Source organism: Equus asinus, chromosome 2 (assembly GCF_041296235.1).
Source record: "Equus asinus isolate D_3611 breed Donkey chromosome 2, EquAss-T2T_v2, whole genome shotgun sequence".
Lineage (NCBI taxonomy): Eukaryota > Metazoa > Chordata > Mammalia > Perissodactyla > Equidae > Equus > Equus asinus.
Window position 1 is genome coordinate 81701583 of NC_091791.1, and position 144179 is coordinate 81845761.

At 42.5% G+C, this 144179-nt stretch overlaps 2 protein-coding genes across 6 annotated transcripts; one reads left to right on the forward strand and one right to left on the reverse strand.

The window, feature by feature from the left end:
• The first annotated feature begins 7813 nt into the window (after positions 1 to 7813).
• On the forward strand, positions 7814 to 66987 carry ERO1B (endoplasmic reticulum oxidoreductase 1 beta). 2 transcript variants are annotated; one of them, XM_014846533.3, is made up of 17 exons: positions 7814 to 8150; positions 14551 to 14670; positions 21383 to 21466; positions 23903 to 23944; positions 25533 to 25615; positions 29366 to 29439; positions 35758 to 35878; positions 36011 to 36057; positions 38766 to 38777; positions 40670 to 40696; positions 44327 to 44419; positions 44550 to 44796; positions 45797 to 45866; positions 48439 to 48525; positions 49675 to 49808; positions 58540 to 58596; positions 61210 to 66987. In XM_014846533.3, the coding sequence occupies exons 1-17, from the start codon at positions 8049 to 8051 to the stop codon at positions 61223 to 61225; spliced, it is 1416 nt and encodes a 471-aa protein (XP_014702019.1). In that variant the 5' UTR covers positions 7814 to 8048; the 3' UTR covers positions 61226 to 66987. The 2 variants fall into 2 exon arrangements, with proteins under 2 accessions (XP_014702019.1, XP_044614542.1); XM_044758607.2 differs by lacking the exon at positions 58540 to 58596.
• Positions 61971 to 117713, reverse strand: GPR137B (G protein-coupled receptor 137B). Of its 4 annotated transcripts, none has more exons than XM_044758612.2 (8): positions 117112 to 117710; positions 96845 to 96894; positions 88964 to 89063; positions 86518 to 86667; positions 83687 to 83815; positions 70412 to 70536; positions 68832 to 68939; positions 61971 to 68398 (listed from the first exon to the last, which is right to left on the reverse strand). In XM_044758612.2, the coding sequence occupies exons 1-8, from the start codon at positions 117523 to 117525 to the stop codon at positions 68383 to 68385; spliced, it is 1092 nt and encodes a 363-aa protein (XP_044614547.1). In that variant the 5' UTR covers positions 117526 to 117710; the 3' UTR covers positions 61971 to 68382. The 4 variants fall into 4 exon arrangements, 3 of the variants coding, with proteins under 3 accessions (XP_044614547.1, XP_014702023.1, XP_044614551.1); XM_014846537.3 differs by having other exon boundaries at positions 88841 to 89063; positions 117112 to 117705; XR_011496235.1 differs by having other exon boundaries at positions 61971 to 68939; positions 70412 to 70754; positions 88841 to 89063; positions 117112 to 117711.
• Positions 117714 to 144179: the final 26466 nt, after the last annotated feature.

A 144179-nucleotide genomic window follows, 5' to 3' on the forward strand; every position in this document is an offset into this window, starting at 1 on the left:
TTCAAAAATTGGTAAAATATTTTTTACCTATTGCTGCTGATTGCTCCATTCACTCAATTTGCAATTTATAGCTACTTTCCAGTTCAAACTATTAAATGTGGGAACACGGGATAATGGACCATTTATTGATTTGCTGGCATTGATGCTCAGACTGAAAATGAGAAGGGATAATTCTAAAATGTTTAAAATATATTAGAAAAACGGCTTTTTGTTTGTTGGTTGGTTGAAAAAAGGCTTGGTACAGCTCTCTGTTTTTGGGGTGTAATCACTGAAAGTCAGGATTGAAAAACTCTTAAAAACCGTCTGACCCAATCATTCATTTGATGCTTAAACGCCCCTATAACATCCCTGGTAAGTGTTTGTCCACTTTTACTCAGCTGTAGTGTAAGAAAAGTACTTTACTCCTCCACATCATAGAAATTAACAAACAAGAACACATTAGAAGGTTTCTACTTAAAATTATTATGAATTGTGTGTAACTTTTCAGGACAGTCAAGAGATTTTTCAGTTGTTACTCAAAATATACAAATCAGAATTATGCTTTTTACATAGATACAAAATGGGAAACGCAGGTTACATAAAAACCTTGTGCAGCAGGCTGAGGTGCAAAGAATTCCAAGCTAATTCTGGTCCGAAGCACTAGTCACTTTATAGGTGAAGACACAGAATGATCTGGAAAGTCTGAGCTGTATGGTGCTGTCCCAAAGCCACCCAAGGAAGGTCCTGTATATTAATTTTCTTCCATAACCTTGACAGTGCTACAGACACTTTTCTTGTCTCTGATTTAGCTCAAGGTAACTGGATTGCTGCAAGATTTAAAATCCCACCTTCCTGGTTCATAATTTTGGTCAGAAGATTGAGTTGATAATCATTAATGTTTAATAAGATAACTGGACACAACCATTCATCAATTTTTTTCTCTTGAAAGCATATTATGCAGAGTGGAGAGAAGCCATTTCAGGTTAATGAATTTGTTGTTTCATTTTGTTTTCATCTACATGGTTAGAATTAATTCCAGCTGATATGGACTTTTTCCATTTGTGACATAAGCCTCAGGGTAGGAAGTATACTAAAAAATAATTTCACTGGGGAGAGAGGAATGATTAGGTGGATCACAGGGGATTTTCAGGGCAGTGAAATTATTCTGTATGATACTATAATGGTGGATACGTATCATTATGCCTTTGTCAAAACTCACAGAATGTATAACATGAAGAATGACCCTTAAAATAAACTGTGGATTCCGGGTGATAATGATGTGTTGACATTGGTTCATTGATTGTAACAAATGTACCACACTGGTGGAGGACATTGGCATATGGGAGGCTGTGTGTGTTGGGGGTAGGTGTATATGGGAACTGTATTTTCTGCTTAATTTTACATGAACCTAAAAATGCTCTAAAAAATAAAGTCTATTAAAACATGATTTCACAAAGGTTTCATATATAAACACAAATTTTTGAATAAGCATAACTCCTAATTTCCAAAATCTTCTTTTGTCGTTAAAAAATTTAGAGCCATTTTTGATAAATTTTTACACATGGTGATTAAAAAACTACATAGAAGGCGTTTGATAAGGGATCTTTGCTAACTTATGTTGTACAGTGAAGAATCACTCTAATTTAGTTGTATGATAAATCCATGGATGCCTGATAAAAGCACCACAGACTAGAAGCATCAGATTTTAAGACATTTTTAGAACAGAACCTGATAATGAGGGGGAAGATTCTCTCAAGTAATCATAAAGTAATTTCTAAAATAACTGGATATTTTCTCTGGGTTTTCTGATTGCTTTATAACCTAGTGGCAATTGCAGACTGATGAAAATAGGTAGTATTTTCTAAGAAATAGCTACTTGGTTTTATTGTGTAGCAGAATAGAAAGTGAATTCCTGGAATCATGGAAGAAAGGAGAGGTTTAAACAACCTGTTCATCCTTGGGGTACTAGAAGAGTTCCAAGAACGTAGTTTAGTATGGTGCCTCATCCTGCTTCTGTGGGTGATTGTGGACAGTCACAAACAAGGAGAATTCCACTGGGATTCCAACCCTAAGAAGTATTAGGTAGACGTGTGTGCCTTGCAGAGTATGTCTTATGCTTGTCTTTTTTCCAGAAAAGAGCACAGGGTTTTTATGTAACAGTCTAACTGCAAGATGGTCATCCTTCTCAAGTAGAAAGAGAAGATTCTTGAAGAATGTGTATCTAGGAGGGATAATCAAAAGTCCCTAAATAGAGCAAAGGAAATAATACAAAATGGAAACTAGCAAGTATGTGATTCTGTTGAGGCCAAATGGAATCCAAATCTGAGTCAAGATGTTGGCAAGTGAGAGAGAATGATGCACAGGAGGTTGATGCCCAACTGAGACCGCACAATAAAAACCAGACTCTACTGGGGGTAGGGGGTGAGTGAAAGGGACAGTAGGGCAGTAGAGGGAGGAAGTGTGAAAGTGAGCCTTGGACATGAAGCAGTAGCACAAAGCAAGGATGCAGCAAATGACTGGACTAAATACACGTACTTGATTGAACTCAGGAAAACGCAACTGAATTTGGAGAAACTAAACTTCTTGAGGTTTCCATGACTTGGGGTACAGATTGAGAGGAGGGAAGAACTCAGTCAGTGACAACACAAAAACCCCTCCAGCAGCTGCTTTTGACCATATATGACCTTCTCTGCCTTTCCCCATCGGCAGTCACCGTCTCCATGACCTTGTCACTCTCTACTTGCCGTGATGTTTGTTTTTATGTTGTGGAAACATTCTCAGTGTTAACCCTCACTGTGATGTGTCCTGGGCCCTACGTGGAATGGAGTAGGACAGTAGATAGAAGTCAGATAATCCCAAAGTGTAGGTAGTTACATATAACTGTGTGATTATGTGAAGTCTCTTGCATTATAGAAATTAGGTAGGAGAATGAAATTGGCAGAATTATGATTCTGTTCTCCCAATTATTTGTATTTATAGATTTTCTCCTGATCACATTATATATTAACTTCTGGTATAATACCATAATATGCTTGTTATATAAAAGAAGGTGTTATCCAAACTGCACGTATCACCATGTAAACTCCTTTAGAAATGGAAATAATTCTAACTTACTTGTTTATCAGCTTTAATGCTGTTAAGTGAAAATACTTGAGAGTGTCACAGCTGAGTAAATATTAAAGAAAAACCAGGAATGCTTTAGGTAGGGAACTAATAACAAGTCACGGGTCAGCCAAGTTCTTTCATTTTGATTACTTTTAATCCCTATTACTTGTCAAAAGAAAAGGGGAAGAAAGTCCCTTAGTAAAATCAGAAATCCTATTATCAAGCAAAAATTCCCTTTATAACTAAGGTACAGGTGGAAATCCAGTTTTAAAAAAATTGCTGTGGCCAGTTGTTAACACACCAGTACTATCTACAAATACAGTTGTTTAAACACAACAGATTGCCATTACTCAGCAGCTTCATTAATCACAATTCAGCTTGCTATCAGGAGTGAAAATTACCGGTGTTATTAAATTTCCACCCCATTACCTTGACTTTTATTTAGAACCATTCATCAATGATTTCCTCCTTCATTAGAAGTCACAAGTTAACCAAGCCAAAAAATCATCAAAGAAACACAATACATTTGATGATATCTTGAAAATGTAAATACTTAGTGCAATTTTGTCGATTCACAAAGTCTCTTAACCATTCCCGTAATCTACTCAAGACAATTCTCAAGCCTTTGCTTCAACAACCATTAGCTATAGATATATCAATAGTGCTTGAGAAAAAAAGTAATGGATTTCCAGTAATTGGTCTCAACCAGTCCTCTGACAAGTCTTTTGGATAGTCCCCAAATGCACCTCTGTTTAAGGAACTGTAATCCCTTGCCTTAATAAAAGGCCACCAGTTTCATCTTATTGTCTTTTCCAGCCACGTTCCTGGCCGACGAAGTCAGTTCCCAGCTGTCCACAGGAAACATTCAGGGGCACCACATCCAGAACTGGTTCTGAGACAGATGTCTTCTAAGATGAATTGAGATCCCAAATAGTATTAATCAGTCAATCAACAAATACTTATAGACTACTGTTCCCAGGAACTGAGATAGCCACTAAGAGAATGCAGTATAAGGAGATAGGGTCCTCTAAACTTTACACTCCAGATGTCTATAATACACGTATACACAGGAAAAGCTAACTCCTATACAGAGCAGCAGAGTGGTAGTGCTAAATGAAGGTCTTGGGTGAGAAGTGCCCTTGGACTCTGGATGACTCACTCCAGACTATGAGGATGAGGTAATTAGGCCATACTCTCAGAGAAGAGGGACATATAGAGTGGAAAGGAGGGGAAGGGAAACAAAGAGATGAGAGGAATGGGGGAATCACTTGTATCTGAGAACAAAATGGAGTGAAACTGCAGTAAACATATATCTGTTTTTGTGCATGATGACAGTGTAACTACATTTCAAACATGAATAAGATTAATCTTGACTTAAGCATATTTTGACACTCTTCATTTGAAAAAGTGAAGTACACTGAGGTCATCCATTGCTGATTCTGTTTGGCTCCATTAAGAAACACGGGAAATATAGTCATGGCTGGCCCTAGTGGAATTACCCCTATGCTAAGATTGTTCCTCCACGTTAATCCCCTCCCATAATCTGTCCCGACCAAATCAGTTACAAATTGTCATTGCTTGCAAGGAGGGAGTGGTACTGATTGACTTCACAGCTGGCCCTGACCTTTTTCAGGTTAACAGATCTGGGAGGCCCAAAAATTCTTCCATTCGAAAAATGTGGTCCCTTATTCTATACCTTAGTTCCAGAGAATTAGGTTCCTCTATTCCAGGTGGTGTTAGTAAATTACAAATTATATTAGCTACAATAGGCATATTGTTGCTATTTCTGGGCTGCTAGTGTCCTGATGGGTCCTTTTTGGTGTTCCACACTCAGGACATCCATGACGATTTAATGAATGTATAAATACAAGCCGAAGAAAACAAAAGTAAGTGCAAGTGGAGAACCTGAATAAAAACACGATCCCCCAAAGAGGACATCTGTTGCTTTTGTCTGATCAGCAGCCCTTCCGCTTCAATAAATAATTGAAAGGAGTAGCACTCACTGTTCACACACTCACTGGGTAATTACCTCGTGCTCATTCCCTGTAGTCTTGCAGGGTCATCGATCAAGATGTTTGCTCCCTCCCTGCAAGCTAAATTCTAGAAGGAATTTGAATTTTAATAGGAGGGACGAAGGACTAAAAGTGGTTAGAATTGATCAGTCCAATGGTAATGCCCTGGAATTAGAGCCCCTGAATGCTGTCCTGATGGACTTACCTTTCCAGAGGCATGAGAGGTGAAGCCTTCCTGGTATGTAAACTAATCCACATTTTTCTCATTTGCTATTTAAAAAAAAATTGCCTAGAGCCGATTTTTGTGGGTGGCAAACAAAGGGGATTAGTGTGTGCACTTTCCTTCCACTGTTACCACTTCCAACTATAGTGTTAGGGATGGCAAGATTCCAACTGCACATCCCCGTGGAACTCTGCAGGAAGCAGGGGTGACATCATAGATCCATCTCACAGCGCTGGTTTCAGTGTGGTTGATTTTAGGGAAAGCAAAGGTAAACCAGGAGCCAGGGTGAGAGAACAAAGAGGAGAGCAGTCTGCTCAGGAAGGAACAGTCCTCCCATAACACATTAACAGTGAAACAGATCCCGAGAGCCATCACTCTAAATGAACTCGGGTACATCGTATCTCATGGCAAACATCTGCGATTTCCAATTTCGTTCACCAAGCGAAAAAACACAGTCATCCCCAGAAATTGTATGTCGGGCTTCTGAGCTAGAAACAAATAGGGGGTGTTGTTGCTGTTACTTTCTGGGGTAGGTAACAAAGAGAACAAAAGCTATCTGACCCCTGCATTGGAGTCCTGTGCCTGCTTTCCTCTTTCCATTAACTGATCACTCAAATTGTTTTTTCAGCAACAAACCTAGAAGGGCTCTAACTAGAGGCCGTGGATTCTGCACTTGATATTACAAGCACTGGAGGGACTGAGATTAAAAGTGCATCCAAGGACCTGAAATTTTATAATAAGAAAATTTAAAATCCACTCTATTTTTAACAACAATAAAAAATTCCCAGGAGTTTTTATAACATAATCCCAGGAAGTATGTGTTACCAATAACATCAAATGCAGTACGGAAACAAGGAATCTTGAGAAAAGTCCACTGGATTTGATAAGTGAAAAAGCTTTAGTAGAATGATGGGGACAGAGCACATTTACATGAGGGGAAGAAGGGAATGAGAGGACAGAAAATAGAGGTTTGGCAAAGAAGAGGAGAGATGGAAAAGTAGTTGGAAGAATCAAGCAAAAATTTTCTTTGTTTTTAAGCTGGGGAAAAGCTGGACCCTTTTGGAGGCAGAAGAGGAAGAGTTGCTGAAGCGGAAAAGGACTGACAGGGCTGGCTTCTGGGCAGTCACACAGCGCTCTGTGCTTAGAAGGGCCCTGCACTTGGTTTAATGCTGTGTTATCACTGTCTTGAAATTCTTAATATTTTTCGAACCAAGAACTTGCATTTTCATTTTACACTAGACCCCACAAACTATGAATGTGCTCCAAAAGGTGTAAAGCACTATGTGTAGGTTGATTAGTGCCCCCCCAAAGATGTCCATGCCCTAAACCCCAGAACCTGCATGTTACCCTATATGGCAAAAAGGACTTCACAGACATAATTAAGTTAATGGCCTCTAGAATCTGGAAAAGGCAAGGAAGCATATTGTCCCCGAAAGCCTCTAGAAGGAACACAGCCCTGCTGATGCAATTTGGATTTCTGATCTCCAGAACTGTAAGGTAATAAATTTGTTTTGTTTTAAGCCAATAAATTTGTGGTAACTTGTTATAGAAGCAATAGGAACCTGATACACACTACATATGTAAGGTGATGTATTACCAGTTTTCTAGAAATCAAGGATATTAATAAAACCAATAGCAGCTATCATTCATTGAACACTTCCTTTATGCCAGGCCCTTTACATGTAATCTTAGGCAGTCCAGAACAATGTTTGAGGAGGGTATTACTGTATTTACTTTATAGATGGACAAACTGAGCCTTATAGAGGTTAAGTGTCTAAGGCCACATAAACTACAGTGTTTTAGAAGTGGCAGCTGAACCCAGTCTATCACTCCATGCTTTTCTGTTCGTTTATCCCCATTCCCATATTTTATTATAAACTTTTGTGTTCGTTGCCATTCTTCAGGGTGCATTGTTTGTATGTGTCAATACAGGAGTGGGAGGGGCACGAGGCAGAGGAGGACATCCACGTCTGGGGCATACAAACGGAAAGAGTAGCCAAAGCCACCTTCACAAGTCGCAGGTGGCTTATCTATGTGCAGTAGATGTGAGGCTACCGAAAAGTCCAAAGAAAACGCTTCACGCGGAAAGTGGACGATCCCGCGCCCTTCGTTTCTAATTCGCGTAGGTCCTGGGCGAATCCTGGAGCCTAGCGGAGTGCGGGGCCAAGAAACGACGACAGCGGGACGTCCCCCGCCGCCTCGTTTCCAGGAGCAACTGCCTGGGTAGGGGGTGCCGCGATCGCGGCCGGCCGGAGGGGAGGGCTCACTGCCCCACCCGCCCGCACCTCCTCTTGTTTTGGAGGCCCGCGTGGTCCCACCTCATTGGCCACCGAGGAGTCCGAGGCCCCGGGGAGGCGGAGCGGTCTCTGCAGTTGTAGTTCCCGGGTTCGCTCGGCCGCAAACCCCGCCTTCCGACCGGAGGCGCCCTCACACTCGTGCGGGACCACAGCTCCCACAAGGCCCCGCGCTCGGAGGGGGCGTGGCCAGGGCGAAGGGGAAGCCGGGGGCGGGGCCGCCTAGGGGATGAAGTGGGGGTGCTCGGCGCTCCGGCCTCACTTGCCGCTGCCGGGCGCCGGGCAGAGCGAACCCCGCCTCTGTACGGGCGTGCAGACCTCTGACCCTGGAGTCTCTCAGCCGCCGGGAGCAGTCCCCTTGGGTCGTCGCCCGGGCCGCCCGCCGTTCCCCGGCCCCGAGGGGACCGGCCGGCCGCGGTGGGGGGAGAGGTCAGCATGAGCCGGGGGGTCCGGCGGGCCGGCGCAGGGCAGGGGGCGGCGGCCGCAGTGCAGCTGCTGGTTACCCTGAGCTTCCTCCCGAGCGTCGTCGAGGCCCAGGTAAGCCCGAGTGATGGCGGCCGGGGACCCCCGGCGAACGGGTCGCGGCTGTGGCGTGAGGAGGGCCGGGGCCGGACCCTGAGGTGGCTTGTGGCGAGCGGAAAGGACTGGGGGCTAAAAACCTGACAATCAAGTCCAGGAAACGCCTGCGAACCGCTTACGGTGTGCGGGCATGGCGACACTCATGGGGTAATGGCAGTCAAAAGAGGAAGATGGTGACGGTCCCCGAGATGTTTTCGTTTGTATCTTTCTGATTTTTGAAGCGGCTGGGAGTGTGGCGGGAGATGGGACGGCAATGAAAGCATCCTCGGCTGTTTTGCGAAGAGAGCACGCAGAGAGATGGTGAAGCTCGCCCCTTCAGGGCTTGGCGGGGCGGCGGGCGGTTGATGGAGAGTAGGTGACAGACCCTGCAGCCCTCAAAAGCGGACTGATGGGAGGGAGACAAGACTTAACTTCCTTGAACTTCTGGACTCGAGAGCCCCTCGGCTTTTACCCTTGCTCAAGTATCTTCCCTTGCTCAGGACTGCTAGATGTTTATCCAACTTGTACCTTGTCTGCTAAGTGGCATCACCAGGTGAGCCCAAGTAGGAGACTGGGGGTCTGTGTCTGGCCTCGTGGCTCTCTCAGTAGTGAGATGATGGCTGGAGGGTAAATTAGGGTTTGAGGGTTGTCTTCGTGAAGCTTATGTTTCAGAAGTGTTCTCAATATGCTGGAAGTCGGAGGGTTAGGTGACCAGAGCCTTTAGCCTTCGGAGAGGTGTTTACTTCTTTTTTCTACAGTAGAATTTGAATAGACTGCTGCCAGGTGCTGCTGTGTCTTGTCTGCACCTGCTGCAAAGTGGCAAAACTACTAAGAGGGAAGAGAAAAAAAAAACCTGTCTCAGGTGGCCCGATAATGAGGGGAGATGTCATTTGAAGCAATTAAATGCTAATTGCTAAGAAAAATTAAAGGTAACTGAATGTCACTGTGTAAACATGTTTTTCTGACTTTGTTCAAACACTTTTTCACTGTGTTATGGTGTTCTAAATCCAAGAATGTCTGAATATTCAATTTTTGTCTATGTTTGAGTATTTTAACAATGAATGGTTTGATGAAAATGGGCAAACTTTCGGTTTTGGTATTGGGGAAAGTGTTAAAAATGGAGATTCTCTGGCCCCACTTGCCAGATGTTCTGATTTAGTGGATCTGGATGTAACCCAGAAATCAGCATTTTAAACAGTTCTTGCAAGTAACTGTCATGTGTTTATGTTTTGAACTATCTTTTAACCCCACTTGGAAAACACTGAAATAGTGGAAATCTGGGCGTATCTACCAGACTTATGAATAGTACATTTTTCATATTGTCTTTGGCAAAATTATTTTTGAGTTACTTGTTTGGTGTTTTTGAGTGGAAATTGCATATAGGTATTTTTCTAAAATGAGATTTTTCTCATTGTCTCTTTTTCCTTTTATATAGCGTACATTAATTGTGTACTTTGTCACCAATCTAGAAGCCTCATTTTAAGTTTCTTCACCTACCACTAATTATGTGTATTAAAGTTTTATAATTGCATGTGTACTTTAAATTTTATTATGTGCAAATAATATACGTAACTTTAACTTCATTATGTCCAAATGAATATATGGAGTTCAACAGTTAAAGGTTTGTGCATAGCATTGAGCCAAACAGTCCTCAAAAGTGAATACTCTGGTTTTTGTTACCAGTGGTACTTTCTAATATAGTATTTGATCATATTTTAGATAGTGTTTGAATCTGTAACATGTTTCAATATACATTATCCCATTCTATTTGATATATCTCTCAGAAGTGGGGCTATTGAGGTAACAAGTTCAGAGAGCTTACATGACTAATATCGCACTTTTAAGTAAGTGAACGAGATTAAAGCGGAGCCTAGTATGCTCCTTTCTGGTCTCTGCAGTTGATCTCAGTCAGCTTGCTTCTTGGTGGTATAGAAATAAAGCAGGAGACCCAGGAAAATAAAAAAGTGGAATTTGGCCAGTTCTTTCACTTCTCTTCCATATACTAAATTGCAAGATGAACAGTAAAGCATAAAGGGAAGGCTTAGATTTTTTTTTTTAAACATTGGCACTTGAGCTAACATCTGTTGCTGATCTTTTTTTTTCTTTTCTTCTTCTCCTCCCCAAAGCCCCTCAGTACACAGTTGTATATACTAGTTGCAGGTCCCTCTAGTTGTAGCATGTGGGACATCACCTCAGCCTGGCCTGATGCGTGGTGCCATGTCCGCGCCCAGGACTCGAACCATCGAAACACTCATCAGGCCAGGCTGAGGTGTTGTCCCACATGCCACAACTAGAGGGACCTGAAACTTGCTAGGGGAAGGAAAAAAACTCCCTTGGGAATTTGTAACCATGAACCAGCTCTTATGGAGATTTGCAGCCCATATTCATGCCACCTGTGCTGGGAAAAGCTTCACGTGGAAAATTTATAGCAGTCCCAGGTTGGTATGCCCCAAGTTACTAGTAAAAGCGAATATCCACCCCCTCTGGAGGAACTGATTTTCAATGCAGGCCCTAAAGAATTCTTGAAGATAAAGTGCCAAGCGGAATAACCTTCTAACAGTCAAAAAATCACAAAACACACAAGGCATCCTGAATGAGGTATGAGAATATAGACTATAGAAATAAACCTGTAATGACTTCAGATTCTAAAAATATCAGACAATTTAAATCACTATATTTAATGTGTTTAAATAAAAAAAAGAGACACAGAGAGACTTGGAAGCATGAAAAGGGAACAAGAAATTTTAAAGAATGACCAAAAAGATTAAAACATATTGAAATAGAATTTCTGGAAGTAAAATTAAAAACTCACTGGGTGGATTAAATAGCTAATTATACTCAGAAGAAGAAATGATTATTAGACAAACATTTTGTCTTTTTCTTTCTACTTAATCTTCCAACACCTTCTTTTCCATCCTCACTTGACTAGCAAAATTGAAGTAATCAGAGAAATCCACATTATCCACTTACTACTGTGTGTACCCACATGTTTTGACTTCCTGTCAGTTACCATAGATGAACTGTACTCTTACAAAGGCCAGTCCCTCCACTCGTACATTAGTCCCCATGCCTGCTTTCCCATTTGAGGCCGTGATTGAGCAAATCTTCCCTTTCTCTCCTGGATCGTTAATCTTTCCTTCTCTAATAGACTGTTACCTCTCATCATAAAACATGCTGTTTAATTCTGATATTTTAAAGTTCTCTCTTGACCCACACATCTCCTCCAGCTCTGCTCCATTTTCCTGTTCCCCTCTAGAAAAACTCCTCAAAAGAATTATCTTTAGCCCTCCTACTCTGGTCCTTTCTTCAGCCCATTCCACTCAGACTTTTGCCCCTACCATTCCTCCAAAACTGGTCATGTCCTGGTCATTGATGTCTTTCTTTTTGCTAAAGCCAGTAGTTAGTTTTTAAACTTTAGCTTTACCTATGGGCAGGCAGCATTTTTCACAATCAGCACCCACTCTCGTTGAAATAGTTTTCTTTGGGCTTCCAGGATACTACTTTTCTGATTTTCCTCCTATCTTGCAGGCCAGTCTTTCTTATTATCCTCTGCCGCTCTCTCTTGCTTATCTTATTTAGTCTCTTGGCTTTAAATATCACCTGTTTGACCGACTCAAAATCTTCACACTAGGCTTCTTAGCTCTAGATCTGTGTAGCCAACTACCTTTTCAATGTCTCCACTTGGATGACTAATAGGTATCTCAAACTTGATGTATCAGGAACCTGATTCCTCATCTTTTCCCTCAAATCTGTTCTTCCCACAGTCTTCTGCCCCTTAAACATATGCTGTAGCCAAACCTACCTCCCTGTTGTTCCTTAAATGTGGCAAATATGCTCTTGCCTTGAGGACATTGGACTAGCAGTTTCCTTTGCCAGCACACTCTTCTCATGTATTCATATGGTTTACTTGCTCACTTAGGTTTCTGCTAAAGTGTCACCTTATCTGACATGTCCACTTGTCTAAATTGTCACCTTCCCTGATCATACACTATAAAAGAGGAACCTTCCATTCTCACCTTGTGTTCCATATTCCTTCTGCTTAAAGCTCTCCAGTGGCTTCCTATCTTACTCAGTGTGCTATAATACAAAAATATATTTGATCTTTGTCCCCTGTTCCTGTCACAGAGCTCCTAAAACCCTTGGAATTTCCTGAGAAAAGAGTGCCTTTTGTTATTCATAATGAGCCGCTTTCAATCACACCTCAGTTTATACTAATGCAGTGACTTAGGTGGGAACCCCTACATAGCCTCAGGAGGGGCTGGTCGCTGGAAAGAGCAAGTGATCAGAGGACTGGAACTTTCAGCCCCACCCTCTGATCTCCAGGATGGGTAGAGGGGTGCTGGAGACTGAGCTCTGTAAAAGCTCTTAAGACAATGAGAACTGATGGGCTTCCAGGTTGGTGAACACCTGGACTTGCTGGGAGCATGGCTCAGAGTCACGGAAGCTCTGCACTTGCACCTTCCAATACCTTGTCCTATGCATCTCTTCTATTTGGCTACTCCTGAGTTGTATCCTTTACAATAAACCAGTCAACATAAGTAAAGTGTTTTCCTGAGTTCTATAAGCCGTGCTAGCTAATTATCAAACCTGAGAAGGGAGTCAATGGGAACCCCTGATTTATAGCCAGTGACAAGTACAGGTGGCCTGAGGCTTGGGACTGGTGTCTAAAGTGGAGGCAGAGCCATGTGACTGAGCCCTTAATCTATGGGGTCTGCCCTAACTCCAGATGGTGTCAGAATTGCATTGAGTACCCAATTGCTGTTGGAGAATTAGAGAGTTGGTTGGTGTGAGAAAACACCAGATTAAGTAAAAGCCAAAATCTTACAATGGTCTCTTAATTCTCCTTTTTATCTACCACATAGTCCTCCTTATTGTTCCCCAAACACCTTGGGCAAGCTTACTGCCTCAGGGCCTTTACATTTAGTATTCCCAATTCCTGGAACGCTCCCCCACATCCCTCCCCCCAAAATGTTAGCTTGCTCCTTTCCCTCCTTCAAGTTTTGCTAAAATTTCAGCAAGACCTTCCATAACTCTCCCTTTTTAAATAGTAGCAGACCCAATTCTGCAATACCTGTCTCCATTTTCTAGTTTTCCTCCATGTCACTTTATTACCATCTGACAGAGTATGCCTCGCTCATTCATTTTTTTTTTTCCTTTGCTCTTATGAGAATGTAGGCTCCTGGAGGGCAGAGATTTTTGTCTGGGTTTTTTTTCCTTCCTTGCTTTCTTCTAATTCTGTCTTCCTAGCATTTCGAACAGTGCAAGGCTTATGTTAGGCCTTCAATAAATATGTTGAATGAGTGAATAAATGAATGGAAAATAAATGCAAATTAATTATTCAGAATGAAGCCCAGAGAGATAATGGGATAGTAGACATTAAAGAGAGCTTAGGAGACATGGAGAATAGAGTAAGAAGGTCTAAAATGTCTGATTGGAGTCCCAGAAGAATATAATAGATTCCATTGATATTAAAGTTCAAAATTAGAAAAAACCCAGCCCTCTAAGTATATTGTTTAGGGATACATCATATGTTATGAAATTACAAAGAAAAGTAAAGAAATTAACAAATAAAATTTTTTTACCTACGGGGGAGGGAGATGGGTGTAATTAAGGAGAGACTTAAAAGATACTGGCAGTAGTCCATGTCTGTTTTTTTAAAGTTTGGTGACACACTTTTTGTCTTAGTAGTAGTCTTTAAGACTTAGAAGTATGTACATGCTAATTTTGTATACTTTACCCTAGCCCCTACCACAATTAAACATTTTAAAAATATAAAACAAAATATGGTGGTGACTAAAAGTCAACAATTTAAGAAAAATTCGTAAGAAAGAGCAATCACTGGATAAAATATTTTTAAAACCTAGAAAGTTTTTTGGTTTCTGTTGGTTTTTGGGTTTTTCCCCCTATTATTGAGGGGGCTAGAATTTGTAGTTTTTTAAGTAGTAAGCTAGAGCCATGGAATGAAATTCAGCAGAGTTAGTGACAGGATCTTAGTAAGTGGGATAGCAAAGCATATAGAATTCCAGAGCCAAAATTCTCCATAATGATCCCTTGTTCTTTATCTCAAGGTAATATAGCTCTAACTCTTTATGTGCTAGGGAGTTTGGCGACGCATTTGCACTCCTAGGGAGACAGCATGAGAAAGAACCCACTGGGAAGGACTGATTTCCATTTTCTGATCATTCTTTGCATACGTTCCTTTTATGGATCACATGAATAACCTTTAACAGGTTGAGTCCCATTTTTGTTTTTAAATTTTAATTAGCAAATACTAGTCAATTTGAGTGAATAAATTATCTTTTTATATAATACAGATTTGTTAAGGCTGAAACATCAGTAATTTACATATTTTAAGTTATGTATGTGTATTTTTTCCTAGGTCACCGGAGTCCTGGATGATTGCTTGTGTGATATTGATAGCATCGATAACTTCAACACCTTCAAAATCTTCCCCAAAATAAAAAAATTGCAAGAGCGAGACTATTTCCGTTATTACAAGGTATATAATATAATTTTTTATTCCATTGGTACCAAAGATTTTTATATAGCTGTCTACAAATGTGACTTTTAGCACCCATTTGAAAACCCATTTTGACTCTTCTAGGCGTCCTCTGCATATCTTTTATCATTGGAATGTATGAAGTATTGTAGTGAAGACTTGTTAGTCTTTTTGAACACTGAGAAGCTGGACCCTCTTCCTATGTTTGGGGAGTTCTTCATCTTTCAGTTTTGGTTTTGAGGCAGACACTCCTGCCTCTCCAGAAACTGACAATGCCAGGGACTTATTTTGTCAGCCTCCCTTGTAACTTAGGTTCTGCCATCGAGACACACCTGTCCAGGTTTTGAGTTGTGCTGATGGCAGGGTCGCGTGCTAGCATGGTTAGCAGTGCAAAGTCCCACAGCTGCAGACATTCACTGGGTAACTCACATGGAGGGCTTGCAAACCAGCCTGAGGATACAAGGAGAATACCATCCGTGGTCATACTGCAGAACTAGTTCTTAAATCTAACAGTAGTCTACTCTAGACCTCTACAAACTAACCGATGGTAGTTGAAAGGCAGCAGCAATAAGGCAATATTCAAAAGAACAGTATTTTAAATTTAAGAAAAGTATTTTAACAGCTGCTGTTGTACCTTGCCCGTGCTCTTGCTTTCAGTATTCAATTGGGTTTATAATTTCTTTGATTTTCATTTTTAGTTTATTATAAAAATTGAGCGTGACTTTTTTTTTTAATCCTGATTCTGTATAGGTTATCATAGTCCTTTAAATATTTTTCAGGGTAAACAAATCCAGTATTTTGGTAGATTTAAGTTGTGCAGAAAGATAAAGTATAAAATTAAAGATTTCAGAATCCATCCCCTTTTCCTGTCAGCACCAAGAAGATCCCCAAAAAGTGAATGTTTCCCCTGTACACAAAATCCTTTAGGAATGCAGATTCCATAAACTTATTTCAAGAACTAGTCTATGCCTAAATAAACTATTGAGTGTCTGTTATTCTAGGCATTTTACATACCAATAAGACAAATTAGAGTAGCTTCTTCTAATTCCCACCCCTAAATCTACAAATCTATCTGCATTTGTAGCTGCTTTCTCCTGCTTCCTTTCTTCTACTAGGTTTAACCATATGAAATTGTTGCTTTTATAGGTCAAAATGCTTGAATATTGCCGATTTCATATGGTTCAGGCTAATATAGTTGAGTAAGTGTTCCTTCTATCAAAGATCATCCCTTCACGGAACACCCAGATCACATTTCCATCAATGTGTCATGGCCCTCACTTTTCACTCCTCCCTTTTCAAACTGTATCTTCTATTTCTGTATCCCCACATGCCTGGTTAATATAATATTAGGCACTCAAATATTTGAATAAATGAGTGAATATCTTGTTTAGTCTTTACACTGAAATGCTGTCAGGTCAGTATTATCCACATTTTACAAATGAAGAAACCATGGTTTAGGTATACTAGGTAGGGTACTTTTGTTGGCTGACAAACAAAACAGAAGTTTTATTAAGAAAAGATGTGGAGTAGCTCCGAAACTTGAAAGATAAGCTGAAGAAACATATTTCAGAAAAGAGAAATTAGAGCAGGAACTAATGGCCATTCTCTTTATGGTACCACCAAAATTTTGGATCCAATGCACCATTTTCCCATATTTTTATAACGCTTTATACAAGAGTCAGATTTCTGGGAGAAGGGGGTCTCATTGGCCTAGGTAGAGTCATATGACCCCCTTGACAGAAAGAGGGATAGACACTTCGGTTAACAGTCCTGTTTGCATAAATATAAGGGAAGTCATTGTTTCTCAAAAGGAGATTAGGGGATGTGACAGAAGAAGGAAAAATTAAAATTGGATAGACAAACATACAATTCATCCTTCTTGTACATGCAGTTTAAAAAATGTTCTAACCAACATAATGAAATTACTCTGTCTGTGTGTAACCAGAACATACTCATATTCCCTCCCAGAGGAGGGTAATGCAATGATCTAGTTAACGCATTTAGCTCCAAGTCTAGGATATTTGGGTGATATATACTCACCTCTAGTTCTGTCAACCTATGAATTAAACCAAGTGGAAATTTAACCACCACCAGTATACTCTACATACAGTAGTGGCAGAAAAGGAAAGCTAAGAGAAGAGGTTAATTTTAAACACACACATACATAGTTATGTTTCAGCAAGCAAGTAAATTTAGGTAGAAGCAACAGTCTACCTCCTCAACTGGTCACTTGGCTGCTAAAGCTGGTATTTATAATTTCTCTCTTGTGCCATCCATTCCATGTCTTTGTTCACCAAATATTTATTGAATGATTACTTTGCAGCAGGCTGTAGTCTAAGTGCTGTGGATACAGTAGTGAATAAGACAAAGATTTTGACCTCATAAAGCTTTTATTCTCATTAGAGAGACAAATAGTAAACAAGTAAATGATAAAATATAATTTCATATGGTTATAAGATAAAAGATATGGAGAAAAATAAAGCAGAGTAGGAGATGGTAATCTGGGTGGGGAAGGTAGGTAACCCTATTTTAAGGAAGTTGGTCAGGAAAGGAGGGTACTCATGCTGTGCCATTGGAGCAAAGACCCATCTAATGTGAAAGCGTAAGCCGTGAGGAGAGCTGGGGAAAGAACATTCCAGGGAAGCAGGGTAGAACTGCAGGTACAGAGGTCTTGACTGCAGGTATAAAGGTTTAGTGTGTTTGAGGAATAATAAGATCGGTATAGCTGGAGGGAAGTGAATGAGAGGGAGAGTTGGAGAGATAGATAAAAAAAATCCTAACCACATAAGAATGTTGGATTTTATTCTAGATTTGATGAGAAGCTGTTGGAGAGATGTGTACAAAATAGACTGTAAAGGGGTGAGACAGGAAGTAGGGAAAGCATTTAGGAGGCTATTGCAGTGGTCCAGGTGAAAGAGGATATTGATTTGGAATAGGGTAGTAGAGTTGGAAGAGGAGAAGAATGATCAAATGGGTAACAACAGCAAGCTTTTCTGTTCAAGTGAATGTAAGGTGTGAGGGTAGAAGTGAAATCAAAGATGATGCCTAAGTTTTCAGCATATTACAAAAAATATATCATGACCAGGTAGATTTTATTCCGAGAATGCAAAGATGAGGCTTTTAGGTCCTCAACAAAATTCAACATACTTTCCTGATTCTGAAAAAATTCAGTAAAGTAAGAATGATGGATACTTCCTTAACGTAATCTCAATCCTAATGTTAGCATTGCCAGCAACCTTCTTATGGGGAAACACTAGAGGAATTCTCATTTAGGTCAGGAACTCAGATGAAGGTACCCACTATCTCCTTCAGTGTTGGAGGTATTAGTACAGTCAAACAAGAAAAAACAACTAAAGGCATAAAAATTTTCAAAGAATAAGTAAAACTATATTTATAAATGACAAAAGTATACGTGGAAAACTCAAATAATAAAATGAACATAATAAAAATTTCATTAGGATAGCAGGCTATAAACTTAAAAATCAATATTTTCATAATTATAAACAACACGTTAGGAGATGTAAAAGAAATCCCCATTTACATTAGCAATGGAAAAAGATAAAATATATAAGAATAAATGTATCAACAAATGTACATAACCTAAAGGAAGACACCTTTAAAACACTCCAAAAGGACATGAAAGTAGGCTTGAACAAACAGACGAACGTCTATTGTAGCATAAAGATGTTAATCCTCCCTGAGTTAGTATATATATTTAATATGATCCTAATAAAAATAATGATACTTTTTAAGATTTTATCTTTTCCTTTTTATCCCCAAAGCCCCCTGGTACATAGTTGTATATTCTTAGTTGTGGGTCCTTCTAGTTGTGGCATGTGGGATGCTGCCTCCGCATGGCTTGATGAGCGGTGCCATGTCTGCACCCAGGATGCGAACCAGTGAAACACTGGGCCACCGCAGTGGAGCGAGCAACTTAACCATTTGGCCATGGAGCCAGCCCCACCCATAGTTTTTTTTTTTCCTGGAGCTGGACAAGTTGTCACAACTCAAGTTCCCTGGGAAGCCGACTCTGAGACAGTCATTAGTGTGTAAGAGGTTAATTGGGGACTGTTCTTGGAACCAACAACTTAGGAAAGGAAAAGGAAGGGAGGAAATCAGGACTGGGCAAAGGGAGAAGTAAAGCTGTGATGCAGCCTCAGGGGCAACCTCAGGTGACCCTTTGGGGAGTTAAGATGGGATGACCCTCCAGAACTGTTCCCACTGAAGGGAGAGGTCTAGGCCTTTATATCCCTATACCAGTCATTGGATGGCGGCCATCATAGGAGGGCATGGTATGACCTTGGGCAAAGTGGCTCTCTGCAGCTGAGGTTGGCTGCCTGCAACATTTCAAGAAGCTTGGGTAATAAACCCTTTATTCCTGAAGGGTGATCTGAGCAGCCTGTTACAGTGTCTACCACAGTCGACTCCTTGCACTGTGTATTCGTTATATATTGCAGCATAACAGATTAGCCTAGAATTTAGCAACTTAAAACAACAAACTGAGAATGTGGCATTTGATGAAGACCTAAAGGGATTGAGAAAGCAAGCCATGTGGCTATCTGGAGAAAGAGCATTCTAGGCAGCGGGAACAGCAAGAGCAAAGGCCCTGAGACCACAGGGTACCTCATGTATTTGAGGAACAAGGAGGCCAGGGAACAAGGGGCAGAGAGCAGGGGAACCAGACCATATAAGGCATTCTTGGCCATTTTAGGGACTTGGATTTTGAACTGGTCTGATTTTCAGAGGTATTGTACATGGGGTGAGGAAGAGAAGAGTCAAGGATGATATCCAGATTTTGGCCTGAAGAACTAGAATAATGGAGTTGCTGTTTATGGAGATGGCAAGAATTACTAGAGGGAAGAGCAGAGTTTTGGATGTGTTAACAAGTTTGAGGTGCCCATGAATGTCCCGTGGAGATGTTGGGGAGGCCATTGGATATACAAGCCAGGAGCTCAAGGGAACCTGCAGTTCCCAAACGTGCCATGCTTTTTGATGCTTGTCTTTAGACATCCTAATCCCACTACCTAGAAATCTCTGTCTCTAGGAAACTTCTTGTCATACCTATTTTGCATGTTACTAAAGGGGGCCTTCCCTGACCACTCCACAGTCAGAGTTGACCACTCTCTCCTCGTGTTCCCAGTCGCTACCTATTTTTGCCTCTTCCTCTCTAATGTAGATATTGTTTACTTCTAACATGTCATTATTGAGGTGTCTATTATGTGTTCTAGGCACTGTTCATAGATAAAATGATGAACAAGGCAAATCCTGGTCTTTACCGCAGGAGGTGCAGACAGTAAATAAATAATCAAGTTATGATAAGTGCTGTGAAAGAATACGAAACAGGGTGTGGGGGCTGCATATCGAAGAGCACTGCTTTAGAGATTCTGCTCAGGGAAGCGCTCTCTGCTGAGGTGATACTGGAGAGTCCTGAAGGAGGTGAAGGGGAGTGAGCCATAAAAAGAGCTGAGGAGCAACAGTACAGGCAAAGAGAACAGCCGCTGTAAAGGCCCTGAGATGGAAAGGAGCTTGTGTCCCAGCGAGAAGGCCGGTGTGGCTGGAGGAGTGTGGTAGGAGATGAGGTCAGAGAGGTGGGCGAGAGCTAGATGACAGAGGGCCTTGCCGAGCTTGCTGCAGAGTTTGGGTTTACTCTAAAGGTGGTGGGAAGTCACAGGAAGGTTTTGGGCAGGGATTGACATGATCCTAACTATGTTTCAAAGAGAGAATTATGGCTGCCATGTGGAGAGTAGATGGCGGTGGAAGCAGGGACGCTTGGAATAGTCTAGGCAAGAAATAAGTGGTGACAGTGGAGGCGATGAGAAGTCAATAATGAGTTATTTGAAAGGGATAGAAAGGGGAAGAAACAAGAACACTTTGATTTTTGGCTTGGGCAATCCATGTGGAAGTCCTATTGAATTACTGTGTTCCCATTATGTTTATAATATGAAAATCCAGAGTTTTTACAACGGTTAAAACGTCCTGCATGATCCGTCCCTTGCCTATCTCTACCCTCAGTCCCTGCCACCCTCGCCCTTCCCCCCAAAAAGTCAGCTAAACCAGTGTGAAAACAGTTCCCAGAACCGTCCAAGCTCTGTCACCTTATCCAAATCATGCTTCCTCCAGCTTTCACCCCTCCTAAAATGTTACCTCCTCATAGGCCTCCATCCTCCAGCCCCATTATTTTCCATCACAGAACTCTGGGTTTTACTTTGTAGTATGTACCACAATTTGTAGTTAAATAAACATGTAAATATGTAATGTCCGTTCTCTCCGGTATGTTCCAGGGGAAAGAGCCTTTTCTGCTATTTCTCCCTAGAGCTTGTGTGCGCCTGATAGATAGTGCTTGGTACACGTTTGTTAAGTGAATGTGCATGACAGAACCCTGGTCAGGGAGGTGGCAGTAAGGGGCTGAAAGACACTGAAGTAGTCCTAAAATGCTTTCCAGGCTCTTTTGATGAGCCGTGTACTTGGACTTTATTCCTTTTTTGAAGTGTCAGAGAACTAATAGCAGTCATTTATTTTTAAAAATTCATGTTACATCAGGGTTCTGAGAAACTGCAGTCATTTTAGATTCTGAGCTATGGAGGTCCCACAGGGTGGGAAGCTTTTCTTTCTAATGCACCATCATGTCACTGGGCCCAGCACAGTGACATTTCGAGAGCACTGCAGAACTGTGATACACACTTACTAATGTTAATTCATTTTTTCTCTCAAGGTTAATCTGAAGCGACCATGTCCTTTCTGGGCAGAAGATGGCCATTGTTCAATAAAAGACTGTCATGTTGAGCCCTGTCCAGAGGTAAAATAAATTTTAAAAAAATAGGGAAAAAATTGCTTTGTCTTAGACGTTTAGATAAGCATGTACTCTATATTTTAGCCTAATGTCGATGGATTTGGACTTTCCATCAAATTTATGTGCTCTCAAGCTCTCTCCTTTTTAACTGGATTATTGAAGATTTCTTCTATACTTGCCACCAAAACGGATTTGAAGACACTCTTGTATCCAGTGGTGTTGGTGATTGGATGTGGAAGTATAGTTAGATTGTGAAATGGATGGAAAATCAGAGGCCTGTTCTAGTATTGGACCTATAATTGACTACATGTTATTTCATGCTTTATTGAATCTGCATCTTGCTTCCTAGGCAAAGAAGATGCTACTGGACCTTAAATTTCAAATTTAGAGTGGGAATTAGTGCATTAAGTGGGGAAATTTCAGGTTTGGAATTAGGTCTTTACTTGGTCTTGTTACAATAAAAAAAAAAAGGCTATACTTATTGGTAAGGGAGTGCTACATTTTAGACTTTGCTTTTTGACATCTAGCATGATTAATTATATTCTTCTTCAATAGTAATTGTAAGTTATATTTCAATTTTACTTTTTTATATTTTTAATATATTTATATATATTATATATAATTTATATAAAATATAAATATATATTTATAAATAAATATATATTTATTAATAAATATATATTTATTAGTAGTATTATTTCCTGAACCATTTAGGTATAAGTTACCAACATGATGATCCTTTATCCCTAAATACTTTAGTATGTATTTTTTAAAAACAAGATTATTCTCTTATCTAACCACAGCAGAATTAATACAATCAGGAAATTAACATTAATTATAATACTAATGTCTGATGTCTAGACCTTAATCACATATTGCCAGCTGACTTAATAGTGTGCTTTCTATAGCAACAAAAAAAAGTTCCTGATCCAGAGTCATGCATTGCATTTGGATGTCATGTCTCTTTAGACCTTTTTTAATCTGGAGTAGTCCCTCTGTATTTCTTTGTCTTTCGTTGTCTTGACATTTTTTCTTTTTTCTTCCTCCCTTCCTTCCTTCCCACCAGTTATTTTGTAGAATATCCCTCATTTGGCATTTTTCTGATGTTTCCTAATTATTAGCTTCAGATTATGCACTTTTGGCAGGTGTACCATAGAAATTGTGTCCTCAACGTGTCATAATAGGAGGCACATGATGTCATCTTGATCTCTTGGTTGAGGTAGTGTTTGTCAGATTTCTTTTTTAAAAAGAAAATTACAGATTTCACTGTGAAGTAGGAAAAATTTTTGAGACTATGAAAATATCCCATTTTTCATCATACTTTTACCATTTAGCTTTAGCGTGCATTGATGATTTTTGCCTGAATTAATTATTTACATGATATTTGCTAAATAGTTATTTTCTGATTCCATTTCTTCTACATTTATTGGTTGACGTTCTATTGTAAGAAAGAGATTTTTCTTTCCTTTTTTAATTGTATGTTTAAGTATGAACTTGAATTATTTTATTTAATATTTTATTGTTTCTATCATTATGTTTTTTGTTTTGTTTTTTTTGCTGAGGAAGATTGGCCCTGAGCTAACATCTGTGCCCATCTTCCTCTGTTTTGTATGTGGGATGCTGCCACAGCATGGCTTGATGAGCAGTGTGTGTGTAGGTCCACGCTGGGATCCAAACCTGCGAACCCTGGGCCGCTGAAGTGCAGCGTGCAAACTTAACCACTACACCACTGGGCCATCCCCATTATGTTTTTTTATAACAGCTTTATTGAGACATAATTCACATACCATAAAATTCGCTCTTTCTAAAGTGTACAATTCAGTGTTTTTTAGTATATTCACAGAATTGTGCACCCATCACTACTATCTAGTTGTAAAACATTTTCATCACCCTAAAAAGAAACCCCTGCCCATTTTCAATCACTCCCTGTTTCCAGCCCCTCCTCCTGCCAGAAACTACTAATCCACTTTCTGTCTCTATGGATTTGACTATGATGGACATTTCATGTAAATAAAATCATACAAGATGTCGTCTTTTGTGACTGGCTTATTTTGCTTAGCATAATGTCAAGGTTCATCCATATTGTAGCATATGTAGTTTATGGAAAAAGTACTCTAGTCAGGTTTTTTCTTTTAACCTAAAAATTATATAAACTATTAAATACTGCATTGAGAGTTTAAATTAGAGCTGATTTTGATGCTCTGATTTTGTATATGGCATTAAGTTATCTGTACTATGATTTACAAGTCTGTAAATTAGTAAAACTCTTGACCTTTTACCTCAAAGGGTAGTATGAAAACAGAATTTGAATGAATGTATATTTTCTCCTCATAGAATAAAATAGTCTTTGTACCACAGCAATAGCATTACTGATTTGTGAAGAAATCTCAAAACAAAACAAAATATGAAGATCACTTTTAACATTTTTGTTGTTCTTTTAAGAGTAAAATTCCAGTTGGAATTAAAGCTGGGAGTTCTAATAAGGTGAGTCACTCTTCTTTGAATATTTCTGCTTTACCTAGTGAATCTTACCATTTACCGCTTGACAGTGGTTGCGGAAGAGACCCATAATGTGGTTTGTTAGAAATAGATGTGTTTTGCCTCAGAATACCAAATCCTTAATTCTTGCAGCGAGTGGAGAGGGTGTATATTCTTACAGTTAGGTTATATATTCTCTTATGAAACATTTCAGTTCTGTTTTTGGAACCTGTAGAAGAACTATAAAGTGTAACTACAGTGTCAGATGGCCTACGCAATAGGTGTTTTATCATGCGTGTATTTTTAGTCTTCTATTTTAACTAGTCAACTTGTCATATCCAGGATTATATTGTATAGAGTAAACAATTATCAAGGTATTTTCAGCGTAGTACTTGTAAATGGCATTAAAATATGCCTTTATTAAAGATTACTCCTTTCCTTTTATGAGCATGCCATCGTTTACTTTGCCATTCATATGTTTTTAGATAACAGTTTACTTCTAGTTTTTTACTGTTGTACATACATAATAAAGATCATTATACCCTCTCTCTCTGCTTCCATATGCATCCTCGCTCCATTTTCTTTTTGTGCTCTCTCCCCTGTGTGGTCTTTTGTTTGTACTCACTCTCTTTTATTTATTTTTCTTTCAGATATAAAGTAAATAAATAAACACTGTAAAGACTGTCAAAGTCTTTCTGGACTCCTTCCCAATCCCCGTCTATTTCCTCTCTTCCCAGAGCTGGCCACTTCTCTTAAGTTGATGTGTGTCCTTCTGTGACACATTTATTTTATACTTTTATTCTGCAAGTAATATACAAATCTTTTAATATGAAATTTTAAAACATTTAAAATAGTATTATATTTTTGTATTTCTTCGAGTTAAAGACTTTTTTCAGTTTTAGTTTTTACTCAGTATTATACTTTTGAAATTTTGTCTCTGTTGATATATGGTAGATTTTATTAATTTTAACTGCTGCATAGTATTCAGTTGTATGACTATATCATGGGTTAGCCATTCCTCTATTGACGAACGTCTCAGTTGTTTTCAGTTTTTTGCTATTACAAACAGTGATGCAATAGCATCTTTGTCCTTTGTCTCGTGCACACATGTAAGAGTTTTCCCAGGTCTGTATTTAGAAGTAACATTGCTGGGCCGTAGGGAATGTCCATCTCAACATTACAAGATAGTGCCAAATAAGTTTCGAAAGTGGTTGTACCTCTTTTGTTGTCTTTGTTTTTCAGTGTGGTTCTGGATGTGGTTTCACTTGTGGGAGTGCTGGTTCAAGAGTTGGTGCATTTTTATGGCTCCAGATCAATATTGTCAAATTATTTCCTAAGAAGATTTTCTCAGTTTACATCATCACCAACATTCCAATACTTATTGTTATATTTTTAAGGTCTTTACTTTTTCAGTTGGTGGAAATTTGTGACTCATTTTCATTTGTATTTCCTACCTCTGTTAGAGATTTGATAATAGGATGCATCTGTGTTTAGTGTGTATCATCATTGACAGATTGGCTATTTTGCCAGTGGAACCTGGAATAAAGAGAAAGATAATAATTACTAAACTTACTTATTATAAACTTCCTTTCAGTACTTGAAAGTGGCAAACAATACCAAAGAATTAGAAGATTGCGAGCAAGCTAATAAACTGGGAGCAATTAACAGCACCTTAAGGCAAGTTTTATTTTAGTAGTATTAAGAAAATATGCTCTTACTTAGCTTATTTATATCAGAAATCTTCTGTTTTTTGTGATTTTGATAAAAAATAAAGTTTCAACTAATTTTAAAAGGAAGAAGTAGTTATTCTTTATTCTAAGTTCCATAATAGCTTTGCTTCCTCTTCTTGGCTGATTTGTTCTATTTCTAGAATGTATCATCAACAGTGACTCTATTAAAAAGTCAAAATTGAGAAGATTGCTCAGCTAGCAGGGCTTATGGATCCATTCTTCCTGATTATTATGGGAAAAGGAATTTGAACTTCTAAGTCTTTTATAAATAGTAATTCAATCTATATGTTACATTTTGAATGATGAAAGGTACTATTAACGTAACTGTTAAGTATCATAGTTTTTTTTTCTGTTGACTTTCCCTTATTTGCTCTAAGTATAAACCTACTTTTGAAGGCCAACATAATTTGTAAGTGGTCTCAGATTGTGCAGTATAAAATGACTGAACATATCTATAGTTGGGAGTGGGGAATGGAATATTACTGAAATTTTAAAAATTTCCCTGTTTGTTTAGATTTGTATTTATGTACTATACTTGTTAAAGACTTAGTAAAGATAGAGTCTTATTTATTATCTATTGAAGAAAAATTTTAATATAGAAAAGTAGAAAAGATAATAAACACTCATTAATGAATAAATGTTAACATTTTCTACCATGTTTTTAAGAAAAGAGAAATATCAAAGATAAATTTAAAATCCCCTATATTCTATTCCCCAATCCTGTTTTCCTCTCTTCTTTCTTAGAGGTATCTTCTATCATGAATTTGGTGTAGGTTCCGTCCATGTTTTTTGTTTTTATTTTATATATGTAGTCTTGTGTATATGATTTTATTTGTCCTTTGTGTAAAGGTAATCCAGATAAGATCTGATGGTGGTTTAGTTCTGACCATGGTGATAGCAGTAGACATGATGAGAAGTGATCAGAAACCAAGTAGATTTTGAAGGTAGAGCTGACAGGATTTGCTGAAGAATTGGATGTAGGGAATGAAAAAAGACAGGAGCTATGAATGACTACAAGATTCGGAACTAGAAAAATGTAGTTGCTGTTTACTGAACTGGGGACACCTGCAGGAGGAGCAAGTTTGATGGAAAATTATAGTTCAACCTTGGATGGGTTAAGTTTGAGCTGCCTATGAGATATCCAATTGGAGAGGTGAGCAGGCAATTGGATATACAACTCTCAATTTCATGGGAGAAATGTGGGAGGCATTCAACAAATATATGGTATTTAGAAACGATAAACCCGAATGAGATTACCAAGGAGAAAATATAAATAGAGAAGTGATTCAGGAACTGGGCCTTAAGTCATTACAAAATTTTGATGTAAATTGCCTGTTCATATTCTTTGCTATTGTTTCTCCATTGAGGGGTTGCATTTTAAAATTACTGTTAATTTGTAGCATTCTTCGTAGAATCTGATAATTCTTTTTTGGCTATATGAGTTGTTAAGGCTTGTCTTAATTTTGCTTATAGTTTTTTTGTTGAACAGAAGTTATTTTTTTAACCTTTTAAATTTAACTATAACACACATATAATAAAGTATACAAACCTTAAGTGGAAAGGTCCATTTAATTTTAAAAAGTGAGCCCAACTCTATAACCTCCATCCAGAACAATATATTTACTACCAGGAAGATTACTATGTGTTCTTTGCATGTCATTACCACCCTCCAAAGTTAATCATGATTTTGGGTTATATTAGCAGAGATTTAGTTTTGCCTGTTTATATAAATAGAATATACAGAATGTATTCAATTGTATCTGACTTCTTTTATTCAATATTATGTCTGTAAGATTCATTCATGTTCTTGAGCATAGTAGAATTTAATTCTTTTTCATTGGTATATAGTATTCCCTAGTAAGAATGCACCATAATGTTTCTATCCTACTGTTGATAGCTGGGTGTTTTACACATTGAGGCCATTTCAAAAACTATTTTGGTGGTGCATTTGGTATGCATTTCTATGAAGAATATACCTACAAATAGAATTAAATACTGCCAAATGGTTTTCTAAAATGACTGTATTGCACTGCCATTAGTCGTGTACTAGAGTTCTTCATTCCACAACTTCTCCAAAAATTAGTAATTTTTAAACAGCTTTATTGAGATATAATTGACATACAATACACCCCATATATTCAAAATGTATAATTTGGAATGCATACTCATGAAAGTCAGCACATTCAAGATAGTTACCATATCTGTCATCCTCCAAAGTGTTCTCATGCCCCTTTGTAACCCCTACATCCCGTCCCTTCCTGCGCCTGTGTTTCCCGCTTTGAACGCTGCTACTTAACTCACAGCACCAACTTGACATCCTGAGTTAAGCCCAAGAAATTCTTACGTTAAGTAGCTTGGCATTCATCTTCACACTGACTTTTGGAAAGTCTGGACTAGACAGCCTCGAAGGTTCCTTCCAACTTATTTATCAGCTAAATGGGGCTGGCCCTATTAGCATTAGATTAGCATTCCCTGTCTTTTCTGGTGCCATGGCCTTAGATGAAATAATCAGTAAAGCCTCATCAAGTAAGGATGCTCGATGCCAAAAGTTCCTCTAAGTTAGTCATATTGCTAACAAGAAAATAGGAATTTATGTCACAATTGCTTTGTTCTTTCCTATTTTCAACAGAAGACATACGTGATTAAACATAACTGTAGTTATCATTTTAGCTGCAACTAGAACTTAGGCATTCTTGTTTTATGGTATCGTATATTTCAACTGAGTCACCTATGATACAGATTTTCCTGTTAACTCTTATTAGTAAGCTAATTATATGTTCCTATAGGAGAAAAAAATCCCACAGTAAATTGCATTGGAAAAATTTATTGATAAAGTTGATGTAGTGCAACCAGCCTTATACGCTTCTTGTAGTGGTTGTGTTATGCAGCAATTTCTCAAATACAAAATAAATTTTTGGTTGTGACAGTATTGCATTTGGAAATTACCCGATTTATACTTAGTACTCAATTTTTTTTTACCTTTTTTTCCCTTTTGTGTAGTGAATAAAGAAGAGTAATAATACTTCTCTTATAGATGCTGCTATCATGTGTTCAAGACAGATCAAGAAGGTCTGAATATAGGTTAAAGAGAATGCAGGTCAAAGTTTGAGTGAACGTTGTTGTTTCTTTATCAGTCCTCCAAACCAGAAATCTTGATCAGAGATTTTGTTAAATAGGAGGTAGTATGTAAAATGAATGAGATATCATGATAAAAGTGACATTGCTATTACATAACAGTGACATGCAGTTTTTAGTATTTTGGATCCTATAAGTACAGAAGCAATTTAAATTAAAAGAATTATGAAAGTAAATTTAATAACTGCTGTAGGAAAAAATAATAAATATTTACTACAGTTTCTAAGTCAGTTGAAAAGGCCAGCTTGAATTTTGTATATAACTACATCTTATATGTATTTGTAAGTTAATTTTCTAGTCAAAGTAATTATTATTGAACTGGGGCTAATAATAATTTTAATATAGTTAAGAAATGTGAATCACTCGACGTTAATATCTATGTTTTTCATATAACTTGTTTTCTGCACTTCTTCATAGATTCACTAATAACTGAATTTGTGACACCATCTCATTAATAATGAAGTGACCTCGGATTATCTATTTTTAATTACACTAGAATACATTGTTAACATTTTCAATTTAGAGGTTAATCATCTTTCTTTTTTATTCCTCCTTCCCATAGTAACCAAAGCAAAGAAGCTTTCATTGACTGGGCAAGATATGATGATTCACAGGATCACTTTTGTGAACTTGATGGTAATAAAACAAGCTATTGTAATTAAATTGTCTTAACTGTAACCCTTTTATAAGATGTGTAAATCAATGAAAACATAATCAGAGTTAAACTTTAGTACACTGGATTTTGCTATGTGGATCTTATTATTCATAACAGCATTTATTGAGAACCTGTGTTCCAGGCCCTGTGCTAAGTGCCTTAGTACATTATTTCTAATCTTTACAGCTACTTTAATAGGTGTGTATTATTTCATATCTCAGGAAACTGAGTCTCAAAAAGACTAAAGAATTTGCCCAAGATCACACAGTAGCAAGAAGCTGGACAGGATTCAGTCCCAGGTCTGACTGAATCTAAAACCTGTGTTCTTTCCTTTATGACACATCATCTCCTACGGACCTTCAGTTCAAGCCACTTAGTTATAGGTCTGTAAACATGTTATAAAAATGTTTACATTAGAATTTGCAGGAGACCTCAACAAACTAACATAAAGACACCTTCCAATATTGGGGAAGACTGTAATTTGACTTCTCCTCAGCCCTCTTTTCAAGAGTCTCCTGGAATGGTACAAAGATAGAGCACTGTTCAACAGTAATTACCTCTTCTCGTCACAGAAGATAATTGAAGCGAATCAAAATTTTTTATCTATAGGAGGATATTCCCAAGAGTTGTGCATTTGGTCCCTCTTCGCTTTTTACCTTGTTATTGTTACATTTTTTGGTGGTGGAAAAGAATTTGAGGTTCAAGCATGCATAGTTGGAGACAGGCATCTAGAGTGGGCATACTGGTTTCTAAAGGTTTTAAAAGGATTCATATATAGAATTGTGCTGTTAATCCAGTCTATAATGGAATAAGTTACAGTGAGCTTCTACGCTAGTATGGTAAATTGAGAAGAATGCTGAGAGATGGAATGTTATTACCATGGTTCATATGGTTTCAACAAGGAAAGTTTTAAGAAATCTGAGCAAAGATTTTTTTGGTATCTGATTATAATAATGGGCAATTAATAAAATAGCCCTATTACGATACTTAGAATGGGCAAAGGTCTTATCAAAGCAAGCCGTGGTACCCAGGTTAAGTGGTCACATCACTGCTTATGCTTACATTTGGGCTCTGGTTGTCATTCGAATTATATTTGAGTGTTTAACACTCATAGACTTTCCAGCTTCTCATTTTACCTATTCTTTGATTAAAATCAACAATTTTTAGTAGGGCTTGTTTAACAGGTTTTCAGATTTAAAAATCATTTCTGTGAATATATATTTCTCTTACAGTAAATAGGTATTTAATTAAAAAAATACTATTCAATTGTAGTGCTATGATTAAATTGATAGGCTCAATTACCTGTCATCAATATAAATAGTGTTAACTACTTTTTTTAACATTAGCTTCTTAAATTGTAAAAGTGGAAGAGGTCTCACCATTCACCAAAAGAAACTCAAAAGGGATCAAAGACCTAAAGGTGAGACCTGAAACCATAAGGCTTCTAGAAGAAAACGTAGGCAGTACACTCTGACATCAGTATTAAAAGGATCTTTTCGGACACCATGTCTTCTCAGAGAAGGGAAACAATAGAAAAATAAACAAATGGGACTTCATCAGACTAAAGGGCTTCTTCAAAGCAAATGAAAACAGGATTGAAACAAAAAAAAAACCCACTAACTGGGAAAAAATATTTGCAAGTCATATATCTGACAAAGGCTTAATATCCATTATATATAAAGAACTCACACAACTCAACAACAAAAAAATCAAGCAACCTGATCAAAAAATGGGCTGGAGATATGAACAGACATTTCTCCAAAGAAGGTATACGGATGGCCAACAGACACATGAAAAGATGTTCATCATTGCTGATCATCAGGGAAATGCAAATCAAAACTACACTAAGATATCACCTTACACCCATTAGAATGACAAAAATATCTAAAACTAATAGTAACAAATGTTGGAGAGGTTGTGGAGAGAAAGGAACCCTCATACACTGCTGGTGGGAATGCAAACTGGTGCAGCCACTATGGAAAATAGTATGGAGATTCCTCAAAAAATTAAAAATAGAACTACCATACGACCCAGCTATTCCACTACTGGGTATCTATCCAAAGAGCTTAAAGTCAGCAATTCCAAAAGTCCTATGCATCCCAATGTTTATTGCAGCAGCATTTACAATAGCCAAGACATGGAAGCAACCTAAGTGCCCATCAACAGATGAATGGATAAAGAAGATGTGGTATATATATACAATGGAGTACAACTCAGCTGTAAAACAGAACAAAATCATTCTATTTGCAATAACATGGATGGACCTTGAGGGAATTATGTTAAGTGAAATAAGCCAGTTAGAGAAGGACAATCTCTGTATGACTCCACTCATATGAGGAATTTAAAAATGTAGACAAAGAGAACAGATTAGTGGCTACCAGGGGAAAGGTGGGATGGGGGGTGGGCACAAAGGGTGAAGTGGTGCACCTACAACACGACTGACAAACATTAATGTACAACTGAAATTTCACGAGATTGTAACCTATCATTAACTCAATAAAAAAAAAGATAAAACATACTTGGCAAAAATTAAAAAAAAAAAGTGGAAGAGGTGTCCTATAAGAATTTACATAAAATCATCCTTTAAGATTTTTAGGATTACATAATTGAAATAATTAGTAATTTTTATATTTTATGTAATTTATAAACCATGCATAAAACCATGCTACTAGTTGGGTTACAGCTACTCTTCTGGGTAGTAATGTTCATGTGTATCCCTGTGATTTATATCTACAGTTTTTTTAATACTGTCAGAGTAGCTTTAGAGTGATTTACTTAGTTATCTAAAATTATTGGATTAAAACAAAAATCTAAAGAGTATTCACCCCAGCTTATTGGAATATATCCATGCATCCCTGCTCTCTGCTGTTTTGTTCTTGGTACTGTCTTGTTTGGAAGGAAGATGATCCCTATAGATCAAATAGTAGGTTTTTAAATAATTTAGCAGTTAAAGGCAAGCTGCTCCCACTATCCCTCTCTTTTTGTTATTGTCTTTATGCTTGGCTTGCTTCTTCCTTTGCTTCAGGTTTCTGCTCAGATGTCAGCTCATCAGAGAAGCCTGCTGTCGCCTCCCTGTATAAAATAGTACCCACTATTGCTGTCTGTCTTGCACTGCTGCCTGCTCCCAGAGCACTAAGAACTCCATGAGAGTGCATCACATGTTATTTAGTTTATCTGTTTGTCGTCTGTCTTCTCCAACTAGATTGTGAGCTACTCGATGGCAGGGGCCTGTCTTTTGGATTCACTACTGTATTCCTAGTGCCTAGAACAGTGTCTGGACATGGTACATGCTCAATAAATATTTGCTGAATGAAGTAGTTCGTTCATAAATGATCTAAATAGTATGATAGAGTTTTACTTTTATCTTTTCCTGTAAAACATGTTCATTAATAAGTTAAAAATATTGTTTAAATCAGTTCTATCTAAATCTAGCTGTATATGAAAATTACTTGGGAGCTATATAAACTATCGATTCTACTTAACTGAGTAAATCATGTTTTAACAGTGAGTTAGTAGCACTTTGGGGTAGAGTTGGTGATGGAGTGTTGTAGGCTTAATCCTGAGTCCATAACTTAATATTTTTGATCTGTGTGCATAAGCAAAAAGCCTGTACAGTAAGTTGGCTTATGCTACCATTATGTTTCAAGAGCTATTTGGGTGTTAGGAGGTGGGAAGGAGTGTTTAGCATCCTAGAAAATGCACTGTGGCCTCATAACACTAATATTAGTGCAGGGAAAAGAAAATTCAGTTGGGAAAAAAGGTATACTTGGGGGGAAGGAAAAAACATTAATTCAAGTTGATGAATTCCAAGAATTAGGTATTTTGATTCAGTGGAACTTCTTTGACTCTTTAGGTAATAGTTAGCATGATCAACTAGAAAGAACAGCTTTGGAGCAGCTTTGTAGACAGAGGAAGAAGAGAAAACTTTTTTGGGAGAGGACATAGTAGGGATCCAAAGAGAATTATCTGAACGAATGATACAGCTGTAAAAATGAAAAGTTATAGTTTAGGAACAAATTAATTAAAGTCATGTCACAGCTTGCCCTTGGGGGTAAGGATGGCACCAGTACCGGTGTGTTTATAGGGAGATCTCAACCTGTGTATGCTTCTCCCGCATACATTGCTCACTCTGGATGTCATGAAATTCTTGTCAGTATGGGTCAAGGGTTGACCAACTTTTCCCTCTGTAAATGGACAGATAGTAACTATTTTAGGCTTTATGGACCATATGGTCTCTGTTGCAACTACTCAGCTCCGTCATAGTAGTGTAAAAGCAACACATAAGCAAATGAACATGACTTGTGTTCCCATAAAACTTTCTTTACAAAAATACACAGCAGACCAGATTTGAGCCATGTGGGTTAACAAAACCCACCTTTTTCATGATTCGAAAAAGTATTAGACATTTTTAAACAACTTTTGATTGAATTAAGGGTCTATGCCTTAAGAACATTGAGAATGTTAGTTTTACTTAAGAAAGTAATTAAAAGAACTGATATAATTGGTTTTGCTCTTATGATTTTCTACTCCCTTAAAACATTTAATGATACTTTAATATCTGAATCTAGTGGCTTTTTTCTTCATTGATTATGTAGTTGGTTTTATTGGGAGACGAGGTTGATAGTAGTCCAGTCCTCACATTCATAGATGACCCTACGAATGTGTAGGCTTACATGCACACGCGCACTCTTGTATACAAATATATATATATGTCAGTGAAGATATATTTATGTTTAATAATATTTGTAAATCTTACGTACATAATTAAATCAGTTTTACAAATGAATTTAATCAAGAACAGCTCAAAGCAATTAAAAATATATAACAAATTAGTGAATTGTAAAACTTCTGTTTGAATTTTACTATAAAAGCAATACTTTTATTAATTTCATAATTTGAATGTTTATTTTTGAAATTAAATTATTGTTTTTAAGTCTTGAATCAGTCTGTGTCCTGAGACAATTTCTGTACATCCCTCTGTAAATTACCTATTTTCTGTGCCTTAACTTCTATAGTGGAATATTTATATAATGTTAGGGCTAGAAATAGAGCCAATATTCTTCAAAATTATATTTCCATTGTCTATAAGTTAGGTACAACTCATTAGTAGTAAGTTGTAATTATCTTTGTACATCTCAAAAGTCCCAGGTATTTCTTGGAAGCATGGATCAGGATGCCATTTTTCTCTTGTTATTATGGATAATCTCAGTCTGTGATCATTGAATGGCCAATGAATATTGTTGACTGGCAGGAAAATATACTATCAGGTCATGAAACAAGTCATTACCTTGTATTAAAATATAGTTTTAATGACCATATTTGACCCCTGTTTTAGGTCAGGTGCCTATATTCTATTGATTTAATCTCAGGACACTAACAGGTACGAAGCATATAAATAAAGGAACAATTCTGTGCCAACATATGTAACACTTCCGCTTATCTGTATTATGATCATACATTTGTGAAGCATAGTCATCATAGTTTTTCTGTGGGTATGAACGCTTGTGTTACCCTTTTCTACCTAGAATGTGGGCCTTAACAATTAAGACCATTTTCTTTATGTTTTGTATCCCTCAGAGATTTCTGTGAAAATATTGTCCCAAAGTGGAGATGTAGTAAATACTCGTTTGGGTTTCAACATGGAAAATGGTTATTTTAACAAGTTTTAACAAATTCTTGAAGTACTTACTATATATTGGTTTGAGAGGAGGGAAAAGCACTTCAATATGTTAACATTGGTAAAAATAAATTAGTAATATGTATTTTTTTAGCTAGAGCATTGTGTGACTCTGAATGATCAGATTTGATCACAAAGTTATTGAGCTATTTACTTCATAAGCCCAAGTAGAGAGTAGCGAGGAAATCTCTATTTTTAATACAATATACGCCAACAAAATTAATGTTTCTAAGCGTGTGTTTAGGTATATACATAGGGAAGAAATCACGTAAACTTTTGAAACAGGTTATGATTTTGTTAGGTCATTTCAGCCCTGGGTGGTTAAAACTTAAGAAATTTTTTAATGCTTCTACTAAAGTGAGGGATGTTACGTTCCTTGGGAGAGCGCTGAGTATCCACAGGAAAGGGAGGCGCTGTTATTCCTCTCTCTTAAGTCCAAGTTGTTATAAATCCTGGGTCGACTACAGTCACGAGTTTGCTGACCACTCTACCATTGAAGTTGGAGATTACTTGAAAAGTGTAGCATTTCTCTAAGCTTTGGGTAGTCCTGTTTGCTTTGTGATGCTGAATTTTGGGTAAATGATGAAATACGGGTGGTTTTTCTGACTTGTTTCTTGTTTAGATGAGAGATCTCCAGCTGCTCAGTACGTAGACCTCTTGCTGAACCCAGAGCGCTACACCGGCTATAAAGGGCCCTCGGCATGGAGAGTCTGGAACAGCATCTACGAAGAAAACTGTTTCAAGTAACTGGAGGGGGTAGGGGAAGGAGGAGGGATGACTAGAGGGAGGGTGGAGGAAGGGGATCATTTGCTTCTGTTGGAAAAAAATAATAGAAACAAGTCAAACCGTTTTGAGTTTTGTGCTTTCTTTTTCAGGCCTCGATCTGTTTATCGTCCTTTAAATCCTCTGGCACCCAGCAGAGGTGTGTTTTTCATACATCTTCGTGCTTTTAGAGATTGTTTACAAAATGTCTTTGTAACTGAACTTGAGAAAATTTTCATCTATTTTATATTTTGCTTAATTTGAATGAGCAAAAGTATAATATCAGTTCATAGTTAATTCTCAAGATTTTTACATTTTATATAATTACTGTCATTTATTGAGTGCTTGATATGTGCCAGGCCCTAAACTAAGAGCTTTGTGTAAAATAAATTACAACATATGAGTAATATATATCAGAGGTTTCCTGGGGAACTCTTAAAAATCTGATGTTCAGGCCCTATCCTGTACCAATTAAGTCAGAATCTTTGGGATTAGACCCAGGCGTTGGTATTTTTAAACTCTTTGGGTGACTCCAGTGTGCAGCCAAGTTTGAGAACCAGTGGCTCCTAGAGTGCTTCTCAGACTTCAGTGTGCGTACACAGCACCTAGGAGCCTTGTTAAAACACAGGTTCTGATTCCGTGGGTCTGAAGTGAGACCTGAGTTTCTAACAAGCCCCCAGGTGATGGCCGGGGTGCTGATCCCTGTAACCACACCTAGAGTCATGAGGATGTCGAGGAGTTTTGGAAGGTTAGGTTGCCTGCAGCACTGCTCTAAACCTGCACTGCCTGAGAAAGGAGTCGCTTGCCACATTGGTCTGTTGAGCACATGAAATGTCGCTAGTGGCAAACTAAATTTTACATTTTATTTAATTTTAGTTCATTTAAATTTAAAAACTGAAGCAGTGTAAAATATATTTGCCGTTAAACAGGACCTTATTGTTTTGGTAGGACTACTTTAACTCTTGTATCACAGTACATATTATTGTAGTGTATGTATACCTTTTACTTGTTAAAATGTAGATATTAGAAAAAACTTATTAGAAAAAAATTTTAAGTTACATATGTGACTGACCTAATATCTCTATGGGATAGCATTGCTGTAGACAGTTGGAGGTTATTCAGTATAAAATGCCTGGGCACATCCTCAGTCTGTTCTCAACGAGGAGCCAGACCCTGGGAGCAGCCCTGTAATTGATTTGCCATTCTGATGTTGTCTTTAGACCAGGATTGACTTAAGAACCTGAGTTTCCTGGTCAGATTTGTATCTTTAGGCATTTCTGAGAGCCAGAGAGACTTAGAAAGGTTGAATGAATGGACTGCTCTTAGATGCTCACTTTATCTCAATGTGGCAGATATTCTTCCCCAAATTCATTCTGACACTGCCTGGAGAAGGAATTGGAGTATGAAAAAGCATGCATGGCTTCTTATCCTCAGTCTCTTTTACTACTTTTATGTTATAACTTTTCTATTGTCAACTTAAATATTTTTATTACACAAGACTTTATAAAAATTGAAGCAGTACGAAATTTATCTAAAGTAAGAAAGGAAAGCTCCTTCTGCCTCCACATGCTTTCTGTTCCATAGTACAGAGTTTGGAAGATATTCTTCCAGACTTTTCAATGATCACTTTTGTGTGTGTGTGTGTGTGTGTGTGTGTGAGGAAGATTGGTCCTGAGCTAATATTTGGTGCCAATCTTCCTCTTTTTTGCTTGAGGAAGATTGTTACTGAGCTAACGTCTGTGCCAGTCTTCCTGTATTTTGTATGTAGGACACCGCCACAGTATGGCTTGATGAGCGGTGTGTAGGTCTATGCCCAGGATCTGAAACCACAAACCCCAGGCTGCTGAAGTGGAGTGTGTGAACTTAACCATTACGCCAGCAGGCCGGGCCCTATGATCACTTTTTAAAGCAGAAAATATAATTGTTCATTTAATAAAACCATCAAGTCCTAAGAAATACTTCACTTCCATATTATGGTAAATTAGAGACATGAGACTGCTGGAGAGATGAGGAGAGGAGGGAGAGCACTATACAGAAAAAGAGAGGGAGGAGAGGGAGAAAAGAAGAAAAAATATGAAAGCAGGAGACAGAAGACGAGGTAAGGGGAGAGAATGGGTCCCCGCTGACAGGTGGGTGCTCTGTGAAGTAATTAAATAGCTGTTCCTGATGCTGGCTGTCTGCGATCTCCGTGGAAACTGCTAGTTGTTGACTAACAGCTCTTTATTGTTCTTTACTTAATGTTCCTTCCACACTGTCCTGAGCCATAACAGTTAGGCTTTTACTCCTAGCTTTCCAGCAGCATTTGAGCAACAGAACCTTTTTTCCAAAAATGAAATCATATCAGAATTCCACATATAAAGCTAATAAAGGCAGAGCAGCTGTGGAGCCCTAGAACCCAACCTTCTGGCCTCGTCCCCACGTCCAGGCAGTCCTGTAGCCCCTGCAGGGAGGCCTTCGCTAGTTACAGTTTGGGACGTACTTTTAGTAAAGTGTGTATGTGCTGAGGAGCAGTGATTTAAAAGAGAAAAGTGTTCCAGCATGGAAACAATAATATTCAGGGAGGGTTGGACATAATGATTGAAGAAGTGACTGTATATTTGTTAATTATTGAGACTTGTGGCCTTTATGAAGTATTTTTAGTTGCTTTCTGATCATTTATTGTGTAAAACAATCTGAAAGTCTTGTATTCTTTGGCCAATGTTCTTTTTAAGAAGTCTCATTTGCAGGGTGATTACACACTGACCAAGGTTCATGGTATAATTATTAGTTTAACACATAGTAAATTTTAATCCTATATTAAAATAAATAAAATTGGAATCTGAACTCTAAGACATTTTCTAAAATCCTCTCTATTATTCTCTCTTTCAGGAGAAGATGATGGTGAGTTAAAACTCTTTTGTATTTGCTTCAAGTATAGAGAAAATGTTTTTAACTATCAAAATTTGATTTCACCTCTATTTAATTCAAAAGAAAGCATTTATCCTACTTTTTCAGAAAATAGCTACCAATGAATAGTGACAAAAAGAATAAGAGTATATTTTATAATATGAAGTTATCATAAGTGGAAAAAGAAAATATAAGGACATTTTACCTAAGTGGTTAGTTTAGAAACCAGGATCACATTCCAAGTTCCCCATTTTCTGGTTATCATAATCTACTTGAATATGTTCTGAAGAAACAGAAGTTAAGATTTACCAGATTCTTCTTCTTAAGAAGTTAAGTTTTACCAGATAATTTGTCTTGTGATGTCTTTATTTCCGTCTTGACTTTGATATTTATAACCTCAGTTATCATTGTAACACTTAATCTGATGAATAGTAATTTATGAACAATTGGTTACTCCAGGTTACTGAATGAATATCAGTCATAAGGTGCCCCAATACAGCCAAAATAATTATTTCACATGGATGTTTACTTATCTGTGTTCATGGGCACTGTGATGGGCATTGTGCAGGATAGAAAGATAGATAGGACATGATACCTTCCCTCTAGGAGCTAAGAACATAGCAGGCATGATAAGCACCATACAGAAACAATGATAAAGAAGTATCACATACATAGTACAGACAGGTGATATAGGTCTTTAGAGGTGGAACAAAGCGTAACTCACTTGACTGACGTTAGGAAAGCTTACTGGAAGAGGTGGCATTTGAGATGAATTTTAAATAATGGGGCAGATTTAGGCCAGTAGAATTGGATAGTATGTGCTATTTGGAGAAAATAGCATGGACTAAGGAGTTAAGGAAAAATCAGGCATGTTTGGGGATACCCTGTTAGCAGTAGGAAAGACTTTATATAGGGGTGGTTTAAATTAGAAAGATAAGTAGAGGCCAGGTTATTGGGGACCTTGAGAACTAGACTTTTCCTGTTAGCATTCGGGTTTTTTGAATAAACAAGTGAGATGATGATGAATGATCCTTAGTAAGAGTATGTTGAATGAATGACTCTGTAGGAAGATGTTTGTGTTGTTTTGCAAAGCGTGAAGACCCTCAAGAGGCAAAGTACTTCCCCACCATCTAACTTATCACCTAGACTCCTTGTTCAGCTCATCTGTTAAGTTTCTGTTATCATGCTTTGCTTTTCTCAGTTGAAATAAGGATAGGTAACTTAAGAAGTGCATTAACTATTTTGATCTTTATTGATTGCCACTTTCACCCCACTCAGAAGAACAGTATTGGGCTAGAAATAATTCTTTTAGCCTTACTATACACAGATAAATCAGGCCTCCCCAAATTCTAGTCATTAACTTTTCTGAAGAATTGTCTTAAAAATTAAAGGATTTTTTATTATCCCTTGAAACTTAGCAGTCTTAGACAATTGAAGCAATATACCAAGCTTTACTAGCTCAGGAAAAATGGAATAGTTAATAATTTGATTTTTTGAATTCGCTGTTGTTCCTGGGGTTTTTTAACAGGGCTATGGTTATCATCAAAAGCAAATTTAAGATTATTAAACTCTTTCTGCCCATACTTATGGATGTTTAAGCCTTCTGGTGAATAAGATTTACATAATATTTTGACTGAAATGTTTTCCCAGAAATTTTACTAGTCAAAATATCATTTATAAGAACATTCTCCCAAAGTTAAATTACTTTTGGGCTGTATTTTCTGGAACCATTTGCCTGTTTCTCCATTTCACATGAAGCAGTGGACATTTTTAGAGCTATTCCTTAATCTGCCATAAGAAATATTTGATATGCTTCATTTATTCTAATTTATAAATGACTGTTTAAAACATTTTAACCTAATTCTATGTGTGTGTGTTTTTTTAAGGAGAATCATTCTACACATGGCTGGAAGGTAAACTTCTATGTCTGCTTTTTAAATTTATTGGCTTCTTATAAAAAACATATTGATTTATTTAATAAATTTTTGTAAGTTTTAGGGTTCATTACCCAGACAACTAATTTTGACAGTGTTTGAAAGAAAATAACATTTTAGGTTATTATAGTTTGGGATAAAATTATTTGAAAAATTTGAGGCTATTGGTCAGCCGAAACCCAGCACTATGGAAATATACAGGGCAGATACGTCAAGGTTTTCATAACTGGTTCCCCAGTCTTGTTTCCATTCTATATGTAAGGTTCATCCAAACTAGTAACCGTTATGCAAATCTGTTTTTTTAAGTAGAGACGTTCCTTTTGGAAGAAAGTACTTTTTTATTTGTGAAATTGAGGCAAGGTAAATTTGAATTCAGAAGGATTTTTAAAAACATATTTACATATACTAAGATCGTCTAAATTTGATTAAAGGATAAAGCAATATAGATCCCAAAATATTCGATATTCTTGCAATCATATATTTTCTAGTGTTGAAAATATAAAATATTATTAATGGAAAGCTGAAACATTCTAGGATTTTAACAACCTTGGTTAATAACTGGATATTTGATGCTTTTAAAAATTTTACCAAATTGCCATTAACTTATGGGACCAAAAGTTAAAATATATTAATGAAAGATAAGCAAGTTGAATGATATAGGAAAATTGATATTTCATAGCCATAACCTTATAGGAACTCTAGAGAGTTAAACTAAGTAGTTAATTCTATTTTATGTTGTTAATTGGTCATGTTATCTTGAGAACATGATTTTTTTGTTTTTAATGAACTATGTGCATATATTGGCCATTACCAAGGTGAACATTAATGATGTGCAAATACTACTGGGAATTATATTGATGAGTGGCCTATGTGGTGGAAGATGCTTAGATTTGTTTAATTAGCTTTATCCTAAAGATAGCAATTGTGAAAAGTAGTATGTAGGTTAAAAGAGGTGGTCGGGGGGGGCTGGCCCCGTGGCCGAGTGGTTAAGTTCGTGCGCTCCGCTGCAGGCGGCCCAGTGTTTCGTTAGTTCGAATCCTGGGCGCGGACATGGCACTGCTCATCAGACCACGCTGAGGCAGCGTCCCACATGCCACAACTAGAAGAACCCACAACGAAGAATACACAACTATGTACCGGGGGGCTTTGGGGAGAAAAAGGAAAAAAATAAAATCTTTAAAAAAAAAAAAAAAGAGGTGGTCAGGGACTCTCAAAATTGATAACAGAAGATAAGATGCGAATGAAACTGATGGGCAATATTGGATTCTAGGATATACTGTATCAACCACTCTTCTAGTAGCCTACTGATAGGAGTCCCTCAGTATTGATACATGGTTCCAGAGAGCACTCCTATTGATAGGCAACTGACTGAACTTTTCTGAGATTCAGTTTCCTCATCTGGGGCTTGAGAGTGGCAGTAGCCATCCAGCTTACCTACACCGTGAGTGTAGATGAAGCCTGTAAAAATTCCTTTGAAAATCACTCAACAACATCCAAATGCCAAATCATACTGTTACAGTAAATCTACAGCTGTTTTGTAAGAGAAAACATATATATCGACCTCCCATAATTCAGTTGCTGAAAATGCATGTGAATGAAATTAAATCCAAAAGAGAAAGAGGGGAACCATTTTCTGAATTGGGTAGTTGAATTTGCTCTGTATTGTTAGAAATAGGAGTTGGTGGATTTTGCCTTTGTAGATCAGCTTTTGCAGATGTTACTTTTGAGTGTGACTGAAAGGTTTTGCTCGTACCTCAGTAATCAGAGACAGCATCGGGCTTGGCAGCAGACTGTAGGTGGGGAGAAGCTCTCCTGCTTTTTCTGCTAAGTGTGTTGTGGGTCTTGTTGGTGCCCTCAGTTGGCACGTCTCATTACCATTTTGCTTGAAGTTACCTAATTTTCACAGTTTATGGAGGTACATTTCCACTCCTTCCTCCACACTTATCACACATCCCCGTTTCAGGTAAGGGGCTTTTTGGGCTTTGTAAATTGGCATGGCTTCTTAGTTTTTCATGTTGGCATTCTTAGGCGTATGAATTTTACAAGCTTTGCTTTACTTTGCCTATTTACCCTTCTCTAGTCTTTAGACATTCTACTGGGTGTAAGAGCTCGATTGGAAGGAAAAGAAAGTAAACTTCAAATCTGGTCATTTTGCTACTTGGTAACAGGTTTCATTAAGTTTTACTAGAGACGAAGTTAGTACCTAATGTTTTATCAAATTTATTCATATTGTTTGTATCCCTTGTTACCATAAACATTCAAAATTGACCATATCCTTTGATGAGGAAGCTACAAGATAGAATTTAATTTCTACCTTTTGCTCTCTGTCCATGACAATGAGCATATTCTAGCAAGAATTCCAAATCATGGGATGAGATCTTAGAATAATTATTTGTTCTTATTAGAAGGTAAGTGCTTCAGAGCTATCTGTGGTACAACATAGAGAGGAAATTAAAGATCTAAAAGATCTTGAAAAAATGCAAAGTAAACCACATATGTACTTTTGCATTTTAAAAATCCCTCAGCATATAAATGAGGTTATTTCTTAGTTTTCACTATTGAAGCCCATTTTTCCCCATGGAGAGAGTGTAAAAAAAAAAAAACCCACAAACCCCCTTGGGTGGTAAGAGAGGGAAAAAGCTAATTGTTTTGCATCCAGTGGGTTTTTAAAACTAACCTTTTTGTGTATTTATTTATTTTTAAATTTTCTATAAAGATTATTTTAAAATTTTGTTTTATTTTGGTAAAATATGCATAACATAAAATTTACTATCCTAACCATTTTTAAACTTAGTATTTAGTGGCATTAGGTACATTCTCAGTGCATATTACTCTTATAGTAAGACAAAATCTTTTAAAATGGAGCCAGGGGTAGGATAGGATGGTGGAATTATCTTGACCTTTATTTTGAGCAAAAGCCTATGTGGCTTAAGATGGCTACATAAGACAATTTTCCCCATATTCCTAAACTCCTTCTGATGTGATTGTATTCACATAGTAAATGGTCATACATTTTTTTATTGGTGAAAGTCCCGCATGTCTGTTTTCCAAGTATGGGCTCCTTACTGGTACATAGCAGAACATATAGTTAAGCAGAATTAGAGAATTCCAGGGTGGAGAATTAAAAAAGACAACTAAAGGATCTGGGGAAGGAGAGAAACGGATTTCAGTCTCTTCTCTCACTATCACGTAGGTTCAAAGAAAGAACATCTATAGGGAAGGGAAAAGGAGAAACAGCTATTGTTAAACCAAAGTGGTGACTTTTTATAATTGTTTGCTTTAATAAATTATTAGCCTAAACCATGGAAAATCTGTGCTGTTGCCTCTGGGTAACATGGGAACTTGCCAAGTGTTTGCCCTCCATTAGCCCAAACCTTTTCTGTCATATTCTCCATCAGGTTATATTCAGTTAACTCCCTTCTGAAGTTAGAATCTTATTTTACCTTCTGCTGAGAGAATCTTGATCTAATTATTTTATATTATCCCTTAATTCATTATAGTGTCCTTGAATCTCAACTTTAAAAATAAGCCCGTGTACTCAGTCTTCTTGATTCAGTATTTCTGTCATCAAAATGTGTGTGATTTCTTTTTCAATATTTTTCTGAATAGGTTTGTGTCTGGAGAAAAGAGTCTTCTATAAGCTTATATCGGGACTTCATGCTAGTATCAATTTACATCTATGTGCAAATTATCTCTTGGAAGGTAATCAGATTTTTACATAGAAGTTTTGCCTTCTATTAGTGTAAAAATTGTTGGGGGGAAATGCATATTCCCTATAGAGAAAAAAATCCTATTTATTAAAAGTCTATAACGTATTTCTCTCTCTCTTTAGAAACCTGGGGTAAACCTAGCTGGGGACCTAATATGAAAGAATTTAAACGCCGTTTTGACCCTGTGGAAACCAAAGGAGAAGGTCCAAGAAGGCTAAAGAATCTATACTTTTTATACTTAATTGAGCTCCGAGCTTTATCAAAGGTGGCCCCATATTTTGAGCGCTCAATTGTTGATCTTTACACTGGAAATGTAGAAGAGGATGCTGACACAAAAACCCTTCTACTGAATATCTTTCAAGACACAAAGTAAGAATTGAGTATCAGTGACCTGAGAAAATGAGGTAGTGCTTGAAGTACAACAAAAAATGACTCCTAAAGTTAGTTAGGAAAAGGGAGAATTAGAAGTGAGAAGGACAAAGCTCAATAAGAATAGCGGCAAAATTTAAAAATTTTTCTAAAAATGTTGACCAAGAAGGTTTGTTGCAGAAACTTTCACACATGAAAGTAGGCTGTTTTTAAATATAACTTGAAATTTTAGGTAGTATCAAAATGTAATGCTACAGTCATGCACCACATAACACTGTTTCAGTCAACAATGGACTGCGTGTACCACGGTGGTCCCCTAAGGCTAGTACCATATCGCCCAGGTGTGTGGCAGGCTGTCCCATTTAGGTTTGTGTGAGTACATGCTATCATGTTCGCATGACAATGAAATTGCCTAATGATGCATTTCTCAGAACATATCCCCATCATTAAGAGATGCCTAAGTGTTCTTTGATGCTCTTTCTGCCAATTTTGTATTCTTCCAGTTACTATTTAAATTCAGATGGTTTTGTGTTAGCATAAAGATAGCTACCTAAGGGAACATTAGCCTTACCTTCTAGAATATAACCTTTTAAAATTCTTGGTCTATAAAACCCGAGTGTCCTGGTTGTTAAGATGAGCATGGAAGAAAGTTGGATTAAGAAGTGTTTAAAGTACAAATTATGCATTACATTTATAAAGATGTTTTAAAATGTTGAGAGTGTTGCATATTTTTCACATAAATTGTTTTTAATTTTTTAATTATGTAATTTCTTTAAAACATTACAATCTCATAAATTACAAAGCCATCTGTATCTAGCTTTAGTCTTTCATTGAATAGTTTATATGTGAACTGTTGCTACCTTCGTACATTACTAAACCTTACACGTGAGTAAATAATGAATTTTAAATATTTGTAGGGATGGACAGTTGTACCAGAGCTCTAATACACAGTACTTGAATTTTTCGTGTGTAACTTATTGTAACATTGTCATTTTGTCAGGTCCTTTCCCATGCACTTTGATGAGAAATCCATGTTTGCGGGTGACAAAAAGGGGGCCAAGTCATTAAAGGTAAAGAGTTCTTGATTAGGGGGCAGAGTGGGGAGCGATATACTGGTTGTGTTTCAATCCTATTCATCCAAGCTCTTCTTTCCCAGTTCTCCAACTTGTTGAAGTTAGTCTGATGGGATTTTACCATAAATGATACGAAAAGCCCTTTCTCCAGACTTCCTTCTCATTGACTTTCTCCTTTCTAGTGTGATCAACTGCTTAGGGTTGTCGTCAGTCATTACTATGACCAATGAGTATGGCACCTTTATAAATGTCTTTCTAAAAGGTCTTATTTTGAGAGAAAGTTTTCTTACTTTAAAATCACAGTGTGTATTGTTTGATATGTCTTTCAAAAAATCATGAACTGTTAGTCACTTTGAAGGCAATAAATAGTATATTTTTCTAAAGTTTCTTTTATGGAATATTACAGTTTTTGCAACTATGTCTTTTTCTTCTAGACTAACATAAAAGGCAAAAATTACTTGTTAACCTGTGATATCAGAAAGAGAATATATTTTAGGAACATTAGGAAACTTCGTGTTAGGAGCTCTTTGTTTTCCTCTGTTGACAGTACATTAAGGAAGACACCGTACCTTCAAATCTTCATAAAAGTATTTGAAATTGACTGGCAAATAATTTTCTAGGACACCTCCACAATCTTCTGTGCAGTTGCAAAATGCAAAAAGTTCCAAAAACTGAAACATTTTTCTTACATTTGGTGCAAATTAATTTGTTAGCAAAACCTGACCTGAACTGATGAAAGAACGTTTATAGTATTTTTTGTAAATTCTGGTTTTTATGAATATTCTTATGTTTTGTTGCAAAAACATGAATGTATTTGATTACAGCAGTTGCCACACACACTGGTGGGGTGTTTCATAATAGTATATGTTCTGTATTTCTAAAATCTGAAACATTCTGAGTTCTGAAACACATCTGGCCCCAAGATATTTAAATGTGGATATATTACAAGAACTAATAAATTAGTACTGAGTGATTTTCCATTGGTAAGACTTTCTTGGTATTTCTGAAATGAAGTAAGTAATTTAGCCACAACTATATTTTAGTTTTGGAAGGTGGTTTTGTTATATGGTTGTTTTAGAGTTATATTGCTATTATGGTATTTAAGATAATGTTAATTCATTTTTGCAATGCTTGCTATTTTCTAAATATTTATACAAATATTATACTTTTGATCTTAAGAATGCATAATAGATAGGACAACTATAATTATGTATCTTTTTGTAGATGAGGAAGGTAAGACTGAGAAAGGCCTAAGGTTTTACAACTAGCTTTTACCTACAAAATGCTGGAAATTTTGTTTGCTGTTTTTCAAAGGTGTATAAAGGAAAACCTAAGTCTAGTTTTCATCTGCTCCAAAGAACATGAATTAGGTGAGAATAGAGAGGAAAGAAGTTTTTGTGTTCTATTTATGTTGTCTTTCTTATGGCCGAGTTACTGATTCCTCGCAACTCTCTGGGCAGTTGGGCAGGGCTTGTGGTGGCCAGAGTTTTCAGACTTCTTGCCTCTAGCTTCATGCAGTAAAATGTCTACCTTAGTACAATAAAATGATTTTCATGTTTTGTGTTTGCCATGTAAAGTTGAGGAAACTTTCTCTCAACTAGCGTTAACCTCAGATAAGGTCAGACTGACCTGAGAGTCATGGAAACCATGTACAGGTGCTCACAGGCAGAAGTCTCCCCTCTATAGGAAACTATTACAGCAAAATACAAGGATCCATTGAGCAAGTATCCCGAGAGAAGCTGCATTAGCAAAAGTGGGGTCTGTGAGACCAGACACCTTGTCTGGCCCCATGCTCAGCAATGCTGATGTAGCACCTGTTACAAACTGAGTATGGCACTTAGGAGAGCAATGAAAATTGATCACTGTTCCAGGACTAGCTTTCTGATTTAGACTCACACAAAACAAAGCAATACATCGAAAATAAATAAAACGGGCCAGCTTAGTGGCGCAACAGTTAAGTTTGCATGTTCTGCTTCAGCAGCCCGGGGTTTGCTGGTTCGGATCCCAGGTGTGGACCTACGCACTGCTGTCAAGCCATGCTGTGGCAGGCGTCCCACATATAAAGTAGAGGAAGATGGGCACGATGTTAGCTCAGGGCCTGTCTTCCTCAGCAAAAAGAGGAGGCTTGGCGGTGGATGTTAGCTCAGGGCTAATCTTCCTCAATAAATAAAGAGAGGAAGGACGAAAGAAAGAAAATATAAAATAGATATGTTTACCACTGGTTGTATGCAGATATCAAATGGAAGCAGCAGTTAAACTTCTTAAAAGTAAAAACCACATATTATTTACTTTTATGGCCCCCATAGTGCATATCTTGGTGCTTTGCATAGAGTAGCCCCTCAATAAAAAGTTTGTTGAATTAATGTGTGGAATGAATTTTATAAATTTCCATTAATATTAGTTGGTTTATGTGCCATGTTATGCTATACAAATTCAAATATTTTTCTTCTTCTGTTGAAAAACACAACTCATTTATTAATAAACTTCAAAACTTTCTTTCTTATAATTCAGACAAATGCAGTTTAATTTTAAAAGTCTAATTAGAATTAAAATATTTTCTGCATGTTAGGAGGAATTCCGGTTACATTTCAAGAATATCTCCCGTATAATGGACTGTGTTGGATGTGACAAATGCAGATTATGGGGGAAATTACAGGTTCGTGTGTTGTCTTCCATTTTGAAACTATTACCTTTAATTTTTCCACTGAGGAGTTGAAAGTTTTTATTAAAATGTCCTCAGTGTTCATTGAATTAGAGCTTAGAAATAGACAAATCCAAAGTGTGGTTTTTCAGTTTTATTGATGAAAAAAAAATTAATATTAAAGTCTCTGTGTTACATGTGTATGTGTAGGGATGTTTTTCCTATTCTATGTTAATGGTTTTGGTTTTATTTGTTTCTATTGGTACAATCTCAGATTCATTTCTGAAGTTCTTGGTTATAAATAGAGTATGTTAGTATTTTATATACCTATATAAAAGGTAAAATATAATTATATAAAAAGACTTAATTATCAAATTTTGGTCACTGAATTTGTTTCAGTGATTAAAATAAGGCCACATAATCATAAAATAGGAAATTTCTGCCAAGCAGGCCCATTTCCCTATGTATTCAGTATAAAAAGGACTGTTTGATATTTTATGTCTTATTCATCATAGAAAATCAAGAGAATTATTTTAAGGAAGGCTACACTGAAATCAGATTTTTCATTTTCTCTAATGCTAATAATTGAGAAATTAAGTGTAGCTATCATTAATAATCTCTGAGTTTTGAATTGCTAGGGGCTATAAAGAACACTTTCAAGGTTACAAATTGAACATTGTAATCCTAATATAATATTTTCTGGGTTAAAAAAGGCATTTTAGTAATTTGCAATAGCAAAGGAGGAAGACCAAACATAAGATGGATTGGCTCCTTAGAGGAAGCCATTGGCGTGAGTCTGTAGGCGTTGAGCAGGGCTGTGGAGGACAGGAGGTTGTGGACGTCGCTCACTCACAGGGTCGCCAGGAGTCGGAGCCGACTCGACAGCACATAACAACAACAGATACGTGTCCAACAAATGTTAAACTGTTCAGATTTCCTTAACAGCTTAAATTTATCATATACATAATCTGTGAGGAAATAGAAACTATTTTGCATAGTTTAACATTTTGGTGAAAAGTCACAGTTCATAAGAATTTCCTGACTCTCATCCCAGTGACTGAGTATTTCTGTAAACCTGATAATATTTATAATTATTAATAATTAATAATAATAGAATTATTATTTAAAAAATTTTAATTGTAAGTTTACCACTATTTTCTTTAGACTCAGGGTTTAGGAACTGCCCTGAAGATATTATTCTCTGAGAAAGAAATCCAAAAACTTCCAGAGAACAGCCCATCTAAAGGCTTCCAACTCACTCGACAGGAAATAGTTGCTCTCTTAAATGCTTTTGGAAGGTAAGAACCGTTTTCACAGTGAAAACTTTTGATTCCCAGGCTGGTTTCAGCAAACTGCGAAGATCATCTTCTCTACTAAAGTAGTTTGTTTTGTTTTGCTGACAGATAGAATTGTCATCATATATTATCATACCTCTCCTCACTTAAAGTGTCCTTAATGCAGACAAGTCAGTTTCCCTACAGGTCATAGGAAAATGAATGGTTTTAGATGGTCAGTATTTCTGACTTTGCCTTCTTAATTTTGTGGGTAAAATATTCTCCTAATAATAATCTCTTTAGCTGGCTATAACTTGTTCAAGTGCAGTAGCAGGAGTAAGGAAAGCTGGGTTGAGAAGATGATGAAAGAAAAAGATTAAACCTTTCAACTGCTCTTTATTTCTAAAGCTGAGGAGGCATTTTTCTTTCACTCATTATTACCCCTTTTTTTTCTGTATATGGACATAGAGTTTCCTTTTTGTTTATACCACGGATAGTTTCAGAAATAATTTGAATTTTCCTACAGTGATACATGAGATACCAACTCCCTGAGGAATACAGAACAGAAGGAAAAGAATCATAGAAAATAATACTATGCTGCCCTGGAAAAAAAGGCAAAAAGTCAAGTCAAGGAAGAATATTTTTTAAAACAAATTAGGGAACCAAGTGATACAGAGATTATTTCTTATGTTTTCTTAACGTGCATTTTTTAAAAAATTTGGGGGGCACTAATATAAATTATATGGTTTTTCTAAAATTTCAGATTCTACTTGTTCATTGCTGGTATACAGGAAAGTGATTGATTTTTTAATATTAGCCATGTATCCTACAAACTTACTATAATTGATTATTAGTGCCAGGAGTTTTCTTGTCAGTTATTTAGAGTTTTGTACAATCATGTTATTTGTAAACAAGGACAGCTTTATTTCTTCTCAACCTGTTCTTATTTTTTCTTCCACTCTTTTTTCTAACTTTTATGTTCTTTATTGATCAATTTATCTTATTCCATTTCCTCTCTTTTCTTCCCCTATCAATTATACATTTTTTAAAACATTTTTAGTAGTTGCCCAAGAGTTTGCAATATACATTTCCAGCTAATTCAAGTCCACTTTCAAATAAGACCGAATTGCTTCATGAGTACTCTAATTACCTAATAATAACCAAGCATTCCCTGTTCCTCTCTCAGCCCTTGTATCGTTGCTATCATTCACTTCACTTATTCATAAACAATAATCATCAAATACATTCTTACTATTAATATTTTGAACAAACTATTATCTTTTATAACAAGAAAAATAAAACTTTTTATGTTTGTTCATTCTCTGATGCTCTTCCTTTCTTTATGTAGATCTGAGATTGTGACCTATATAATTTTCCTTCTCTCCAAAGAACTTTTAACATTTCTTGTAAGGCAGGTCCACTGACAAAAAATTCCCTCAATTTTTATGTTTGAGAAAGTCTTTATTTGTCCTTCAATTTTTTCTTTTTTTCCAAATTCTATTTTTCCCCCTTTTTTAATTGAGGTATAATTGACATACATTATATTAGTTTCAGATGTACAAGATAGTGATTCAATATTTGTGTGCATCGTGAAATAATCACCACAATAAGTCTATTTACATCCATCACCATACATAGTTACAAACTTTTTTTCTTGCAATGAGGACTTCTAAGATTTATTCTCTTTGCAACTTTCAAATATGCAATACAGTATTGTTAACTGTAGTCACCATGCTGTACATTACATCCCCAAGACTTATTTATAACTGAACGGTTGTACCTTTTGACCTCCTTCACCCATTTCACCCATCCCCCATCCCTCCTCCTGTCTGGCAGCCACCAGTCTAATCTCTGTATCTGTGAGCTTGTGTTTTTTTTGTTTTATTTGTTTTGTTTTTTAGATTCCACATCTAAATGAGATCATACTGTATTTGTCTTTATCTGACTTATTTCACTTAACATAATGCCTTCAAGGTATATCCATGTTGTTGCAAATGGCAAGATTCCATTCTTTTTTATGGCTGAATAGTATTCCTGTGTGTGTGTGTGTGTGTGTGTGTGTGAGTGTGAGTGAGTGTATACCACATCTTCTTTATCCGTTCATCCATTGATGGACACTTAGGTTGCTTCCATATCTTGGCTATTGTAAATACTGTTGCAGTGAACAGGGGGTGCATGTATCTTTGAATTAGTGTTTTCTTCCAATAAATTCCCAGAAGTGGAATTGCTGGGTCATATGGTAGTTCTATTTTTAATTTTCTTTTTTGTGTGTGTGAGGAAGATTAGCCCTGAGCTAACATCTGCCGCCACTCCTCCTCTTTTTTTGCTGAGGAAGACTGGCCCTGAGCTAACATCTGTGCCCGTCTTCCTCTATTTTATATGTTGGACGCCTACCACACCATGGCTTGACAAGCAATGCATAGGTCCGCACCTGGGATCTGACCCAGTGAATCCTGGGCCACCAAAGCGGAACGTGCAAACTTAACCACTGTGCCACTAGGCCAGCCCCTATTTTTAATTTTCTGAGGAAGCTCCATACTGTTTTCCATACTGGCTGCACCAGTTTACATTCCCACCAACAGTGCACAAGGGTTTCTTTTTCTCCACATCCTTGCTAACACTTGTAATTTCTAGTCTTTTTGATAATAACCATTCTAACAGGTATGAGGTGATATCTCATTGTGGTTTTCATTTGCACGTCCCTGTATTAGTGTAAATTCTTGGCTCCTTTGTTGTAAATTAATTGACCATATATGCGTGAATTTATTGTGGGGTCTTTAATCTGTTCTGTTGATCTATGTGTCTGTTTTTATGCCAGTACTATGCTGTTTTGATTACTATAGTTTTGTAAAATAGTTTGAAATCAGTGAGCATATGTCTCCAACTTTGCTCTTATTTCTCAAGATTGTTTTGGCTATTTTGGGTCTTTTGTGGTTCCATACAAGTTTTAGGATTGTTTGTTCTGTTTCTGTGGAAAATGTCATTGGAATTTTGATAGGGATTGCATTCAGTCAGTAGATGGCTTTGGGTATTATGGACATTTTGAGAATATTAGTTGTTCCAATCCATGAGCACAGACTATCTTTCCATTTATTTGTGTCTTATTCAATTTCTTTCATCAATGTCTTAAGAGTTTTCAGTGTACAGGTGTTTCACCTCCTTGGTTAAATGTATTCCTGAGTATTTTATTCTTTTTAATGCAATTGTAAATAGGATCGTTTTCTTAATTTCTCTTTCTGATAGTTCATTGTTAGTGTATAGAAATACAACAGATTTTTGTATTTTGATTTTGTATCCTGCAATTTTACTGTTAATTAATGTTTAAAGTATGCTTTTTGGTGAGGAAGACTGGCCCTGAGCTAACATCTGCCGCCAATCTTACTCTCTTGTTTTCTTTTTCTTTCTCCCCCAAGCCCCTAGTACATAGTTGTTTATCCTAATCATAGGTCATTCTAGTTCTTCTGTGTGGGATGCTGCCACAGCATGGCTTGATGAGCAGTGTGTAGGTCCACACCCAGGGGCCAAACCGGTGAGCCTCGGGCCGCTGAAATAGAGCACATGGACTAACCATTGGCCACGAGGCAGACCCCCTCACCACTTTTATTCAACATAGTATTGGAAATCCTAGCCAGAGCAATTAGGCAAGAAAAAGAAAACAAAAAAGGCATCCAAATTAGAAAGGAAGAAGTAACACTGTCACTATCTACAGATGACATGATTTTATATATAGAAAATCCTAAAGACTCCTCACCAAAAAGCATACTTTAAACATTAATTAATTAATTAATTAAAGTGGTGAGAGTGGGCATTCTTATCTTATTCCTGGTTGTAGAGGAAAAGCTTCAGCTTTTCATCATTGAGTAGGATGTTAGCTGTGGGCTTGTCATATATGGCATTTATGTTGAGGTACATTCCATTTATACCCACTTTCTTGAGAGTTTTTATCATAAATGGATGTTGACTTTTGTCAAATGCTTTTTCTGCATCGATTGAGATGATCATATAATTTTTATCCATCATTTTGTTAATGTGTATCGTGTTGATTGATTTGCAGATGTTGATCCATCCTTGCATCCCTGGAACATATCCCACTTGATCATGTTGTATGATCTTTTTAATGTATTGTTGAATTCAGCTTGCAGATATTTTATTGAGGAGTTTTGCATCTATGTTCCTCAGGGACATTGGCCTGTAATTTTCTTTTCTTGTGGTGTCTTTGTCTGGTTTTGGTATCAGGATAATGCTGGCCTCGTAAAATGAGTTTGGAAGCATTCCTTCCTCTTCAGTTTTTTGGCAGCCTTTGAGAAGGATTGGTATTAATTCTTTGAATGTTTGGTGGAATTCACTAGTGAATTCTGGTTCTGGACTTTGTTGGGAGGTTTTTGATTACTGATTCAATCTCCTTGCTAGTAATTGGCCAATTCAGATTTTATGTTTTTTCATGATTCAGTCTTAGAAGGTTGTATGTTTATAGGAATTTATCCATTTCTTTTAGGTTGTTCAATTCATGGGCATATAATTGTTCATAGTAGTCTACCCTTTGTATTTCTATGGTTTCTGTTGTAATGTCTCCTCTTTCATTTCTGATTTTATTTAATTGAGCCTGCTCTTTTTTTTTTCTTGGTGAGTCTAGGTAAAGGTTTGTTATTTTGTTTATCTTTTCAAAGAACCAGCTCTTAGTTTTGTTGATCTTTTCTGTTATCTTTTAGTCTCTATTTATTTCTACTGTGATCTTTGTTATTTCCATCCTTCTGATAACTTTGGGCTTCCTTTGTTCTTTTTCTGGTTCCTTGAGATGTAAAATTAGTGTGTTTGAGATTTTTCTTGTTTCTTGAGGTAGGCATGTATCACTATGAACATCCTTCTTAGAACTGCTTCTGCTCCATCCCATAAATTTGGGTATGTTGTATTTCCATTTTCATTTATCTCAAGGTATTTTTTTATTTCTCCTTTGATTTCTTTCTTGACCCAGTTGTTGTTCAGTAGTATGTTGTTTAGTCTCCACATATTTGTGATTTTTCCAGCATTCTTCTTGTAATTAATTTCTTGTTTCATCCCATTGTGGTTGGAAAAGATGCTCATATGGTTTCAGTCCTCTTAAATTTATTAAGACTTTTTTTGTGGTAACATACATTTCTAAGTTAAAAAGAGGCAGTTAACTTACAAATAAATTAATATTCCCTTCCCCATCATAATAGCAAAGATTTCACCTGTTGCTCCCCTGTATTTAAAGATAATCATGTATGTTCAGATTCCAAACACAAGATAGACACAGAATACCCATTGGTAATTGGTATTTCATGAAAAATTTAGTCCACCCACTTATGAGGCCTGTAGTAAGATGAAACAAGATAAACTGAATTAAATTTAAATTACTTAAAATGAAATTTAAATGAAAAATATTTTGAACTATTTAAACATTTAAAATCCAAGTAAAATTAAGTTGAGAAAGAAGCAGATGTTACCTTCTTCAGAATTTCTTGTGTGTCTCATAAAGAATATTCATAAATGCGACCTTCTAGCTTTAGTTCTGTATCTAGAGCCTGGTGTTACTTTTCATTGTTCCCTAGAGAGTACTGGACTCAGAATCCGGGATCCTAGAGTTCTGAAATCCTGGCCCTGCCACTTGCTGGTAGTGTGAGCAAAGGAAAACCACTTTTCTTCCCCAGCTTGTTTCCTTTCTCTGTAAAATGAGGATGATAAAACCTTCCTCACAAGTTAACATGAAGATAAAATGAGATTATATATGACAGCACTTTTTAAACTACAAGATGCTACCTGAATTCCATGGCAGTGGAGGTGGTTGTGATGGTGATTTATAGACATCACTGGATGTTTAGTGCTCTTTTTTGTCAGTACTTAAAAAATTGTCCTTTTTTCTGACTAAACTAGATGTGAGAAACCTTTCTTCTCTTAAGGGTAATGACACTTGGGGTGGGATGGTTACACCAGTAAGGTACAGCCTAATGTAATCTCCTTTTTCCTCCTCAGGAAAAAGCAAATAGCAGTTTATCCATCTGCTTTTTAAGCTCTTGAAAAGCTTCATCCTTTTGACCCCCTAATTATAAAAGTAATTCATGGTCATTATAGAAAACTTGGAAAAACATATGAAAGTATAATTTAAAAAATAAATTTAAAAATCACTCATATCCCTATCACCCAGGACTGTTTCAGCATTTGATGGATTTTCCCACTACTTATAATGTGTATTTTTCCACTACTTATAAGTAAAAAAACATATATATGTATGTGCATGTATATACATGTGTGTATGTGTGTATATATGTGTTTACAGAACCAAAAGCATACTTTTTGTATATTTTCTTATTGTTTTAGTTGGCATTATATTGTAATCATTTCCCAATGTTATTAACATTTTTTCCTAGGCATTACTTTTAATATAAGCCAATATTTTATGACATGATCATACCACAATTTACTTAGCCACTCTCCTTTTATATCTGAGTTTTATTGTTTCCTTCATGTGGATTCCACAGATTTCCTACATTTTCCTTAAGAATATTATAGTTTTTCTGACTAATTTTTAGTGGGATCTTTTAACTTCATTATCTGCCCCTTGATTATCAGTCCATTTAAATAGTAAATGATTTAGCTAAAATTTAGCAGCTAGCACTAACACACAAAATTAATTGCGTTATTCTTTGGGGAGTTTGTACGTTAGCCTTCCCTAGGTGAACTGGCAGTCTTCTCTGTCTCACAACCTATTTAACACAGTTCTACCTCACTCAGGGTACCCAGCACAGCATTGCTTTGTTGTGTGATAGTAGTGGGCAGAGACACAGTGAGCATTGTCTTTGGTTTGGGCCACTGAATCCTAGAAAATGTGGTTTATCTTGAATACTCTGCAAGTGCCTTTCCTACACTAACAGCCATTTTTTGATAGTTTCAAGTTATACCAAATGGTTTATTTTCCAGGGAACAAACAGATATGGCATTAATATACCTGTTGGATATTACAGTATATTTTAATGCCCCTCTTAAGGGTAAGGCAGCAGGCAGATGTAGGTACACTCCGTGTTCTCCTGTGTCTGACTTAGAATAATAATAGAGAATGTGGAAAATCTCCCTCTCAGGTAATAAGTTGTGAGGTCTGGAGTGCATCTCCACAGAGACTGTGCTTAACGGTTCCATATAGTGCTGGTCAGTTTATGCTCCTGGGGTAAAGGGGACACACCTGTAGTTAATTTGTCTGATAACCTTTGAGTTCTCTGATCTCTCCATTTTGTTCAGACTTTTTGCTTGTTTCATTCTGAACACATCTGCTGCTATTTACTAAGCTCTCTTTTCTTTAGTTATGGGCCTTGGTCTCTTTACTGTATCTTTTATATTTTGGTAGATTTTTTTTTAAAACAGGTACTTTGAGATATAGCATATGGTTTTACACATTTATTTTGTTTAATCATCATATTCTGTTTTTTTCCTAATAATTAAAAACTGCTTCAATCCTTTAATATTCTGAGCATTAGAGTAAGAATTCATTTTCTATTAATCCCACAATTTATGAGAGTATAAAGAAAATGTTTTTGAGACCTTAACATAGATTTTTTGAGAAGCTATATGATCTCAGGATCTGATGAACTGGCTAGAACTCACACTACCTGGGTGACCTTGAGAAAATTACTTGATTTGTTTGAGCCTCAGTTTTCCTAAAATGTAAAATCAAGGTTAATTTTGTCTACCTTGTAGGATTTTTTAAAATAATTAATGAGATTATGTGTGTGATGTGCTCAAAACATTGCCTAGCATATCCTAAGCTCTCAATATAAGAAAAGTTATTAAATACTTAAAGAAAGGAGCTTAGGGGCCGGCCCGGTGACGCAGTGGTTAAGTTCGCACGTTCTGCTTCTCGGCGGCCCGGGGTTCGCCTGTTCGGATCCTGGGTGCAGACATGGCACCACTTGGCACGCCATGCTGTAGTAGACGTCCCACATATAGAGTAGAGGAAGATGGCACGGATGTTAGCTCAGGGCCAGGCTTCCTCAGCAAAAAGAGGAGGATAGGCAGTAGTTAGCTCAGGGCTAATCTTCCTCAAAAAAAAAAAAAAAGAAAGAAAGAAAGGAGCTTAAATCTACATACTCCATCATGCTAAGATACAGAAAGAAAGACATTAAATTTTATCAACCCTGAATTGTACATAAGGATAATTGAGCTTATAGAATTATGTTTTTTGTGATTCTAATTCCAGAGTTTTACGCCTGGGCCTGGAAGCATTTCATTCATTCATTCAATAATTATTTATTGAAAACCATAAATATTGATGAATGGGGGGCACAGAGATTCCACAGTAGACAAAATAAACAGAATCTTTACCCTTGTGGAGCTAACGGCATAAAACAAATTAGTGTGTTTGGGGAACAAGAAGAAAGGAATGCACATTTAGAGAGGAATGTGCAAAATGAATTTATGAGACCAAATGTAAATAATTTGAGATTCTTTATTGCAATGAATTATTCATACCACTGTTCCCATCATCTAGACTCTGTTAATAATAAGTAACTGGCTTCCTTTGCCCCTTCTTACCAAGACTGAAGAACCATGGCTCAGTGTTTTGTCCATCTTTAATAAGTAATTACAGCATACTCATTTAAAAATGGAAGCTTCAATGTTCAGTGTTGTTTACATTCTTTTATTTTGGATTTTGCTTTCAAATTATAGCCTTTCTAACAATGTCAGTAATTTGAAATTTGTACACATATTAGCTGTAGTAATATGCTTTTTTTTTTTCCTCCTATAGGCTTTCTACAAGTATAAGAGAGTTACAGAATTTTAAAGTCTTATTACAACACAGTAGGTAATAAAGGCTTTTGTATGTGTAATTAGAGACATAAAGTGACTTTGTGAAGCCTTTTAATCTTGGAAATTCAGCAGAAAGAGACTAACCTTCAAAGACTGCAAGAATTCTGAACTCTTTAAGAGAAAATTCAAATGTTCACTTGAATATTTAAGATTCTTAATAGATTATCAATTAGAGATATTTATAAATGAAGTATATACTTTTAAAACATGTAAATTATACTAATTCTGTGTTTAATTTTATATGTTTCAATCTGTTAAATATTATGGTATTCAGTTTGTGTAGAATTGGTTTTGTTCTATTCTGGTGTCCTTCATTTCCAGTTGTCAAACTTAAATGACCATGTCTGCATCCTGATAACACTCTTAACATTCTGTTATGGAAAAGGAGAGCTAGGGAGCAAATGTTGCTTAGGGCTGGTATCAGTGATAAAAATTTATCAGTGATTTTAAAATGTGTTTTTAGCCTTGCCTAACTCTGTGTGTCACCTTCACTATGGAAGTGTCACCGTGATGAATAGCTCTTCCAATGTATAGTTACGAAAGTTTCTTAAGAATCCCCAGGACTTCAGTTTCATTGGTTTTTATTTAAGATTTTAAATTCCTGTTGTTGTTGTTACTGTTTTGTTTTGGTCTAAAGGACCTGCTTTGGTAAAGGTGAATAAGTACTGTCCCCTATGCCACCCAGCCAGATTTGATGTGTGTAGTGGGCTGGCTCTAGAGGATTCTTTACTTAGAACCTGTAAATCGGTTTCTTTTGATTTTGTTTTCTCTGTCCCTACTCCAATTTTAGAAATTTTTGTTTAAGCGAACAAAAAAAATTGCATAAATACTTGACAGTTTCCATCTTGATAAAATTTGAATGGGGTTATATGGATTTATAATGTCAATTTAAAACATTATATACTCTAAATTCACTGTTTTAAAGTACACATTTTTAAAGGATTTTATTTTATAATACAATCTATGCAATCCTCTCGCAATCTGATTTTCTTTGGTTAGATATCTAAGCAGGTAGGTTAGTTCAAGACTTAAGCTTCCCCTCCCCCCACTTTTTCTTTTTCTTTTCATTCATTGTATATAAATGGTACTTCATGTGACTTGTACCAACAGAGGACTCGTAAGTCCTAAACTCATTTTTCTAAACCTGGGATTTAAATATCCTTCATATTTAAAATATTGGTTCTTTTTAAAGGTGTTAGTAAATATGTGATTAATTTGCAAGGTTGCATCTGTGTAGAAGTAATGCGGGTACAAAATACAGTTTCTCCTTAGACTCTTCAGTCTTTTGTGAAGCAAATAAGTGCTCTTAATTCCATATCTTATCCTGCCAAAGTCTGAAATGTGTTTATTGATGATTTAGTGGCATATTTTCCATTGTATTTAGTTGGCTCACCCCTCTTTTAAAAATATTTAGCTGTCCCTTGGAGGGATATGGTTGGAGGGAGTAAGGTCTCACTAGTTGATTATTTTCTTATCCAGTTTCTAACCTTCATGGACCCTGGCTTTTCTGTTGGTGGTGGTGGTGCTTTTTGTTAAGTCAAATAAAACAGGCTGGCTGGATTGGAGCCTCCTGCACTTTTTGTTTTCATTTTTAGGGATGCAAGTATTGTATGGTGGGGAAGGGGGACCTTAAGGAAACTTGTCTAAAATGTGCATATCTGAGTAATCTTGCTGAGGAATTAATAAGAATTATTCTTAGTGTTCTTTCAGAGTTTAAGGAAATGTGAACGTTTTGCACTTTGTGTCCATTATTACTGTACGTTTAAAATCTTTTTGGTAGCGTTACTTCGTTCCCTCATTTATAGATAAAAAATCTGTTATTTAAACTATTTACTGGAGAAAATCCTTGGTCATTTCCATTTACTGTTTTTTTTCTTTACTGTGATTTGTTTCAAGCTTGGGAAAAATTGTATACTAGAGTGAGTTCAAGGAAATTAAAAGGCCTGGTTAGGGTAAAAAGTTCAAGGTGTTAACACATTTTTTCACTACCAAGAAAATAAACAAATGAAGTATTCTTAAGCTGAAATTTATTTAAGTTTATTACCATAAATTAGATTTTGTGGGGCAGCTTACATTTTTGTGTATGTGTGTATTTCTTAAATGATTGTATAAGCTGTAGGAATCTTTGTTTGTGAGCCTGGTCCTTGTGATATAAACTTTTTGCAGTCCACATACCTTTTGTTGTGAAGTGATCCTAGAGTACTGATTCCATTGTGAAAATGCTTGGCTGGTAATTTCTTTGCATTTGTCTCTATCTCATCACCTAATTTAAAAATCCAGCACTTGATAATATAACTGACAGAAATGATTGTACCAGCTGATGAAGTAATGAAAATGAAGAAAAGGAAAATATTCCTTTCTTCAATGGAATGAGTTTATTTTTTTCTTAAGTGGCATCTATGTAAGTTAGAAATACTATATATTAAAGTTGGTAAAATTTCAATGTTTCTCCTGTGTTGATTTTTAGATTATGAGGATCAGACAGAACAGTAATGGTTTTCAAATTTGATACGTCAAACGTATTTTGACATTTTAACGTGAATTACTCAATACTTGTAATCTCTGTATTTATATGAAACACTGTGCCATATTTTCCAACTTTACCTAGGTGCCATTGTATATAAGAAAGGACAGCTATTTTGATCTTCATCAGCATTGCCTTCACTGGAAATTTGGGAACAGGTCACAGTAAACCTCTCAGCAGTTTGCAGACTGAAGTACCTGCAGAAACCATAGCTACTCACCAAAATACAGAGACTGGGTGCATGGTATCATGGAAATTATTTGGTAAAACAAAATAACACACACACACACACACAAATTTATGTGTACTCTATTTTAAGTAACATCTACAGGTGCAGGTTGGATTTTGAACAGAATTCCAAATAATTTGCTGTTATACCCACCAGATTGTAGAAAATGTGAATTAAAGTAAATGTTTCTGCAATTTTTCTTTCTTGTTTTTTTTCCCCCTTTTTAAATGTTTCCTTTTATGAGATGAGGATTTAATTATAATTTGTGGAGAAGGGAGAATATACATAAGTAGTCTAGGTGGTTTCTTACAACAGCAAGCATCGGCAGCCATCCCAGCAAAGGCTTTGCATGGATTATTTCATCTTCACAACACCTCTACTTGGGAGGTAGTTACTGCTCTGTTTTACAGGTAAGAAAACTGAGGATTAGAGAGGCGAAGTAAGTTGTCCACAGTCACAAATTCTAGGTTGTGGGACTAGAATTTGAAACTAGAAAGTCTGACTCCAGAGCCTCTGCTCAGAATGTGGTATATTTGTGTCATTTCCTAAGTTGGCTTATTACCATTCAACTAAAAATTGGGGACTTATTTTTTTGATGTGTATTAAGTCATAAGGCTTTTTAAATATACTTATTTTATTTAATTTTTTTGAATAGGTAATACATTCACATGGTTCAAAAACCAAAAAATATAAAAAGCTATACAGTGGAATGTCTTCATTCTCTCCTTGGCCCAACTTCCCATAAAGTACCTCCTCCTCCTGCCCCACCATAAACAACCTCTGTTCTTGGTTTCTTATGTTTCCATCCATACTTTTTTAGGCATATACAAACAAAACAAATACAAATGTAAAGTCTTATCTTTTCTCTCATTTTTACCCAAAGAGAGGCATCATATACATAGCTTTTCACTTAATTTCTCTTGGCAGTCTTCCCATATCACTAGGTAGCTTACTTTTTTTTTAGTAACTGCTTGGTAGTCCATTATAGGAATTCGCAATCATTTAACCAGTTCCCTATTAGTGGGCATTTGGATTGATGCCAGACCTTGTATTTATGTCATTTCAGATGTATGTACTTGTAGAATAAATACCCCAAAGTGGAATTTTGGGGTTAAAGACCATGTGCATTTCTAATTTTGAAAGACGTTAGAATATTGCCCTCCATAAGGGGTGGTTACCAGTTCACTTACACATCTGCAATTTAAGACAATTCCTGCTTACCCACATCCTTACCAGTAGTTGTTATTAAAAAGTTGGATTTTTGCCATTCTGATAGATACAAAATTATATATCAATGTGATTTAGTTTGTATTTTTCTTATTACGAGTAAGGCTGACTACCCTTAATATGTTTAAGAGCCATTTGTATTTCCTTTTCTGTTCATATCTTTTGCCCATTTTTCTACTGCACTGTTGATCTTTTATCAGTTTCGAGGAGTGCTTTGTTAGGGATATTAACCCTTTGAATGTAATGAGCTGTACATTTTTTTTTAAAGATTTTATTTATTTTTTATTTTTCCTTCTCCCCAAAGCCCCTCAGTACATAGTTGTATATTTTAGTTTGGGTCCTTCTAGTTGTGGCATGTGGGACGCTGCCTCAGCATGGCTTGATGAGCAGTGCCATGTCCGTGCCCAGGATCTGAACCAGCGAAACCCTGGGCCACGGAAGCGGAGCACCCGAACTCGGCCATGGGCCCGGCCCTGTACATTTTTTGTTTAATTTGTCGTCTGTCTTTTGAATTTGCTTATGGTGGTTTTTCCATGCAAATTTCTAATTTTTATGTAGTCTAATTTAGTGGTTTCTGGACTTTTGAGTCATAGTTAGAATGCCTTCGTCAGTCCACAGCAATAATTCACCTATATTTCTTTCTAGGACTTGTATGGTTTTTTTTTTATTATCTAAATTTTGATTCATTTGAAGTGTATCCTGGTATGAGGTGTAAGTTATGAATCCAATCTTGTTTTTTCCCAGATGATTACCTAGTTATTCCAATACCATTTATTGAACAGTTCATCTTTTCCTCACTAGTTTAAGATGCTACGTTGATCATATCTACAATCCCATATGGACTTGGCTGTATATCTGGCTTCTCTTGCTGTTTTGCTGGTCTGTTTACTCATGCTCCAGTACCACATTGTTTTAATTACTCAGGGTCTGTGTTTTAATATCTGGTGTGTAGTACCCCCTTCTCCTTCTCCCTCCCCAACCTTTATTTATTTTGTACAGTTTTCTTTAGCTATTCTTGTTTATTCTACATGAGCTTTAAAAAATCCGTTAACACATGGATCATTGCTAAAACTCTGCCCAACTCAAGTGTTTTTTTCTGGAGGGTTGCATTTTTAACCACTTAATGTATCACTGTTCTTTTAATTTGATACTGTACGTGATAAAGATCTACTTTTTAAGACCTCTTGTATTAATTATTTCAGTATTCTATTTGCCAGTGCCCAAACAGGTGAGGGCAAAGAGACAGGACCTGTGGTGCCTGTGTAGACAGAATTTTATCTCAGTGCTTTTACGTTAGACTTAGTATCTAAGAATGATTGGAGAATTATCTTTATAAAAATCCTTATTTCTTCTTTTATTCCATTATGAATTCTTTGTCCAAAAGTTGGATGTCTGTCAAAGATTCATAAGAAAACAGGGAGGGGCTCTTAAATGAGTCATTTAATTGTAAAATGAATATGCAGTGGATAAAAGTGTGAGTGCAAGAAATTACCTTATTAAAAAAAAAAGATGATATCTACCAAAAGAACAGGATTTGACTTCATTCACTGTTCTAGGCATTGGGAATGTAGCAGTGAAGAAAAAAAATATCCCTGCCATCATGTAATGTCTGAAGTCTATTACCTAACTAGGTTCCATCTAGTTTATAGTGAGAATGACCCCAGAGAAAGAATGTATCATTTGAAGAGGAAGAGCTAACATAGAAACGTGTCTAGTGGAGAAGGTGCCCTCAATGTGAGTGAATCTTGATCTGCTTGACAAGGCCATTAAGTTGTCACAGATTCCTTAAAATTATCCACCTAACAGCCCTTGGTCAGAGCAGAGTCAGCATTCACCATGCAACATTCTGATATAATTTAACTTTCCATGTGGTTTTCCTCCACAGAATATACTTCCAAATGAGGAAGTGTTCTGCACCCTTTGAGAGGTTTTAAGTGTGCAAACCCAAAGCCCAAACTCTGGGCTAGTGAATTCACCAAGGGGATAGCACACCAAGGCTACTCTAACACAAATTGAATGGCCCTGGTGAAGCATTATTTGTTTATCCTGAATGTGCCCTTTTTATAACTCAATGAATGCCTTCAAGGAGCACCATGACTCGGGACTGCAAAGAGCCTGGAGAGACTGTTGTAGGTTAGCAAGGTTCATGGGAAATTGAGGTGCAGAGTCAAGAAATTTCACGACGACAGGGATCAGGAGAGAAAGGAAGGGACTTTGTGGCTCATATAGGCTAAAGAAAAACAGATCACAGATCTAGCTGAAGACAGCAGGCATCTGATCGCCAGTTCTGACTAGGCTAAAGTTCAGAGGCAGGAAATCCATTCTGGAGATAGAGTCTAATATTCTGTGTGGTAGGGCAGCCAAGGTCCAAAAGGGCAGACCAGGATTGGAGGCTGAAGAATTAATGTTGGCAAGGTATAGTCAATTTCTGGGAAAATGGAGGATAGGTCCTAGCCACAAGTCAAAGAATAGAGGGAACAAAGCCCGCTTTGGAGGAACCAGGTAGATACCGTTAGGAGCTGCTGAGTCACTGGATTTGGATCTGAGGACTTTGAACCACCCCCACTTGATGACCTGGGCAGCCAATCTCAGAACCCTGAATGAACCCACCATCAGGGCCCAGGCCAGAGGAGCTAGGTAACAGGTATGGGGAATCAACACCGAAATCTAGGTTGGGGGCATGGGGACATCATGTGCAGACTTAAAAGAATTCTGACCCTTTGGTGCAAGGGCTCTTCATATATCCCTGCTAAAGGCCAAGAGCAGGGTTAATGTAAGGGTGTGGCTGTGTTTACAGACTGGACCCACAGACACGTGACTAGTATCTAGCCCAATATCTAGCACATAGTAGGCACTCAATAGATGTTGACGGAATTCCATTCCCTTATCTTCATTGTCCCTTTTTAAATAAATGCTTCCTCACTTTAATCAGTTTATTTATAGTCTTTGTGAGAATTCCACTATTTTAGCCTGATCCTTTCTAATAGCTCCTCCATCTGGACCACGAGAAGTCTTAAGTGCCTTATGCACAGTTAGAAATGTTTTTAATTAATAAAATTCTCACTTGCATGGGATAAAAAGTGGAAACAAATATTAGATGTGTCTCTGACCAGACCTATACTAATCTATATTTTATCATGCAGTAACCTAAAGTGAAAGCATTTTTTTAACGAAGTTTTTTAGTTAGAAATCCTGATAAAGTTTCAAATATTAAGACCCATTTAGTTCTAATGTAAGTTCACCCTTATTGTTAAAAAAAATAAAAGCAATATTCTAATAATATCCAGTATGTAAATATAAATGAGAAGCTTTCTCTTAAAGTACTTCTCACGCTCTAGGGTTTACTAATGCTTGTTCCTTTCCTCTTAATAGGGGTTAATGTTCGAGCCCAGCAAAGAGCAGTTCTCTTGGATTTTTGGTAAAAGAGGAAATTTGGGGATGCACAAGCAAGTGTGCCTACTCTAAGCAGCTAAACATGGTAACCAGCATAGTTATTAACAACGTGCCTGATACATTCAAGAAAGAATTGGCATAACTAAATGTGCTTGAGGTGTACATTGTAAGAATCAAAACTTCTTAGAGTCCACAGCTCTGTGTAACACACACTGGATGTTTAATCATCAGCTCAATTAAACAGGTTAATTGTAAAAAGGACAAAGAGCCAATTAAAGATATCTACACACATCAGTTGGAATTCTTAGACAAATGACTGCACAAGTGGACATCTATTTTGCATATTTCCAACAGATGCACAGAAGCATTCACACTCACCCTTTTAGTGTTGAATCGGCCTTAGATAAATGATGGTACAAAATGTTCAGTGACTCTTGTCCATCCCTTTTTAACTTTCAAATTATCAGGGTGTTAATTTCATCATGTTGGCTTAACACAAGAGGACTTTTGGATATTTTAGAACCAGTAATCACCATTCCTTGCCTTCTCTCAGCCTTTAATATTTCACATAACGAGTAGTTTTGTTAGTGTACTTAGCAGCACAAGTAAAGTCAGGAGCTAAAGGGAATTTTAACTTTCCTTTCCATACCACACCTGCAACATTTCACAGGGTGTACACGATCATTTACTGTGAGAGAAAGACAGTTTGATACAATCGTAGTTTTTTCTATTCTAGATGTGTCATGACACTTGTGCTTTAGCATTACTTTTAAAAAAGGGGAAGAAGAGAAAAACAGGCACTTAGAATATTTTTATTCTTTCCAATAAAAAATAATAGTTCAAATAAATACTAGCAACTTCATCATAAAAATAGATTATGGCTTTTATCAGTTAAGGCTGGGTATTTCAGTTTTCCTGCCAGTACTAACAGAATAATAAAGTGTTTATACATCATAGGATGAGTATAATTACATGATTTTGGTGCTATTTTTATCACTGTATTTTTTAAAATATATCTACCCTTGAATGACCTAATACTGAAGAACTGTGGTACTTTCTGAAAGCATGATTTAGGGCAGTGTTAAACATATGCTGAGTCTGCCTTTAAGTTTTCCTAAGTATTAGTAACAAAGACAGTGTGAGAAGAGGGTATTCTGAAAGCTATTTAGAATAACAACTTAGAATATTTTAAGGCAATGTGAATGATCAGTGCAAATTTTGCTTCAGTGTTGAATTTTCCCTGATGGTAACTATTTTAAATATGTGACCCAAATTCTTCCATATACTGAAAGGCAAGAATGTTGTTATGTGGGATTAAGCAGGGTAAAGATGTCCTATACAAAGGAAAAACACAATCGTGACCCATTTAAAACTTGAGAGCCCAGTTTTAAATACCATCAAGGTGAGAGCAGTAGACTTCATCTCTGTGAAGTCAATGCCCAGAGATAAATTATTCCTGAAGACAAAAATGGGAAGAAAGAGACATGTGAAATGGCTTTCATCATGTAGGCAGAGCTTATTAATGTAAGTTCCTTTTCATCCGCTCCTCCCTCTGTCCCGGGATGTGAGATTTCCTAGGCGGAGCAGAATCCTTTCTCCTAACAGTACTTCCACTAGTACCTATCTATTGTATAGAAAATCAGAGCATTTAAGCTCCCTGACAGAGCCATGTACCAGTCTCCTATTAGAGACAGTTTTACAACTGCAGAATATATGTATCTTGGAAGTTTCAGAATGGCACTTATGGTTGGGGAACTAGTATATTTCTTGACGTGAGTTTCATCTAACTGAAAGACGACTTATCAACAGTTGTCTGGAGCGCGCCGTTTTACACAGCTGGGAGACAGGAATCGTGCTATGGAATACTGCAGTGCTCCTCCCATTTTAAACAAGCAGCTTCCAGTAGGCTGCTTTCTGAGCTATTTAAAAATAAAGGGCATTATTTTAAATATGGTTGGAAATAACAGGAAAACTGTTAGGATTCCACATAGTCTTTTGGCTCAAGGGCCAGGGCTATTTTTTATTAATCCCCTTTTGAAAACCTCTTCTTTGTTCCTTGAATGTAACAAATGTTCAGCAAGTTGGGCAAGGTGCAGGCTTGCTGAAGTCCTGAGGTGATGGATGTTGGATTTCACTGGGCTGGAAACTATGCAAAATCTCTAAATATAGCAGAGGAGGTTTAATAGCGTAAGTCAACTCTATCAACATTTTTTCAGTGAAGTGTATTGAACTTGCGGCAAAATTTAGGAGATTCTTGGAGAAACCAACCATCTGGGCCTTAAAGAGCTCTAAGGAGCCAATTACCTGTATGCAGTCTGTTGAGATTCTGCTACATTATAACTTTCAACACTGGAGTTGCAATTGGCTCTTGGGATGTCAACTGTATTTAGAGTCTACCAGCGAGGAGCTCAGAATCTGAGGGACCTGAAGAGGTAAGGATTTGAGGAATACTTTAGTCCAAAAGACTTAAAAACCATCAGACCATATACTGTATACTTCTAAAGTGAATTATGCATAAGTCTGTGCAAACTACAACATATATTGCAATAACATTCTCAAAAAACCCTAGTATATTTTAGCATTATTATTAAGTTATATAAAATACATCTTTATAAAAGTACAGATTTTTTTAAAAGTTTAAATTATACCCACTGAAATAGATAGCCAGGCTCACTTTTTAGTACTAAAATAAGGTTTTATCAATCAAAATTATTGCTTAGTCCTATGGAGCCATTAGAAACCTGTGACAAATAAAAATGAAGTCCTATTTCTTAAGGAAAAGTCCTAAAAATTCAGCTGTCATTAAGTCTGTCAGCTTTTCAACTGACGAATCTTCCATAAAACTGAAGGATGCTACCCATGGCTTGGTTTGTCAGGATCCAAAGTTGAGTCTGGTTGTAAAGTTCCTACTTGTGCCAGGAAGCTGTTGGTTTGTTGTCCCCAATCGTAGCAGTCTGGAGCAAAACTTAAAAAGAAAAAGATATTTCAGTCCCTTGAAACATTATACTTACTATTGATGACATCTATTTTAGGTAGATAGAACCGGGATTTTCTATAAACTAGAGACAGTCTCAAAGTTTCGTAAGTAGCTTCTTGAAGCCCATTTTCCCACAAAGCAGTGTTATGCACAGTGGCTAGAAGTCTGCCCACAAAAGTCTACTGAACTCTGTAGAGCCCAGAAGTGTAGTATTACTAGAACCATAAAGCGATCACCATGTATAACAAAGTTTTAGCAACAAATTGTATCTGAATCCTAATGCAGAATACAGCTCACCACCTGTGTGTCTTTGGACAAACAATTTATGGCACATCTGTGGAATGGGAGTATTACTAGTAACTACCTCATTGGGCTTTTGTAGGTTAACACCTGTAAGCACTTAGAACAGTATCTTAATATAGAGTTAGCATGCTGTAATGTAAGTTTCTATTATTATTCTCATCTATGTAGTATTCTACACAGGTAGTGAGGTCTCCCCTGGCTCTGTGTCCCCTTCAGGCGAGGGGTCAGGGCTGCTCCAGCAGGGTACGGAGGGACGGGCGTTGCTAGTAGAAAATGCAAAGGGGTAAGTGGGTGCGAGACCAGTTTTAGGGAAGAGGGTTTGGACAACTTTCGACCGCAGACGCTGACTTCCAGAGTAGCTCTGTTCTTTACATCTGCTGGCCTGGTGGACTGGTCTGCTTTCCTCTTTTTTCCCAAATGCCATCTTTTATTCTATCTGACCAGAATTTCTCTGCTCTCTGAACCACTGAGAAAGCAACGTATTCTCCCAGCTTTTGCTCAGTTCTCCTATCCCTAAAACAAGGGCACTTTTCAGAGTTCTTTTAAGGTTTTGTGAGGACTTTTACATAAGGATAAGGAGTAGAAAAGCAAGAATGTCTTCTTTTATCACTTTGTCCCAGAGGAAAAACATAAAGTTTACATTAAAATGTTAACGATAGGTCTTTAAATTCACAAGGATTGCATAAGATAGCCTTTACTTCTAAGAAACATTCAGCTGGAGCTTCCCTTTCACAGGAACAGTACAGGGTCCTGGGGGACAAGCAGAGAGAAGAGGGGCTCGCAAGCACCAGGTCAGCCCTTTTGGCCCCTCTTGCCGTTGCTGGCCTTGAAGTCCCAGATCCACAGATGGCAAGAGGGGCCAGGATGGTCGCTGGGCAGCGGAGTGCGGCTGAAGCCTCAGCAGGCTGAGGGAGGGCAGCAGCTTGGCACTCCTCCTGCCCGTGGCAGTGGGGAGTCACGTAATCCTGGGACAGGGTCTCTGCTCTGGGTGCAGTCACTTTCACTTACTCAGGTGCTTCCCTCCTCTTTCTGTCTGCCTCACTCTACCTCCAGCTCTGGAGTTTCTATGTAGGAATTTTCTTTCCGTTTGAATCCATTTCTTCGGTGCAGCCCTCCCACTCCTAACCGTGCCTCTCTAACATGAACTAGGGTCTTACCTTCCCTGAAGTCCCTGAGGGGCAATGTTCCAGGCGAGGTCATCGTCACTGTCGTATCTTCGAGGGTTGTCAAAGAAATAAGATCTGGGACTGAATCCATGGCTGGGGACCATTCCAGGGTTGGTCTAAAAAGACAGTTGATTGTTCAGCCTCCTTTCAGACAGTGTGCCTCGCGCTAGACAAAGATAAATCAGATCTCTTTCTTGCAGGAGACTAAGGATCTTCTACTCCTCTGGATGGAGGATGGACCCGTTCAGCTGGGCCGTTCATTTCAGTTGCTTTTATATTTAAGAGAGATTAACTTTTTCTTTTATCAGTAGGGACAAAATCTTCTTTCAGAGTCCTGCTTACAACAATGAATTATTGTTTTAATCCCTTATCAAAAAAAGCCAGACATTACCAAATTAGCCAAACTAGAGTAGACAGTACCAGATTAGATATAAATCCATATAATGATGTAAGCATTCACAAAAAATTAGACTAATGAAATCATGATGAATTCATTTTGAGAGGGTCTCTTGTCCTGCTTCTATAATCATTTCATCCTGTTTCTGTCCCCAAGCTGAGTTCACCTCTCAAAAAACTTCAGAGGGCTGGTGTCATGCAAGCAGAAGATCAGGACTATATCACATTGCAACCTAAATCTGGCGTAAAATCCAGCATTTGTCTGACATCCTTCTACATAGTATTAGTGGTGTATTTAAAAGTTAACCAACAGAGTATGAAACAAGCTCATTATATGACGGGTACCTATATGTGAATTCCTGCTTTTCTAAAACAAATCTAGCCAAATATAGGAAGCAAAGTGGAACTTATACAAGGTATTAAAATTTACTATTGTAGGGGCTGGCCTGGTGGTGTAGTGGTTGTTTGTGCACTCAGCTTCAGTGATGCAGGGTTCACGGGTTTCGATCCTGGGCGTGGACCTGCATACCACTCATCAAGCTGTGCTGTGGTGGCGTCCCACATACAAAATAGAGGAAGACCAGCAACAGATGTTAGCTCAGGGCCAATCTTCCTCCCCTCCCCGCCAAAACTTAGTATTTGTAGCAAGAATGTCTAGGCAAAAGAATGAAGTTGGACTCAGCTCACACCATACACAAAAAGTAACTCAAAATGGATTAAAGACTCCTAAATGTAAGAGTAAAAGCTATGCTATAAAACTCTTAGAAGAAAATATAAGGGCAAATCTTCATAACCTAGGATTTGACAAAGGATTCTTAGACGTGACACCAAAAGCATAAGCAACAAAAGAAAAAAACAGATAAATTGGACTTTGTCAAAATTTAAAACTTTTGTGTTTCAAAGGATAACAACAAGAAAGTGAAAAGAGAGCCACAGAATGTGAGAAAATATTTGCAAATCAAATATTTGACAAGGGACTTACATCTAAAATATATAAAGAACTCTCAACTCAATAATAAAAAGACAATCCAATTTTAAAATGGGCAAAGGATCTTGAATATACCTTTCTCCAAAGAAGATATAGAAATGGCCAAAAACACATGAAAAGATGCTGACCATCATTAAGCATCAGGGAAATGCAACTCAAAAGCCACAATGAATCAGGATATCTACAATCAAAAAGTCAGATAACAACAAGTTCCGGGGAAGATCTGGAGGAACCAGAATCTTCATATACTACTGCTGGGAATGTAAAATGGTGCACCCTTTCTGGAAAACAGCCTGGCGGCAAAAGGTTAAACATGGAGTTAGCATGTGACCCAGCAATTGCACTCCCAGCTATAGACCCAAGAAAAATAGACATATATTTACAGGGAAATTTGTACATGACTGTTTATGGCAGCATTATTCATAACAGCCAAAAGATGGTAACAACTCAAATGTCCATCAATGGACAAAATGGATAAACAACATGTGGCATATCCATACAATGAATTTGGCCATAAAAAGGAATGAAGTACAAGGGCTGGCCCTGTGGCCGAGTGGTTAAGTTCACGTGCTCACTGCAGGCGGCCCAGTGTTTCATCGGTTCGAATCCTGGGCACGGACATGGCACTGCTCATCAAACCACGCTGAGGCAGCATCCTACATGCCACAACTAGAGGACCCACAATGAAGAATATACAACTATGTACCGGGGGGCTTTGGGGAGAAAAAGGAAAAAAATAAAACCTTTAAAAAAAAAATCTGAGTTTAAAAAACAAAAAAGGAATGAAGTACTAATACATCCTAAAACATGGATGAACCTTGAAAACATTAGGCCAAGTAAAAGAAGTCAGTCACAGAGAATTGCATACTATATGATCTCATAGATATGAAAGTCCAGAATAGGGAAATCTCTAGATACAGGAAGTAGATCAGTAGTTGCTTGGGGGCCGGGGAGGGGGGTAGGATGTGGGGTAATAAAGGGTGTGGAGTTTATTTTTGAGGTGATGAAAATGTTCTAAAAACTGTGGTGATTGGTTGCACGTATCAGAATATACCAAAAACCATTAAACTGTAGACATGGAATGGGTGAATTGTATGGTATGGGAATTATATCTCAATAAAACTGTTTAAACAAAAAAATATATATGATATGGAGAGATTCTTTACAGTGCATTCAATCACTTGGGATGCTTATTAAGTTATTTAAAATGTAGATTCCCAGAACCTACCGCAGAGATTCTGATCTGGGTCCAAACACGGCCTAAGAATTGGTACTTACACCCTGCACCTTGAGGATTCTGATGTGGATGGCAAAGCGCTACACCGTTACAGTTCTAATGATGCCAAGTGTAGAGGCTTGTTTGTACCAACTAAATTATGGATATTAACGGTAGATAGCATTTTAAAGAAAGGACCCGCCTGCAGTGTGCTCTTTTAAAGTCAATGAGTGAGTGACATCAGCATCATACTGGTGTGAGTCATTCCTTTTTTCTCTCCTGTTCGATTTACAACTAATCTGACATCCAGAACTGAACAGAAGCACCTCCACCCAGCACACCAGGACACCCAGAGATACATCCATCTGTACACCCAGAAGTGGGTTTACTGGACTTCAGAGGTTGCAGAGCCAGGGGAGTGGTGGTGGAGGCAGACGGGCGGCACCGGGCCAGAAGGACCTTTCTGTCAGAGGAGAGGAGGGTGATGGTGATGAGTAGGGGTCTGCCCAGCGGCGTGTACTGCAGCTGGAAGGACCTGTTGCTCTGAGAAGAGACTGCTGTGATCCACCCATGGACCTCTGGGACCCCTCCCATTCAAGGATTCCCCTACCAGGACATAGGCACAAAGCCCCAGGTACTAAACACACACCTCCCCCTACTCTGCTGCCACCCCCGTTTTTGTTTGTTTCTCCTCCAGCTTTTCTTTCTTTCTTTTTTTTTTTTTAATGCACATGCTCCCAACCTTAGTGAGGAGTCAGCGCTGGTAAGAGAAACCAAAAACTTGTGCTGTAGTGCCACCTGCTGGAAAACAAAAGGAAGGCTCCTAATTACCAATCGAATTGTTAAAATCAAAGTAAACAAAGCCTTACCTGATAAGAGAAATGCAGCTACTTCAAATGCGGTGAAAAACCCCGGTAATACGCTATCACACACACAAAAGAACAATTTCCAGCAATCAAACTCAAAGACATGGAATATCGTGATCTAACTGATCAAGAATTCAAAACAGCTGTTATGAAGAAATTCAGTCAGGTAGAAGAAAATTCAAGAAAGGCAATACAATGATCTCAGGCATAAAATTAATGAACAGAAGGAGTACTTTACCAAACAGATTGAAATTCTAAAAATGAACCAAACAAATTCTCTAGCTGAAGAACTCAATAAATGAGATGAAGAATGCATTAGAAAGCATTAGAAATAGAGCCAATCAGATGGAAAAGAGAATAAACGAGTTCGAAGATAGGAATACAGAAATGATTCAGGTGGAAGAGGAGAGAGAACTATGATTTTTAACAAGTGAAGAAACCCTACGAGAACTCTGAGTCCATCAGAAGAGCCAACGTAAGATAAATGGGTATACTACAAGGAGAAGAGCGGGAGAAGGGAGGAGAGAACTTATTTAAAGAAATAATAGCTGAGAAGTTCCCAAGCCTAGGGAAGAAACTGGATATACAAGTCTATGAAGCCAACAAAACACCTTACAACCTCAATGCAGAAAGACCTTCTCCAAGACACATTACAGTCATGCATTGCTTAATGATGGGGATACCTTCTGAGAAATGCATCATTAGGCAATGTGTCATTATATGCACATCACAGAGCATACTTACACAAACCTAGATGGTATATAGCCTTCTACATACCCAGGCTACATGGGACTAAGCTTAGGGGACCACCATTGGATATGCAATCCATTGTTGGCCTTCGAAACATGTTTATGCGGCTCATGACTGTATATTAAAACTGTCAAAAGTCAATGATAAAGAAAGAATTTTAAAGGCAGCCAGGTGGGAAAAAATGTAGCCTACAAAGGGACCCCCATTAGGCTATCAGCAGATTTCTCAGCAGACACACCACAGGCCAGGAGAGAGTGGAATGACATAGTCCAAGTATTGAAAGATTAAAACTGCCAGCCGAGAATACTCTACCCTGCAAAGTTACCCTTCAGACATGAAGGGGAAATAAAGGCTTTCCCAGACAAACAAAAGCTGAGGGAGTTCACCACTATGAGACCTGCCTTATAAAAATGTTGAAAGGACCTCTTCAAACTGAAATGAAAAGACGAAAGCACACAAAACTCTGATAAAAGTGACAATTAGAAAACTGCAACTCTTTTTTAGAATAGCATATTAAACAATAATAACATAAAAGTTAAAGGAAAAGAGCACTTAATATAACTGTAGCTCCTACAACTTGGTAACAAAATCACAGCATAAAAAGAGAATGTGTGACATCAAAAATACAAAAGGGGGGGGGCCAGCCCTGTGGCCAAGTGATTAAGTTTGCACGCTCTGCTTCGGCGGCCCAGGGTTCCGCTGGTTTGGATCCTGGGCGCGGACATGGCACCACTCATCAGGCCATGCTGAGGCGGCATCCCATGTAGCACAGCCAGAGGCACTCACAACTAGAATATACAACTATGTACTGGAGGGCTTTGGGGAGAAGAATAAAAAAAGAAAAAAAATAAGATTGGCAACACTTGTTAGCTCAGGTGCCAATCTTTAAAAAAATATATATATATAAAAGAGAAGGAGTAAAAGGGTGAAATCTTTATGGGTGAATGAAGATAAACTGCTATCAGCAGAAAAAGGACTATTTTGTCTATGAGATGTTTTATGTAAACCTTAAAGCAAAAATCTAGAGCAGACACACCTAACATAAAAAAAAGGGGAGAGTGAGCAAATCATCATGGAAAACCACCAACTTACAAAGGTAGACAGAAATCAAAGAAAAAAGAAGTAATAGACAAAATAACCAAAAGGCAAAAGATGAAATGGCAGTAGCAAATCCTTACATATTAATAATCACGCTAAATGTAAACAGATTGAACTCACCAGTCAAAAGGCACAGAGTGGCTGGATGGATAAAAAAACAAGACCCAACTATGTGTTGCCTACAGGAGACTCATTTCAGCTCTAAAGACACATACAGGCTCAAAGTAAAACAATGGAAGATGATATTTCCAAGCAAACAGAAACCAAAAGAAGCCAGGTATAGCTTACACTTATATCAGACAAAACAGACTTCAAGCCAAAAAGGATAAGAAGATACAAAAAAGGTCATTATATAAGGATAAAGAGGTCAATACATCAAGAAGATATAACAAGTGTAAATATATACACTCCCAACACCCAAGCACCAAAATACATTAAGCAAATACTGACAGATCTTAAAGGAGAAACAGAAAACAATGCAATAATTGTAGGGGACTTCAGTACCCCACTATGAGCAATGGATAGATCATTCAGACAGAAAATTCAACAAGGAACCACTGGAATTGAACCACACTTTAGAACAAATGGACTTAAAAGACATACAGAACATTTCATCCAACAGTAGCAGAGTAGTCATTCTTGTCCAGTACACATGGAGCATTCTCCAGGATAGACCATATAACAGGCTACAAAACAAATCTCAGCAAATTTAAGAAGAATAAAATCATACCAACTATCTTTTCTGACCACAATGGTATAAACTAGAACAAGAGGAAAGTGAGAAGATCTACAAATATGTGGAAACTAAACAACAAGCTTCTAAACAACTAATGGCTCAAAGAAGAAATCAAAAAGGAAATAAAAAATTAAAATGAAAATGGAAATATATCAAATCTTGGGGGATGCAGCAAAAGCAGTTCTGAGAGGAAAGTTTATAGCAATAAATGCATATGTTAAGAAATCAGATCTCAAATAAACAACCTAACTTTACACTTCAACAAACTAGAAAAAGAAGAACAAATTAAGCCCAAAGTTAGCAGAAGGAAGGAAATAGTATAGATCAGAGCAGAAATAAATGAAATAGAAACCAGAAAAACAATAGAAAAGATCAATGAAACTAAGAGCTGGTTTTTCAAAAAGATAAAATTGACAAACCTTTGGCTAGACTAAGAAAACAGAAGACTCAAAATTAGAAATGGAAGAGGACACATTACAACTGATATTAACAGAAATACACAGAATCATAAGAGACTACTATGAACAATTATATGCCAAGAAATTACATAACCTAGAAGAAATGGATACATTTCTAGAAACACACAACCTATCAAGACTGAATCAGGAAGAAACAGAAAAATCTGAACAGACCAATAATGAGTACAGATTGAATCAGTAATCAAAAAACTTCCAACACAGACAACCCCAGGACCAGATGGCCTCACTGGAGAATTCTATCAAGCCTTTAAAGGATAATTAATACCAATTCTCCTCAAACTCTTCCAGAATATGAAGGAGGAGGGAACGCTTCCAAACTCATTCTATGAAGCCAGCATTACCTTGATACCAAAACCAGATATGGATACCACAAGAAAACTATCGGCCAATATCCCTGATGAATACAGATACAAAATTTCTCAACAAAATATTAGCAAACCGAATTCAACAATACATTAAAAGGATTATACACCATGACCAAGTGGGATTTATCCCTGGAATGCAAGGATGGTTTAACATATGCAAATCAATACATGTAATGTAATACATCACATCAACAAAAGGAAAGATAAAAATCACATGACCATCTCAATAGATGTAAAAAAAGCATTTGACAAAATACAACATCCTTTCATGATAAAAACTATTAACAGATTGAGTATAGAAGAACATACCTCAACATAATAAAGGTTACATACAACAAACCCAGAGCTAACGTTATACTCAATGGAGAAAAACAAAGCATTTCCTCTAAGATCAGGAACAAGACAAGGATGCCCACTCTCACCACTCCTATTCAATACAGTCATGTGCCACATAACGTTATTTCGGTCAACAGTGGACTGCACATATGACCGTGTCCCATAAGATTAGTACCTTAGAGCCTAGGTGTGTAGTAGGCTATACCATCTACGTTGGTGTAAGTACATTCTGTGATGTTCTCACGATGATGAAATTGTCTAACACATTTCTCAGGTGTCCCCCTCGTTAGGCAACACCTGACTGTACAGTACCAGAAGACCTAGCTAGAACAATTAGGCAAGACAAAGAAAGAAAGGCATCTAAACGAAAAAGGAAGAAGTACAACTGTCACTGTTTGCTGATGATATGATTTTATATAGAGAAAATCCCAAAGAGTCAATCAAAAAACTGTTGGAATTAATCAATGACTTCAGTAAAGTGACAGGATACAAAATCAACATACAGAAATCACTTGCATTCCGTTACACTAATGACAAAGCATCTGAAAAAGAAATAAAACAATTCCATTCACAATAGCACTAAATAAAATACTTAGGAATAAATTTATCCAAGGAAGTGAAAGATCTGTACAATGAAAACTACAAGACTTCGCTGAAAGAAATCAAAAACACAGACAAATGGAAGGACACCCCATGTTCATGGATAAGAATTAATATTGTTAAAATGGCCATACCCAAAGCCATCTACAGATTCAATGCAATTCCCATTAAATTACCAGAGGTGTTCTTCACAGAAATAGAAGAACCAATCCTAAAATATGTGTGGAACCATGAAAGACCCCGAATAGCCAGAGAAATCCTAAGAAAAAAGAACAGAACTGGAGGTATCATGCTTCCTAATTTCAAACAATACTACAGACCCATAGTAATAAAAACAGTATGGTACTGGCACAAAAATAGACACACAGATGAACTGAACAGAATAGAGAGCCCAGAATTAAATTCTGGCAAATATAGTCAACTAATATTCAAAAAGAGAGCCAAGAACACCCAATGGGGAAAGGACAGTCTCTTCAACAAATAGTGCCCGGAAAACTGTAGAAACAATGCAGAACAATGAAACTGAACCCATATCTCACACCACTTACAGAAATTAACTCGAAATGGATCAAAGACTTAAACATGAGACCTGATACCATAAAACTTTTACAAGAAAACGTATGAAGAAGCTCATTGATATTGCTCTTGGCAACAATTTTTTGGACATGATGCCAAAAGCACAAACAACAAAAGCAAAAATCAACAAATGAGACTACATCAAACTCAAAAGCTTTTGCACAGCAAAAGAAACAATTAACAAAATGAAAAGACAACCTACAGAAAGGGAGAAAATTTTTGCAAACCATGTATCAGATAACAGATTAATATCCGAAATATATAAAGAACGCATACAACTTAGAAAAATAAACAACCCTATTAAAAAATAGGCAGAAGAACTAAATAGATACTTTTCCAAAGAGGACATCCAAATGGCCAATAGGCACATGAAAAGATGCTCAACATCACTAATCATCAGGGAAACGCAAAGCAAAACCACAATGAGCTATCACCTCACACCTGTTAGAGTGGTTATCATCAAGAAGACAAGACACAACAAGCGCTGGTGAGGATGTGGTGAAAAGTGAATCCTTACACATTGTTGGTGGGAATGTAAATTGATCCAACCACCATGGAAAACAATATGGAGCTTCCTCAAAAACTTAAAAATAGATTTACCATATGATCCAGCAATTCACTTCTAGATATATACCCAAAAGAAAGGAAAGCAGGATTTCAACAAGATATATGCACTCCCATGTTTACTTCAGCATTATTCACAATAGCCAAAATCTGGAAACAATGCAAATGCCCATCAACAGATGAATGGATAAAAAAAGATGTGGTACATATACAGAATGGAATATTATTCAGCCATGAGAAAGGAGGATATCCTGCCATTTACAACATGAATGGACCTTGTGCACATTATGCTAAATGAGCTAAGTCAGACAGAGAAAGACAAGTATTATAAGATATCACTTACATGTGGAATCTAAAAAAAGAATCAAACTTGTAAAAAACGGAGTAAAATGATGGTTACCAGAGGATGATGGGAGGGAGGATAAGATTGAGTTTTAAGGATACAAAGTTGTAGCAAGTAGTAAATAAGCCATAGAGATCTAGTGCACAGTATAATGAATACAGACAATATTGTACTATAATTATGTAATGTGATAAATATCACTACAATGGCAATCATAGTACAATACATAAATGTATCAAAGTAACACATTGTACACATTAAATTTATACAATGTTACTTGTCAAAGTTATTCATTAAAAAAAATAAAGCCAATGAATATCAGTTAAATTATAAATTTCTCCCCAAAAGAATATTAGACTGTTTTTTCTCCAATTACAGAAGTTATAGATAGTAATAAGATTATTATTAAGTCATACATAACAGACATTTAGTTTCTTCTCCAAACCTTAGTATGCTAAGGAAAGCCACAGGGTAGCAGAGTAATGAACATCATGGACTCAGGAGCCGACTGCCTTGGTGTGAATCCTGGCGCTGTCTCCTACTAGCCATGTGGCCTTCAGCCTCAGTTTCCTCATCTAAGCATGAGTATAATCGTTTTGCCTCACAGGGTTATTGTGAGAATTAAAGAATTTAATATATTTAAAGTGCTTAGATCAAAGCCTAGTATATACAAACAGTTACAAGTGTTAGCTGTTTTTACCAAACTCTGTATGTAATAATGGCAGTAACTCTGGTAGTCTTGCCCAAGGATATTTATGAACAACACTGGTGCTTCACCAAGCCAAACTGGACAGTCAAGTTACCTGCTAATGAGAGTTACTTCATAGGTAGAATATAACAAAGGAAAAATGTTTTTCTATTTGTGATTATGCATCCTTCATACTGAGTCCACTCCCTCACGCTAAATTAGGAGATAATGTCGTTTAGGGCATAAAGAATCATTTGAATTCACACATATGCTACTGTGGGGCAGTGTGGTCCATGGGCTGCTGGAGGTCCCTGAGATCCCTTCAGGGATCCACAAGGTCAGAGCTATTTTCAAAATTAGCACATTAAGATGGTATTTGCCTTTTCCATCGTGTCGGCATTTGCACTGATGGGGCAAAAGCAGTGGTGAGCAAAAGTGCGGCCGCGTTACCACTGATCAAAGCAGCAGCACCCACCGCACGAGCAGCGGCCGTGTTCACCACCACCCAATCACAGTTACAAAACCAGTTTCGCTTAATGTCCTGATGGAGCAGTAAAAGTTATTAATTAAATCTCAGCCCTTAAGCCTGTCTTTTTAACATTCTGTGTGAGAAAATGGAAAGTATGCATAAGGCACTTCTGTCCCAAGATGACTGTTTTGAGGAAAAGCACTTGTACAGCTGTTTGAGCTGTAGCTACGGTTTCACGCAGCCTGAGAGAACTCAGACAGACCACACTTCTTCAGATGTGGAGATTCGGTAGACACTGTCTCAAAGTGAGGGAAGTGAGCTGTCACATCAAGGAGAACAAGTGACAGTACTTGTTACCACTGATCAAATCCGAGCTTTTAAGCAAAAATTAAAGCTTTGGAAAATGTGTATTCCCTACCACGAGGTTGGCTTGACAGCTTCCCAATACTTAAAGATTTTTCTGATGAGATCAGATTTTTTCTTTTTGGTATTGTATAATGAAAACTTAACATGTGGAAGATCAGCATAACTTGGTAAACCAACATTTTCCAAATGACCAATGCATCATATTACAAAACCACGCATGGAAAAAAGTTCCATCAAAGTGCAAGATAAACCAACGGATGTTGATATATAACACAATCTGAGAAGTTCACTGATAAGGTTTTAGATCCTATATTGCAACTAACTTGTAAGAAATTACAACTTCTTGAGTTTGGGTGTAGTAGCAAAGAAGAATATTCACAATTACATTAAAAGGCTATTAAAATCCTCCTGTTTTTTTCCACCACCTATCTCTGTGTCCATGTACTCCAAAAAACAACATATCACAACACACTGAATGCAGAAGCAGATACGAGAATCCTGTCTGTCTCTGAAGCCTGACATTAAAAAGAGCCACAAAATTTTAAAGCAATACTACTCTTCTCACTAATTTATTTTCTTTTGAAAAACATAGTTCTTTTTCATAAAAATGTTTTATGGTAACGTGATGAGTTTATTATTTTTAATGAATAAATAAGCATTTAAAAAAATTTCGCACACACACAAACACACCTCCAAACAAAAGGTTTTTGGGATTCTCTATAATTTATCAGTGTAAAGTGTCCTGAGACCAAAAAGTTTGAGAACGACCCCAGAAAATACCCGAAACGGTAGATATATTCCAATACAATAGCCAAGTACCTCTATATACAGACAGAGTGCGCTAAAGATGACGTTTCCCTAGACAATGAGATCTGAGAGGACAGATTAGACTATCAAAATTATTCTGTACTCATTTAATAAAATGGTACTTTGAACAATATCACATTAGCTCTGACTCCCTAGGATTCAGGTGTGTACTCTCTCATCAGACTGCCTTGGGTGTAGGGAGTACAGTAGCTAAGCCTCTGAAACACTAGAGATGAAAACCAGGTGATGAAAAGGCACGTGGGGGGCCCAGGGGAGCACTCGGTGAGCACTAGGATTTTTCCTGAAGAGACTCCTCTCTTCTCCCTTAGTCAAAGGTTCCCAGAAAACTTCAGCTGTCTGTCTGCAGAGAAGGAAGGGAAACAAGGCGCTGGACTCAGCCTAGAATCGGCAGCCTTTCACACGTTCCTCTCCCAGCGATGAGGCAGTGTTTGGGGTCTGACTTTACAGGTGTTCCCAAAGCAAGTAAAGCTCAGATAAAGTGCAGAACCACTGCTCTGCAGCTAAAAAGAGTGAAAAGGGAGGAAACCGATCCTGAGAACTAGAAAACTTTGCCCACGGCCATTCTCTCTTCAAGGGGCCTCACTCAGGCTGTGCTTCTCCACCACCCACCCGACTCCTGTCTCACTTCTTTTTCTTCTATTCCTGGCTCACGAGTGACTACTAGAGATGAATAAGAAAAAGCAAGATAAAACACAACAGGTTGGTATTGTATCTATGCTTTCCGTACCACCCACACTTTGCTCACATTGGCCAAAAACCATTCATTCTACTTTTCTGTGGGTTTCATAACGCAGTGATTCAAAGTTCCACCACCAGTTAGTGCCACTGGAATAATATGGAGCAGGGCGCCCAGGAGCTCCCTCAGTCTACCAGGTTTTTTGTTTTCTGACTTGCCCTCATGAAGACATTTATATAAAGTTGGCTGAGCAGAAATACGACCATACTGGGGAGTGGCTCTAGTATTCTTCACAACAATTTGTGTGTGTGTGTGTGTGTGTGTGGTGAAGCAGATTGGCCCTGAGCTAACATCTGTGCCAGTCTTCCTCTATTTTGTATGTGGGAAACCACCTCAGCATGGCTTAATGAGAGTGTGTGGGATCCGAACCCACAAACCCTGGACCACTAAAGTGGAGCGCATGAACTTAACCACTACACCTCCAGGCTGGCCCCCACAATAATGTTTTTATTTCCCTATCACGCCAATCCCTAATCCCCAGCCAGCAGAACACAGGGGTGAAGACCTGAATTACTGTTCTCTATTTTCCTTTGCTAAAAGTAAAACTTATATTTGGTTCATGGCAAGTGACAGCTCAAATACTAGTGAGGATGTTGTTGCATTGGGAGAAAGAGTTAATCACGAGCTCCAGGGCTTGAGATGTAATTTCATTTCTTTTGTGAAATAAAGCTAAACTGAAGAACATACTTCCCTCAAAAGAGAATCAAGAGAAAAGAAAGTCTCAATTAAATAGACAAGGGAACTTTTTATATCACAATAGGATGGAAGAGGCTCTCAATTGAAAATCTAAGAAAAAATCCTGACTGTATATGTTTTATGATTAGAATTAGGAGATATTTTCTGCAAACAGAAAATGGTTTACTTACAAGGTCCTTTGTAGGATTCCTAACTCGGAAGAAGTAAACTACTAAGGTGGTAGGTAAGAGCTCCCACACAAAAAGGACCACTCCAAATACTACATAGCCGGCATCTCCCAGCTGATTCTTCAGATCTGCCTGTTGAAAGAGAGGGAGAAAAAGGAGAGTCACTAGACTGAGGGCAGAGGAAACAAGTTTGATTTGAGTCTTTCCAACATGAACAGAGACTAATTCTAATACGGCCTCATTCCTTTCCCCTAAGATGTGCATGATGAAATCAAGTAATAGTAATGGTCCAGACCTCCGGTTGGGGGTTAAACCATACAGGATGGATAATTATCCTCTTCAAAATATTCAAAGACAGAATCTGCCAATCTCTGGTGTTTTATTACTTCACTCTCCAAAATCTTCTTTATGTCCACGTTAAGTCTCTCAAGTTGAAGCTGATTTTATTTTTTTCAACAAGTCAATAATAAGAATGTTACTTTGCCTCCTCTCAAATCCTTGGGAGCAGCACATGACTGTGACCCTTGGTCTCACTCCTAGGATGAACATGTCAATTTTTAAACTTCTCTTCACATTAACTATGTCCTATTTAACCTTTAAAGCTTATTGCAGGCTAGATTGTCTAGAAAAAAATTCCCAGAGTCCAGGATGTCTGGCTTCTGGTCCAGTGAGATGGCCGAATGGACTTGGTGTCACGGTGTCTCCCTCGCGCCACAGGGCAGATGGAAGGTGTGTGAGGAACGTGCTCAGCTGGGTTTGGGCAACACCATCAGTAAGACCATCATTTCAAAGAACGATAATGTGCCAAAATTAAGCCAAAAAGGGCCGATTGCCTTTTTCCTCCTGTGTTACATCATATTTAAAGTACAGTAAACGAAACTAATCATGCTATTCCTCAGAAAGATTACTCTCCAACTTTGCTCTCATATTCCATCTATAATATGTCTCAGTAGTCTGTTGTTCTTTTTCCATCCTACACGAATAACGTGTGCAAGGCGAGGCCATTTGTTCTGCTTGCTCCAAGATTATTTTGGTCGTAACACACAGGTTTAGATGTCTATAAATAAGTATCCCCTAAAAACCACAAAATTTAAAAAGTTGTGATATTTTAAATTTGTTATAATTACAAGATTATAATTATAACTTACTATAATTATAATTGAAAGAAAAATTTAAATATTTATTTTGTTAAAACCAAATCTCTTGTTGTTTAATGGGTACAGAGTTTCAGTTTGAGAAGATGATAAAATTCCGGAGATGGATGGTGCTGATGATTGCACAGTAACGTGAATGTACTCAATGCCACTGAATTGTACGCTTACAAATGGTTAAAAGAGTAGATCTTATGTATATTTTACTACAATAAAAAATCCTTTGTGTATTATGAATGTCTCTAATTTATCATTATTTAAAGTTTAGATTTTTATATATTTGATTTTCTCAAAAAAGGGCACACCTTTAGCAGTGCCTTGCCCAACTTCTTCCCATCCTATATTTATGGTTTGGGTTTGGGTTGGGGGGGGTGGTGGTGGTTATTGTTGTTTTAATCCTTCCTAATTATAATACCTTGCATGTCCCTCTTCTGAAGTTCACCTTATCCTTCAGGTTAAACTTATCACGGTCATTTTACTCTTTCTTCCAGAGTCTTAATTCAGTCTGGTTTTTTTTGTTTTCCTTGGTGAGGAAGATTGGCCCTGAGCTAACATCTATTGCCAATCTTCCTCTTTTTTTTTCTTCCCAAAGCCCCAGTACATAGTTGTATATCCTAGTGTGAGTCCTTCCAGTTCTTCTATGTGGGATGCTGCCACAGCATGGCTTGATGAGCAGTGTGTAGGTCCACGCCCAGGATGCAAACCAGTGAACCCCAGGCCGCCAAAGCAGAGCATACAATCTTATCCACTACACCACCAGGCTGGCCCCCTCAGGCCAGGTTTTGAGCACTGTTGGACTTGTATATAGCTGGGTATTCAGCATTTTTCCAGGAAAAGCTAAGGTGCTTTTTGCAATTCAATCCAGTAGACTCCTACTACAGAAGTTCTATTTCTTTATTGTAATGGCTTATCTGTGTGTCTCTTTTCCTCAGTGGATATAAACTCCTACAGCAAGAAGTGAATCTGTTCATGTTCATATCCCCAGCCCTTTGTCCAGGGCCAGAGACAAAGAATCAATATTCCTCAATGAAAGAATGCTAACTCATGCTCATTCTTTTTTATTTTGAACTATTGTGAACATGGATGCCAAATGATATTTCACTACCTTGGTTCATTTGCTTTATAATTTATGAATTTCTGGAATCGATTTTTTTAAAAAGTCTCATATTGAGATCACTGATAAAATTAGCTTTTGATAATACCTGAGTATCCTCAGTTACTGTTGTCCAGGTTTCCTCAAATGTTGTGAGTGTACATGCTCCATTAAAAAAAATTCTCTTAACTTCACAGTTTTATGTATTTTCTGAAACCTGAATACAATTTGTTTTACCTCTGCAAATTTCACCCTTTAAAAAGACCATCTTACATTTACATGGAAGTGCTTTAAAAAAAAATTAAGTACTTCTTGACAGGAGCCCTAGAAAGTAGAAAGGAGAAGTGTGTGTGTGTGTCTTGGTGTGTGTATACATATATATCTCTCCCAGTTTTCTCAGAAGACCAGAGCTGGAACAAGGCAGGTACTATGATCCCATTTAACAGATGAGGATGCAGATACCACACAGGTAAGTGACTCTCAAGGTCGCCCAGCTATTTAGCAGCAGAAGCAAGGAACTCATCCCCCTCTGCCACATGGGATGCTGCAAAGCAAAGCATTCAGGTGACGCCCTAGGGGCCCCCACTGACCTGGTCTGACACATTATACCAGTCGTAATCAAAGGAGTGGACGTTGTTGCTCTGAGAAAATGACAAGATGAACAGGTTGTAGCAAGCTCGGGAGGCATAAAGCAGGATGACGGTCACACCGATGGCAGTCACTTGACACACGGAGGAGCCCTGGAAAAGTGGGAGCCATGAGAGGTGCGCCCATTCCAGGTCCAGGACACCAGCCTCCCCCCAGAACAGGGCCTGTGTTTGGACCTGGTACACCCTTCGGATCTCAGAGGCTCTCAGTCTCCTCCAACCCTCTGTCAGACCCTCCACCCTCAGAACTCAATCCTCACCGCAAACCTCAACTCATTCCACACCCCTTCCTACAATTTCAAATTCATGTCCACATAGATGCTTCAAAACCTGCAACTTGATTTGGAGATACCTTTAACAGTACTAAAATACTGGCCATTTGCCTACGGCCTAGGTTTCTAAGAACAAGAAAGTCAGATGGCTCATTTTGTTAAGTCTCTGAGTGCCTCTGCTCAGCTCCGAGAGGACCCACTCATCTTAGGAGCCCAGTACCGGGCCTCTGGCTTGGGGACAACCAAGCAACCTCAGACGGATGGTGGCTGGAGAGAGCTGTGCTGCTGGCAGTGGCTCTGGGCAGTGAGCGCATCCTCAAAACCCAGAATCTGCTAGGCTGGGAGCAGTGGAGTCCCCATGTGACTCAGGGCTTGGAATTATGTGGAAATCGGTGATTTGTGCCCCAATTTATGAAGCCAGCAATTTCCAAAATCAGTTGAAGGACCTCTAGCTAGAAACAGATAGTTCACATAACCAAAACACTGAAATTGATTTTTGAGTTTTGCATTTGGAAGTCATTAACTAAATCCAAGATATTATTTTATTTTGCCAGCAACACATTGTGAGCTTGTTTGCCACAGGGGTGACCTAAGTGGTATTCTGACAATCTAAAATTTAACCCCTCCCGTGAAAACCACAATTCTGTTTTTAAAAGCCTTAGATAGCCCCTATATGGGACACAACATAAACAACAGAGAAAGTTACGGCAAAATCAAGTTTAAAATTCCTCAAAATTTATAAATGAAAAAACTCTTCTGCCACACTAACTTTTGGGATTTTGCAAAGGGTTCAGCCAAATCACAGGACGCCCTGATTAAAGGCTTGGTATTTTTGAAGTTAGAGGCACAGATTTTAATCTACTGACCACTCCTGAAGACACAGTATGTGGGAGACACAGCTGCCTCCCAACCTTCAGACCAAGATCTATCACCACCAGATGGGCCATGTGGCCAAGAAGGCAGACACAGGGGATGCCACAGGACACAGAGTCACTGAACAGAAGCAGAGGAGCTACAGAGATCACTCAGCCATTGCACAAGTGAGAAATCCAAGGCCCCGAGAGATGAAGTGATTGGTGGGGCCGCGGTCCCCCAGCCAGTGAGAGCCCCGGGCACCCTGTCCCCGGCCTCCACACTCCACTAAGCTTCTCATTGAAGGCAGAGCTGGGGCTCAGGCTGCTCAGAGGCACTTTGGCCACAGCTCCAGGCAGCATATCTGCCCTTTATAACCCCGGGGAAAGGGGAGGAGAAAACAGACATTCCAGAGGGGGGAGGCACAGCAGCGAAATAAGAGCTCCTCTCACATCATGTCTGGCCCCATTTCTGAGCAATCAGCGTGAGACGAATGTTGTCCCCAACTCCAGGAGCAGTTTCCAGGGTTAAGAAGAACCCTCTTGAGGACACAGCCAATCCAGGGGTGAGCCTGATTCTGAGTCTCCACAGCAGAACGACGGGCAGTGAAGAGGACAGACGCTGGAGCCACCGCCTGGTCCGAATCTCAGCTCTGCCCCTGCCAGCTGCGTAACCTGGGGCAAGCAACTGCCCTCTGTGTGCCTCAGTTTCCTGATCTATAAAGTGGGGATAATAGCTACTCCCATAGAGATGTGAGGATTACCTTAGTCTGTACGCGTGGAGTGCTTATATAAGTGCCGGGAACACAGGCTAACACGAGAAGTGTGCTTCTATTAATATTATTAGCACAATCAATCCCACTAGGCTTTAAACTGTTGGTTAAAACACTGTATCTATAAACCAGAGACTGAACTCTCTGCCAGCAAGTCTGCACACTCCACTCCACTTGGAGCCACCCGGAATGGAACTCTCCTTGCATCCAAAGTTCAGTGAGCTACACGCCTGCGTGTTTGTCAATCGCACCATGGCTAATCATTTGTAGGAGGTCAGTGAGAGAGGGCTATGTTGAGTTCTGTTTGCAAACCAGGAAACTATTTTTACAACAAGTTTAATGGAGGGATCTCACCACGTTTCTACCTTACCTTAGACTCCAAGTAAATGTTGGCTAAGGACATCTTAGAAATTTTGTAGAGACAGATGGAGAGAGAAACGGCACACAGCACGAAGAGCGTGTCGTTAATGGCCACGCGCACGGAGACAATCACCTTCCTCTCCCAATGTCCAGTCTTCACCAGCACGGCGCAGGTTAAATTCACCAACAGGAAAACGAGACTGATGAAGAGCGAGGCCAGGTAGAGGGGTAACCTGGAAGGGACCAGAGAGAAACTGAAGGCACCATTCCCTGCACGCTGGCTGTATGCTCTGGATCATTCCAGAAGGAAACTGTGATATTTTTTGGTTAACTGCTAGAAGCAGAACACACCCCAAAGTTAACACTTAAGAGTTTGGACCTTGGAGACAGCCATTCCCGGATTCAACCAACTGTGCCTCCAGGAAGGCACTTTACCTCTCTGAGCCCACTTCCCCTGTCTCTGGGAGGGGGTGAGGATTGGACGAGATGAGGACATATCAGCTGACGCGCCCCCCAAACACTCATTGCTCACAGGATACACAGAGAGAAAGAGCAGGGCACAGAGTCAGAGCTTGTTCCCACGAGCGCTGACAACTCTGCACTCTGTGAACTTGGGCAAAATCAACCTGTGTGAGCCTGAGCATCGTAATCTGAAAAGAGTCTCAACGATACATACCTTGCTGGTTGTTTGTGAGGATTAAATGAGAAAATGTTTATAAAGGGTTTTACCCCAAAATGTCACTGGGTCTAGGTAACACTCACTCTTTTTTTTTTTTTGCTGAGGAAGACTGGCCCTGAGCTAACATCTGTGCTAACCTTCCTCTATTTTGTATGTGGGACGCCATCACAGCATGGTTTGATGAGTGGTGCTAGGTCCACGCCTGGGATCCAAACCCGCGAACCCTGGCCACTGAAGCGGAGTGTGTGAACCTAACCACTACACCACCAGGCCAGCCCCTGGGTAGCACTCACTTTTACCTGGGAACACTCACTCTTGGATGCAGTGGTCTGCTCTGGTTAAAAATCTGCCACAGCACCTCACCTGAGGCTGGACAGGCACAAGCTGTCCACGTGATTGGCCATTTTTAACTTGCGGTTTCTCAGACCTAGACGCTTCCTAAGGGACCTGTGGGAGGTCTGGATAAAGACTTCTCAGATTTACTAAGAGCAAAATCAGCAGCTTCAAGTTTCTCTTTAGGACTGTCCGTATCACGTTTACTTCAGGTAGACATCATTCAGTAGGCATGCAAATAAAGAACAGACTTGTTTGCCTCAAAAATAGACTGGTTTGAGCTGAATATGTGTGCGAGCCCAAAAGCAGAAATCCATCCATCAGAAACGGTTTTGAAGCGAGAGAGTGAGGTTGGTGTCTTCAAAGGCATCAGAGACTGGGACACAGAAACCTGGACTCTAGTCCCAGCTCCAGACATCATGCCACTGACAGGAGACAGGTGAGGGAGGGAGGGAAGGAGGCAGAGGAGGGAGAGGAGGGGAAGGAGGGGGAGGGGGAGAGAGAGGGACAGGGAGGGAGGGGGAGGGACGGAGGGCAAAGCTGGAGCTGCAGCTGAACCTCCTGCCTTCAGATGTCAAGGTGATGCAATAAACCCCTAACCCAGGCTAATCTGAATTAGATTTTATGTCTTGTAATTAATAATTTACTATCCATGGGCAAAGTCTCTCACACAATTTCCAGAACTCAAATTCTACCAAAGAAACTCTGCCTACCTCACTCCTTCTCATCCTTCAGATCTTAGCTCAAATATCACTTCTTCAAAGAAGCCTTTCCTGACTCTCTCCTGCACCCCCCTTACTGACACAGACACACACACACACACACAGACACACACACGCCCCATCAGGTCTCTGATATCTGCTTTCCTATCCCCTGGACTCGAGCCTCACAGAATTGTCACAGCTTACAATAAAGCATACGGACAACGGTCTGATGGAGGCCGGCCTCCACCTAGGCAGCAAGCTCCATGAAGATGGAGATTCTGGCTCTTTCCTTACCCGACTCGATCCACACTGTATATAGCAGGAGCTCAATAAATACGTTTAAGAGGAAGGGAAGGAAGAAGGAAAGTGTCAGTCCAGGTGGAGATGTGCATTGTGAACCCAAAAGCATTTCATCCACTATCTGGGCAAGGGCCGCGCTTTTCTTTCCTCTAAACCCTCCATCGCAGCTGTCATTAGATCTCCTCCTTCCTAGGGAGAACAACCTAAAATTGAAGAATCGCACCTTCCAAGGCAGAGAGAGAGGACTGGGGGCTGTTACTCCATGGGCGGATGCTGAGATGAGGAGATGAGAAGGCATGGCTGGGGCATGGGCAGCAGCGTGGCGGGAAGATGCTGGGGGGATGGACAGAGCACAGGGCAGGGACAGAGCAGACAGTCTGCTGGGTACCCAGAGGGAAGGCAAGAGAGAGCACGCTCCGCCTGGGCTGGCCAGGGTCTGCTGAGCCTGAGCACAGGCCCGCAGGGGAGGTGGACGGGGTGGAGAGAAACCCGGGTCAGGAGACACCGGGGAACACACAAGGCTGATAAGCAAAGGAGTGACAGACGTGGCCACGTCTGGGTCTGAGAAAGATGATCTGGGCACAGTGTGGAGCCTGGACGGATGAAGGGGCTGCAGGCAGGGGAGCTGGCGGCCCCAAGGAGCCGAGGAGGGCGGCAGGCCTGAGGCATGATGATGGGGAACGGCGGGAGCTGGACACAGTGTGGGGCCGTGAAAGGAGACAAGAGATATACAAGAGGGGCATGGGGTGGTCAGAGCCGCCACTCACTGTCCTGCGGCAGCATCTCGTGTGAAGGGGGGCCCTGGAGTTGCACCCCTTGAGGGTGGAGTGGGCCATGCTTCGAAGTCTCGGAGATTCAACTTCAGGTGTAGTTATGCACTCAAAGCTTTTCAAACACACAAATTTTTTTGTTAAAGTACACATGAATTAGTTGCCAAGGACAGGCTCTTTCACAGGACGTGATCACTGGTCAAGGCCCTCCCAACCCACCTCAATCTCTCACGGAGTGTCACGGTCCCTGCTGCTCCCTCCCCAAGGACTGCTCACCCCCAGCTCCTTCAGGCCAGCTGCTTCTCAACCAACAAGTCTCTCCTTAAACCAGGAGCCAGCGGCGCTCCCTACTGCCCACTGTCCTTCCCTGTCACACCTGCTGGTAGTTACCTCCACAGTATGCAGGGCAGACTGAGCTCAGGAGCGGCAGCCCCCAACGTGTCCCCAGCGCCCAAAGGCCATGCTGGGCTCAGGGGAACTGCCCAGCAGGCTGCCCTATCCTTCAAGTCTAGGACGCTCTGCTCACATTTCCCCATTGCTGAGATCAGGAGCATCTTGCAACATGGACAGCCTTCATTTGATGCAGGACTGTTGCTTCTCTTCCCGCAATCTCCTGTAAAGCCTGTGGTGTGCCTTAATCAGGAAATTGTGCAATGTGCGTGTGAGCCTGGGCCAGGTACCAAACCAGGCCCGGCTCCAGCTTCCTCCTCCACACCACACAAGGCAGGAGTTCTGTGCTTGTCTCGCAGGGCTGTTGAGGGGGCCGGGCAAAGGATGCGTTGGGGGCAGTCAGCACAGTGCCCGGCTCACAGTGAATTATTATGATTTTTACCTTTTCTCCTCCCTGTTCTCACAGTGGTGGGGAAAATCAAAGGCATGGAGAGAGAGACAAAGGCAGCATCATTTGGGAGTCACCAAAAATCTGCGTTTTTATTTTTTATTGTTTTATCATTATCTGCTGTGCTTTTGTGAAGAACACAAAAGGATGGAATCATGCAGCTTCTGGAATCAGCCCTATTGTTTCTGGAGCCTTGCTAGTGTGCACCACACTTTCTATCCATATGACAGCAATGAGCCTCCGGACAAGGCACAATCTGGATATTTAGCTTTTCCAGATGACTCCTCGTGGCTGTTGTTTTCAACACTAGTGTGGATATAAATTCTTATTCCTCTTTATTGTAAAAGTAATACACGACCACTAGAGGATGTTGGGAAAGTACCGAAAGGCTAAAGGGGAGGAAGCCAGGCACAGCTCGCGATACAGAGGGTGCGGCACCCATGAACGCTCATGTGGTGTGGCTCCCTGCCGCCCTTTCCATCCTGGATTGTCACACAATGGCCACCAAGCCTCGCCTTCACCCTCCTTTCTTCCCCTCCCCCTGCCCTCATCTGCCTGGCGTGACAGAGAGAACGGTGTGGAGACAGAACTGCGACATCGCGGCAGGCTCTCGGCACATGTCCTCATCTGTGAGGCAGAGGGGACGCCTCCCGTCCTGCATCAAGGAGCTGCTCTGAGGATCCAAGGAGCCTGCAGCTGGTGTCAACTTTCTCCTCCGACCTCCCCCACTGAGCCCCAAGGTCTCACCCTTCTTAACAGCAACTTTCAGAAAAAGGCTTCACTTCCTCCCACCATCACTTCCTCCACAGACACTCCCCCTGGTAACTGGGCTCTGCCGGGCCCCTGCTGACCCCGCGGTCTCTGAGCCCACAAGACCTCCACCCTCCCCACCTGCCGGAGCCGCCTTCCCTTGGCTCCACAGTCCCCCAAGCTCTGCATCCTCCCCACCACCAGGCCACGGAGGCCCGCTTCCCTTTCCTCCCCTCCCGCTTCCCCTTCCTCTCCTCTCGACTCTCCTCTATGCCCTCGTCCAGGGCACAGACGCTCCCTCCTGCACCCTCACTCGCAGCTTTTGTCCAACCACGTTCAGAAAGCTCTTGTCTCAGCCGCTGCCTCTGTGCTAAGGCCAGCCTCCTGTCCCAGTGAGCCTGCCCTGGAGGCCCCGTCACCCAGGCCACGTCCAAAGTTCAGTGCCTAATCTTCCTCCTCCAGCACTTCCCTGAGCCTTCCTAATGACCAGAATTCCACCATAATTTTTTGCAGACTCCGAAACGCTAAAGATCTTTGATTCCACCCCCACGCTCCCGTTGGATCAGGCGTCAAGTTCAACACATTCTTTATTCCCAGTCCCCTAGCTGTGCCCCTTCCCACCCTCACCACCTCACCGCCTCACGCCTTCTGGCCAGAACCAGTGTCACAGTTTCCTAATCTACCTCCGCCTTACACCCCACCCTTGCACCCCCAATCCCATGCACCCCAGGGCCACATGTGTTAATTAAGCCAGTCTACTGCTGTCCCCACCCGTCCAGGAGTCCCCACTTCCCTGTCTTTACACAAGCTAACCTTTCTGTCTAAAACCGTCCTGCCCCCGACTTCCGTCTACCAAATCCTACTCTGGGCCTACAGGACCACCTGCTAGACGGAAGCCTGTTATCGTCAGCAAAGCCCGGCTCGTTATAGTCTTTATTTATTAAAAGAATAAAAAATGGAGGGAAAACAGTTGAAAATGTTTCAACACTTGAGCACTCCCACACCCAATGTTCACATTTCTTAAGCCAAAGATTAAAAAATATAGACCAAGAAAGAGGAAAACCGAGTCAAATGGGCACCGGCTCCAGCAAAAAGAGCTGGCAGACGTGTTAGTGAAAGGGAGACTGTACGTGAAAAATAAAAGGGCTCTTGGCTGGGTTGAACATAAATTATCTTCAAAAACACAGAACCGCCACAGGAGTAGCTTGGGGTGAGAAGTCTCAGATAGTTCTAGACAAATGGCTTGTGACTCACTTCAAATGTGTCGTGATTAAATTAGGGAAGCCAGTCTACTTTGAAGCCGAAGTATCAAACCATCTCGAGGGATAAATCGTAGCCTGAAATATCCACAGTGGCATCTGGCTTAAGAGAAACCGGGAACTAAACAGAGGAGACTAAAGATGTGCCGAAATACAAAGAACGCCTAGGATTTCTGTACACTTGGCAACCAAGTTACTAGATCTGCGTTAACAGCTTCTCCCACTGAAACCTCACCTCCTGGCTTCAAGAAATTCTTAGCTTCTGGGGCCCACAAATCCCACCTTTAACATCAGGATCCAACTGCATTGCTCCCTTTCTTGTCCTTGCATCTCTTCAGACCTCTCCCAATGAGGCAGTCACACACTCGGCACAGCCTCTCTTGCTGTCAGTTCAGGGATCAAGTACTGTCCCATGCACACATCCTCTCACATGTCTTCTCAGCCGAAAGCCCCCATCCCCCAAGTGTTCAGGGCTTGAGAACTTTGAAAACACTTATCCTTTCCCACCAGTGCTTTCACATTTCCCTTCTAGAAGACACCATTACCCCAGCCTCAATCAACCATTTCCAAGATAAGACTGGCTCCGTGCTCCAACCAGGGCATTCTCCCCTCACCCCAATCTTCATTCATTCTCTGCTCCCCAGGCCCCCCAGCAGATCTACATTTCCGGTCGAGGGGTTGGAGCGCCAGACTGCAGACACAGAGGACAGGTTAGCTCTTTTGTTATGAGAGAAGGAAGGGAGTCGTCTGCTTGGACTTGCAACTGTCAACTGTGCTCCTTAGGACCAATGTCATCCCACGGTGCACTCAGAAGTCCCAGTTGACAGTCCCAGACTTTGTTTTCTGTGCCACGAGTCTCGTCACTCGTCTCTCGGCCTGAGGACTGATGTGTAACTTCCTGAACTTCAGTTTCCTTGGACATAAAATGGAGATTAAAACATACACCTCCAGAATTTTAAAGAAATAGTCTCTTTAAGATGAGGTACATTTAAATAAAATATAATATGTATACTTTTTTGTTTTTTGAGGAAGATTAGCCCTGAACTAACATCTGCTGCCAATCCTCCTCTTTTCTGCTGAGGAAGACTGGCCCTGAGCTAACATCCGTGCCCATGTTCCTCTACTTTACATGTGGGACACCTGCCACAGCATGGCTTGATAAGCAGCACACAGGTCCACACCCAGGATCCAAACTGGAGAACCCCGGGCCACTGAAGCAGAATGTGTGAACTTAACTGCTGTGCTACCGGGCCGGCCCCTACATTTTTACATATTTTCAAAGTAACAAAATACTTAAATTTTCATTTTGACTCAAGCAGGTAATGGTCAAAGCCACCTTTGCAGACATGTTTGCCCACAGCAGTGGAGCTCTCCTGGGCGGGACATCAGCACACCCTGACTCACGCCACACCGGCTCACGCCTTCTGGACGCTCTGTCCCCCTCCCCCTCTGGCCAGTCTGACCATTCTTTAAGCCCCTGGTTCTTGGCTGTTGGAGAGTCACAGACCTCTCTGAAAATCTGGGGAAAGCTAGGGACCCTGTCCACAGGAGAAAGAGGTATATCCACATCTTCACGTGAATTTGGCCTGTGATTTAAGGCACTCCCTTCCAGATCACAAGCCTCTCCTGTTCAGCCACACACAGGCCTCACTTCGTCCACACAATTGCTGTGACTCCCACAGTTCACAGCAGCCTGTGGCTGAGACTGCCATGCTCTCGACACGTCACGTGTGCTGCTTTGCCTGATTCCAGGAGTTTGCGTGTTGTTTAGGACATCTTCACAGAGTGTGCACTTCTCAAGGACACAGACCACACCTCTGCCTCAGATGCCTGAGTACCAGTCAACGTACATCTGCCAGATGTGGATGGAGACCCAAACGCGTGGCAATGCGGCCAGTCATGGTAACCGTACAACGCACTGCGGAGTTCCAGAAACCAGTGCCTGCCAGCAGTCAGCAGCAGAGCCGAGCTGGGTCAGGCCACCAGGCGGAGGGCAGGGCTGCAGGGACAAGGCTCTGCCACAGCTGCTCCTGCACTCAGAGCAGGGAGGGACACCCGGCCAGCAGTTGGCACCTTCAAGGAACCTTCTTACCTCTGTGGGGCCCTTTACCTCACAAGGGCCTCCGGAAGGTTCAGATGAAAGGCACCACCAGGCTCTTGTTTCTAAACAGAGAAATGGGCTGCAAGCCCTAGGAGGTCACGATTCAATGAGCCGACCCTTAGGGGCAATGGACACGACGCTGTCAGTCCAACCCTCAGCAAGCGGGACTGCTTCCGGCAGCTCCCAGGGAAGTGACGTGTGCAAACCCCAGCAGGGGAAAATGGTCGCCATGTGAGTCTTTCACCCGCCATGACAGAGAGAAATGCCCCGGGGTACTTACCGGTATTTGAGTAATTCTGGAGAATATTTTGACTTGGCTTTGAAAATCACCTGCAACGACAGAAAAATATGGCAAGTTGGGGACACAATACGATGACACCAACACGCTGATCTCATCGCTTGGAAACCCCCTTTCCCTTCGTGCCCAGGCGTGGGGGTGCAGTTTCTGAAATTGAGATGTCTGCTTTGAGAGAAAGTTTGTTAAGGGGCACATTTTTTAGGCTGTGCATACAATTTTAAAATAAAGGTATTTAAAAATGGTTAAAAAAAAAAAGTAAAGCCATTACTCGTCTACTACTGCCAAGTACTTCTCTTATTTTCAGATTCACATTTGAACCTATACTTCTCCTAGAGATAAACAGTCCATCCTCATACTTTACGAGAATTTTCACTGGCATCAAATTAATGTTGTTGGAGTACTGTGTCCATTTACCACGCCTCACGCTTTGCAGCACACTTAAAAGGTCCCTGGACTATGGAAGTCTGAAACTCGATCATTTTCTACAGGAGAAAGGTTGTGTGCTGGAATTTCTCCAGATCCTCAGCAGCCTGCACAACTGCTAAGGCGTCTGTGAGGACACAGCGGCCGGCCTGGTGGAGGCTCCGAGAAGGCGAAGAGGAGAGAGAAGTGTGAGCTCAAGCTCCAGCCCAGTGCTATGGCTGTGTGTGCGCACAGTGTGTGCACAAAGCTTCAGAGGGAGGCCCAGGCGGGTCACGGTCACTCGGGTGTCAGGGGCCGGCCGGGGGCTGGAGGAGGAAGGTGGAGGAGCAGAACATATGCTCATCATTTGCCATCCTGGATCCCCAGTGTTTAGGGGGAGGGGAGCAGCACTGGGAGAAGGAAAGGAAGGGTGTGGAAGAGTAGAAAGAGAGCACACTTTCTCAGAGGTGATCTGGGGGGCACCAGAAGACCTGCGTTCCTGCCTCCAAGCACAGCCCCTGCGCCTCGGCCTCAGCCTTCCCTGCGCTGGCCCCGCAGGCTGCAATGTCCCTGGCCCCACCTCTCCTCACTAACTCCCCAGTCACACTCTTCTCAGCTCTCTTTGCACTTGGTCCTTCTCTCAGGATTTGCTCAGTCCCTGCAAAGATGTGTCTAAGGGGGGAGCCACTGCCTGAGGTGTAAGTAGTGAGGGACCAGGAAAGAGGATGGGGAGCAGGAGCATGGTAAGTGGGAGGGGAGGAGGGGCAGGCAGCTTGGGGACCCGGGGGCACACAGGGGTTAGATCCCCTTGTCTGAGGAGGAAGCAGCGAGAAACTGGTTTGCTGCAGGGAGGGTTGAAAGAAAGCCCAGGAAAACCCTTGGGGGATCCCAAGTGCCCAGCCCAGTCTGCTGGTGCAGATGTCACAAGGGGTGGGGACCCTCCAAGGTGACTCTGGCCCAATTCCCAGAATACCTAGGCAAGAGGAGAAGGCACTTCCATTTGGGAGCCTTTAGAAGACCTTCTGCCGTGGCCTTCAGTTGTGGCTCTCAGACTTAGGAGTGCACAAGAGTCACCTGGGGACCATGTTAAAGATGCAAGTCCCACGGCCCCACCTTCAGAGATGCCATCGGTGAGGTGGGGCAGGCCCAGGAATCTGCATTTTAATTAAGCTCCCCACCCAGTGTGATTCCGACTAGGCTAGCCCAAGGACCACCTCCAGAGAAATGCTGATCTAAAGAGAATGAAACAGCCTGACCTCATACTCTTGAATAGCTCTGTAATCTCTAATTTAAAACAAATTGAAACAGGTGATCACAATAGTCAGACGACACCAAGAGGTCAGGTATGGTGCTAGGAGCAGAGACGAGGGCAGCTCCAAGTCCCGGGCCAAGCCCACGGAGACGCACTCACGCCGCATGTCCCACTCCAGCACTGAGCTGCCAACCGAGGCCTCCAACCCACAGAATCCACATCTGGGGGAGAGAAAGGAACCCCAGGAATTCCTACAGGTTTTACAATAAGCAAAGCCACCCCCCACCCCTTTTTAAAAACACGTTTTCAGAGCTTCACAGCTAAGCCTTCCACACTTATGGCAGAATTATCTGCTTTCTGACATGAGTTTTGTCTCCGTCCTAAATTTTCTCTGGAAGAAGGGAGGAGGTAAGGGTTTACATCATAAATAAACTAAAGTATCTGGTAATAACACAAATAGATGGCCTGAGTACATTGCTCTTACTTTAAAAGGGTCCTGAGCTCAGCTTTAGCTGACAACCTCCCTTGGGATTTTCGGCAAGTCACTCACCTTTGGCATTTCTCTGCAGGCCACAGGAGAAAGGTTACAAAACAACCTCTCTTAGGAACAAGGAATAGATTTATACACCATCCAAAGTTCTGTTACAACATGTAACACTGATTCGCCCAACATATAGCAATACCCGCTCTCAGAAGCACGCTCCTGGTTACACAGCACTTGGTGAACCTACTTTCAATAAGTGAGAGACTTCACAGATATCAATCAAAGCGAGGGGAAGAAACTGCAGTGTCTTAAGAAAGTGCCTGACCTTGTCAAGGAACTATGCAGATACTGTTTTAGTATCCTGCCACACTCGGGGCTTACTCAGTGGCAGGTCACTCAGTTCAAGTCACTCCATTTACGCTTACACACGGTGGCCTCTAGCAGTGCTCCCGGGCACTGCCACAGGGCAGCCCATGGGATGGCATCCCCTCTGCTGTGGTCCAACTAGGGGACCTGCCCTATGACTCCACTCTGTGCAAAGTGCCACCAGGCATGAAAGAAAAATATGACCAGTCCTGCCTTCAATAGGCTTCTAGTCTCCTGGAGAGCTAAGACTTGGACCGAGGAGATGAAAAGAGGAGATGCAAAGCCGAAAGGCTCCAGCCTCTGACGGTCAGAGCTCAGGTCACTATTTTGCGAGACGTGGGCTCAGCCCCGTGGCGGGGCACGTCAGCTCTTCTCTCCTCGTTGGCCACATGCTGCCTCATCTTCCACACGCAGCTCCTGGTCCCACAGGATGGCATGAGAGAGCAGGGGCAGATCAGGGTCAACTCATGGCTAACTTGGCTCCCACCTCTCAGCCAACGCCAGGTCCCCAGGGCCTGGGACCCACAGAATGACACACCCAGCCAACAGCTGCAGAGGCAGGTGCACTCTCTTAACTGGAAGTACAGCCTACGTCCCCACCATCCTCCTTTATGAAGAAAACAGGACACATTTCTTTACCTCCCTCAGTTCCTGGCCCCTGAAGCTCCATCGGCACGTTTGGTGGCGGGTAGACTGAACGGGTCAGGGGTGGCAGGATGGCCTCTAAGGCCAGCCTGGATCCCAGAACACCCTTCCCGGAACACAATAAAGGACAGCGTTCCCAGACACGACTGTGAAATATTTGGTCCAGGATTCAAGCCTCATGAACAATCACACACTTTGCCCTAACAATTCCACTTACGAGAATTTATTCGGAGGCAGGGCTTCTCAAGGTGTTCCCACAGAATCAGGAATTAATAAAGGTTACTGGAAATAAGTGTCAAGTGACCAAATTTAGAAACTGCTAGACTAAACAGCTTTTCCCTGCAGGAATTCCGAAAGCCTTTAAGAGGCTAATCTATGCCGTGAATCTTCACGTGAAACACGTGGTCTGCAGCAGGGTTACAAACTTACTTGTCCATTTGAGGTCTTCCGGATGAGTGTTCCAGGGAACAGAGTTTGGGAAACACTGCCCTGTGGCGCTAAGCACGGGTGATGTTCAATGTAGCTTTAATAATAGTAACAGTGACAATAACAGTAATAATAACCACAACAAATGAGAAGCAATGATAACTTTAAAGTGATACTCAGCCTGTGAACGCAAACACCAACCAAGCTCAACATGGACACCTCACTGAGCACGAGGGTCCATTGGGTTAAGCGCTCTGCCCCAACGGGGACCCACAGGCCCACCCTGGACAAGGACTTGAGCAACGAAAGATGGGGAGACCCCATAAAACTCAAACTCATACCATCATTAACTCCACATCTCTGCCTGGAGGGAAAAAAGAGCCCCAGGTACGGCACAATCTGATATTCAGGAAACCAGATGATTCTCTCTAAGCAAAGGTCAAGCGACAACATCAAGATAAAGCTCTGCCCACTGCTTATAATTTGTGACAAGTATATCTCTTGGATTCAGCTGGGCCCATTCAAGCTGTGCCTGGAAACTCCTCCTTTATCCTTCAAGTTAATCCTTAAACTTAAGTTCCTTAGCGTTGTATTTGAACTCTTGGCATTTTAAACTGACATATATAAATAAATAAACAAATAAATAAATACACACACACACAAACACACACACACATCGGAAACATTACTTTCCACAGCTCCTGACCCCTGCAGCTCCATCCACATGTTTAATGGCAGGTGGACACACACGCAAATATATATATATACATATATATGTAATTACAGTATAATTTTTGCCCTCATTAAACTGCATAAATGTCTGGACCAAGTTTTCAAAAAAATAAATCCAAACTCTCCTTCCCGCCCCACCCCCACCCCGTCTGTGCTCCAGGAGGCTTCACTGAAGATTGATTACCGCCCAGAACCGGAGCTAACCCTCCTGGGCTGCCTCCCGCTCTCTGGCTGCTGGGATCTCTTATCGGGCTGCCCATCTCCTACAGTCTGTGCTGGCTCCCACTGACCTCAGCAGGAACTTGGCTGGAAGGAGGAGACGGCTCCCCCTGGGGAGGCGGACAAAGATTAATTACTCCCTCATAGTTCACAGAGCTACTGGGAGTGTGGCTCTGCCTGCTCAGGGCAAAACCACACCCGCAAAATCGGAGAGAGGAGACTGCGATTGTGTGAGTGCTAAGAACAAGCGAGGCCAGATAAAAATTTGAATTGTCCCCACATTCAGATTGGTGGTGTTCACAATGGGTCAACTGACACTGAGCACTGAATGTGGACTCAAGAATTGTGAAAGTAAAGAAAAGTGGGTCCCTGACTTCGAGAAACTCACAACCAGATACAGACATGCCAGTGCTGTGAGGAGGTGTGAGGAGATACAGAGAAGTGTGAGGTCACGTAGAGAGGTGTGAGGTGATATGGGGAGACGTGAGGTGGTGTGAGGAGCTGTGAGGTAGTGTGAGGTGGTGTGAGGTGGCACAAGGTGGTGTGAGGAGCTGTGAGGTAGTGTGAGGTGGTGTGGGAGGTATGAAGTGCTGTGGGAGGTGGTGTGGGAGGTGGTATGGGAGGTGTGAGGTGCTGTGGGAGGTGGTGTGAGAGGTGTGAGGTGGTGTGGGAGGTGTGGGGAGGTGTGGGGAGGTGTGGGTGGTGTGAGGTGGTGTGGGAGGTATGTGGGTGGTGTGAGGTGGTGTGGGAGGTATAAGGTGCTGTGGGAGGTGTGGGTGGTGTAAGGTGATGTGGGGAGGTGTGAGGTGGTGTGAGGTGTGAGTGGTGTGGGAGGTCTGGGAGGTATGAGGTGGTGTGGGAGATGTGGGAGGTGTCAGGTGATGTGGGGAGGTGTGAGGTGGTGTGAGGAGGTGTGGGGAGGTGCTAGGAGACATGAGGAGATGGGGAGGAGGCGGCCTGAGGGCAGCCTGGGAGCCCCGGGGAGGGCAGCAGGGGCAGCGGAAGCCAGGTGAGGGATGTGCACTTCCCTGGGGAGAGAGCGCAGGTTTTCCGTGGAACTAATCCGGTCAGAAACCAGAGGGCCAGGGCGGGGACCAGAAGCAAAGGGCTGGTCTGCGGGCTGAGAGAGACGATGAAAACAAGGCGCAGGTTTAAAGGCCCATCCGAGAGAGCGCGCACACCAGCGGCTCCCAGGTCTGGGGGTTGGGAAGAAATGGGCAGTGACAGCTAAAGGCCACAGGGTTTCTTTGATAAAAATGTTCTAAAATTGGCGGTGGTGATGGTTGCACGACTGTGGATACAGTGCCCTTAAATGGGGATTGTAAAGAGGGTGAATTCCGTCACAAAGGAGCAGAAAGAACAGGAGGCCCAGAGGCAGTGGGCACCCGGGGGGTCAGGCCTGAGAGGCGCCGGGAGGGAGAGGCCAGGGTCTCCATCAGGGCATCGGACGCTGCGGAGGGAGGGTCCAAGGGGACAAGGGTGGCAGGCCCTGGCCTGGCCCAGCCGGCGCCTGCAGGAGGAGGAAGTGGGAGTGAGAGTTAGCTCGAGAGCAGCAGCTTCTCCTTCTACACGCGCTCGTGAAATGAGAGAGATCATCCAAGGGTGCAGGACCCATTTGTAAGAGTGGGAGACCCAACCATAACGTGGCAGCCTGTGGGCCCCAGAACGGTAGAGCAGAGGGAGGCAGAGGCTGGAGGGCAGGGGGCGGAGGAGGGCGCCCTGGGGAGGGAGGCACATGGCTGGGAAACTGAGGCAGGAAGGAGGGGGCTGAGGGTGTGTCAGGGGACCGCAGCAGGAGGCAGCCGCCTGCCCCTGGACAGGGGCCCAGGGGGCGGGGAGGTCAGGATGGACCCTGGAAGTGAAGGGAGAGCCCCAGCTGCCTCTTGGGGAAAGGAAGAACAGTTGTGGGAGGGCGAGTAAAGGAGGGCCGGCCTCCTTCCCCACCCCGCCCCTCCCCTGGGATAACACCAGGCCCGCGGGTGGGGAAGATGCGAGGACAGGAGGCCAGCAGGGCTGAAGACCACAGCGGCCAGCAGCAGCAGCTTCCATCAGAAGCTCGGTCGTCCCGCGGAAAAAAAGCCCTTTCCACCAGTCGCAACTTCCTTTTGGTCTCAGCATCATTTCTGCTCTTTAAAAAGTCCACCTGGAACTAATACCAACTAGAGGGAAGCTAGGTGACTTCCCGAAGACCTACTTCAGGTCTGGGGACGCCACTGATGGACCCTGGCTCCTCTGATCCTTGTTCAAGACTGACCCAGGTGGGCATGACATGACGCGCAGCGGAGGATGCCCCCGGGGAGGGAGCGCCCGCCCGGGACCAGCTCTGCCCCCCCCCCCCCCCCCCCCCCCCGGGCAGCTCAGGGCCCCCTCCCCCAGCTCTGACCCGCGGCCCTGCCCCAGGCAGCTCAGGGCCCGCTCCGTGACCCCAGGCCCTCCGCCTCTCCAATGACGATGACGCAGGAGACTGGCATATGACGTACTTGCTTCGACAGCCGCAGAAAGGCTCTCGGAGCAGCCGCAGGACCTGCCTCGGTGCCCCCATAAATCGCAACCCATGGCGGTCTCTCGAGTCTGTCCCCACCCTGGGAGCCCCGCCTGCCCGTTGCTCTCCCTCTAACCCAAAGGGGCATTCGCTGTCTTAATCATTTCCCCAAGGTCATGTTGGCTGCTCCTGGCAGAAACAGCCCATGCGATTCTTTGTGGGTATGACAGTGTCCCTTGTGCGTTCGGCAAAACTAACAAAAGTCACCTCTTGTGTCCTCAGAGGCAGCGTCTGTGGCGACTGAATGCAGCACTATGCTTGCAGACTCGCGCTTCATTCACACCGCTCTGTGCAGCCATTTTGCTTTTACGAATCCCCCAGAGCACGACCCGCGTCTCCGTCTCCACCTCGGGGCGCCGCCCCCTTAGAAAGGGACAGGCAGAGGGGATGCCCCACAGTGCTCCCGCCCTCAACAGGGGCCAGCCCCCAAAGCCCGGGCGGCTCCTGGCGCTGCGAGCCGCGGCTCCGCGGACGGGCGGGCTGCGGCCCCGGGGAGCCTCGCAGACACCGCGCGGTCGGAACTCCGTGCACCAGGCACGGACTGGAGTCTGCAGGAGCCAGCATGGCCCTCTCCCTCTCTCTCCCTCTATCTGACTGACACACATACACACACACACACACACACACACACACACACACACGATTTTTAAAAGTATGTATGCAAATTCCTTTGAAAATGTTACAAATTTATGGTGGGTTGAAACTTTACTAGAAAATACATCACATACACACTAAGAAATAACGTAGCCAATACTCGTGTACCCACCATGGAGCCCAGTCAACCTTTAACACTGCCACGATGCTCCAATTGTTAGTCTTTTTCTTTTTTTTTCAGAGGGAGACCAGCCCTGAGCTAACATCTGCTGCCAATCCTCCTCTTTTTGCTGAGGAAGACCAGCCCTGAGCTAACATCCGTGCCCATGTTCCTCTACTTTATATGTGGGATGCCTACCATAGCATGGCTTGCCAAGGGGTGCCATGTCCACATCCGGGATCCGTCCGAACTGGCGAACCCCGGGCCACAGAGAAGCAGAACGTGTGCACTTAACTGCTGCACCACCAGGCCAGCCCATGTCTTATTTTTAATAAATAAAAATAACACCACTGAAGGCCCCAGCATCTCTCCCTGGTTCTGATCCTCCCTGGTCTGCAAAGCACCCGCTCTCTGAATTCGGTGGTGTTACGCCCAGGCAGGCTTACACTTTGTATGTGTGCATGTATTCACAAACACTACGTGGTTTTTCACTTCATTTGAAGGTATTAACATCTTCCATACCCTGCTCCAACTTGCTCGTTCACCCATCATGACGTGTCTGTAATGTACAGATATTGAAACACACAGCTCTAGTTCATGCCTTCTCACTAAGGCACAGTATTCCACTACATACTGGCCACAGCTATGTGTCCATCTCTAGCACAGAGACATCTAAAGATGGTTAAGGGTGTGGACTCTGGAGCTGGCTCACCTGGGCTTGAATCCAGGCTCGAGCAATTATCAGCTGTGTGACTTTGGAAAAGTGACCTAACCTCTCTGTGCCTCAAGCATCTCTTCAGTAAAATGAGACTAACAATAGAGCCCACCCCAGAAGATTTTGTGAGGATGAGGTGAATGAATACACATAGAGCACTTAGACAAACGCCTGCCACCTAAGAGACTCTACATAAGTGTTTATGGAAGTGTGGCTGGCCCTGCTGTTCTTATTATTAGTCCCTGTGTATGTTCTCAAACCATGATTCTAAACACACAACTACTAAACTGTGACCCTAGATGCTTTCTTGACCATAAAAGGAACTTTCATACTCACAAAGGTTAGGAACCACTGACACATTTGCTATTTGCTCTTGTGGTCCCCCTGTGCTGCCCACTTCCTGATATATTGGGGAAATTATGCAAACTCTGGCCCTGGTCTTCCCGGGTGACAGTCATGAGTCAGCTGCCTCATTCTGTTTCCACACGAGCATCCTCATTCGCCAGAGCAAGGTGACACAACCGTCGGAGTCCCTGAAACCCAGACGTAGGGTTTCTCCCCTTCTGCAGCGGTCCCTGAAGCAGAGCAAGGGACAGCTCTAGGGGACTAGCATTTCAGGCCACCTCTCTGAGACGGCGAGGGCGACGTCTCTATGTCTGCAGACACTGTCCATCCTTTTAAAGCCATGGAACCCCATGAAAGAAAAAGGAGCATGCTGTTGATGCCACATAATTCTGCCAGCGGCAGCCTGAAGCCAAGGTGTGTGCTCTGTGTCCCGGGCTGCCTAGGTGCAGATGCCCCCAGGGAGGCGACTGGGTCCGGGGTCAAATCTTCACTGTGTCACCTCCTGCCTTTGAACTTGGCAAGCACAGAGCTCCAGGAGTGAGGCGGGCTTGCTTCCTGGGCCCATGCAGACCCCGGAACACGGACCCAGCACTCAGGCGAGCATCTTCACACGTGACCCCAGGACCAAGAGCGACACTGCCTTTCCTCGGAATGTCTGCAAAGCCCAGCACCGTGGGAGTATTCTCGGCCTTCTGCAGCCCTCCTGAGAGCTCCACTGTCCTGTCCAGCTGACCGGGGACCTAAGACCCCTCCTCACGCATGTGTGTGTGTGCACCTGTGTGTCTTATCCCCACAGTCACACTGGGAAGCCCACGAGACAGGAGCTGGCCTCACACCTAGCTGGCCCGACCCCAGCCCATCCAGTAAACGATAAAGGGGCAGAGGTCCCGCAAAAGAAGCCTCCACTTGCTGCCTCTCCCGTTCCCAGTCCCCCGTCCAGCTGAGCCCCTCTCTCTCCTCCACCCCTCCATCGGCTCATGAGCCTCCCTGGCCTCATGACCTGAACTGTGACTCCATCCACCAGGCCTACACCAGCCAGGCCGCCCCGAAGCAGCCTGGGACTGATTAAGCCAGGCCAGGCAGGCAGCCCACGCAGGGCAGTGGGGCCAGGGAGGCCCTCAATGTCAACCTAAAGACACACCAAACACAGGCCTTCAGTTTCCCTGCTTTTCTGTGTCACCACTTGTCCCCTGAGAGTCTGGATTCAGGGGCGTGGCTGAAAGACTGCCATGAACCTGCTCTGCTCAGCCCTGATGGACTCTCCACATTTCTGGGCCTCCGTGTCTATCTGTAAGATAAAGGGGTCGGTACAGACATTCATTAGGGGGCCTCCTCCTTTTAAAGCTCGATGACATGAAGACCCTTCCCAGACGGCAGCCTGTGTCCCCGCCCCGGGCGGCCCCACAGGGTTGCTGTAGCCTTGCTTCTAAGTGGGCATGGGCCCCACCTGAAAGGGAGGAAGGGAGGCGGCCCCGCAGTCCCCAGCAGCAGCCCGGTCCTGGCCACCCGCTGGAAACCCGCCCTCCCACAGGCGCAGGTGGAGACTAACAACTCGGTCCAGCCTCCCTGGCAGGATTCTCTCTCCAGCCTCATGCATGGAAAGGGCTGTGGCCTCACAAGGTACCATTATGGTTATTATGTTTCCGAACCGCTCCGGCCACAACTGCAGTTCATATTTACCAGCCGGGGCCCTGCCCATACTTGTTCCAAATGTGCTTAAATAAGCTCGCCCATTATAGCACGGAGGACACTGTTCTCAGCCTAGGAAGCTCAGCTGGGGCTGCACCCAGCCAGGCCCGAAGGTTCCGTGAAGGCAGGCCTCCGTGCCACTGCAGCAGTGTGTCCTGTCCCACACTGTACCCTGATCCTTAGGGCAAACTATGCACAAATGACAAAATAAGTTAGCAGTGAAAATGCCTGTTGTTTTTTTTCCCTCTGCCACAAAATAACTTTCTGCTTCAGAAGTGAGGAGGATTCTGAGGTTTCCTGGAACTCTTGTCCTGGCTGGGAGCAGTTTGGTACTTGTTATGCACCGAATGTCTGTGTCCCCCCAAAACTCACGCATTAAATTCTTACACCCCAATGTGATGGTATGAGGAGGTGGAGCCTTGGGGAGAGGATTGGATCCTGAGGGAGGAGCCCTCATGAATGGGATTAGTGCTCTTATAAAAGGGACCCCCAAGCGCTCCCTCTCTGCCTTCCACTCGGTGAGAACACAGGAGAAGTCGGCAATCTGCAAGCAGGAAGAGGGCCTCACCAGATCCCAGCCGGGCTGGCACCCTGATCTCGGACCTCCAGCCTCCAGACTGTGAGAAATAACCTTCTGCTGTTTAAGCCCCTAGTCTATAATACTCTGTTGGAGCAGCCCGAACAGACTAAGACAGTGTTAGATGATGCTCCATGTATCCTGACCTGAGAGAAAGGCCGGCGGTACCTCCTTGAGAGGAAGTAACACAGTGACAGGAACTGCTTGCTGGAACCGAGACCTCAGTCTGCCCCTGGAGCTGCCAAGCAGAGCCTGTGGGACAGTGACCAGGATGGTGAGGGACAAACTCACAGCCCATCAGAAACAATGAAAGGAACGGGGTGTCCCACCCTGAGCAGAGAGGGCTCGGGGACTCGGGGAAGATATAACACATGCCATCAGATCTGTGCACAGGCGTGTGTCAGGGGAGGAGGGCTGACATTGGCTCTGTGTGGCCCCGGGGTAGGAACGGGAGCTAACTAGCCTTCCCCCCAAGCACTGCCTTTCTAGCCTGATGTTGGTCTGCACCGCAGGAAGCTGCTGGAACAAACCAGGGCAATGAATTTGACTTATACTTAAACAGTAGCAAAAGCCACTGGTTCTTTTCAAAGCCTGTATCGTAGAGGAAGAATCACAGAGATGAAGGAGTGAATTAAGCCCCCAACCTTCTATTGGAAACACTGCACACTTCACGTCACCACTGTAAAGACGGTCACTAAGTAACATCGGCCAATGGCACAAAGGAGACATTCTTTACCCAGTCTGTCTTCCCTGCTCAACGCTAAGTCCCATGAAGGCAGAACCACGTTTGACCTTAAGCCGGTTTGCACAGCATCTAGAGAATAACAGGCACACACAAACCCGTGATGAAGCAAGCTAAATGTCCATCAGCGGAGGAGCGGGTCAACAACTGTGTCCACGCTGACAATGGAGGAGTCCCCAGGCCTAAAAAGGAATGAAGCACTGACATACGCTACAGCACGGATGAACTTCAAAAACATTATGCCAAGTGAGAGAAGCCAGACACGAAGGGCCACTTGTTGTATGATTCCTTTGATGTGACATATCCAGAATAGCTAAATCCACAGGGACAGAAAGCAGACGGGTGGCTGCCAGGGGCTGGAGTGAGGGAGATGAGGAGTGACTGCTTAATGGGTATGGAGTGTCTTTTTGGAGGGATGAAAATATTCTGGAACCAAACAGAGGTGATAGTTGCATAATAATGTGAATGCACTAAATGCCACTAAGTTGTACATATTAAAATGGTTAATTTTATGTTATATGAATTTCACGCAGTTTAAAAAACACACTTGCTGAATGAATGAAATGAGTCTTCTTGTTCCAGTCCAAACCTGTGTTACCACGTGAAAGCTGGGAGGACGAGGACCTCCGCGTGGACAGAAGTGCGCCATCTCATCAGGACAGGAGTGCGGTCCTGACCGGGGCCTGGGCCGTGGGGAGTCAGTGCTGCTCACACTCATTGCTCTGTCTGCCACTGGCCAGGCACAAGAAACGACCATCACATCACCTGATGGGCAATGTGACCTCTGACAGCTCTTAGGTGTGGGAAGCGGGCAGAGCGACATATGAGGTAGGGTGTAGCCCAGGGAGCTGACTCCATTGTGTGTAGACGTTTACTCTGTGTATTACAGACTGCGTAGCTTAGCAAGCATGTCTGCCCTTAAAAGGGGAGGGAGGTGCCAATGACGTCATAAGATGTCCAGCCTATCAAGGCCCCAGGTCTGTGTACTCAGCCCTCGGCAGGCAGGGGAGAGGTTGCCTTTTGTGCGCTGCGGTGGCAAGTGGCTCATGGCACTCTCTTTTCTGTTTATGTCTGTCCTTTCCAAGAGTCAGTGGACCTTCCAGGCAGAAATCCCAACTTACTGTCTCTGACCCCAGACACCTGAGTGCAGGTGATCGATAAGATTTGTTCAGAAAGGACACTAACCACGAGATGAGAAGCTAAAAGCCCATTTCCAACTTGCCCCAGCAAGAATAGAATAAAGGTGGGGTGGGGGCTCGGAGACAAACACTGGGTTTGTCCTAATCTTGTCCCAAGGACCAAGTGCAGCCCACAGCCTGTTTTTGTATGGCCTGTGAGAATAGTTTTTATCTTTTAAAAGAGATGTTTAAAGAGAAGAAGATGCAACAGAGGTCCTGTGTGGCTCACAGGCCTGAAACACTGCCGCGGGCCTGTCTCCACGTCGTTTCTTGCGGCCTCTGCACGTGAGTCTGAGGACATGAACCCACTTGTACAGTAAAACAGCCTGGCCTTCACCTGTCCTCCTAGGTTAACAGACTCCAAACTGTAGCCACAGGACAAACAGAAAGCAAAATATTGACAAGCCTTTGCAGACCTCCGTGAATGCCCACGTGCCAGGTATTGTCCGAACTGTTTGCTGAGGCTACTTCTGTCCTGAGAAAATGGACCTGCCAGAAAGTCAGGGTGGAGGCAGCGCCACAAACCAGGAAGAGGTCCTCTGCTCTCATGGAACCGCAGGGCGAGCAGGAGCCACTGAGGAAAGCAGCTCTCGGGATCACGACTGGCTGCAAAAACCTAAGACTCTCTCAGTGATGTTCTTTTGTTTTGTCCATGTTCTTCTCTGTCAGCCCGTTCCACACTGCCCCACCCATCACCTCCAAGGTGGTCAGCTTCTGGGTAATTAAACGAGGGACACATCACAGCCCTCTGTGGGAGACTGCTGGACACAGCCCTGGGCGACCCACCTGAGGAAGGAACCGAGCCTCCGGACAGTGCATTCTCCTGCCTCCCTGCTGGGCCCCGCTTGTGGGACCCAGGAAAGGCAGGGAGAAAAACCCTGTAGGCGCGAGTGCATGTAGGACCCAGACGGAGGCTCCCAAGCCACGGCTCTGTGCTCGTTGCACAAGGACAAAGCTGGCAGCGCAGGTCGGCCTCGCTGTTGGGAAATCAAGACTTCCTGGTCAATGGGGGTGGATGTCTTATGAGAGTCTAATTGTTCCCACGAGCACGGAGGGCATTAATGAGACGAGGTTCACCTGAAGTTGGCAGGTGAACCCTATGGCACTGAGGCAGCAACAAGGGGGCAGAGAGAATAAAAGGCTAGTGCGCTGAGGGGAGATCCTGGGCAACTGGGCTGTTAAAACGAGAAGGCTCCTTCCTGGGGGAAATTTTTAGAAGTAAAATTAGGAAGCTACTTCCTAGGGTGCTGGTAATGGGTGCAGACTGAAAGCAATAAGGAAACTTCTCTTGGTCGTGCATGTGCAAGCACTCACACACATACAGGCACACACAGGCACACGGGCATGCCCTCACACACAGGCATGCACACACGCTCACATAGGCAAACGTACACGGGCATGCATACACACAGGCACACACACGCAGGTATGCACACACACTCACACAGGCACATGTACACAGGAATGAACACATGCGCACACACATACACTCAAGTCTGGCATCTGTGAGCCCACTGAGTGACCACAAGGAGCCAGTGCCAGGGGCCGGGAGGCCAAGGTGTGGTGCACAGAGCTGAGGCCACGCATATTCCCTGCCCGTGTGACTGTGTGGTCTTGGTTTTGAAGTAACTGAGGCACTTGGGGACTGGCAAAGGCTTGCCTTGTGTGTTCCTAAGCTTCTTACTTCTTTGTAATCACCAGGAGGCCCAGAAGCTTCCCTCTTCACGACTCCTCGATTAGGGCGGGCACACAATAGGTATCCGGTAAACACTTCTTGATTAAACTGACTGCCAAGAGCCACAGTGAGTCTTATCCTCAGGTCCCCCCTCCCTTTTCCGGGGGTGGAGAGAGGGTCCCTGGGTTGGATCTTCTGCTGCCTCCAGTTCTCCAACAGCAAGGAGAAGGCCTGTGGCGCAGTTGAGCTGGGGGTGGTATGCACAGCACGCACAGGCTCAGAGACGCCGGGCCTCGTCCTGGCTCTGCAGGACCCCAGACAAGTCTCTGGAATTCTCTAGGCCTCAGCTGCCTTATCGGGAAGATGAAGGGGCGAGCCACCGGACCTCCGATCCCTTCAGCCCTCGGTCTCAGGAGCCGCAGTTGTGAGGAACTGCTGACTTCCATTCTCTCCCTGAGGCTGGGCCATGCATCACTGCCAATTTACAAACATAAAAGTTGCAACCTGGTGGCAAAAGTCATGTTGATGACATGGTGGGTTGATAAAGGGCAGAGGCAGAGCTGGGGCCTGACCTTCAGGACTGTGGTTTGCTGTCTGAGCAAGAACCTAGGTTCCGCTGTCAGGACACGTCGAAGGAGCATCTCAGCGGAGGGGGAAGAAGAGCGCAGCGATGTGGCGCTGACGGCACCTCCTTCACCGGCTCCTGCCCGGGGCGGGGGCACTATGGTTTCTGTTTTCCTGGTAAAGAAGGTCAGTAACTGGCCTGGCAGCCACACGAGGGGCAAAGCCAGGATGTGAACCCAGCTCTGCCCACAGGGTCCCTTCCACTCCCAGAGTAGCCTCCTCATTCACAGGCCTCTGCTGGCCCACCTTGAGCCGCAGGCCCCTACCATGAGCCACAGGCCCCCACCATGGGCCTCAGGCCCCTACCATGAGCCACAGACCCCCACCACGGGCCTCAGGCCCCCACCATGGGCCGCAGGCCCCCACCAGGGCCCCCTTGCAGCTTCCTGGCTGCCCTCTAAGGCGTGATACAGTGCCGGCTCCTGCGTCAGCATCCATTAAGCACACTACCTCTTCCCCCACCAAGAGGGTTCACTTCTCCTTTCCCTTCCTCAAACTATCCTACTGAAATGGCAGGAATTGGTCACAGGCTTTGAGACAAGGTTGAATGGGGAGAAGCTAAGCCTGCTGCATCAGACCAAACTCAGGAACCCCAAGAGTCTGCGGTGCAGAAGCGTAATTCCGAGGGAGAACAGCTGGGTGACAGAGCCGCTCACGTGTTACCAAGCCCACTCCCACACCACCACCCTCCACCCCCTCAGGACCCCCCACCCCAGCTCTGCAGACAGACCTGCCTTGCCCAGGGCCACCCTGGCACAGAAGCTGGCACCTTTGCTTCTGAGCCTCTACTCTAGAGCCTGGTGATAGGGGCACCACAATACCTCATGCAGAGACCCCCACATGCCTCAGGTCTCGGGGCCCTGCCCCACTCTAAGCCCCACTAAAAAGGCAAATTAACATGGTGCTAGAAGAACGGGCTCTGGAGGAAAGGCGGCGGTTCAAGCCTTGGCCCCACGACTCCTGGGGCAGCAGGTCCTGAGCGGGAGCCCGGCTGACCCCCAGAGTTCACACCAGGGCCGGAGCTGGAAACAACAGGTACTCAATACTCCGTGTTCCAGGGAGAGCCCCAAACATTTGGGATCAGGTGGACACACACCACACACAAGGCCTGCTAAGAGTCGGCAGAACCAGTCCTTCCAGCACCCACCTCCCCGCCTTCACAGCCTGTATGAGAAGGTGGAGAGCGGAGAAAGAGAGTCAGCAGCCTAGTGGCGGGAGAGCACTGTCACATGGGAGATGATGGCCCTCACCCCAGGTCAGTGAGGAGAAAGCTCCACGGGAACTGCTCAGGCGGATTAGGAAGAAAGGGGACCCGGTCCCCACCCCCGGGATAGATGCTTGCTGAGCTGGGAATACACAGGCCCAACAGGTGTAGACATCAGAGCAAAGTGGGTTGTGGAGAGTGAGTCGTGGCAGAGGCCAACCTATGCCACATAGGTCTGAGGGCACCTGGAACTCAGAGGGCGCTATCTGCTTCCACCAGTGCTTTCTGCAGGTGGCAGTGCCCCTAGGCAGACAGAGAACGAAAAGGGGCAGATGGGGGCCTGGAATGAGACACTGGGTTGGCACCAGCCCATAATCTAGGTGGCCCCATTGGAAGAAGGGCCTGGAATGGAAGGAAGATGGGCAGAGGGAGCCAGGATAAAGTTGATCTCAGGATGCAGACACGGCCACATGGCAGAGCCACCCAGAGAAGCAGAGAGAGACCTAGAGGTGGACAGGCAGAGTTGCCCAGAGGTGGAAAGGCAGGGAATCACCTGAGACAGCCCTGCCCGCTCCCTGAGCCAGCCCCAGGAAAGCCAGGTTCTGAAGGGGGAGGGGAGAGGCTAAGAGCACAGGACACATCCTGCCTCTCCAAGCCCTGGAGCTCTAAGCCCGGCCCACGCTGGATAGGCGCGGACAGATTTACGCCGGATGGAAAGCTTTAATAAGTGAATATGACTGGAAAGCTATAGGATCTGCCTGAGAGATCACTAGGGGGTGGAAAGAGACTTCACCTAGCAGAATTTTAAAATAGTGATTTGTGAAAAAAGTCAATCAAATTGAGCATGCTCAATTATCGGGTTACCCTAAGATGTGTGTCATTGGCAGGCAGGGGCTGCTTACAGCTGCGCAGGGTGTGCACTGCACGAAGGCATCCACCAAGGTGGGTGGTGGAGGGAGAGGAAGGCCTGGACCACGGCACTCCAATGTCCAGGACACGTGTACTCAGAGCGGTGCCACACAGGCCACAGGGCACTGCAGGCAAGTTTCTGCATCTCTCTGAACCTCAGAGAAGAGAGTAATGACACCCTTTTTACAGGGTTATCAGTAAGGCTTAAGTGACAGGAGTAAAGACATCTCCGGCACACGGCCAGGAATAAGGGATGTGATAACAGAGAAAAGCTTCCTCCCCTCTTGGAACCCCCTTCCAGTTCATTCCCAGTTCCAAACTTCTGCCACGCTGCTCCCTTCCCTCTGCCCTTCCCCCCTTCCCACCCAGCCTCCTGGCCACCAGAGCTGGTGCAAACCCACCTCTTCCTCGAGGACTCAGGTCCCACCAAGTCTCCTAAACCTTAAATATATGCGCCCTTAAACTCCTTGAGTCGTTACTTAACTGGGTCATATACATACTTTGCATCTCCCCAAGCTGAGGTTCAGCTCCTGGAGAACAAGGTGTTACCTGTAGAGTAGAGCATGTTTCCCACTGTAAGAGGTTTCAAACGCTGTACCACCAAGGATAAGCCTTACACTCAGATGTCACACGTGTGGGTGTGACTCTGGGCTCCACCGTGCACTGGCAGTGTGACCTTGAGTGAGTCATTTAACCTCTCTGATCCTCCTATCAGGACTTTCTTCAGAGGGTTGTTGTGGGGAATTCATAGGACAACCCGCTTAGAACTGTGCCTGGCACATGGGACATGCTTAATTGTGAGCCGCTAACCCTCTTCCCTGCAAAATCTGATTTACTTGCTCTGAGCCAGGGCCCAGGCAGCAATAATTCTTCAAGCTCCCCTGGTGATTCCCCTGGTTGAGAACCCTGACTGAGAGAGGCGTGTGGGAGGCGAGAGGAAAGCGGTTTATAACTCCCCAGGAGTCTCAAGAGGATTTGTCAGGAAGCCAAGGAATGGCTTTGCTCTGCCAGGGTCTGAGATGCCAGCGCTGAGGGACCACCTTCTCCCGCCGGCCACCCTGGAGACATGTAGAAAAAAAGAGCTGAGAGTTGTTCAGAAGCCTGGGCGGTGGCTTGGACCTGTCAGCTTGAGTGGCTGCTGGCCTGGTCACTCTTTCCCTCACTCAGCATTTACTCGCCAACCAGCAGATGGTGCAGAAAGCATGCAGGCCTGCCCCTCACGCAACTCCCTGGGCAGAATTTGCATGTGATGACCAGAGATCCACAGCAGTACCCCATGTTTCCCTTTTTTTTCCCCTCAAAAAGGGGCAAGAATAAAGGCCTCAATATGCAATATGACCATTCCCACAGTTCTTGAAGTAACACCAACCCACCTGCCTTTCGTAGTTTGCTGGAACCACCCCTTTCGATCCAATTAAAGAGCTGGAGTGTCTGCAATGTGGCTGACTGCCTGAACTGGTTTTCGGCTTAAAAGTAGTATTTGGACAGATCATACACATTACTCGTGGGCTGGAAAATATGCTGATACATTGGACTTACAGAAGGCGCTGCAGCAGCTTCATTTTGCTAAGAGTATAACAGCTACTAAGTAGTACATATGCCATTTTTTAGCCAAAAGTATTTCCTCCAAATTTTCAGTCAGGGGCTCCCACCACACCAGGGCAATCCATTCTCTACCTTTTCTTTTCTTTCCTTTCTAAATCAATGACATTTTCTTTTGGGAAACAGGGACACGGTTAAAAGGAACGGAATACCTGCTTGCACAAACCCTCGGGCCATGAGACAGCTCCTAAACCACGCTCACCAGGTGACACGTTTGGAGCCTTCTCCTTGGGCAGAGGCCTAGTGCAAATGGACATTTTAGTGCTTGGAAAGCTAAGGGGAATCAGAGATGATGAGGGTGGTGGCCTTGTGTTATTAAACCTTTATGCAATATTTTACATAATATTTGCAAAGTACTTTACAATTACCGCACTTTCATTAAGTCAATGGCCACAGAAGCCAAGTTAATTCGCACGTTCCCCCATCAGCTTATTAACAACATGCCTCATAAAATGCCTCCTGCGTGCCTGTGAAAGAGCCCCAGTCAACTTTCACGGCTTCTCCCCTTGGGCTCTCAGATGAGCTCCGACGGCACCCTGACTCCCGCGGCAGCAGCTCGGCAGCTTGGTGGTAAGCCAGGCTGTTTTGTTTAGCAATTCTGTGGAATGAGTTAGTAAGCCGGAGTTCAGCAGGATCCTAGGCTGGAGGTTCAAAACATCTCATCCAAACCACAGCAGTCCCGCCCTGCCGTTACTCAAAACAGCCAGCGTCTGGCCCAAATCTGGAGGCCAGCGCGCAGAGGACCCTTCCCAGTTGGGAGCTAGGTGCTTTGGGATGAGGGCATGGAGGAGAAATTGTGGAGCTGAAATCTCTCTGGTGGGCACACCTCCCATTGGTACCAATTGGGACGTGCGCACAAAGACGCGGCCGCGCCCTGCGCAGAGAGGACCCCAAACCCACTGGCTGTGGCCTCCAGCCCCGAGTTTCCTTCTCCGCTGCCTTTTTCGGGAACAGGAGGGCGTTACCTGGGAGAAAGACCTGCAGGTAGGACAAGGCTCAGGCGACCCCACGACCAGTGCCTCTTCCCCGCCCCATCAGCCCTGTGGCTCTGGGACCAGCCCGGGCGGCTGCCGTCGCCCCCGTATCCGGCGCCGCGCGGGGGCCACCCTGCCAGGTGAGCGCCCAGCAGGTGCCTCCCGCCCGTCGGGGCTGCTTCCCGCGACTCACCTGCGTGAAATACAAGTTCATGAGCGTGAGGGTGAAGAACTGGAGGCACACGGGGAAGCAGTAGAGCAGCCAGAAGACGAAGGGGCTGAGCGCATTGGCCGCCACGAAGTCTTTGAAGTAGAAGGAGAAGAGGACGGTCCGCAGAGAGGCCCAGAAGAGGCAGAGGAAAAGGAAGACGCTCTGGTAGCTGAGCCGTTTGTGGCGGTAGCGCAGCACCAGCCAGAGCTGCACGTAAATGAACACGAAGAGCAGCGAGTAGAACACGGTGTAGACGATGGTGAGGCCGAGCTTCACGTAGGGGGGCACGGCCGGGGTCAGCGTGGGCGGCAGCGAGTCGTTGCGCAGGGGGTCCCACGGCGGGGCCTCCATCGGGCCGGGGGCGCTGCGGCGCGGCCGGGAGCGCTCGGGCCTCATCGGGGCTTGCGGCCGCCCCCGCCGCCGCCCCCGCGGGGGTCTCCGCGCATCGCGCTCCGCCCGCAGCCCGGCGACTGGAGGAAAGAAAACAAGCCGCACTTCCTCCCCCGGCACCACATGATTCACTGGGCGGCCTTTGTCTGCTATTGGCAGCCGCGCGCCCGCCGCCCCCGCGCGCCCCCGCGCGCCCCACCCCCGGCAGCGCCGCGCGCCCCCAGCCCCGCACCGCGCGCCCCCGCCGCGCCCCCCCGTCCCGCCCCCGCTCCGCGCGCCCGCGTCCCGCCCCCTGGCCCGCCCCCGCGCCGCGCGCCCGCGCCCCGCCCCGCGCCCCCCAGTCCCGCACTGCGCGCCGCAGCTCCGAGCCGCCCACCTCCCCACCCCCCACGCAGAAGCCCCCGAGCCCGCGCTGGTCCCGCTCCGCCCGCTGCTGTGGGGACAGAGCTCTGCGCCTCGCGCTTTCTGCTGAGGATTACTTCTTGTTTTGCAGAAGTTAATTCTTTTCTCTCAAAAACAACAACTTTGCAAGTCCTTTTTTTCATGAAAAAGAAAACTTTGCCAGTCTGGTGCTGTGAACTGGCCGGCGTTTTTCCTTGGACGTCTCATGCTGGGGTGATGTTTATTTCTAAATGCAGAAATGCCAAAGACAGGGTTTGTGTTTTTGAGATCAAGCGTGCACACTCAGAGTGAGGGAAAGAATGGTCCCTGCGAATGCTGCCTTGTCCCGGTGGTAAGGAGGGCTGTTTTTCCCCGGGAATCCGCACAGTGCGCCCCATCCTCCCACCCCCGCAGTGCGCCGGGCCGGGGAGCTGCTCCCTTCACCGCCCCGCAGGGCAGCCGGTGCAGCAAGCAGCGCGGGGGGCGGGCCAGCGGACCGAGCCCGCGGGTCTCCAGGGTGCAGTGTGGCCGCTCGCGGCGTACCGCCTCCCGATCGGGCCAGCAGGACAGTCTGTCCGCCGGACCAGCAAGCCCCCTCCTTTGCTGAGTCTGAGCGGGTCGCTCCTCCGAGGCGGTGAAGCTGACTTAGTTTACACCCCAGGGCGCCTCTCTAGCATTACCTGCCAGTGCCCGGAGTTGTAGAGTGCGCTGAGCAGAGAGGGGCCGCCGAGCCTCCTTCTGGAAGCATTGTTAGGTAAGTAATTCAGGTAAACAAAAGAAAGGAGACCAGAATCTCCAAGGCTCCAGTAATTTCTTGTGGTTTATTTTCTCATCTTAATAGTCAACTTTGTGCTAATTGCATGTTCTTTTTCCTAAAAAGCGTCCCGCGGAGCCTGGATGCAGCCCTGCTTTTCCTCCAAATTGTTTAATGTTTACACCTTCCCGGTATATTTCTGGTGCTTTCTCAGGGCCAAGCGCGCCTTTGATGTCAAGCTCCTTTCCTAGTTCCTCTGTCCTTTCCCTCTCTCCCTATCACTTTTGAAAGAGAAAATATGCAATTGGTCTCCCCACCTCTGCTCTTGTTCCCCTCAATCAATTCTGCACAGAATGATTGAGCTGGAATGCTCTTTCTAAAGAATAAATGTGACCGGGTCAATTCCATGCTCACGTTCCTTTCGCTTGCCCCTGGTTGTTCTGAGGATAAAAGTCCAAACTCCTACCCTGGCTTACCTCCCTGACTTGTCTCTTAAGAAGTGTTAAGGAGTGTTGACACCTCTTAACTCTCCTGAGCCAAGACAACTCTTTCCATCCCTTGCTGCAACAATTGGACAAATCCTATTCATCTCTAAGGGGCTTACTTCCTCCAGAAGGTCTTCCCAGACCACACCACCCACCATCCACTAAGGATTAGGTTAGGTGTATCGCCTGTGTGCTTACAGAGCCTCCTCTCATAATTGTGGATCACTCCACTTGTTTATAAGTTTCCTTAGGACAGAAACTATGCCTTGTTTGCCAGTGTCTTCCCTGTGCTTCCCTGGACGTTCAGAAAAATATCTATTTATATTTTATTATACTGAAAGAATATAGTTTATCAGCAGAGGCCCAGCTCTGATATTTCTCCTCCGCCATGTAAGACCTCTTATGATCCAAGATAGCTACTGGCTCTCCAACCTCTTCATCCACCTCCCATTAGGAGGAACAGGGGAGGACTAAACGCTATTTCTCTCCTGTTTGTGGAGCCTTCCCAGAAAGACACAGTGTGTCTACTTTCACTTCATTGGTAGAACTTAGTTACCTTAATAAGATAGTTACAAGATTGGGAAATGTAGTTTTTAATCCATATGGCAATATGCTCAGCTGAAAGTTGAGGTCCTGTTATTATGGATGAAGGGGAGGTGGATTTGGGGGGAACTAGCAGTCTCTCCCATACTTCCAAAGCAGCCCAGAAGAAGGTCAACAGTAGTCTGTCCCTTTGACTGCCCAGCATCAGATGTTTCTCACTATTCTCACAATTCTGAAAATAAAAACGATATAAAAGTGCTCCCGCTTAATATAATGCAACATCCCTGTACAGTTGAAAATACCTTCACTTTCTCCCCAAAAGGGGTCACACTAAAGGATCATTTTCTGTGTCCAGCTCAAAGTCCAGGATCTCTGGATGATAGTCATTCCTCCTTTAACTCTGTCACTGTCCCATCTCAATATTCTCATCTCACAGATTAAATTGTTAAGATATCTATCACTAATTTATCCTATATAAAATAGAAGAAAATTAAAAGTAAGTGGCAATTAGTTAAAACAGGTATACATAAACAAATGACACAGCAAGGAAGAAAATATAAGTAGAAGTTAGAGTTCCTATTTTTGCAGCTGGCCACAAGGCTGTAACTGGTGTATAATTATACCAATTTATGACTCCTCTCTTCAGTGTACATTACCAAATCCCCCTTTCCCTTTATCAAGCGTCTCAGCTAATCAGGGGGTAAGCTTCATGTCTGAGGGACCTGAGTAATTTTTTTCCTCCCCAAAGCCCCAGTAAATAGTTGTATATTCTAGTTGTAAGTCCTTCTAGTTCTTCTTTGTGCGCTGCTGCCACAGCATGGCTACTGACACACAAGTAGTGGTTCTGCACCCAGGAACTGAACCCAGGCTTCCAAAGCAGAGTGCACCGAACTTTAACCACTAGGCCATCAGGGCTGGCTCCACTAATTTTCTTAATAAAAATTCTTTTCCACCGAGTAGGCCGGTAACAAGAGGCACCACCATGGATGGATTCCATCTATTGGCCTCCTTTTGCCCATGATATAACAGCAACCTTATGTCCCCTTGATTGTCACTATCATCACAGTCAACTCTATAATACGCCTTTTTGCAGTTGCACCCACTGGCATGAGGAGTCTGACATAGTCACCGTCTTAATTTCAGTCTCAAGGGTACTGTGCTTGAGTGCCCTGGTGGAAGAATTCCTTGTTGATTGCCAAGTAAGACCTTCAAACTAGCAGAGTGCAGAGGTGAAGGGAACACAAATAAAAAACTTGCAAGTGAGTCATTGGGTGTATTAGTGAGAGACGCCATCCTCTTGGATCCTGTAGCCATGTATCCTGGCTGCAGGAGGAACAACACCCTATACTGGCCTTGAGTCCAGAAGATATTCTCCATACTATAGGGCAGTCATACTATCTTTACAGGCGTGTCTGCCAGCAGGCGCTATAAGTCTACAACTGGGCAATCCCCCATTCTGTAAGGCCAGCCGCTACTGAGAAACAGAAATTAGCCCACCACATTTCTTCTTTTGATGTAAAGTGAGGTCCTTGGTCAGAAGTGATGTTGTGTGGGATACCATGATGATGAACAAGGCGTTCAAAAAGCCTAAGGATGAAAGTGTAGGCACAGTGGGAAAAGAAAGTACATCCAGGTTTGGAAGCATTGACTGTTCCAGTGAGGAGAAAGCGCTGATTCCCTCCATGGTTAAAGAAGTCCAGCCTATCTCATCTGCTTCCAGGTGGCTGTCTAGGACGTCCCCTGAATTTGGTACCTTTCAGAAGACTCATAGTTGTTTAGGGATGCTGGTAAGAAGCCGGGTCAGCCTTGGGAGGAGAAGTCTAGATTGTTAAAAACTATCGTCTCAGTCTCTGGCTGCGGTCACTGTGTCCATGAACCCATTGAATAAGTAGTGGCCTAGCTGGGGAGAGAAGTTGACTTGCATCCATGGGGCAGGTTAACCTGTCCTCCTGAATATTGAGTCTCACTGTAGCTGGGTCTTTTGGTGAACCTGACTTGGTGGCTTGCTGAATCAAAATAAAATCCAGCTCAAGATGAGCAGCTCAGACTGCATGGTATTCTGACTTCCTTGATCAGGCTTTCAGTCTCTTCCATGGCCCAAGAGCAAGCCAAGTCTCTCTCGAAAGGAAATAGTTATTTGACAAAGAAGGCATATATTTGCTCCACACTAATAGTTGACACTGTGATTCTTCTAACAGGGCTTGTCACAGGCACCATACACCTCTCCAATCTGCCATTGACACTTGGAACACCATTGGATCTACTGAGTCATAGGTGGCAGAACGAAATTACACTGTAGCCTGAGCCAGATGGAGAGTCTCTTCTCTCTCTGGGCCCTTCCTCAAAATTGGCACCTCTTTAAGCCACCCAGTAAGTGGGTCAGAGAAGCACACCCGAATGGGACCAATGTTGCTTCCGTAGAGAGCACCTCCAAGAATTGGGTCTCCCTCTCCTGTAGGAGGTGGTGTAGGGTGCAACAGCTCATCCTTCCCCGTGGGGGAGACAGCTCAACCTAGATCACTAACCCTCCTAAGAAGCTGCCCGAAAGCCACAAGCCCCTGTTGATTCTTGAGATTTATTTCCCACACTACAATTTGCATGTTTCTCACTAACATATCTAGAACAACTACTATTCGTGCTCTTGAGGTCCTCATAGCATGATATCATCAATGTAGAAGTCACTGTGATGTCCTAAAGAATGTTGAGATGACTAAGATGTCTACAAATCATATTATGGCATGGAGTTAGAGTTGACATAACTCTGAAGCAAGATGGGAAGCCATCCTTGCCAGAATGAGACAAAGCAGCTTTTGGAGTTCTTTGTTTATTGGGAATGAGAAAAAAGCATTTTCCTCCAGAGGCTGTGTGGGTTTGCTGTATTGAAGTCACCACCTTATTAAATTTATGATAAACCATTTCCACTTTCCAAGTCCGGTCCATCTCCTGCGTTAACTGGACAGTTAAATGGGGATGTTGTAGGAATTTGCCACTTCTATAGCATTCAAGTTCAGGTCTAAGAAACGGATATGGTCACAAGATTGTCTGTTGATGACTTTAAGTCAGACCTAGAGAGTTTTTGCTTTTCTTCTGTCATGTGGATTATGTAGGGCCGTAGAAGGCTGCCCATCTATTTCAGTCTGAGGGGCTCATGACCAACTAGTTTCTACCAAGATATCTGATGTACAGACAATTCTGATTCCCAGACTGGCCCTGGGAATGGTCATGGCATAACTTCTACTGAGAAGATCTTGCCTCCTCTAGTGCTTGTGCCACCACGGGCCTCTGGTACCAGGGATCCTCATGAAGGAGCCTGACTTCAGTAGCTCTCAATGGCATCCCTGATGTACATAAAGTAGCTGTGACAATGCTTTTGAGAGGCGGTGGCACTTTCTCACCAATGTATTTCTCAATGCCTTGATGAAGGGAGCGTCTTCTGGTTCCTCTCGGGGGACAGTAAGGGATTGGTGAGTGGGTCATACACAATATATTCACACCAACATGCCTATTTCCTTGGATTCTTGCTTCAGAATTATGCCAAAGAAATTCAGATATCTCACCTTCTCTCAGTATGGGCCACTAGGTTTCATTCAACAAACCAAATGAGCAAATAGTTAGAACCAGGGAGCACATTGAGCTGGAGTCTCTTGGGAAGGAAACACCCTATTCTTACCTCCCTGGTTTAGCACCCCCAGAATTGATTCCCACATGTATTCCCAAGACTTTTACCAAGAGAAAGAGCAAAATCTTGCAATTACTGTGGTTTCTGTCTCCTCCATCCAGGTTTGGCTTTGAGACACGAGGAACATGTTGGTATCGAGCTCTGGTTTTGGTCTGAAGACAATGAGAAGAGGAGAGGTAAGAAGGGATTCTCCTTGCAAAGTGACTTCCTCAGGCAAGAACATTATAGGTCTTCAAGCATGTAAGTAACGGCGTCTTTACACAGGGAGAAGGGGTTACCTCCTGTGACAGGAGAAGCTTTGTGTTCCCTGAGTCCTCAATCCAGTCTGACTCCATTCAGAATCTCCCAATTCTCACTCTTTCTAGTCAGTCTTCTAACCGTCCATGAGAGACAAGAGGAGGCTGTGAATTTAACAATGTTATAAATCAGGAGCCCACAGGATCTCCCTTTTGGTTTAGTTGTGGTTGCAAAAGATAAGATGTTCCTTTAGGATAGTCAGTGAAAGTCCCGGGTTTTCAGACTGCCTTGAACTAGAATTTAAGACCCTGCCATTCGCTTCTTAGGCTTTCCAGCCATTAGCATCAACCACTCCACCCCACAGTTCCTGAATTCTTTGTGCCCTTCCTACAGTTGTGCTGGCAACAACCACTTGGTTTCCCAGTGCCTTAACTTCACGGGACCTTCATTATACTGCATGACCTTCACTGCAAGTGACCACGAGTGATCATTTGTGCCACAAACTGTCTTAACACCACTTGAATTTTTGTTGTCCTTAGATCCAACCAGACCAGATAATTAATTGCAAAGTCTCTCCCATTCCCTGAGGGTATGTTGCTGCCACCACTCCTGGTGTCGATTTCTGTATTTCTCAGGGTTCTTGATTGCAAGCAACAGAAATAAACTTTGGTTAATTTTTTTTTTTTACCTTGATCTCTGCCTTCATCTTCACATGGCATTCTGTGTGTGTGTGTGTCCCTGTGTCCAAGGTTCCTCTTTTTGGAAGGACACCAGTTGGATTAGGACCCACCATAATAACCTCATCTTTTTTTTTTTCAGTAAGGAAGATTGGCCCTGAGCTAACATCTGTGCCAATCTTCCTCTGTTTTGTATGTGGGACACCACCACAGCATGGCTTGATGAGCAGTATAGAGGTCCACACCCAGGATCTAAAGTGGTGAACCCCGGGCCACTGAAGCAGAGCACGCAAACTTAACCACTATGCCACCAGGCCAGCCCCAGATCATCTGCTTTTTTTATTAAGCCTTGGTAAATTTAAGCAGAAAAATAATGTATTAAAAGGCACAATACATAGTTCACAAAAACTTCAGGACTTCTAGAGGAGTTTGGAGGCTAATAAAGAGGAGTGACACCGAAAATAATGCTGCAGAACTGGTCCTATTACAACACTACTGCTGCCGCCACTGGCTCTCAAGTGGTAGTTTGCACCACAGACCACACCAATGCTGGACACTGGAAACTGCCCATATCGGTTAGGAATGAAGACAGTTGCAAATGACAGAAAATCTGGCTAATAATATGTTAAAAATAAATGCTTATTTTTTTCACATATCTAGATGTCAGTTGTTGCAAGGGTGGATTCAACTATCCAAAAAAATCTGCCAGGGACCCTGGCTCTTTTGATCTGCTTTACCACCCTTAGCATATTGGCTTTCGAGTTGTTCCCTCATGGTTACAAGATGGCTGCTGCAGCCCTAGATATTACATTTGCATTCAAGACAGAAATTGGGAGAAGACAGAAGGGGTGACCCCCGTATCAGGAAGGCAAGAGTTTTCCAAAAAATCTCAAGACAGGCCTCTGCCTGAATCTCCCTGGCCAGAAGTGTGCTACACAGCCATCTAGAGATTTACAGGAAGCTAGGAACTCACGTATTGGGGAGAACCAACCTCTATAGTAGGGGCAGGCAAGGGAAAGCAGTTGTAAGGGTGTTGGGTGAGTGAATCCCTCTCTAGAACAGATTATGCAGTCCATGCTTCTTTGGGTCTGGGGCAGGGCCATCTGATTGGCAGAGCCTAGACCATGTGCCCACATCCTAGCAGCAACAGTGGCTGGGAACCTGAGAATCTCTCATCTTCCACTTATGGGGTGGAAGCTTCTACTTCCTAGAGTAGGAAATTCCCCAATGTATGGAGTTCAGATGCTGAGGGGGCCAAGATGATGACAAATACCTTCCCATGTTGTTAGAGATCTTCCCAGATGATTATACGCATGTGGTTAAACATTTAGAACTAACTTTTAGGATATAACATTTGCATGGAGTTATCTTTTTTATTAACTGTCAGCTGTCCTCAGAAATTCTTTCAAATGTTTATGGGCTGAGGAGAAGGCAGGCCAAAGGAGGAATTTCTGTTTTGCCCCTAGGCTGGTTGTTGAGATCCAGCTGCCACCAAGCATCCCTCCCAGCTCTGAACTTCGTGTCTTGACTGAGCACCCAGGTGCCCAGGAGCCCTCAGCTGTGCTGCTGCCCCAGGGCTACTGTGCACAGCATTCCTATCCTCCAGACCTTTGCTGTGCCCTGACTGTGCTCCACACCAAGTTAAACGTGTCTGTCCGTGTTCCACTTCAGAGGACTAGAACTTCCAAGGTGGTGAGTAGCTCATTCCAATAAACAAATCCTTGCTGGTATTTTCCAGGGAAAGAGCCCTCTGGACTATCCGGTACTGCTGATTCCAGCTAGAGAAATGTTTGAGAGTTAGAGACAACATAACTAGTCACAGCCTGCTCAGTCTGGAATAGTAATAAAGACACCTGCAAGGGACCCACTGACCAGGAGTATCAGTCAACTAAAAAGGGCAGGCCCCCTGGACAAAGGAAACTATACTTATTCATATAAGTGGATCTAAATTGTTAGATGACACTCCTCAGCAGTTACAGTAGCCACAGTGTTATCGCTTTTTTACATTTTTTTAAATTCAGCCTCTGAAGACTTCATGTCATGTGGCCTTCAGTCTCCAGAAGCCATTCCTAAAGACTTATGTTTTGCTCTAAGCGATGACGTATCCTGCTTCACAAACCTAAAGCGATAGAAAAACGTGGTGGTCTCTTCATTTCCATGATCAGCACATCTCAAGTGTTTGATTCATTGTTGAATGAGCAGCCGATTTGCTGGCTGTAGTTTTTGTTCTTAGCCATTTAGGACAAAGTCAACTTTCCTTGTGGCTTTTGGGTCTAAACTGCAATCTTAAACTTTAAATGCTAAGGGTTTCAAAAGTTTCAGGACTGCTGAAAGATACAAGGGGGAGGAGGAGAGATAGCATAAGTGATAAGAGTTTTGCAAGCTTACGATTATTCTTGTGTAAAGGATTTTGCAAACTATGATTATTCTTGTCTTCAAGTTCCTATTTCAACAAATAAATCTTACTTTTTTGAACTCTGAATGATTTATATACCTTTCTTTTTTTGTTTCATGCTTGTAATTCCTAAATTTAAAGACCATAAAGCATATCAGGTTTTTTGAGGAAGATTAGCCCTGAGCTAACATCTGCTGCGAATCCTCCTCTTTTTGCTGAGGAAGACTGGTCCTGAGCTAACATCTGTGCCCATCTTCCTCTACTTTATATGTGGGACGCCTGCCACAGCATGGCTTGACAAGTGGTGCCATGTCTGCACCCGGGATCCAAACCGGTGAACACCAGGTCACCAAAGCAGAATGTGTGCACAACCGCTGGGCCACCGGGCCGGCCCCAAAGCATATCAGGTTTTAAAACAACTTTATTGGATTGTAAAATTCACCCATTTCAAGTGTCCAATTCAGTGATTTTTAGTAGCTTCACCTAGTGGTGCAACTATCACCGTAAATGTGTGTTAGGATGTTTCATCCCCCCAGTCACAAGCATATTAGATTTTGATTCTGTCACGTGGCCTTAGTGGAATCATTTATGACAAACTCCAAATCTAGGATGATGCTTAACCACTATCTAAGCAAACAGGGGGATGCGGCAGCCCTCCGAGGGTTGCTCAGACGTGATGATTCAAGACGGGCTTGCATCGCTTCATGTTGGGAACGGCTCCGAGAAATGCGTCTTTAGGTGCTTTCGTCGTTGTGGGAACATCCCAGAGCGCAGCTACACCCACCTGTGTGGTATAGCCCACCTCACACCTAGGCTGTGTGGTTCAGCCTGTTGCTCCTGGGCTGCACACCTGTACAGCATCTTACTGCTGAATACTGTAGGCAGTTGTAACACAGTGGTAAGTATTTGTGTATCTAAACACATCTAAACATAGAAAAGGGACAGTAAAATATGATATAAAAGGAAAAAAATGGTGCACCTGTACAGGGCACTTACCATGAATGGAACCTGCAGGCTGGCAGTTGCTCTCGGTGTGTCAGTGAGTGAGTGGTGAGGGGGTGTGAAGGTCCAGGACGTTACCGTACACCACTGTGGACTTTATAAACACTGGACACTGAGACCACACTAAATTGATAATAAAATATTTTTCTTTCTTCAATAATAAATTAACCTTGGCTTATTGTAACTTTTTACTTTATAAACTTTAAAATTTTTTTTAACTTTTTGGCTCTTTTGTAATAACAGCTTAAAACACAAACACATTGTACAGCTGTATACAAATATTTTCTTTATATCCTTATTCTATAAGCTTTTTTCTATTAAATTTTTTTTTAACTTTTCAGACTTTTTTGTTAAAAACTAAGACACAAACACACACATTAGCCTAGACCTATGCAGGGTTAGGACCATCAATATCACTGTCTTCCACCTCCACATCTTGTCCCACTGGAATGTCTTCAGGGCAGTAACTTGCATGGAGCTGTCATCCATAACAGTAACTTCTTCTGGAACACCTCCTGAAGGACCTGCCTGAGGCTCTTCTTGAGGAGTTGTCACTCTTTTCAGAAATGAGTCCATGGTGGTTCGCTTGGTTCGTTTCTTTTTTCCATCACAGATTTGCTTGTGAGCAGATAATGCACCATGAACATTCCACTCTATTAATGAAAACCTTTCAGTGTTGGGGTCGATGTTTTCAAACTTTCTAAGGAGCTTGTTGAGGTCTGCAAACGCTTCTGCTAAATCCTTCACTGTGAATTTTCTTCGGGGTTCTTCTCCTTTTTCTTCTCCTGCCATTTCCTTTTCTCTTGCCATGATGTTACAATGGCTACGATATCACTAGGCAATAGGAATTTTTCAGCTCCATTATAATCTCATGGGACCACCCACCATCATATATGTGGTCCATCGTTGACTAAGACTTTGTTATGCGGAGCATGACTGTAATCTCATGAAAACTTTGGTATTAAGTGGATCTTGGGTAAAAAAGGAACTTATTATAAATTGGGAGCCAGAGTGGTCAAGACCATGGAATATTGCTTACTTACCTGAAAACAGAATGAAGTGTTTCCCACCAATGAATCCCCAAAAGGGTGTTAACATCATCCTCTGCTCCCTGGAAGTCATTGTAAGTGGTTTGCTCAAGTTTGAGGGAGGGAAATCTAGATCCGGTTCTTTCTAGGAGTTCTTGGAAAGGCGTTTAAGCTGCCTGCTACTGCTCTAAGTCCTTCTTCTTAATAGGTTCCCATTTTCATCTCCAGAAAAAGTAGTGCTTCAAGTAGCACCTTCAAAAGAGGAAGCCCATTCCACCCACGGAACTTCATTATGTCTCAGGGCCTGAGAATGACCATGTCTTATTTTCAGGAGTGGAAGGTTCCTGCACAGCAGAGAAAATGAGCTGTTATGATCGCACCAGGTGTCTCCCTGGCTCACACATTTTAGCCACCGAGAGTCGTTGGAATCTGCAGGTCCAGAAAACTGTGCACTGATAGCCACAGGGCAGAGCAAAAGGGGTGAAGGAGAGGTGTGTGTTGACAGCTGTTCTGAGAAAGCAGTTCATGAGGCCGGGCCAGATCCAGGTTTCGTGGATCCTGAAACTTATTCGATGTCGAAGACCCTCTTTAAGGATGAAAAACAAAACTGCAAATACAAAATTAGGTACTACCGTGAATATTAATTTAGAACAACAAATTACAAATCTTAAGAGGCTACCCAGTGCTGTAAACGTCACAAAATCTGGAAGAATATTGCAATATTTTTACTCATTAATTGTCTGAGGCATCTCTAAATACCCTTTTCCCTATATTTTTTGGCTGCATATGCCTCTTCTTATAAGAATGATACTGCAGTATAATTTCCTGTAGAGAGAAGACAAAGCGAATTCTTTTCTCTGGCACAATTGATCAAATACTGTTTTTATGATTGAAGTTCAGAACAGTTTCAGCTTCCCAGCTCGTTATGGTTAGGCATGCAGATTTTAGGATTGGTGTCAGTCTGGGAAAAACTGAATGAGCTTTTCTTTCACTTATGATCTGTAGCTTTCCGGGCATCTCGAGTTTTCTTGTGTGTGATTAATCTTCAGGTGTCTCTGAATCGATGACCCTCGTTACATGGTTTTTGGTGATGTTCATGCCGTCGTGTATTGAGAGTTTTGAGTTAGCTGCATATCTGAGGCCCAGAATGCTGAAAGGGAAAACAAAGGCAGCAGTAAGAAAAAATGCAGGCCAGCACTTGGGGCCGGGACGGCCACACCCAGAGCCTCATCTGCATTTTTCCTCTGGGAGGCGGTGCACACTGACTGCTTTGTGTCTAGAAAGGGAAGAATGAGCTCCCTGCCCGTGGTGCCAGGGAGCCGCCTCCTGCATCCTCTCCTCTGGAGACGAGGGAAAGAGGGAGAGAAAGCGGAGGCAAGAAAGGCAGACCGAGGGGCCCTGCAAGTGGGAGGGCTGGGCTCCTGGGAGTCTAGGGGCGCTGGGTGGGTGCCATTTGACCAGCAGAGGCCAAGATTCGGACAGATGCCCTGAGAACGGACCGACCCTTCTAGAGTAGATAGAGAATTTAAACTTGGTCCAAGAGCATCTAGAAGCAGACCTAAACAAAGTGCTTGCTAACTGTCCTCTCAAACTGTGAAAACAGCACCAAGGATAATATTCCAACACTAGTCATGTCTCATGTCTCATATTGGACCGAGAATAAGGAAACTCATTGTCTTAGTTTGCTAGGGCTGGCATAACAAGGTACCACAGCCTGGGGGATTAAGCAACAGAAATTTATTTTCTCAGAGTTCTGGGGGCTGGAAGTTCAAGATTAAGATGCCAGCATGGTGGGGTTCTGGTGGGGGCTCTTTTCCTGGTTTGTAGACCTGGACACACCTCTCTGTGTCCTCACATGGCAGAGAGACAGTGAGCTCTCTGGTGTCTTTTCTTACAAGGGTGCTAATCCCATGATGATGGCCCCACCCTCATGTCCTCATCTCCACCCAATTCTCTCCCAAAGGCCCCAACTCCAAACACCATCATATTAGGGGTTAGGGAGACATGATTCAGTTCATAGCACCAACCAAGCGGAGGGAAGGGGAAAGCCCAGGAAATCAGACGAGTTTGGGGAGCCAGTGGGTGGGTAAGCAGCTGCTCCCTTCTGCCCACAGTCAGAGCACAGAGCCACACCGTGGCTGCCTCAGCCGTGGCCTAACCACCATGTGCTGCCTCAGCACATCTGAGTCGTGGGAGCACTGCCAGCATTCTGCTCCTACGACCTCAACAACCAAGCTTCAAAGCAGCCTCCCACGAGAGTACAGCGAGGGCCCCGTCAGCTCAGGGCACACAGCCTGAGCCGGGTCCCAGCAGCGAGCTGAGGAGCTGGCGGAGCTGGAGCGCGTGGGGGCCCCCGCGGAGGAGGTGGGCCACGGGCATGCCTGGTGCTAAGCCACTGCGGCAAGAAGTGGGTCGCTCTGGGCTTTGTCTGGAAGAATAAGTGCTGTGCCTCACTGATGAAAACACAGCCTTGCTGATAACCAAGGCTCCTCTTGTCCACAGCAGGTGATCCATCTCATAGGGCTGCTGTGAAAATGAATTAAAACCACACACCTGAGCGCTTAGCCCCGTTTCTGGAGGAGCCCACCAACTGGGAGCGGGGAATGGTCACCGATGGTGATGGTAGACCGTGAGCCGTCTCCACGCTGGTCGTGAGGGGTGTACGCTGGTTGTCTGTCTCCTCCTATCTCATCTTCCACTGTCACAGAAGTGACTCAGCTGCACATGGCCCTGAAACGAGCAGTCACTTAGTTGATGCGCAGTTCCCCCGCTCCAGGACTGAGTCAGGAGATTCAGATGGAAAGAGAAGGAAGTGTAGAGTGAGGGCTCACGGGACAAGTAGGAAGTAGCAGTGTGAACGGAAAAAGAAAGGCTTGGTAAATGGAAGAGTAAAGGGGTCGAGGGGTCAAATGTCCCAGGCTGCGTGGGCTGTGAGGTGGGACAGCAAGCAGATTCGGAATTATCCTGAGGAGACTGGGGTGCCGTGGGCCAGGGTCTGGAATCAGATAGGCTTGAGGGAAACCAAACAAGCAGAGAAACCAACAACAATCAGCTTTAAGGTGTTAGAAGAAAACATTTGCAAGTGTAGTATTTCATTGATTCCTACGTATATCCCCATTAATTTATAATACTGTTCTCTATTGGGTGATGAAAGGCTCAGAGAGGTCAGGGGCCTTCCCTATAGGCGCACAGCTTTCTGAGGGCAGATTTGGCCCAGGAAGCCCTGTGTCTGGCTCAGAGCCACTGCACAATGCTGCCCAGAGAGCACAGTGATGACCTACCCCCGCCAACCCAAATCAGACCACAGCCGATTCCATGGACCACTGGAGCTGATGACCTTATGAACTGCAACTTCCCCGTCCAGACTGCTGCCCTTTTTTTGATTTTTGGTGAGGAAGATTGGCCCTGAGCTAACATCTGTTGCCAATCCTCCTCTTTTTGCTTGAGGAAGATTGTCACTGAGCTAATGTTTGTGCCCATCTTCCTCTATTTTGTATATGGGACACCAACAGAGCATGGCTTGATGAGCGGTGCGTAGGTGCGTGCCCAGGATCTGAGCGAACCTGGGAATCCTGGGCTGCCGAAGCAGAGCAGGTGAACTTAACCACTATGCCACCGGGCCAGCCCTCAGACTGCTGTCCTTTGATGTGCAGCCAGGCGCTGGTTTCTGGTCAGCCCAGCGAGGGCAGCGAGCCCTGGGGCCAGCAGGCGGTTGGTTCTGCTCCGCTCCAGCAAGAGCTGCTTGAGTGACTGCTCCGCATGGCTGGCTAACCATGTTCTTCTCTATACGTTTGGTCTCCGTCTGGATCCCACTTGACTGTGCAGTAGCAAGTTGTAAGACCCTCGATGCTGGCCTGCGGCTGCCTCCTCCACAAGCACTGCTGGGCTCTCGGGAGCTGAGGGCCAGACGGCTGGACCGAGAGGCCGAGAGTCGCACAGACTTCCCAGCCAATTAAGTGCATCGCACATGCCAGCACCCGGGCAGGTTCTGGGAATGCAGAGGGGTTATGACACAGGCCTTGGCTTGAGGAGCCCAAGATAGACACGCACGCACACCTGTGACGGGGGGAAGCCCAGGGAGGGATGCTCTGCTCTGGGTGGGGAATCTGAGCTGCAACGCTGGGAGAGGAGGTTTGGTGGGGTGTCAGCAGGCACTGCCTGGCCCAGGGTGGCCGTCCCTGTCGGAGGCCCGGGAATGAGGGAGGACCCCTGGGCCCTGGAGCATTGCTGCACTACTGGGGCAGCCGTGAGGGGGCGTGAGCCTGGCCAGCAGCCACTGACCAGGAGCTGCTGAGTTAGGACCTTACTCTGTAGAGACTGTATTCATCAAGACCTCTGAGCTGCAAACATGGTCGCAAACTACCTCTAATTTACTTAAGCACAAAAGGGGACGCGTTAGCCAAGGATTCAAAGCTCAGGGAGGGCAGAGGTGGGGCTGGCCTGAGACGTCGGGAGGAAGGCAGGACCCAGGCGGGCTCTGCTGTCTCCCCTCCTTGAGGGTGGGCTTCTCCCCGTGGTGGGCTGTGGCTGCCGCAGCTCTGCACACGCACCTTCAAGGAGTTGGTGGGGAAGGTGGCTTCCAAACCCGGGCACAGCTGGGGGTCCCAGGGTAGACGCTGAGTGGCCCACCCTGGGGTGCAAACTCCTTCTGCCTCCCTTCTGGACGGAAACTCCTTCACAGGTGGCTGGTGCTCCTCTGTTGGCCTGGCTCTAAAAGCCAAAAACAAGGAAACTTCTCGAGTTTAATATGTTTGGGAAGTGAGGGATTAAGCAAGGTGTCTTAGTTTGCTGAGGCTGCCACGGCAAGTCCCACAGACTGGGGGTTAAACGATAGAAGTCATCGTCTCAGGGTTCTGGAGGCCAGAAGGCCCAGGTCAAAGCGTCGGCAGGGTTCATTTCTTCTGAGGTCTCTCTCCTTGGCGTCTGGACGGCCATCTTCTCCCTGTGTCCTCACACAGTCTTCCCTCTGTGTGTGACTGTGTCCTCATTGCCTCCTCTTATAAGGACACAGTCATAGTGGATAAGGGCCCCCCCTAAAGTCCTCATTTCATCTTAATCACCTTTTTAAAGACCCCTGTCTCCAAATACAGTGGCATTCTGAGGCGCTGGAGGTCTGAATATCAGGGGGACAGAATTCAGCCTATGACACAGGATGAACATGTCGTCTGATGTGAACTGTGGCGAGGAGGCAGGAATGTGCGTGACAATATTCCAAGTGCTCATCCGGGTCTGTCTTTGTGCCAGACGCTGCTCTAAGCCCTTTTCAAGAAGTAACTAATTTTGTCCTTGTAACAATGAATGAGTGGAGATTCCCCAATAAACTGCTTACATCCATTAAAAAACAAAAACGAAACAGAGGCCCGGGTCCAGGGGTTGGTCTTGGCTGGAGCGGGAAAGATGCAGGCAGACTGCTCACTGGACAGTCCATGCTCACATAGGCGTCCGGCCATTTTTCACCACATTGCAAAGTCATGTTCCTTCCTGTCCAATTTTTTTGTTACAATACCTGCTAGTTAATCAAATTCATCAACATATATCTGCTGAAGATTCGCTCAGTGTGGGGCACAGAGCAAGGTAGCTGGAACACTTACAGGTGTAAGACGTGACCCTGTGGGGGAAATATTTTCATGTTTGCTTGTACGCGGACGAAGAAACTCTGGAAGGCTCCAAAAGAAACCAATTGTAATGGTAAGCTGTGGGTGGGCAGTGGGCAGATGGGGACAGATGAGTGCGGGAGGGTGGTCTCTGTATACCTTTTTGTATATTTTGATATTTTTTGAACCCTGTATCTGGATGGCCCATACACAAAAATTAAGTTTAAAAAAAAGGGAGAGAGAGAGAGTTAGACAGGAGCCCGGTCCCTCAAGAGACTTATAATTAGTCATATTTGTATCAGGCTCTAACTGTAACAACCCCTAAGTCTAAATTATCCGACCTTCACCTAACAGCCTCTGAGAATGTGTGGGACTGGCCTCATTATTCCTGCTTTGCAAGGAAAGAACTGAGGCTGAGGGAGTGTGTGCACATGACCACTCAGTGAGGGGGTTGCCGAGCCTAAACAGGGGCCCAGTTCTCCGATTCCTAATTTGGGCCCTTCACTACACACATGGCTGGTCCTTAGACAATGATGATAATAGAAGCTACTAGTATCATTCATTCAACAGATATGTTTTGAGTCTCTGTTGAACCAAATGCACATTTCCATGACCATTGGGGCTTATATTCTAGGAGGGAAGACAAGCAGATACTTAGATGAGCATATAATTACATGTCATACTAAGTTCTATAAAGGAGAATAAAGAGATGCCATGAGAAAATAGCAAAGTGAATCTATGCACAATGTGGTATTGTGATAAACATTCCTAAATTGCTAATAAGTACAAGATAAACCTTTGACTTTTTTGGCCTGGAAAAAAATTTCCCAATAAATATGTTTAGGCATATTAAGTGTCAATGTCCACTGACACGCTAAAAGTCTCTTCCTAAAAACCAAACTGTCACAGAGCAGGTGCCAGCCCCATTGCTCCCTTGGATGTAGACAGACCCCAGCACCTCTGGGGTTGATCTCTGTCGACACTAGAAAGGGAGGCTGCTGTCCATGGCCGTGGCCACTCGGGACAACCAGGAGCTTATCAGGTAAACACCGAAAGGAAGGACAATCCAGACATACTGTAGGGGAGGAAACAAGCTTTCTTCTACCCATCACAGATTCTCAGATGACACTGTATAATAACGGACTAACAAGACAAAGAAACAAGTTTATGAGCATGTGTATCTCATGCGTACATGGGGAAGAATAACTCAAAGAGGTGGCTTAGAACTCTGTTGATATGACATCTTCAACAAAGAACAATAAATTATAGAGAAATAAAAAAAGGAGAGAGAGAGAAATGCCGTGAGAAGGAATAACCAGGGATGACACCTGACATTGGCTGGTCAGGAGGGTTTCTGGGGGAGCGACATTTCAGTTGAGATCCAAAGAGCTGCAAAAGGGTCTTTAAAACATGAGCATGATAGGGGCCAGCCCCGTGGCCGAGTGGTTAAATTTGCGCGCTCCACTTTGGCAGCCCAGGGTTTCCCAGTTTGGATGCTGAGCGCGGACCCACACACCACTCATCAAGCCATGCTGTGGCGGCGTCCCATATAGAAGAACTAGAATGACCTACAACTAGAATATACAACTATGCACTGGGCTTTGGGGAGAAAAAAAAGAGGACGATTGGCAACAAATGTTAGCTCAGGGCCAATCTTCCTCACCAAAACACACACACACACACACACACACACACACACACGAGCATGATTGTAAAACAGAAAGAAGTTGAGGCCACAAAGAGAAGAGTCATTCTACCAGCCAAAATCCATGGTCTTGGAACAAAATGTCATTTGTGGGTTCTCTGTTGTCCCATCAACTAGCACACACATAGTAATGTGCCCAGCTTGCTCCCTGGAAATACGGGATGAAAAAAGAAGTAGGAGACATGTTCCCTGACCTCAAGACACTTACCACCTGGTTGGGGCAGTGAAAATAATCCCTGAAACAGTCACTGAGGGTTTTAGAGAGCCGTGGGATTGGGGAGACAGACGCGGGGTGGAACTGGGTGTGGATTGTTTGGTAGATGATGCAGTGGGGAAGGCCTGGCGGGCAGGGAATTGAGGCAGGTGCATCTGGTTACTCAGAGCGGTAGAGCACGGTCCTGGGTCAGGTGCCGCTGTGAATCCGGCTCTTCCATGTGCTAGCTGGGTGACACTGGGCAAGTCATTTTTTTCTCTCGTGCCCTCAGTTTGCTAATCTGGAAATTAAATCTTAAGTTTTCTGCCCCTTTTGTGGTTGTGAATGTTAAATGAAGTAAGATCCATGGAGGACTTTGGAGAATGGAACGCCGAGCCCCATGGCTTTTAGGACGCGGGGGTGGGGCAGCTCCCAGGGGCAGCGCTCGCTGAATTTCCAGCGGCCGCTGCAGCCACCAGCTCAGCCTCCTGCCTAATAACCGGCCTGGGGGCTACAGACAGCCGTCCAAATCTGTGCCCCCTAATTAACAGTCTTCACTAAATGATAGGTGGGTTTTGTGGAAACCCCACACAACCACTAAGGAAACCATCCGGGTTTGTAACAGGAAATCGGTCTTTGGTCTCTGGTCTCTCATCTCTCTCTCCGCCCCATTTCCCCCTCGCAGGGGCTCAGGGCCAGATCGCGTGCCATATAGACATCTTTCAAAGAACTCTGAGCAGGACCTATCTTACACGCACTCATCAAATCTATTATTTACTTCAACGCATAACATATGAAAGTAGTTAAAACCAAGAGTGCAACTGAAGTTCTTTCTTCTGGAGAAGCGCCTCGAATAATTCAGGCACTTAAATATAAGCTACGTCATCCAGAGGCCGCTCATGGTCACGGGGAGGGGGGCGAAGTCTGCGGCTGCCGCCCTGGGAGACGGTTCCGCCACTACTCTGATGCCTCGGAAAACGTGGATCAGTTTAACCTTAAACGTGCTGAACAATCTTGAAAGGCACATGTGTCCTCTTTCTGAATTTTAGAGTTGAAAGAGATCTGAATCTCCCTTTAGGGCTCCTTCGCATTATGAGGTCACATAGCCAGTTAGCGGCAGATCTGGAAAAACTCAGGACTCAAGCATCCTGATGTAGACAAGAGCTGTCTCCCTGCACCGCCCTGCCTCAGTCTCCCGCGGGCTCGCAGGCATTGGCCGGCTCTCGCAGGCTGCGAGACCAGGAGGACCCGGGGTGCACGGAGAGACGCCCCTGCCGCCCGCACGCCGCCTGCTCTTCCAGGACATTCCGCAGGAGGCGGGAGGGCAGCTCCCTCCAGCGCCTGGACTTCACTGTTGCAGCGTGGCTTTATAACGCCATCCATAATTAATGTCTCCCTTTTGGGGTGTTTGTAAAACGTCTTTCGGTACTAAGTCTCTCCGCTTTAGTCCAGGATTACAGCACTTCCTTTGTTTCCTTATTTTCCTAGGACCATTAGAGGACTGCTTCCATTTCCTCTCAGCATCTTGCCCTCCCTGGGAGGACCCTCAGTAGTAAGGATGTTTACAAAGCGGGAAGGGACAGGCCTTTTCAAGACCTGACTTCCAGTCCTCGCTGTACCCTTAATGCTTTTGAGATCTTCGTCAAGACGTTGATATGTTTTCCAGAGCTGCTTGTAGTTATTTATTGTCCAACTATAAAGTACTAAACACTGAGATATGAAAAGGACAAGCAAGATCCCTGCCCCCCAGGAGCTGTCCCTGTAGTGGGAGACAGGCACACAAGCAATTAGAACACAAGCTCTAGAATAGAGCAACCACATGTGTGAAGATACTGAGGCATAAGACAGCCTGGTTTTCCAACACTCGAACTACAAATGGTTCTATACTACAGACTATAAAGAGGTGAGGGTGAGGATAGTGTTAAGAGGTCATCAGGGGTCAGATTACAAGGAGCACTCCATATCTAACTAAGGAGGTTAGATTTTATCCTGTCAATTCAGGCCACACTTGTAGACTCGAGGATCCGGTTTCCTTGTTAGAAAGATGGCATGGGTTGAAAGGGCAAGCCCAGAGGCAGGGACACCAGCCAGGTGGTTCTTGCAACAGTCCAGGTGGGGATAAGTTCCTGAGCCAGGAGGAGAAGACAGAAGAAAAGACCCAAGAGATACGAGGAGACCCAATAGAGAGGGTGTTATAGAAATTGTGGGAGGAGAAAATGTCTAGGAGGATTGGAAAAGAGAATTGTCCAATGCTGCAGCCCAGAGGCAAGATGGCACCAGGAGGCAGCCCATGAGATTTGGCCACCAGAGGGGGCTGAGGGCCTCAACGGAACCAGTTCCCATTCCTTCAGCCAGACTGCAGGTGTTGAGGAGAAACAGGAAAGGGAGATGAGGGGAGGGGAAGAAAGCCTTAGTGACCTTACCTGACCAGTAATACAATGTGTTATGCGACTGTCGATTCAAAACCTTTCTGATGGGATGATAAAAACGTCCTGGAGACGGAGGGCGGTGCTGGTTTCACAACAATGTGAATGTACTTAATGCCACTGAACTGTGGACTTACCAATGGTTGATTTTATGTTCTGTATATCTTACTACAGTTTTTAAAAAGATCTTTTAAAAGCTTACAGAAAACGATAGCATTCTGCACAAATTTTGTTCATTTGTTTAGAAGGCTTCGAGGGAGAAGCTTGCACTGGCCTTCAGCTCAGATGTGGCTGGGAAAAGGCTGGACGACCAGGAGTCTGCGGTGTTGAGAAAGCACGACCCCTCCTAGGTCCTGTAGGACGTGAGGTCCGTGCAGTCTGGACGGGGAAGCGGGTCTTACAAGCAGCACACCTGTTCAGAGGGTGGCTTTGAGGGTCAAAGGGGGAGCTACGCATGAGGACCCTGGGTGACATACTGCGCGTGGAACAATCACAGGTCTGTCCTTACTAGTGCCCTCTGATCTTACGAGTTCGTATTATAGTAATGAATACAATTTAAAATCATTTTTATTTTCATCGAGAAGAATTTGGAAAATATAGAAAACTATGAAATAAAATAAAAATTCCTCACTGTTTCACAACCTGAACATAGCGTATTATATAATAGGACTTTTAAATAACTTTTCTTATTATCGTTGATATTCACATTTGTTGTTGAGAATCTGGAAAATACAGAAAAGGGTAAAGAAGTACATACAAATCTCCTAAAATCCTACAGTCTAGAAATGTTTTCACATATTTATTGATAGTCTGTTTTCCATGCCCTTTAAATTAAGTTATATTGTTTTGACAACTGTTTCTTCCACTAAATATAAAAAACATGAAATTTTCTCACATTATGGAATATTCTTTTAAAACATTTAAGTGACTGTATAATATCCCATCTTATGTGTGTAATTCCCCTTTTGGACAATTAAGTTGTTTTTAGTTTTCAGAAAAAAATGAACTATTTTTGCTTTTTAAAATTAATTATGATGGTTCTGTGCATCAAACATAGAAAAACACAGAAACAGAGAAAAAGCCACTGGTAATCGCACCACATACATAACTACTATTAGCATCTTGGCCTATTCAAGTTTTTTTTCAGTCTTTTCCTATTTACACATGAACTTGTGTATATATATATATATTTTTACTTAAAAATCTATTCTGAAGATTTTCTCAAATCAATAAATATTCTACAAGACGATTTTTAAAAGCTGCTGGCAACATGGTATTTCATGTTAAGAATAGACCACAATTCTCTCAATTAATTCTCTATTGTTGGATATCTCAATTATCTGTCATTTTTGCATATTATGAATTATACATCATATGAGAGGATACCATGCACTCATTAAAATAATTTTCTAAAATAATATTTCATAACTTGACAACATGCTCATGCTACATTATAAAGTGGAGAAAAAATAAATTACAAAATATTATCACCATGATGACAAGTTTATACATATGTCAAAACTTATCAAATTGTATGCTTTAAATATGTGCAGTTTACGTCAGCTATAACTCAACACAGCTGTTTTGTTTTTTTTTTAAAGATTTTATTTTTTCCCTTTTTCTCCCCAAAGCCCCCCAGTACATAGTTGTATATTTCTCATTGTGGGTCCTTCTAGTTGTGGCATGTGGGACGCTGCCTCAGCGTGGTTTGATGAGCAGTGCCATGTCCACACCCAGGATTCGAACCAACGAAACACTGGGACGCCTGCAGCGGAGCGCACGAACTTAACCACTCGGCCACGGGGCCAGCCCCTCAATGCGCCTGTTTTAAAAGTAAGATAAAATGCATTTCTTTAAAAAGTTCATCTTGACATGGTGAGCACCTTAACGAGTCCATCTTCATCTGTCCTTCGAGCAGGTTCTCAGGAGCGGAACTGCGGCCTCGGGTCCTGGACAGCCCCTGACAAACTGCCATCTATTCTGGAAGTTCAATCGGAGATGGGAGGACTGAAAATTTTTTCACTTACCAGACTGTTAAATAGAGAAGAGGATATGATGATTCTTTTCAACAAATACAAAAATATTTTAAAATATGTCTTCGCTTTGTGTTGGGTCATAGTGAAGAAGAAGAGGGAGAGAAGGCAGAACCACGCGCGGAGACGGGAGAGGATCGCCGGGAGCCCCAGAGACCCCCGCCTGCCCGAGCCTCGGCGCCCTCTCCCGGTGAAGGGGTGCAGGTGCACCATTTGCAGATGCAGCTGCGAGCCAAGGATGCCGAGATTGCGGCCCCCGTTAGAAGCCGGAAGAGGCCAGGGAGGTTTCTCCTCGGGAGCCCTCAGAGGGAGCATGGCCCTGTGGACGCCCTAATTTCAGACTGCCAGCCTCCAGAGCCGTGAGAGAATACTGCTCCGTTGTTTCAAGCCACCCAGTTTGTGGAACTTTGTTACCAGAGGAAGCTGGTACACCAGCAAGCCTGTCTTCCCCTCTGACTAGAACACAGAGTGCTGCCCTGAAACAGGAGGCACACTTGCACTTCGTGTATTGTTTGTGTCACTGAGCTAACCTCAGTCTCCCCACTAGACCATAAGCTCCATGAAGGGAGGAAGACTTTTCCCCAGGGCCTAGCATGTAACATTAGAATAGCTGGGAATGAACAAGGGCGTTGTGGAGCAGGTGTCCTGTACCTGCCATGTGCCGAAGTGCAGGTGACACAGGAGGGGACTTGAAGTCCGTGTGCTGCTGTCCACCTGTGGTCCTGAAGCTCCGCCGTGGCACTGTTTGGTGATAGTGACACCACTGAGTATGACCAATCCAGCATGCCCAGGGACCAGCTGCTCTGCTGAGCACTCTACCAGCATTGTTTCATTTAATCCTCACACGGGCTCTATCCAGTTGGTCCCTATCCAATGTGGTTCCTACTTTACAGACGCAGAAACTGAGTCTTTGCCGAGGTGGCACAGCCAGAACACAGCAAAGCCACCACTGGAGTCTGGGTTTGTCTGACTCCACGTCCGGTGACATGAACGTCAAGCGCATCCCAGAGCTCTCACTGGGCTCTCTTGAGTGGGCCAGGTTATGGGAGTGACCACGCGTGGTTAAACTTGAAATTTACATTTACAAAGGAAATGTGCAAGCGGATCCTTCCTGGGCAGGGTCCCTTATTTGTCCTCCATTCTGCATCCAGGATGTGGAGCCATCTAAACAGCAGATCCCTTCACGTCAATCACCTGCCCCCAGGGTAGATCCTTCAGTGCTGCGCCCACCACCGACTTCTCCTCTGCTCTCAGCCCACATGTCTGGCCCAGCACACCTGGGCCCTGTTCTAGCCACCCGGAGCCGTCTGCTGTCCCCAAAGGGCGGCTGTCGACACCTTCTCACAGCAGCTCTCTGCACTGGCCTCTCCTTCAGCTCTGTCCCCCTTGGCGGCTTCAGAAGTCACCTGCTCCAAGAGTCCCTGACCCAGTCTGAGCTGGGTGCCCTTTCTCTGTGTTCTCACATCGGCCTCAGCAGCCTTAGCATGCTGGACGCGAGAACTCGCTTATCTCTCACCAGACATGCAGGACATCTGTGTGGTTGGAAAATGGGGCAACTTGAGGGAGTGGGGGAGAAGAAGCCTCTGGACTCAGGTACCAGCAGACCTGGGAGTGCATCCTGCTCCTCCAGCTGCTGGCTGGGGAACCTTTGGGCAGCCACCAGACTAGCTGAGTTTCATTTTCCCATTTTAAAATGAGCTTTCTCATACTCATCTCATAGAGTTGTTGGGAGCATTGAATTAAATACAAAAATAATTGTGTATATTAATAACGCCAGGCACATAGTACGCTTTCATTCCCTGCATCCAATTCCATGTGGTGGACATCTTTAACCAATAAGATTACATCTGCCTGGAAGTCCCAGACATGACTTTATACTCTTCTGCATCCTATAGACCTTGGCAAGTCAGATCCATACGCCTACATCGGTGCCTTCCAGTGCGGTAGCTGCCAGCCCTGTGTGCCTGCCGAGCGCTGGAACCGTGGTTCGTCCGAATTGAGATGTGCTCTCACTGTGAAATGCATGTGGGATTTTGAAGACTTGGTGGGAACAAAAGAATGTAAAAATATCTCAATAGAAATTTTTACTATTGATTACATATAAAATGATAGAATTTAGGATATATTGGGTTAAATAAAGTATATTGTTAAAATTATTGTCACATTTCTTTTTACTTTTGTTTAATGAGGCTGCTAAAAAAACTTTAAATTACATATATAGCTCACCTTTGTGGCTTGAATTATATTTGTATGGACAGTGCTACCTTAGACTCTCAGAAAGAAACCTGGAAGCTTATGTCAGTTCACTCACTGTGCGTGTGTCTGTGTGTATGCGTGTGTGTGTAGGGGGTTAAGCCTCATGATCCACAATGTTCTAAGGAGCTAATCAGATTGTAGCGATAGGTGCCCTGAGCAGGGTAACCGGCTATGGGCCATCGGTCACAGAAGAGGCATCATAAAAAACAAACAGTCTGATTCACTGGTTCTGATGTTTGGCTCTGCTCCTGTGGCCTTTCCCTGTGCACTGTCCAAGGTTCCACATCTTGGGAGGCGGCTCTGAAGCATCGCCACCTCCGGCCCCACATCTATTCGCTCATGTGCAATGTAAAGAGTCAAGTGTCTGCTGAGGTTGGAAGGGCTTCAGATTTTCCAAGATGTTTTCAATAAAAAATAGTCATCAAGCAAGTTGGGAGGATGTCCACTTGGCAGATGGAAACACTGAGGCCAGAAGGGCCAAAGCCTTTGTATTAATAGTACTGTACACTCCATAGAAAAAACTCTTACTTCAGTCCGCATCGAATAAAGAAAAGAATGTTCTGACTCCAGGAATGATGGCTTTGAGGAATTATGAGTCACCCTTGGCAATTTCTGAGAAAATCAGTTGGTTGAGACCAGAGGCAAATGTGAGAAGAATATAATTAAAGAGGCCACTGATTGGGATAAAATACTTATTTACTTCAGGAGTCTTTCAAAGGGGAAAGTCAAAGAAACCAAGCAGTCAGTTGAGCAATAAAAAAAAAAAAATCAAAGAAAAACTACCATACTAGAGTAAGTAGAGACATCAAAAAGTCCAAAGATGATTAAAGATGAGACTCTAACTGCAGAGCATATATGTGCAGACTAATAATCCAAAGCAAACACATTCAGACAGAGAGGAAAGATGATACCGAATTAGAGAAAGACATCCAACCAGCTCTGTTCCTTCATCTCCCCACCCCTCAGTTTCTTCACATATCGTGATCGCTAAGCCTCCTTTTAAATCCAAACTTAAGATTATATATGATAAATAGCTAAATGAAAATTTTGTATTTTTTTAACTAAAACATTACATGGCAATTTTTGTAGAAACGGTAACAATTACATCTGAGCAAGAAAGGAAACCAAAATCATTTATCTTCCACCTAGAGAAAGCTACTGTGAATATTTTAATGTATGTTCTCCCAGATTCCTATATATATAAATATAGGTAATTTTGTTATTACCTGTTTTCAGTCAACAGAATATTTCAAGGATGTTTTCTTGTCCTTG

Excerpts from the sequence above, each read along its gene's own strand:
- ERO1B (XM_014846533.3), top strand. The coding sequence starts at position 8,049 with ATGAGCCGGGGGGTCCGGCGGGCCGGCGCAGGGCAGGGGGCGGCGGCC. Across the intron at positions 23,945-25,532 it reads AAGCTGGGAGTTCTAATAAG|TACTTGAAAGTGGCAAACAA; the intron begins GTGAGTCACTCT and ends ACTTCCTTTCAG. Across the intron at positions 44,797-45,796 it reads AATATCTTTCAAGACACAAA|GTCCTTTCCCATGCACTTTG; the intron begins GTAAGAATTGAG and ends TCATTTTGTCAG.
- GPR137B (XM_014846537.3), bottom strand. The coding sequence starts at position 117,525 with ATGAGGCCCGAGCGCTCCCGGCCGCGCCGCAGCGCCCCCGGCCCGATG. Across the intron at positions 86,668-88,840 it reads ACATTTACTTGGAGTCTAAG|GGCTCCTCCGTGTGTCAAGT; the intron begins GTAAGGTAGAAA and ends CCACTTTTCCAG. Across the intron at positions 70,537-83,686 it reads GGAATCCTACAAAGGACCTT|ACCAACCCTGGAATGGTCCC; the intron begins GTAAGTAAACCA and ends CTGTCTTTTTAG.